The 144,179-nt window shown below is 41.6% G+C and overlaps 1 protein-coding gene across 1 annotated transcript; it reads left to right on the top strand.

Annotated features, from left to right (window-relative positions):
- The first annotated feature begins 85,506 nt into the window (after nucleotides 1-85,506).
- LOC102453848 (mucin-2-like) lies at nucleotides 85,507-143,418 on the top strand. Its single transcript, XM_075928794.1, has 46 exons — nucleotides 85,507-85,523; nucleotides 86,594-86,708; nucleotides 87,351-87,441; nucleotides 87,844-87,953; nucleotides 88,213-88,429; nucleotides 88,760-88,885; nucleotides 90,487-90,604; nucleotides 90,923-91,061; nucleotides 92,864-92,974; nucleotides 94,073-94,142; nucleotides 97,942-98,079; nucleotides 98,799-98,963; nucleotides 99,975-100,069; nucleotides 102,853-102,920; nucleotides 104,213-104,265; nucleotides 104,523-104,623; nucleotides 105,531-105,682; nucleotides 106,128-106,266; nucleotides 107,084-107,191; nucleotides 107,439-107,618; nucleotides 109,566-109,805; nucleotides 110,424-110,580; nucleotides 112,203-112,331; nucleotides 113,228-113,369; nucleotides 114,359-114,380; nucleotides 114,667-114,820; nucleotides 116,053-116,181; nucleotides 117,700-120,267; nucleotides 124,912-125,081; nucleotides 125,918-126,086; nucleotides 128,959-129,206; nucleotides 131,877-132,060; nucleotides 132,221-132,422; nucleotides 133,030-133,208; nucleotides 133,873-133,942; nucleotides 134,755-134,855; nucleotides 134,993-135,024; nucleotides 135,388-135,568; nucleotides 135,777-135,881; nucleotides 136,695-136,735; nucleotides 137,338-137,457; nucleotides 137,965-138,063; nucleotides 138,707-138,835; nucleotides 140,099-140,138; nucleotides 141,468-141,597; nucleotides 142,935-143,418. Exons 1-46 carry the CDS (start codon nucleotides 85,507-85,509, stop codon nucleotides 143,200-143,202), a joined length of 8,322 nt encoding a protein of 2,773 aa, XP_075784909.1. The 3' UTR covers nucleotides 143,203-143,418.
- The last annotated feature ends 761 nt before the right edge of the window (nucleotides 143,419-144,179 follow it).

Genomic DNA, 144,179 nt, shown 5'->3' with positions numbered 1-144,179 from the left:
AAGGGTGAACCAAAGTGCGCACTTGAAAGAGGTATCAGTGATTTCTTAGCAGATAATATTCTAGCATTGAGAGAGAGAAATCCTAGCTATGGGAAAATACACACAGATAAAAGGGCAATGTAAACATCTGATTACCACTGGCAGCTTGTTGCCAACTCTTGATATTTGTGTAAATACTTTTTTTTAGTTCCCTTCATCAGAAGTAAAGGTCTTAACTTGTATTTAATGGATTCCCAATTAATATTTCCTGTTTGCTTTTCATTCCACATGCAGTAATAATCAAACCTTGTTTAATTATAAAGTTAGCAGACCAATTCGGTCCTGGTAAATGATTAAGAAAAAAAAAGGTTAGTTTTATCTGACTCCAATATAAACATTAGTTACAAACCAGAGCTTTGCACAGTGGACTAGCAAGGGTTATGCTAAATAGCAGTGTGCAGTAGTAGAAGCGTCATGGGGTTCTTTTTCTGAGACACAATGAAGTGGTTCTGATTAAACACACCTTTTAGGTATGTTCATGAAAATAATTTATTGAAGTCTAGAGTCTTTTTTTCTTTTTCCCTTTTATCCACTTGCTGTAATGCAGTAGAAATATGTGCCCACAGTTTTCCAATTCAGGTTGATGGCTGGATTTTACCATTCCTACCCTCTGGAAGGAAATGGAGAGAGCAGTCCAAGTCTAATTATTGAATACACTTGTTTCTGCACAAGTGTGAACCTGTAGTGTATATCTTCCATGCTAACACAACAGAGAGGAAACCCAAAGTGAGGTGCTGGGGATACTTTGGTGCTAGTCTTCACTTTAGTTCCTATATTAAGGGAAAAGGGGCACATCCTAATTGGGACTGGTTCAGGATTAACTGTAGTGGGATCCACACTTGGTTTTGAGGTCATAATTGATACCAAGGTTATAGCAGACAATTTTTTTCTTCTTTCTCCCTATTTAAAGCAAATAACATAATGAAGGGTATTGCTCTATGGGCCAAGGCAGTCACTAGAAAGTAAATTAAGTATCCAGAGGTGATATGTTGTAATTGCTGATTGCTGTATGTAGGGTGATGAAAGAGAGGGAGAGCCACACATACAAGGAAGGCAGAAGATGGAGGAAGATTATCAGTAAATGGGAATTCTTGTGTAGATGTGCAGTTTCCCCCTCTCTTCTTCCTCTGTTTACTGTCTCCACTTCTATTTTCTGCATGGTGCTTCTCTATTATTTTTAACCAGCAGCAGCAGCAGATTTAAATTGACACGAAGCACCTTTGCAACCCAAATCACAACAGAGATCAGTGTTCAAGCCAATTTGTGGCCTGTGTGAGCAAATATAGAATGCACCAGTCATCATTATAGCTTGTTGTGCCAAAGCTACAGCTAAGACTGTGTTGCCTCTTGTCTTGAATAATTCCTCAAGAGTACAAGATGTTGACAGACGGCATGGTACCAGACAATGTTCAAGTGCTTGCCCCTGCTCTACACATTCATATTTTGGGTGCTTCCTCAACTTCCAGTGGGTAATATTGTCACTTGATTTACAGTACACCAGTATTTTCATTCAAGGTCAGTGCCTGGAGGGAGTTGTTTTGAAAAAAAACCCACCCATGTGGGAGAGGAACCCAATGCTGGAGCTTAGAGAAAGGGGTAGACCTTCCCCTTGCTCCCAGTCAAGCACAGGACAGCAATTTTACATGTCTCTTGCCAGCTATCTACTGACTGGCTACTGGTTTTTTTTTTTTTTACTTCACACTGCTTGTTCTAAAAATGTTAACAGGTTTTGTCTGGGTTCCTGTCTGAAGGCCAGCGGACATGCTCCAGAGAGTGACAAGTTCTCTCAGTTTCTCTAACGCTGGCCTTAGCAGAATATTAGCATTACTGACACCAACAGAGGTCCCCACACCTGTGGTATCTGAGATTTTGGTCATGGTGAGTGTCACAGGCACACAGCCAACACAGGGAGGTCTGAGGCCATTGTCCTCCAGTAATTATGATTAAAACACAGGCACAAAATGGTGATATCTTTGCCACTTCAGAGAAGCATATTTAAAAAAAAATAATTTCTCCATTTTAACAGGTTTGAGAAACGGAGTTGGCTCTAGAGCCACTGAAATACAAAAGGACAATAACTGTAACAATGGAAGAAAATTCTATAGAGTTCAAAGTTTATGTACACTATGAAAATAAAATCCGGTACAACAATTAGAGCACTTATTTTTATGTTGTGCAACAAATACAATTTAAAAGAAATGTACTAAATGAAACCACCATTAGCTATTAAAATCACAAATTGGAAGCATTGGGGTAGCCTTCAGAAAGATGTAGGGTTGTAAAGGAGAAACAGGAAAGATAATGTTGAAGAAAGAAAATGAAGAAAGATTAAAAATAGCAAAGGAAAGAAGTAGAATAATAGGAGAAAAAGGAGCTTCAGGAGGTAGCTGAGTTAGTCTGTTACAGAAAAAAACAATAAATGGTCTGGTAGGACTTTATAGACTAACAAAACATGTAGATGGTATCATGAAAGTGGGCTGTGCCCATGAAAGCTCAGGAGAAAAAGGGAGCAAGATATTTAAGAAAGATAAATATCTGGAAAAGGAGAAAGATATTTAAAAAAGAATAAGGTATGCAATATGGCGATTAGTTTTCTAACTTGACAGTGACATTGAAACCTTATGAAGGACAATCACATCTTCCATTTGGATGGTTAAATCAGAACTTAAACTGTTTAGTTTTGTTACTTACCTGCCGGAAGAACTGATTTGAGCATGCAAATGCTGTTTAAGATTGGAGGTGGTCAGAAAACCATTTTTTTTCTGAGAGAAGTTTCAAACCAAAAACCCTTTTTCATTGAAATTTTTCCATTTTCAAGGAAGTGTTAAGCCATTTTAATTCAAACGTTTACATTTTGAATGAACATTTAGAAATGAAACAAAGTCATTTTGATTATATTTAAAGAAGAACCAAAGTTACGTCTTTAAAACAAAATGGACCAAACATGCTTGTTTCATGACAAAATGTTGGAATTGATATTTTCCCATAAAAATAGTTTCAGTAAAATTTCTTGGCCCCAATCCCAGGTGTGAAATGTACATATTATTTACCTTACATATCACATCAACAGAGGATCTCAGCTTTCATTTTAAAAAATAGATGGTTTTAGCTGTTATGGTTGCAGAGAAAATCTTGAAAATGTGAAGTGAATTCAGAAAGTGGAAGGCAAATTTTAATAACCCCCGAATTTTATTTAAAAAAAAAACCCTTCTGATATTTGAATGTTTGAGATCAGCAATACTATTACCCTTCACTCCTCAATATCCGTGCAGAAATAAGAGGGAATTTCTTATATAACCTTGCCTCCTAGGTCTGTAGGAACAGTGTTGCAGCCTCTTGTTATGCAGCAGTTTCCTCGTGATGCTTCTTTGATCTCAGGGCAGGTTTTGCATCCATTCTGATCAAGGGCTATATCTGTTCTTTTTGGATGTTATTTAATTACTTATGCTAAACAGTCTTCTTGGAAATTACAGTGTGTGTCGTGAAATATAGAATCATAGAATACTTAGAACTGGCAGGAACCTTGAGAGGTCATCAAGTCTAGTCCCCTGCCTTGATGGGTGGACCAAGCACCACCTAGACCATCCCTGGCAGAATGATTCTTGGAGGACTTTAATCGCTGAAAAAATCTCTCTTCTGTAAGAATTTTCTGTTAATCAATATTTTTCTTATAGAACACAAAATTCCCTTTTCGCCCATATGTCATTTAAGATTGGTGTATGGTAGAGCTGGCGATGTAATTTTCTGGTTGAGTAGACATACTTGTACTTGCTCTGATCTAGCTAGTGCTCTAAAAATATCAGCATAGCTGTGGTTGCACTGCAAGTGGGATGGGCTAACCTCCTGGTCTACAATCTTGTCCTAAAACCTATTTCTCAGAAGACTATAGAAACCTTTATTACTGCGGCTGCACCTTTGGCTTAGTTAGCTGAGTAACAAACAACAAACCCTTGACTGCTCAAGGAGGTTACTGCAATTCAAATGAGTGTTTAAAGAATAAATCGTGGACCAGATTCTGCTCTCCGGTACACCTATGCAACTCTGGAGTAAAGCCAATAACGTCATTGGCATTACTCCACAGTTACTCTAGTGTAACTGACAGCAGAATTTGATCTAATAGTCTATGCTAGTTTCACTTAGGGTTTCATTAGATGATTGTTGCTAGAGTGTGTTATTTCTGGGGATGCTGATATATGTGGTAACTTGAAATTTTCATTGAAGATCTGTAGTGTGAACTGCTTCTGAGACTACATCTCATTCATTGCAGCTAAAATAAATAGGCCTTGTCAGGCTCCTTTTGAAGTCCATAGTAAAACTCCCATTGACCTCAATGGGAGCAGGATTGAGTCCAAAGTCTGTAAAGCAAATTTGTGTTTGCAATTACCATGTCTTTCATACCTGTATCTATGAAAGGCATGGTAAGGGCAAACACAAATTTCAAAAATGTAATTAAAAGGTCTGCTAACATTAAAGTGAACTTCAGAATTATGTTTCTTCATAGCATCATTATTAGGGCCCTACCAAATTCATGGTTCATTTTGGTAATTTCACGGTCATAAGATTTTAAAAGTTGTAAATGTAATAATTTCAACTATTTAAATCTGAATTTTCACATGTTGTCATTCTAGGCATCATGATCCAAAAAATAATGGGGGGGGGGGGTGTCACAAACAAGGTTACTGTGAAGGGGGGCATTGTGATTTTGCTATCCGTACTTCTGTACTGCTGCTAGTGGTGGTGCTATCTTCAGAGCTGGGAAGCTAGAGAGGAGTGGTGGCTGCCTGAGATCCCAACTCTGAAGGCAGAACTGCTGCCTACAGAAGTGGTATGGTATGGTATGGTACTTCCCCTCTTCTGCTCTGCTGCCTGCAGAGCTGGACCTTCAGTCAGCAGCCACCACTTTCCAGCCACATAGCTCTGAAGGCAGCAGTGCAGACATACGGGAGGCATGGTATGGAATTGTCACCCTCACTGCTGGCCAGGTGCTGGCCACAGCTGGGTGCCCAGTCAACAGCCACTGCTCTCCAGCCACCGGGTTCTGAAGGTAGCACAGAAGTAAGGGCAGCAATAACACAACCCTCCCTAAAATAACATTGTGACCCCCATGCAACTCCATTTGGGTTAGGGCCTCCTAATTTGAGAAACCTTGGTTTCCCTTGTGAAATCCACATTATGTAGGGTAAAACACACACAAAAGACCAGATTTCAAGTGGGGGAGAACCAGCTTTCATGGTCTATGAAATTTTTATTTCATGGCCATTAAGTTGGTAGGGCCCTAATTATTGACTATCTTCCTGATAAAGCAAGTCTAGTTTTCCCTGTACTTAGCAAACCTTTAAGTCTAGATCAGGGGTCTGAGACTCCTGGCCTGCAGGCCATGTCACTTGGGGGATATGGTGCCATGGGAGGAGAGAGTGGGGCAATATCAGAAAGGGGAAGGGTTTGGGGAAGGGAATGGACACCTCCTCCCCCGGCCCACGGGGACTCCTGGGCTGGATTGCACAACTGCTCTGGTCAGGGATAGCCCATTGGCCAGGAGTTTGAGACCCCTGGTCTAGACTGTGTGGTTAGGCACTGGTTAGCAGCAGATATTGAAGTCTGCTCAGGATTTGCTAGGAGCTCGTGGACATGCAGGGAGTGGCGCAGGAATGGCCTCACTTCTTACTTCCTATTCTGGGGGAATTTATGCCCCCAAGTTGCTAGGAGGGTAGCAGGGCCCCCACTCTCCCAAGGACTATTACGTCTGGACTTTGCAGAATGGAAAGAGAGTGAGGGAAGGTTCATTGTGCTCTCTTTCCACTCCCATCCTCAATTGTGATGCATCAACACTAAGATCAGGTCATCTGGCCATTATGGGGAATTCTATTGACATCAATAGGCTTCAGTTTAGACTGTACTTCTAAGTAGCATAAACTGACCATTTGGCCATGAAGGCCTGAAGCAGTGGTGTGGAGGGCCAATTTATTTAAAATAGTAGAAAAACTATTTTCACTTGTTGCAACTATTTCTCCACAATGTGAGATGAGCAGCAATTATATCTACCTATATTTTATTTAGTAGTCTTGTTTTAGGCCCTACTTCTGCAAAGGATGGATATCCATTTACATCAGTGAGCCTTTACATTGTCCGAGAGGTTCATATGCACAGCTATTTACAGGATTAGGTCTAATTCAGTGCCAAATAAGACACAAAAAAATCAGTTCCAGAATCACTTTGGGACTATGTCTAGACTGCAAGCTTCTTTTGGAAGAACTTTTTTTTGGAAGAGATCTTCCGAAAAAACTTCTTCCGAAAGAGAGTGTCCACACACAAAAGCGCATAGAAAAAGCTATCTGCTTTTTTGAAAGATAGCGTCCACAATGAATGGACACTATTTCACATTTAAGCTATGATTACTATGGACAGAGTGGCCACCAAGGCACTTGTGATTTTTCCTTTTTTGAAAAAATTCCCTCTTCCCCGTCCATACATGCCTTTTTCTGAAAGAGCTCTTTCGGAAAAAGTCTTCTTCCTTGTATAAAGAGGATTACCAATGCCAGAAAAAAAATCCTCTGTTCTTTTGATTTACTTTCAGAAGAATGTGTTTGCAGTGTGGATTTAACTCAGGTTTTGTTGGGAAAATGGCTGTTTATCCAACAAAACTCTGTAGTGTAGACATACCCGAAATGTTTCTACTGGTTTTGGCAATTGTTTTGGTATTTTCCATTTTACTTATAGAGAATATCACTCATGCATAGGCTTGGGAAGATTAGATTTTTATCAGTAAATATCAATAATTGTTGATTTCACTGCTTATACACAATAGGATAACAATATTTCCATCAATAATAATAAAAATGTACAGATTGGCAAAGTAGGGAAATTGCCGCTTATGAACTTCTTAGATTCAAATCCAGTGATTTTCACCTTTTAATTAGGCAAATTACAAATGGTATAATGAACAAATGTTAAAAACAGCTATACTTTGTTGATTTAAAAACACTTAACTTGATAAATATTAACATATGATGGTGACAATTTGTGTGTATGATTACAAAGCTTTAACTTTTTGAATCTCAATGTCTAACATAATTATATAATTTTTGAACCTGCCATTAAATCTAACATCTGTAAAACTTTAAATTGATAAAAATAAAAGATGCTCAAATAGTGATGAGTTGAAATTATTAAAAAAAATCCATATAAACAAATTCTGCCAAGATGGTTCATAATGTTAAAATCCTTGCCACTGCAAATCTCTATAAAGAACAAATCATGTCAAATAAATGTGATAGCTTTCTTTGATAGAATAACAAGTCTTGTGGAAGCGGTGGACATGGTATACCTAGACTTTTGTAAAGCATTTGATATGGTCTCACATGACCTTAAATTAGGGACAAGCTAGATGGGGCTGCTATAAGGTGGGTGCATAACTGGCTGGACAACCATTCTCAGAGAGTAGTTATTAATGGTTCATAGTCATGCTGGAAGGGCATAATAGGTGGGGCTCTTCAGGAGTCAGTTTTGGGACTGGTTCTGTTCAATAACTTAATTAGAGATTTAGATATTGGCATAGAGAGTACACTTACTAAGTTTGCGGATGATACGAAGCTGGGAGTGGATCCAAGTACTTTGGAGAACAGGGTCAAAATTCAAAATGATCTGGACAAACTGGAGAAATGGTCTGCGGTAAACAGGATAAAGTTCAATAAGGACAAATGTAAAGTATTCCATTTAGGAAAGAACGCATACAGAATCGTAAGTGACTCTCTGGGAAGGAGTACTGCAGAAAGGAATGTAGGGGTCATACTGGATCACAAGCTAAGTAGGAGTCAACAGAGGGGGACACTTTTGCAAAAACAACAACAAACAAACATGATTCTGGGATGCATTAACTGAAGTGTTGTAAACAAGACATGAGAAGTAATTCTTTTGCACTATAGTGCACTAATTAGGCCTCAGTTGGAGTACTGTGTCTGGTTCTGGGCACCACATTTCAAGAAAGATGTGGAGAAATTGGAGAGGGTCTAGAGTAGGGATCTTAAAATTAGATGAATCAACTAATCAAATAGTCAATGGAATTTCCATCGACTATTTGATTAGTTGATAAGGACTCTTCCTCTTTGAAATGTAGCAAGAGCCCGCTTGACTGTTGCTACATTTCAAAGGTGGAAGGGCTGGCCCCAGGCTCCATGCGGCACTTCCCCTTTTGAAAAGTACAAGAGCCCTAGCAGGCTTTTAAGTCAGCTCCTCCCAGCATTCCCTACTCCCTCCCCCTTTGCTGCCTCTTTCTGACTAGTCGACTAGTCGCTTACATCTCTAGTCCAGAGAAGAGCAATAAAAATGATTAAAGGTCTAGAAAACATGATCTATGAGGGAAGACTGAAAGAACCAGGTTTGTTTTAGTTTGGAAAAGAGTAGACTGAGAGGGAACATGACAGCAATTTTTGAAGTACCTAAAAGGGTATTACAAGGAGGAGGAAGAAAAATTGTTTTCCTTGACCTCTGAGGATAGGACAAGAAGCAATGGGCTTAAATTGCAGCAAGGGAGGTTTAGGTTGGACATTAGGAAAAACTTCCTAACTGTCAGGTTGGCTAAACATCCGTATAAATTGCCTAGGGGGTGGTGGAATCTACATCACTGGGATACCACCCAAGAGATATTTAAGAGCAGATAGATAGGCATCTATCAGGGATGATCTAGATGGTGCTTGGTCCTGCCATGAGGGCAGGAAATTGGACTCAATGACCTCTCAAGGTCCCTTCCAGTCCTAATGTTCTATGATTAAAAATTATGCACAAAGGTTAATTAGGTTGCAAAGCAAAGCACTAGAAAAGTAGAATATTCCAGATGTATTGAAGCCTGTGAAATGTAAATCTGACCCCTTGTCCATCTATTGCCCTCAGGGTGATTGGGAAGCTTGAGTCCAAGATGATTATGAAAGGGTCAAGCCCAGTGTGCACTCTCCTTGCTCCCTGAGAGTTGAGAGATTTCTGGACTTATGATGTGCCCCCTTTGAGTGGGGCTAAAGAGGGCACTGGGGCCAAGTATTAGAATGGGACAGGTCGAGAAAGTAAGTGCATCATGGCTCTACTTGCTATAATTGTTCTGGCAACTCCCAGGTATTCCTAGTGCACTGTTTGTTTCTACTGCTGTTGCTTTGAAAGTGAAAATACAGGTCCGTCTCCTTAGAAAGTTGTTGTTCAGTTCTGTTATGATGGCAAACATGCCAGAAGAATGAGGACCTCATGTAAGAGAAGGGAAATGGTAATTGTTAATAGTTTATAACTCAGTTAAACCTGAACAGAACTTCACTGGATGAAGAAAATGCACCTCTCTATTCAAATCATGTTCTCTCTGATGAATTTCAAAAAACAGTTGTGAATCATGGATCATATATAAAAAGAGGTTGAAAGGATCTTTGATAACGGGAAGTACCATGACGCTCCACTTATTTAAAAATGCAGTTATTATTAAAGATTTCATCATTTTGTAAATGCATATACTCTACTTCTAAATCAGGCTCAGAAAGAGGAGTCACTAAGTGCAAAGCATTAATTGTTTTTTGTTCTTTTTAGTTGATTTTTTATTTCACTCTGTCCAGTAATAGTCAAAATTAGGAGAAAAGAAAGATTCCATAAACACACTAGGGTTCATTCATATCATGCTATGGTGGTACTAATGTTAACAAAGCCTGGTGGGGATATAAAAAGGCAGCATCTGCTTTGATATCAGTAAGTTCTTGCTTAATGGGAGGAGAACTTTTTCTCTTCACATGAGTGTCTGCACAGGCATCAAGTAAAGGAAATGTATAAACATTGTCTGTATAAAATATTTTCCAACATTCCGAGTGTTATCTTTGAGATCCAAGATAGGGGTAATGAATAAGTTGGTACTTTTTGTAAGAGTCAGTTTAATTAAAGTGTAACTAACTGTGAAACATGGTTATGACACAGAGAGGATCATTTTCAATCTTAATTTGTAATGGCTCTAGAATCCAGGATTCTAATAATGTTAAGTCACTATGGTCACGGTTATCAGGCACTTCATAAATTGTTTACTCTTGCTTGAGTTTCCAGGACCTAAATTTGGTAATCACTCAGACTGCAGATATAGTACTTTTACATATTGTTTCAAATGCTTTGACGTTCCTATCAGATTTTGAGGCCCCACGAGCTGCAGGTTACTTTAAAATAGACTTGAGAGCCAAATTATTTTGTATAATTTTCTCTAGAGATATTTCCAGTCCATTTCTACTGTAGCTTTCCTTAATTCAGAGGGTGCATCCTGAACCTTCTGAAGCAGGGCTGGGCAACCTGTGGCCCATGTGGCCAATCGGGGTACTGCATGCGGCCTGTAAGACATTTTGTCTATTGTTACTCATGGGCAGGGTTGTCAGATTTTGCTGGTTTCCTTCCATGTGTTTTTTTCCCCTCTGGTATTACTAAAGTGACATGCACGCAAAGCAAGGGCGCATGAAGTGAGGTACATGGTTATTGCACACAACATTGACTGTGAAAGCCATGCATTTCCTCTGCATCCAATCAAAGCACTGCTATGGTTCCGTCGGCACACCACACAAATTCTAGATACGTAAGCATAGTTAGCAAAACTATCCTATTCTGGGAGACCATCTTAGTTACTACAATTCTGTGGCCCACTGAGATAATTGGGGTGGGGAGGGACCCTCATGCAGCCAACCTACTAGCCTAGGTTGCTCATTTCTGCTCTGAAGTATGGCAGGCTGATAGGGAAAGCAGAGCTGAGTTCAGCTGATCTATTGTTGCTTTACTTTGGGTCTCAGAATAAAAGGAGGTTACGCTTATTTGAGCTAAAAAGTTACAAGAGGAAGTTATATTTTAACACTTTTACGTAGTCTCAAGAGGAGCTCAGCTACATTATGTTGATTTTGGATCCAGACAGGCCTAGCACTCTCTTTTGGCTTTGTAATGTTATTTGCTGTTTAGTCTGGGTGACAAAAAGTATGATTCATCTTCTGTAAGTACCTTATATTTGCTGGCTTAAAAATGCTTACAGTATCTAGTTGTTTAAATGCTGTTAACAAACTCTGTGGCTGGAAGTAGCTTGTATAATCTCTGAAAACAAATAAACATTGTTTTCTATATCAGCACATTGGCAAACTTGTTTATTTTCATTAGCCACATTTATTTGGTAAGATTATTCTGAAGAGACCCAACTTCCCCGCAGTCTTCATCCTTTCTGTTTTTAATCCAAATCCTAAACCAACTTAATTCCTTATAATGTTAGAGGAGAGAAATCTATTTGGATCCTAATTTAGTACAGGATGAACCTCTCTGATACTGGACTTTCTGGTCTGGTAACATCCATGGTCTGAGAGGATCATGAATGTTACTGTACCAGAGAGCCCCTAGACCAGAAAGCTGGGATGGGTAAGGAGTCCGGTGCTAGAGGGTCTGGTGGCTTGGAGCCTGGCCAGAGCTGGGAGCAGAGCTGATCTGGTGACACGGGAGCAGCAGCTGAGAGCCTGGCTAGGCCTGGGAGTGGAGCCAGTCCAGCAGCTGGGGCTGGAATTGGAGCCAGTCCAATGGCCAGGGCCAGGGATCCTGGCGGGTCTGGCAGCAGTGTTGGTGGCAAGGAGGGCAGCCTGGCCAGGAAGCTGGCAATCCCCCTGGAGAGCCTGGATGCTGGTCCTCCATTGGTCTGGTAAACTCCCTTCTTTTGACCAGTCAGGTCCTGAGGATGCCAGACCTGGGAGGTCCCATCTATATGTCTCTCCACTTTGGAATATGTGTGGTAAATTGCCTAGAATACCATTGGACTGGGTTAGCTGATTTTTGATACAATGAGATCCATTAACTGTAAATTTGATTCAAGTAACTTTCACTATTCTTCATGTAAGGAAAGATAGAAATGACGCACCATGTAGCTGATTTATTAAATTCTTCTCCATAAAGTTGCTGTCAACAGTGGCAGTCTTGAGATTACGCTGCCTATGGCTTTCTGTTGTGTCTTTTGATTTTGATACAACATAGTTATATGAGTAAACCACATTGACACAGTGGGAATCCAAATACCCATTTACACTAACTATATACAACATGCCAGGACTAGCTACAGGTAAACACTTCTGCTCTGCAGGGTCCTGGTGGCTTCTCAAACACAGAAGACAGTGAGGGCTACTACAGGTTGAAACTCTCTAGTCCAGCATCCTCGGGACCTGACCGGGACTGAACACTTCCACTGCTTATTGGGCTCTTAGAAAACATTTGGGGTAAATTAGAGCTAAATAACAGCACAGAACAATGAGAGCCAGGACTGGCGGCTATAAACACACTTTATGGAACTGCAGGAAACTAAGCCACACCCATGATAAGTGGACATCCGGCTAACTAAAATCATGCTGGACCATGGATGTTGCCAGACCAGAGAGGTTCAACCTGTAGAAGATTCCCTATCTCTTTAAAGGGAGTAAATGCATCAAGCTCATTGCATATCTCCCTATTACAAAAAAGCAAGTTAGTATACATTTTCTAGATACGGAGCTATTAAACTGATGGGAATGGATAATACAATCTATACTACCAAATTCCTATACACCAAGTTTTCATACTGCCCCACTCTTACAAAGTGCATTGGACCAGGTATGCATACCTGCTTCATCTAACAGAACTTCTCGTAATCATTATGGAAGCTCTCCTGCAGCCCCCCCATTGCCCCCTCTCCCCAGATGGCAACCTGAGGCAAGTGCAGCCGGTCTGATGGCTGAGTGCTGTGATGTGCCCAGTGTGGGTTCTCCGGGCACTCCAAGCCAGGACTGCTTTGCAAGCGGGGCACCCCTGAGAACTGTCTGTCCGGGGTGGGGGTCGGGACCCTTTAAGCACAGCCCTCGGCTAGCTTGAGACAGCATCTCCACGCTCTAAGTCCTCCTCTGATGCCCTGCCGGCACTGCTTTCGGCCATCCTTAAGCCCGGTTCAGGGTCCACTTAATGTGGACATGCTACTTCGAATTAGCAAAACGCTAATTCGAACTAGTTTTTTAGTCTAGATCCGTTAGTTCAAATTAGCTTAGTTCGAATTAACTAATTCGAACTAAGTTAGTTCAAATTAACGTTGTAGTGTAGACATACCCTTAGAGATTAACAAAAAATTTAGATGATGACATGAGCTATCATGAGCACACCCCACTTCTTCAGATGATTCATAATGTGGTCATAACTGTATTTAGCACCAATGGGCTGTGCCCTCATAAACGAGGTTTTCTGCTTGGATAGATGTTTAATCTTTTGGTTTTCTAATGTCTATAGGAAGTCAAAGAGAAAACTAAAAGAGGGCCTGTAGGTGCTACTTTACACAAGCTTTGCAGAAAAATAGAGCCATCCATGGCATGGGGCCAGAAAAAACATCTCCCTTCATACAAGTAACTCAGGTGAGGGGAAATAAGCCAAACTGGTGCCATCATGATGTTTTTTTAGTCCAACACAGTTCACTCTGAACTATTATAATGTTACTCATCTAGTTGTTTTATGTCAAACCATGTGTTGCTCTATGTCAAACACTAAAATGAAGGAAAGGGAGACCTGATCTTGCCAACCCAGGAGATAATTTGAAAGTATTTTTCTGCCATTGACTCAGAACAGTCTATAGAATTTGAAGGAGCAGTGACCCATTTTTATAATATCTTCCATTTTACCTTTCTAATACACTATAAATATGTAATCATGATAGTAGTTCACCACCACTAAGTTTATACTTGGGAGCTTCATGTCTGCTGGAATTCAAATAGCATCTGAGTCTTTTCCTCATCAACATATTAAAAGCTGTATCTTTAGTGGCATTTCTGAAAATGCTATCCTCAGCACATCGGATTGGAAATAGTGCTATAGATGGGGACCTACCACATAATTGTAGGCAATATACAGCCCATTTATCTAGTCACATATTCCCAGAATCAGACGTCAATAATACTGATACAACCATTGATATTCCTTTAAAAAAAAACTTGCAGTAATAGAAATTGCAGATGTTCTCTTGGCTTGCTATAGGCAAAATTCTCCTGTTTAGCTCCTCCTCAGTGTGGGACCGGAAATCCGTTTTATCCCACAGAGAATCCGTGTGCCTTGGCAGATTTGCTGTTTAAACTTGATTGCCCACATAGAACTCTCCATTGTAATCTTTAAGGAAATTTGGCTGCTTCTGCTTGCGCTCTGCTGTCCCCTTAATTGCTTCATTTATAAAGCCCCATAGGCAGGAGTGACATTTGTATGGGTTTCTTTGGACTGTGTTTGAGCTATTACTGAGTAAATAAGGGCTGACACATTTGACTACACCGTCATTGCAATTCTCATATCTTACTTATAGATATACAAAGTTGTTTGCATATGTTGAGTTCGAAAGGCACAAAAGTCTTCTTTGAGCCATTTATAAATCATTTATTTAATATGCCTTTACTTCTGACTTGGCAAATAATAGGTGGGGGGGAAAAAGATTTCAGTTATATTACTGATGTAGGTTAGGAGAGAGCCATTGTTTGCTTTCTAGATTTATATCCGTGTATCACAGCCAAATTTGTCCACCTGTGAGTAAATCTTCATAAATGGGTTTGCAAGCAAAAATTGTCTTCAACAGCTGAGATAGTTGTCTAATTGCTGAACTGTGTATTAAGATTTTGGGCATAAGTTTCCTGGAGCTATTTTTTCATGAGATGATTGGTTTTTTTAGCAATACTATAATTAAATCTCCTATGATGCAGGATATGCTATCAGGTGTCATTGCAAGAGCACTGTAATTACATAATGAATTTTCATAGATCCATTATAAATCAGACGTATAAAAAGAACTGGCTGGGAAAATAATAAATATTTGTACACCTTGTTTTAGTAATTATTTTTGAAAGTAAATACGGTTTAGACAAGAAAATCTTTAAGCCTTGTTACACCATTTTTTTAATCTCTTCTATTTCAAAAAGCAATATCAAAAGTAATGAACTACTTTTGATTTATAGCCAAATTCTACTCTCAGATTTGCATCCCCAATTTCCACTGACTTGTGTAGGAATTGTAGTTGCATAACTGTAGAAAGAATAGATGGCGTGACTGTCCCAAGTGGAATTAAAGATATTTGGGAAGTGATTGTAGAAGCAGTGGAGTCCAGCTCAGCCAACACTTATGTCTTCAATAGAACTTCACAGGTTTCTGTTTTCAAAATTTCTCATGAAGAAAGATGGTGTTGATGATAAAAGTCAAAAATGGGGGTGAAAAACAGCTTTACAGGAACAATTTTTTAAAAAAAGTAAATAGGAAAACTTACCTTTTCCCCCAAACATTTTAACCTCTACCCACACTATGGACTATTTTCCACTGTACAAGGGTATTTCTAAACATAATAAAGAAATATTTAAAAAAATATTTAAAAGTTAATATTAAAATAATTGGAGACTCAAGAAACCAAGGAAGTCCACCCTTCCACTCCCTCTCCCACCCCCCATGCTCCTCTACAAAAACCACAAACCCTTGAGACAAGAATTAAACAATAGAAAATCAAAAAAGGAATCTAAGCTATGAGGAAATAATTTTATTGTTTGATGTCTAGCAGTATTAAAGACAGTACTAGAAAGGTCTATTCATGATCACTATCAGATTGAATTTCACAAAAATTCATATTGCTGATTTTTTTAGCATTATAGATCAATTCAGATCAATCATAATGAGTTGCTAGTGAACTGAATAGCTCACCTTCAGTTCATGACTTATTTTCTTAATTATCTTATTATCTTAATTGTATGGAGTGAACAGATTAAATATTTTCAGGGGAAGGTTGTAGTCACCAATAAAATTTAAAAAAATTGGTCACGGAATGGATGAAATCTTTCCCTTCACATTCCTTGGGAAGAAAGCAAATACCAGAGAGGTGTTCTTAAATCTTCGATACAACCGAATCTGCTCTAATCCCACTGACAGAGACCAGAAGCTTCAGGATCTCTACCAAGCATTTATAAATCTCAACTACCCACCCAGAGAAATAAAAAAGCAAATTGAAAGAGCCAGACGAATACCTAGAAACCATCTACTTCAAGACAGACCCAAGAAAACCAACAATAGAACACCACTTGTCATCACCTACAACCCCCAACTTAAACCTGTCCAACACATTATCAATAAACTACAGCCTATATTGGAACAGGATACCATACTCAAAGAGGCTCTGGGAGACAGACCCATAGTCTCCTATAGACAACCACCTAACCTCAAGATGATTCTTACCAACCACCACAGGACATACCACACTAATACCAACCCTGGTACCTTCCCTTGGAACAAACCCCGTTGCCAGCTTTGTCCACATATTCATTCTGCTGATACCATTATTGGACCTAACCAAGTGAGTTATAAGATCAAGAACACATATTCCTGCGCATACAGAAATATAATCTATGCTATCATGTGCCGAAAGTGTCCGTCTGCTGTGTACATTGGACAAACATCTCAGACACTTCGCCAAAGGATTAATGCCCACAAAACAGATATCAGACAAGATCACAAAGAGAAAACAGTTTCTTGCCATTTTAACCAGAAAGGACACTCTCAATGACTTGACCACCTGCATTCTGCTACAAAGACCTTTTACATCTGCACTTGAAAGGGAATCCTCTGAACTGTCATTCATGTTAAAATTCGACACTTGCCAACAAGGACTTAACAAACATTTGAACTATCTCACCCATTACCAAGACAGTTTCCCCAATTATCACCTCTAATACCATTAACTCACAAACATCCCACTCTCCCCACCTCTAATATCATCAATTCACAGACACTTACCTTCCTTCCTTCCACCCTCCCCCCCCCCCCCGCATCCCCCTTCTGTTCTGCAATCTGATTTGTCCTTTTCATGTGTGTTCATTTTTTTAATTGTATCCTTTGGTATATATGGTTGTGACTACTTTCTTCCACTATTTGATCTGAGGAAGTGGGTCTGGCCCACGAAAGCTCATCATCTAATAAACCATCTTGTTAGTCTTTAAAGTGCTACATTGTCCTGCATTTTGCTTCAACTACCCCAGACTAACACGGCTACATTTCTATCACTATCTTATATCTCAGCTTCCTTATAAATGAGTCTCTGGAAACTTTGTTCCCTCTTGACATTGGTAGTTATTCAATGAAGCCTCCCACTGTCATTTGATGGGGAGTGGTCAATAGTAGAGACCTTTTCAGGGTAGTAGCTGGCCCAATGATTGGGATGGGAGGCTATATATTTCACTTATTCATTGTTGTCACTTCCCATGGGGCAATACAGTGGCTGTTTTTCTCTGGGGATTTATAGCATTCCTCTCCTTCCTTCCTCAGCCCTGGACGGAATGTGGCCAGTAATGGGGTGGCCGCTCCATGCTGGGACGATTATAAGCCATCCAATGTTAGATGTGATTTCAGCTGTTGTAGGGCCAGTGGAAGAGGGGTACTTTTCACACAGGTTGCCCCAAACCGAGCAAAAAGTACTGCTCACATTGCACTTATAGTGATGTCATAGACAGATATAATCATGTTAAAAGACATTAACTAATATCTAAAATGTCTTCAATGTCCACAATGTGTCATTTTGCAGACCACCAAGAAGGCTACTACAGAATATTGGCTCTTTACAGAAATCAGTTTGAAAACTGTCAGACTATTTATCAAAATACAGTTGTACACTAAGTGTGCTTCTACACAGCACCCTAAACTCAAAATAAGATACGCAATTTATGCTATGCAAATTGCGCATCTTATTTCACATCTATTTTGAAATTTGAAATTTGGCGTGTCTACCCAGCACTTAATTTTGAAATAATGCACTATTTCGAGACATCCCTTAACCCTTGTGGAATGAAGGTTACAGGGATGCCGAAATAGCATGCCTGTTATTTTGAAAAATATTTCAAAATAACGGATGGCTTGGTAAGATGCAGGGTAGCTATTTTGGGATATTTCCAGTATTCTGAAATAGCCACACAGACATACCCTAAAATAAATAGTTTCTAATTCAAAACATATCGGCTGTGTCTACATTGGCCAGTTTTTCTGGAAAATCAGCTGCTTTTCCGGAAAAACTTGCCAGCTGTCTACACTGGCCGCTTGAATTTCTGCAAAATCACTGACTTCCTACTGTAAGAAATCAGTGCTTTTTGCGGAAATACTATGCTGCTCCCATTCGGGTAAAAGTCCCTTTTGCGCAAAACTTTTGCACAAAAGGGCCAGTGTAGACAGCTGAGATTTGTTTTCCGCAAAAAAGCCCCGATCGCGAAAATGGCGATCGGGGCTTTTTTGCAGAAAAGTGCGTCTAGATTGGCCATGGATGCTTTTCCGCAAAAAGTGCTTTTCCGGAAAAGTATCCGTGCCAATCTAGATGCTCTGTTCCAAAAATGCTTTTAACGGAAAACTTTTCTGTTAAAAGCATTTCCGGAAAATCACGCCAGTCTAGACACAGTCATCTTGAGTTGGTAGACAATGGTGAATTTGTTAGCTTGTTGGTTCCTACAGGTTGTACCTCCCTGATATGGTACTCTTAGGACCTGACCGGTCCGAATAAGAGTTTGCCAGACTAGGGGAAATCCCTTGCCACCAGCCCCCAGGCCTGCCTGCCTTCGCCTCCCCCTGCCCCACTAGCCTGGCTGGGCTGCTCACCTAGCTGCTGCTGGCTCTTCAGCTGGCCCAGGCTGCTGCAGGCTTCTGCTCCTGTTGAGGGGCTTTGGCCCCAGTCCTGTTTGCCATGGGCTGCCAGGGGGTTCTGACTCTGGACTTGCACTGCTGTGGGATGTCAGCTCCTGCTGCAGGCCTCCTGCTCACTTGCTGCGAACTGCTATGGAGGTACAGCTGCCCCAGCCTCATGATGACCTCAGATGGGCTGCCAGTCCCGCTGCTCCTGTCTTTGCTGGCCCTCTCGTTAATAGGCTCCTAGGCTCTCTGGTCCAGGAGCATCCATGGTCTTGATGGATCACAGATGTTGCCAGACCAGAGAGCGCCAGTTTTTGGAGATACAACTTGTAGTTATCTAGAAAGACAGCGGTGTAAAATTATTTTAGGTCAAATGAACATTATGTCATATATTTGGATTGTGTTTGGCAATCCAAGTGTGCAGTAGAGTTGATCCACTAGCATAATAGGTGACGGTGTGTCTGAATTACAGACATGTACACAAACCACCATAGGACATAAGGTTATGTAATTTTATTGGCTACAGTGCAATTTATCAACCAGATAGCATGTGTAGGTTTGAATCTTCAAGGTTACTTATTTTCTATATAGAAGCTGTCTCTAAATTATATGGAAACTCTGTATTACACAGTATAATTTCTGTAAAGTGGCACTATAGGCAATATAGTTTCTGTGACATGATTTTCACTACATCTGAGCAAAGTTTCTCAAGCTATCTGGCTACGATCCAAATCCATTTCTTAAGACATAAGTGACTGGTCTTTTGTAGGTTTGTTAATTGTTTGGACAATTGGGGCTTTTGCTAAAGTGTTGTAAGCCGCTTTAAAAATGTCAATAGTGATACTGTGTGGGTTTTACATTAAGGATATGCTGATAGTTTCTTGTCTGTATAATTTCTTTTCATCATTTCAGGATCTCCCTAAGAACAAAAACTTGTTTCTATCTGGTTTAACCTTTCTTTCCTCTATTGGTTGTTTATTTCCACTGGTTAAACTGATAAGAGCCTTCTTTTGCACCTTTTTGAAAAATTTGGGCCCACCTTGATAAGATTGTTTTCCTTTCCTTGACTCTTCTAGCCTTTTAGATTGTAAACTGTATGAAAAATAAAGAGAGACCAGGTATAACATAGGAAATAAGTTACAGATGTGGATGGAAAGATCTCTGTGGTGGAAGGTTGTGAAAGGGCCATCAGACGTGGGTGACTTAGCAACACCATGAAAACACAGATGGCTGATATGTATGAATATTTTTGTTGCTTGTGCCTGCAACGTATAAATAGAAGGAAATACTGCCTTCACCATGCAAAATTATCGTCCCTATTTGGGAACCCTGAAACATAGTATATATTACATTTTAAAATGTTGATTTAGGGCCAGTTGCTAAGAACTGCACCAGTTTACACTAGTTAAGTGTGTCTACATTTATCTCTATGTAAACTTGAAATATTGTGCTTCATGTGATTTGATATAAAATTGCACTTTTAAATAATGAAAAATGTGATTCATTTTTAGTGCTCTTTAAGGTTTGCTGTCCAGTAGGTTCAGCTATTTATGTTAGTGCTATAATTAGCCATCTACAAGGGCTGAGATAGTTTTAGAATTGATATTGTAAGTAGTGACAATGTTATAGAAGAACAGGTTGTAAGAAATAACTTTGGATTAGGTGATCATGAGTTGATTCAGTTTAAATGAAATGGAAGGATAATCTAGAACATGAGCATGCAGGTAACATTATTGATGGAAATGAGTAGATAGAAATGGAAATTACCATGTTCAAAGTGGAAGCAAAACTCTAAGGACATTAATGTGTCAAATACTAAAAGTATTAGCACACAAAATTTGAAGTCCAGAGGCAAGATTTTAATAAATCTGTCAGTTTGGGGATAGTTGTATGGCATGACTGGAGAAATGTTAACATTGTATCTATATTTAAGAAAGAAAAAATGATCAAGGCAATTACAGACTTGTTAGTCTGATCTTAGTAGTATGCAAATCTTTAGAATAAATTTTAAAGGAAAGAATAATTAAATACTTGGAGATAAATGGAAAATGAGATGAAACAAAACATTATGAAACACAACCAAAGGCCAATCATTCTGGGCTAAATATCTTATTTGAAAAGTAACTGATTTCTTCGGTCAGAGTAATATGATTTAGTATAAAGAAATAGTACTTTGTACCTGGCATTTGCAACTGCCAGATTATATGTATTGACATCCACTGATTTCTCAAAACACTTGATATTGTTCTTTGCCCATTGAATAATAGTGAATCGGAGGCACTTCATGACACCTTTCCTATCAGTGGTGGAAACTGACCCTGGAGTTACAAAATGTGCCCCACATCTTGCTATATTGATAAAGACACGGATAATTTACTTCTTGAAGTCTGGTGTAAAATATCCCAACCCAAGATAATGGAGAAATTTCAGTATTTCAATTTACTTTCTCCTCAAATAAGTGTGACAATTCCAGCATAAACTTCTTACTAAATCAGTCCTGATCTGTTTTAACATTATTAATACTACTCACTTCTCCTGTAGACAATATAATCCTGCTTCAACAACATGCCCTGATTGTTTTCACCCACACCTGTGAAATAGGTCCAGGTGCACACACAAAAAGATATTTCTAACACTGCCCCCTTTGCAAATATATCCCAAACAAGAAATCTCAAACATATGTGGATCTGAATCATGAAGTACCAAAACAACAGTTCAGGATAACTTTCAACATATGTATCACCAACTCTGAGAAAGTCATCCCCTGATCGGTTGTGGGGGTTGCCCACTGCTCTAGATCCTTCAAACATATTTTGTTTGAATAGTTTGGAGGACAAGCATAAGTTTAGTATGCCAGTTTATGCATCTACCAGGTGTCTAGCAGCACAAGATAAAAAGTTCTGTATCATTGCTCTATAGATTTTTGTTCACTTGGAAACATTCTGCTGACTTGCATACTGACTAGAAACACGATCCAATTTGTTTAGATGTCTTAATCTGTTTCTCATCTCCATTATATAAGAGTAACATCCAGAGTTAATAGTTCTGATCTCTTACAAGTTATATATTTGAGGACTGACCTGTGCGATTGAACCCACAGCACAGAATTTTGTGGTCTTTCTGTCACAGGCAGATTTTATCAAACAGCATGAGGGCAGCATAGCAATGTCTTAATGAGTGAATTGTCTGTGATATTATGACCTTATTGTTTTATTTAAAGACTCCTGGTTTCCAGCCTGTGACTTCCGCTCCTGGAGAGTCAGGCCTTTTATTTAAAGTAAGTGAAGTAAAATCAAACTCTCTCTTGCCATCTCTCTCTTTCTCCCTTTTGCTTTATGTATTAGCTGCAGTGCTAATGCTGACTTACAGTTCATTATGTGCTTGTTCCTTTAATCTGATTGGGTCCAAATAGTTTCTACGTGTTCCTTATTTTAAAATCAAGATTTCATTAGGAGCCAGTAGTGCTCCTATCCTTTCAGTAGTACTACTGTACTTCTAGTGAAGGCATAAGTCTCAATTAAGGAAGAAAATACTTAAACTTGTGTTTATGTGGTTTTTTTTGGATAACAGTTCTTTCACGAAAGGGGGAATAGAGATTTCATGATTTTTACAAGCACAGCTGCATCACATTTCATTTCACAACCAGCTTTTTCTTTTCTACTCATGTGGCACCCCATTTTTTAGATTCTCATTCCCTTTGGTTGGAAAACAACTTATTTAACTGTTTCAGTTTTGCCTAATGCACTAAGCGGTTGAGGCAAATTGCACCAGTAATATAATTTTTGGCTCATAGAGCTAGTACGTCACCACTTAAGTATTGACATTCTGGTGGAATATTATCACTCATCAAAAACACCACCTTCTTCTACCATTAGTTCTCAGAGAACACTTCATTCTTCCAGGGCACAGAGTCCATCAGAGACATGGTCACACACTGAGGCTACGTCTAGACTGCATCCCTTTGTCGACAGAGGGATGAAAATCAAGCACATTGAAATTGCTAATGAAGCCGGGATTTAAATATCTCATGCCACATTATCATAAACATGTCCACCACTTTTTTTCAAAACAGAGTTTTTTTTGGGGAAAAAAAAGGCAGTCTAGACGCGGATCTGTCGAAAATAAACCCTTTTTCGACAGATCCTATAAACGTCATTTTGAGGTATACAGGATCTGTCGAAAAAGGGTTTATTTTCGACAGATCCGCATCTAGACTGCCCTTTAAAAAAAATAAAAAAAAGTGGCGGCCATGTTTATGCTAATGAGGCACAGGATATTTAAATGCTGGCTTCATTAGAAATTTCAATGTGCCTAATCTACATCTCTCTGTTGACACAGAGGTGTAGTCTAGATACACCCTGGGACTAGCAAAGCTTAGTGTGAGACACACACAGTGCGATATTTGAAAGGAACAAGGTGGTTGAAATGTATCCTTTACTACACCAACATTTGTTGGAGGGAAGGGATCCTACGACTCTCACTCTGAGAAATTTTGCTTCCCATAAACCAGCCTTCCTAGGGATGGCACAATAGAGTAACTTTCAATAGCACACTATTTGCTAGTGCTTGTAGCAGGCTCATTGGCTGTAGCCATAGAACTGTGAACAATGCCTGGGGGGGAAAGTTAGTTAATAAGTTACAAAGCCCTTAAGCTCATTTATTGTGAGTGACCTGGATCGAGGTGCATTGCTGTACAATGCAGTAGTTCGCAATGTTTTATTCTGAGTACTCTCTTTGAAATACTTTGGAATATACAGACCAATAAGCTAAGGGGAAACCAGCAGTTCATGTACAGTACCATAGTGAAGAGAATGTCAAAGTCTCAAAGGTCACAGATATTTTTTTATCAAATTCTGGAATTTGTGCAGCACACCTGGTTTGACGGTAGGACTGATTATAGCATGGCCAGGGTACTTATCACACTCCTAAAGAGAACAGGCTTTGATTGATTGGTGTTTTGTGGCCTTTCTAAGGACCGGACAGTGAATGCTGTCATTTGGAGAGAGTGATATAACTTGTCCACAGAATGAGACAGAGACTGTCCTTTCCCCCTTTTCTTCTACAGTGATTTTCTACAAGAGTCCTTTTACCATAGCACATAATTTAATTTAAATAGGAGAGATTGTTTTTATTGTTTTATTTTTCTTTTCCCTCCACTGCCTGTACTTACAGAGCATCAGTAGACAGACACGTGAACATTGGGAAAATATGGTGACTTGTCATTTATTCCAAAATTTATGTCATCAAAGCACTACAAAAAGTTGTTGAATGCTTGCAATTTCCTGTGAGCTAGGTAAGCAAGCATCATTATTTCCATTGTGTAGATGGGGAAACTGAATGAGTACCGTAATTAAGAGACTTCTCCAAGGTCACAGACAGGGTCAATATTACAACTAGAATTAGAACTAAATACACAAAATTCTGCTGCCTCACATAAATGATAGTTGTATCTAAATTAGATCACATTTTTAATGGGAAATATGTACCTTGTAACCAGCAACACCTGAAAATTTCCCTTTAAGTTTAGAACTGGGGAGGATAGTCCCCAAAATCAATCAACTCTTTCCCTGAAATGTTTGCAGCTTCATGCTAAATGTTATACTGATGTGGCATCATGTTGTGACATGATGTAGAGATACGAGATAACAATTATCCAAATACACTGTGTAGTCTTCTATTTTCCTGACAGCAAAACTATTATTCCCATGAGTTCAACTATCAGAATGCAGTTCTCTTGATCAGCAGATTAATCTAAAACACTTGACATTTATTTTTAATCTGAGATGTATTTCCACTCTCACATTTTATGGAAGCGGAAAAAAAGCGGCGGCCGTGTTTATTTAAATCCCGCGGGGGATATTTAAATCCCCCGCGCATTTCCCTATTCCAACGTTCTAAATTAGCATGGCTATTTCGTAATAGGGGCCAGTGTAGACGTAGCCCAATAGTCAGGCATCCAATAGTCCGGCACTCCTGATAGTCCGGCATCAAAATGGCAAGAGCCTAGTGAGTGAGCTTCGGCAAAAAATGAGTCACAAGGTAACAGCGGCAGCAGCTGAACTGACTGAAAAGGGTAAAAAGGGTTTAAAAAACTAAAACATTACAGTATACTGTATACAGTATGCACAATAAAAAGGGTTAAGAACACTTTATATATAGTATATACTGTATACAGTATATATATATATAACCAGCTTATAGTACCTCCTGATTCTCCGGCATATTTGATAATCCGGCACCACCTAGGTCCCATAGGTTCCAGATTATCAGAAGTCTACTGTATAAACACCATACATCCACAAAGCACGGAGATGGTTAATTCAGGCCCAGCAAGCACTTCAGGAAATGTATGGGCTAGTTAAATGTGGCCTTTTAGAACACACAGACTGTGTGCGGAACATAAGAAGATAAGAGTGTCCACACAGGGTCATATCAGTGGTCCATCCAGCCTCATATTCTTCTTTCTCACAGTGGTCAATGCCAAATGCTTCAATGGGAATGAACAGAAGAGGATAATTTATTGAGTGATCCTTCCGCTGTCGTTCAGTCCCGGTACCTGGCATTCAGATGACAAAGAAATTCTTCCTGCACACCTTACGGAGAGAGCTCTAGAGTCTAAGACTCTTCAAAGCAAAGGACTCTTCAACTGGCTGGGCCACAGCAGGAATTATTCAGCTTACCGACATTTTGTTTCTTTAGCAAGATCTACTCACTTTTCTTGGCACTTAACAGGGTTCCAAAAATAGCTAAATAAATTCATGGAGGTTAGGTCCATCAATGGCTATTAACCAGGATGGATAGGAATGGTGTCCCTAGCCTCTGTTTGTCTGGAAATGGGTGACAGGAGGGATCATGTGATGATTACCTGTTCTGTTCCCTCCCTCTGAGGCACCTGGCATTGGCCACTGTCGGCCGACAGGATACTGAGCTAGATGGACCTTTGGTCTGACCCAGTATAGCCATTCTTATGTTTGCTATACTGCTAAAATCCCCAAGGGATTTTTATTGCAGTGTTGCAGAGAGGCTCTTCAGGGCTATGCTCCTTTTATAAATAACAAAGAGAGAGAGAGAGAGAGAGAATAAAGATTCGCTTCCAACTCAAAATGAAGCTTTGATGACATGGGGAAGAACCTGTTGAAAGAGATTCCCTGGAATGTGTCCTTCATGTCTCAGTTGTACATGTACCTGTGCAATAATAGGGAAACTTCTTCCTGACCTCAGATGGTGCTAAGCATGAAGATTTAGTGGTTCTTATTATACTTATCCCAACAAGAGTAATTGGAGATGGAGCCCTGTGATACAAAATTGGTATCCGCATCCGCAGTTTTCAAAAACGATTCACAGGTATCACTATCCATCTCTGCGGATGCGGATTCCTGCAGATATAAGGTGGATATCTGCAAATTTGCAGAGTTCAAGATACAAAATTTGTATCCACATCTGTATTTGAAAAAATGAACCACAAATATCCACAACCTCATCTGTGGATGCAGATACCCAGAGATATAAAATGGATATCTGCAGCTGTGCAGGGCTTTAATTGCAGATACTTTTACTATTCATATGAGGGCCAGATTGTCTTTTTATGTGGAAAATTTCAAGGCAAGAAGCAGAGAGGACTGAAAACTCTTGGGTTCATCCTGCAACTCTCAAGACATGAAACTTCCAAGGAGAGGAGCTTGTGAGGCCCTAAACTGGGCATGGAATTAGGTGTCCCAATGCCTTAAATATCCTGGATCCCAGGGCTTCCCCAGGGCCATCTAGGAGAGGACTGTCATTCACGGAGTGTCTCCTCTCAATGGTCTCCTGCTGGCAGTGAGGCTCTGGTGGGACCCACGTGGCCGGCCATTGGCTGAGTTCTACCCCAGCCATTGCTTAAAGCAGGTCAAATGCAGAGAGAGAGAGAGTTCTTCACCCAGCTGCTATCTGAGCTGAGGCTCCCTTGGGCAGTTCAACCTTCTGTCCTCTGTGGCCACTCTTCCTGCTATGCACTCCCCAGAATGGCTCTCCTCTTGTAGTCCCACTTTGCTATTGCTTCTGCCATTGGGGTGAGAATCAAGGGATGCCTGTTCCCTGCCTACCTGAGTCTGTCACTCCTGCCAGGCATCCCATGAACATTTCCAGCATGCCCTAATCCCCTCCCACACATACAGTACCTGCAACGTCTAGTGAGGAAATTGTGAACGATTCACTCATGTTGCTCTTCCCATCTGGCCCACCGATAGAGGGGCAAAAGAGGCAACTGCCCTGGAGCCTGGCAATTCAAGGGGCTTGGAGCTCCCAACTCCTGGAGTATCTGCAGTTAGAGTCCTGCTTTAAATTGCTGCTGGAGCACTGCACAGTGTGCTCCGAGTGGCTCTACAGGGTGTGTGTGTGTGTGTGTGTGTGCATGTGCGTGCATGCATGCACCATGCTCCAGGTGGCACAGAAGGCTGGCTGTCCCCAGTCCTATCCCTTGCAAGTGCATGTAGCTAAACTTCCCCACCTTGTCCAGGGGCATGCAGAGGTTGTTGGCTCCCTTGCCTCTCACTGAGACTGGTGCTCCCGTCAGTGCTTTTCTTGTTTGATCTCTCTCTCTCTCTCTTTCCTTTCCTCTCTTCCTCCATCTCCCTCTTTCCTTTCATGTTCATTTGCTTAATCTTGAAGGGTGCATCCTGGGGCTGGCTGGTAGGATCTGATAGTTGGGTGTCTCGGGTGATTATTTGGTTCTGGTCCATGGTAGCTGTGAGCTAGTGGGGAAGCAGCATGAGTTTGGGTAGTTGTCACCTGTGAAGCAAGCAACACAGCATCAGTAATTCGGTACTTGCAGAAACAGCCTCTCTGGGCAGTGCATTGTTGTCTGTGTGATCTGTTTCTGAGCATAGGATGTGGAGTGGTCCTCCAGCCAGCTCCAGGAGTTGAAGGAAGGCTGTCTCTGATGTTAGCAGAGGTGCCAAGTGGCAACTGTGATTGGCAGCTGTTTGATGGGTTCAGTATACCTTGAAGAAGAATGCAAGATACTGCGGGAAGTGATATTTCTGTGATTCAATAGGTGGCACTCTTTCCTCTAGTTTGGTATTGGCCTGGTGATGCAACATGGTCCAAAGCAGGACTGTTAGCCCGTCTCCTGGCCAATCTTCCTTCTTCCTCTGTAAAATTAAGCATATACTTTAAATTATATAAAATTCTTCAATTTCTCTCCTGAATTGTGTATTGTTGCATACTAAAATAGCTGCTATACCTTGTTCCAATGAGGTAGTTACATTATAAGGGTGGGTGAAGTTATTACCCTATGTGATAGGAGTTATTCTCAGCTTTTTGTGGGTTTTTTTTTTAAATGTGAAGAATGTTTAGTTTAAAGCTCTATAATTTTTTCTAGTGTTTAATTATAAATAATGGATGCCTGTAAAGTTCATGGAAGATCTGACGTTATTTGAATAAAAGATGCTATGTAAGGTTATATGTTGAAGTCTATGCAAAAGAGAGAATGTTTGTACTAGTAAAATAAAGTTCTAAGAACTAGTATAAAACTAACCGGTGCTTCTCTTGCATAGCTTATCTCAGTTCAATGGCCCCATCAAGTGGTGTGATATCTGAGCCATTAGTGGCAAAGAAAACTATTTGAGTTGGGTGCATACAGCTTTGGAAATGCTTTACCTTAGTTGTATTTTCAGCTGCAGCATCAGAATGAACATTGTTACTATGTATTGTAGCTAAGAAAAGCAGAGAAGCATCTTCTGTCTTATGTGAAATAAAAAATATGCATCTAAAATTTAGCATAAATGTGCACATATGTGTTTGGGTGAGGAGAATTAAGGGGGAAATTTGACTCTTCTCATCTTTTTTTGCATTGTTTTTTTTTTTGGTCACCTTTCAAACAATTTGGCAGCCTAAAGGGTTTGTGTCTGTTACCACAGTAGGTTTGAACGGCTTCTATACTAGGCTGTAAGTTACTGATAAGTAGTCATTTTATGCTCATTTTGCCTAATTTAATGGGCACAGTCTCAATGATTTTTTTTATTCACGTGTTGGAATAGGGAGGTCTAATTTCATTATGAATGAGATAGCTAAAAAGGTACTAGCTTTGCTAGAGCTACTACAGGTGAATGAGTAGTATGTTAGCTACAATTTACAGCACAGGGCTCATATTTAAAAAAGTGCTGAGGAATTGTTATGAACAATGCAAATACTAATGTGCTTCTCCCTTGGGAAACGTAAACATCTATACAATATAAGTGAATACCTGAAAAATCCATTCTGTGTCCTCATTATCTTACTATATATTTTAGAAATGTGTGTCTATCCATTCATCTCTCAGTTCAAGAACTCCTTCTAAATGATAAGAGCTAGGACCACCACATTTGGTATAAAGTTTCCTCTTATCATAACTTAAAAGCAAGATCAGGGTTTGGTTGTGCCAGGACCATGGGATGTGCATGGAATTCAATTGTTTCTCATAAAATGGAAATGGAGAGGTCTGGTAGGAGGGAGTTAAACTGCAGAATGACCACAGGGGGTAGCCAGGGGCCAGAGATAGGGACTGGAACAGCTATAACCACATTGGGTCAACAGAGGGCAGGGGTGGAGAAAGGGACAGCTGTCTACTATAAATTTCAGAGAATTTGCTTGTCTGTCTGTCCCTATCCTGAGGGAAGGGAATATGCACCCCTCCCATGCAGCAGCCATGGACAAGCATTTCTCACTTGGCCCCAAACTGCTGCAGTGACAGAGGGCTGGGGTTGTCCTTGCTCCAAAGGGGTTTTTGCGATCTATGAATGGCCATCAGAGCTTTCTTGCACAAGAGTGTCCATGCAGTGTAGACACTCTTTTGTGCAAAAGCACATTGCTTTTATGATGCACATTGAGGTCTGCACACACTTTTGTGCAATAAGTTTTTGTGGAAGATCTCTTCTGAAAAAGGCCTCTTGCACAAAAACCCTGCAGTGTAGACGAAGCCTGACTGTATGGTTTACTTAAGAACTTCTGGTGAAGCATCTTGTCAAAAAGCTTTCTACCCTATATCCACAGAAACACCCATGTCCACATGTTCGTTGACACCCTCAATGAATTCAAATAGATTAGTGAGGCATGATTTCCTTTTATAAAAGTATTGTTGACACTTCCTCAACATGTTGAGCTGTGTGTCTGATAATTCTGTTCCATATTACAGTTGCAACCAACTTGCCTGGTATTGAATTTAGGTTGAATGACCTGTAATTGCCAAGACTGCCTCCTGAAACTTTTAAAATAATTCTTATTACATTAGTTACTGTCTGTTACAGAGGCTGATTTAAGCAGTAGATTACATACCAAAGTTAGTTCTGCAATTTCATTTCTGAGTTCCTTAAGAAATCTTCGGTATTACCTGGAGGAAGCGCTGTTGATTAAGTATCAATTTGTTTTGTTACAGATATAATTTAAATAAAAATGTAATTACCTTTTCAAAACAAATTATTTCCCTCTTTGTTCATTATCAATTATGGGAGGAATGTGGAAGTTATTCTGTTGCACAAGAGATTTCTGAAATTTCCTTTGTTCTTTACAATGATCAAAACAGAAAATGTCATACCAATGATTTTGCAACACTGTACAAATGTGTCTTCCCACAGTGTGCTGACATAAAGATTTTGCATCATCATACTATAATGCATATTGGAGGGCAGGAAATAGCTAAAAGAATAGTTAGCACATTTTGATTGCAGATCTACTTTTTCCAAAGATATGTTCCATTTCCTCAGTGTTCCCCATTCGGGGTTGCAATTCTGACCAGTGAGAAGTTGTGTCAACACTTGTATTATTATCCGGAAAGTCTCAGAATGCTTCTGCTACTTATGGCTCCCTGTCTGGGCCACACACAACAGCAGTAGCCAGCCAACACTTGGTGTTCTATACTCGGTAGAACTCTGCCTCAACCACTTTGATATCAGCAGCCTTTCAGCAGCAGTTCTCACAGACATTCTCTTGTCTTACCAGATGTGTTTAATGTAAGCAGGTGACTTCAACACAATATCTTGAACTTTCCTAAACCTTTGTGTTCTGCAATCTCTGTCCCTCTCCTGCAATGTTCTCAGGAAACATAAGATCCATTTGTCCCTTTAAAACAGAGGTCTCAAGCTCACAGCCTGCAAGCCATCCCTGGCAGGAGTAGGAGTCTCTGGGTGCGTCTACTCTGCAGGGCTTAACTCGAACTAAGCTACGGAAATTGAGCTACGTCAATTACCTATCTTATTTAGAAATAGTTTATTTCGAAATAGGGAGCCTCTACACATCACTTATTTTGAAATAGAGCACTCTTCCTCCAACTTCCCTTACTTCTCATACAATGAGGATTACAGGTGTCAGAGTAAGAAGTCATAAGGACATAAGGACATAAGAACGGCCGTACGGGGTCAGACCAAAGGTCCATCTAGCCCAGTATCCTGTCTGCCGACAGTGGCCAGCACCAGATGCCCCAGAGAGGGTGGACCAAAGACAATGATCAAGCTGATCTGGAAGCGGCCGCGGGTCCGGCCCCGGGTGCTTCGCCGCTTTGCTCCCCGTCTCCCTGGTCTGCTGGCTCCCCCAGCAGACCAGGGAGATGGGGAGCAGCTTTTCTCGCCCCGGAGGAGGCGGGCGGCGGGACCAGGCGTCCCACCGCTCCAGTCCTCCGGGGTGAGAAATCCCTGTTCATAACTGTGGATCCGACATAAGTCGGATCCGCGTAACTCGGGGACTGCCTGTACTTAATTCTAGTGTAATTGTCAGATCAGCTTTTAAAGCAAAAAAAAAAAAAAAAAAAAAAAAGAAATGTTCTAGTTTTGTGATTACAAAGAAGCACTTAAGTTTACATAATAAAAATATGTACAAATATGCCAGAAATACTGGCGGTCAGACTGATAAAAATTTTAATGATGGTGCTTACATTTCTAGTGAGGAGTCAAGTCATGACTTCTCTGATAAGTAAAACTCATCGTGATAGTTCAGTATTATGTATTAAATATTCTATTTATATTATATGAAATGAAAATGTTTTATACAAGATGAGTTCCTTTATTTATCATACATAACTGAAATGTATACTGAAGTGTATACTGTACTGATTTTATCTTGCAGGAGTAAAATAATTAAAATGTTTTATTATTCTTTCATTTTATGAAATACCATCCATGAAGTAATTAAGGATATTTGGATATATAAAAAATAATTATTTTTGGCTGAAAAGTTCAGCTTTATATTTTTAATTATAGGGAGCATCATGTAATCATCAAAATTATTGTCATATGTTTTGAGTTAATAATTATATATATATATATATATATCAAAATAAAAGTAATAAAACCAATGAATTAACTATACATAAAATAGCCATTATACCATATTAAAAATAATCTGGGAATTTTTAATGAGATTTGGGAAATTTTTAGCACTGGCCTGGGAAAAGTTGGCAACACGATATAGAAGTACTGAGATTGGGCCGAGAACTGGATCACAGAAGGGCCGCCATAGCAGGGAGTGCAGGCCCAGACACTTGGCCAAGTCGGGGACTGCTCATGTGAGGTGAATGAAACCCCCCATCACAGAGCTGTTCAAAATGGAGATGAGATACCAGCAGGATGCTGAAACAATTTCCATAGTGAGGGTGCTGAGAACTATTGAACCAACCTGTGACTCCTTTATATAATGGAAACCACTTCAAGCCAGGGGATATGTCAGAAGCAGTGGAGCAACCCCACCAGACATTGATAGGAAATAGCCCAGGTGAATAGGACATTGACTTGGCTGTGTTGCTGGGAGATCATGGATTGACTCCACACTTCCCTGGTGACCCTGTGGTGGGATCACTCGTTGTTTCTAGGGTCCTGGGCTAGGACCTCGTGGAGCAAAGTAGGAGAAGATTCCTCTATGCCCTGGGGTCTCAATGGACACTAAAACCCCTATGCCAGGAGGCCTGATCCACAGATTGCATAATAGGAAACAGATTTAAAACAAAGAAAAGGAAGGAGTACTTCACACAATGCACTGTCAGTCTGTGGAAATCCTTGTGACGATCAGGACTTTATCACAGTTGAATAAAAAGCTAGATAAATTCATGGAAGTTAGGTCCATCAATGGCTATTAGCTGGGATTGGTAGGAATAGCATCCCTGGCCTCTGTTTGTCAAAAGCTGGGAATGAGTGACAGGGGATGGATCACTTAATGGTTACGAGTTCTGTTCATTCCCTCTGGGGCATCTGGCATTGGTCCCATCCCAGTCATAGAGTTGTATACTTTCTTGCAGTGTGTGGCCTGTTACTATTTTTTTTCTGGGGATCAGTGGTCCCTGGTGGGAAAAAGATTTCCCACCCCTGGCCTAGACGCAAGTGCTGCATGTTCACCTGGAAAGATGGAAATGCTCTCTGTGTTATGATATACATTTCCTTTATGTAACCATGTGGATCTTATATCAGAGCTTAAATCCTTTACTGGGCCAGGATTTCTTCAGAGATTCCAAAATCAGAAGGGACCACTGAGATTGTGTTCTGTCTTGCTCTTTAACACAGCCCATGGAACTTCCATCCAAAAATTCCCAGGGCGTGTATGTGTGTGTGTGTGTGTGTGTGTTTTTAATATCGACTCTTGATTTTAAAATTGCCTGTGATGCAGAATCCTTAATATTTCCATCTTGTACCTTAAGCTTCCAGGACTGGTAACACCATGTATTATTTTTTAAAAAAACAAACAAACAAAAAACCCCAACAATTATAGCTGTCCATTAGAATGCAACAAATAACATCTGAGAGAGAGGGTTTGGTATGCAGCCTTTTATAAAAGAAGGTTGCAGAAATCATACAGAGAGGACATGGCTATCACTGCTTACACAGACTTTCTTTCTAGTCTTTTCCTTATTACCATTCTCTAAACAGAAGCCATGATGCCATCTGCTGTCAGAGGAGGGAACCTTTGCTGGAAGTAAATAGTCTCATAAAAAGACTTATAATTAATGTATGATCTGCAGTTGAGTAACTAATGCTTTTATTCAAGTTTACTATACTGATCTGAGGCATAAGGCATGAAGCACTGAGGAGATTAATTTTGTGTGCTATCCATGGATTATGAAGTATTAAGTCAATAAGGTACACGGAAGGATATATGTCTTGCCAAATACTTAGTGGTCATGCTTTAATAAAGAAGTTTAATTGAATTGTAATGGGAGTCATATTAATTATTAACAACTTGTTAATCAATGAGACTAATGTTTATACAATGTCTCCTAAGGAAATAGCTGAACGTATTTCATCTGTTGCTACTCCTGTTTCTGGCACAGTGTGTCTTTTTCATTCTAGTTGAAGGCCTGAATTTCCTGCAAGTTTTAATCTCCACTCTGAAGGCTAAGTATTAACGCAATCATTTTAGGGAAGATTGCAGCTCACCTTAGTGCCTGCCTCTTCCTAACTGATTGGCGGATTTCTATTGAGTGAGTCAACCAATTCCACCATAAAGCATGAACTTAATTTAACTCCCCATCACTGAACAATGACAGAGTAGAATAGAAATCAGATCTGTGGTCTGTGATGTAATCTTTTTGGCTGTAGAAATACTTGTTGAGCTGATTCAGTCTGTCCTATCACAGTGCACTTGAAGAGACTGGCTAATAAGACATTGTGTGTTTCACTTAGGGTGCATCTACACAGCACCCTGAACTTGAAATAAGATACACAATTTGCACCATGCAAATTGCATATCTTAATTCAAATTAACTTATTTTGAAATTTGGTCTATCTACACAGCGCCAAATTTTGAAATAATGCATTATTTCAAGCCATTCCTTATCCCTCATGCAACGAGGATTACCGGGATGGTGAAATAGTGTGCCCGTTATTTCGAAATAACAGGTGGCTTGTGTAGACATGGGGTAGATTTTTTTGGGATACCTCTGGTATCCTGAAATAGCAGTGCAGTGTAGACATACCATTAGTTTACTATCACTGCAGCTACAGAGATAGTACAAGAATTCATTTCAGACTGATGGAGAAATGAAGTTCGCGATGCACTCTCTTTATGCCAAGTGGTGACCTTTATTATTAGTCTCAGGGAGACTCTTCTTGAAGTAGACTTCACTAACTCATGTACTTTACTTATGAGAGTCACACAGATTTCCCAATGTTCCTGCCAGCAATAGATGTGGGCAGCAACTTTGAATGGCTGTTGAGTAGGTAGGTGGACAACAGCTCCTAGCACAATGTGAATTTTTAAATTTAAAAAAGGGGAAATTAATTCTGGGAAATCTCAATGCTACTCCAAGGTTACAGTTTCATACATTTCCTAGTTTTTTCTTGGTCTCATGTAAAGATCACTAGAGAGTAATCTAGTGATTGGAATGACTCTTTAATTTATCAGAAAGCTCGCCTCTTCATTTTGGGTTTGATTTTTCATCTTATGATACAGTTTTAGTTCCTCTACCTCCTTTTCCTCAAATATTGACCAGAATCAAAATTCTTAAACTACAGGAAAGCAGGCAATGTCCAAAACAATTGTAGTAATTAGGTAGTCAGCTGAGAACATCTGAAATGTTGTTAGTATGTAGTATTAAGCTCAGAGACACTCAGATGACATTTAAGGGACAATACCAGAAGGAAGAGCCTATAATAAATAAATTTAAATGTTCAGCAGCATCTAATATTTCATTTGACTTTGTAAACTATCCATTCCCTTTTAATTTTGGATTTGTCAAAATGCATTTTCCCTGTAAAATCCCACTTAGCTTGTTGTCTGGGTTAATTTTTGAGCGTATGATAAATGATTCTGTGTTTCCTCTTTTCAGAAAACTGATGATCCTGAGAAGCCAGATTGAAAATGTTTCCTGTTTACATTTTGCTGATACTACACATTTTATGCAGGTCAGACAGGGCTGAGTGTGGAAAACAATGATGCTCTGGAAGCTTTGCAAATATTTTTTTCTATTAAGGGCAACAGAGGGAAGTGTACTAAATGTTACATCTTTCTCCTCAAAGCTAGCAATGGTTTCTGGTGTTGTCATTAATTATCAAGTACTCCAGATTTAGTGGAGTGCTTGGTTTGTTGGTGGTGTGTTACAAGCCTTTCCTCCTACTTAAGTTTATTTTGCTCCAAGGGGATTAAAAAGTGATTTGTGCCTGACATCAGATGCAAAGGTTCTGTAAGTGATATAGTTTCCTTTCATAATAAGCAGGAAACAGAGAAGTCTGTATGCCAGGATCTTTGCTTTGGTTGTTTTAGGAATCAGTGAATGATACAATTACACTAGCCAAAGGAGTCAGTAGATAATGGTCTCTATGATGTGCCAGGAAAAAAAAGAGTGTTCTCATACGAATACTCTTGTGTGACATAAATTTATTTCAAAGGGCCAATGGTACTTGAAAATAGCTCAGACTTTGAAAATGAAAGGTGCCAGTTTGCAATGGTTTTGATCATTAAAGGCTAGATTAAGGCCAGTTCTACATAAATTTACAAGGGTGGGATGAAATGGGGGGGGGGGAAAGAGGACAAAAAACTCTCCTCCTCACAGGCAGCCAATGTTGTGAACTCCCACAATGTAATCACTAGAATTATGATTTTGACACCCCCCACTAGAGATAATTGGACCAAGACTCAAGAAACTTCAGCCCACACACAATTTTCAGCACTGAATGGTGCCTGCTAAGGAAGATCCACCATTCTTAGAAGAGGGGAAAGGGAATGAGAAAAAAAAAAAAAAAAACCAGAAGCACCATGACCCCCTTTCTGATGCCCATTCCAGCCAAAATTACTACATGACCTGGGAGTGGGGACCAAAGCTTAAGCCTTCCTGAGCCCCATCACCCTGAGAAGGTGAAACAAAGTTGACGCCCAAGCTCCACTGCCCTGGGCCTGAGGGCCAAAGCAAATGTTCAACGACTTCAGCTCCACGCCCCAGTAAATCTAACACCAGCCCTGGTGACCACATTAAAATAGAGTACCAACCTACTTAAGGATCCTGATCCATGTTTGAGAACCGCTGTGATAGAGGACTCTGTAATTTTTAGTGACCCGCAAGAGGAAAATGGTATCTAGAGGGCAATAGAACCAGTCGCAGGTGAGCAGTGGAAGGAGAATGTGCATGTGCACGTGCACAGCGGGTTCTAGAAAGCAACCTGGAAGGTGACTGCAGGTGGGAACCCAGGAGTAGCCTACAAGCAGGAGGCAACTACTAGGGCTGGAAGATGGAAGTACCACAGAGGGGCCTCTTACGGGACTTCAGACCATAGGACTGAAGTCTGGCTGATGAGACATTTGAAACCAGCTTAGGAGTGCGGCTCACTAGAAACTAGACCTGAAGAGCATTAAACTGGCCTTGGAGAATAGGTTAGGAAGTGCTATATTGCTGTGAACTTGCTGGCTTTCTAAAATGACAGGCTCTAAACTGTTGTCTTACTTATTTAAACTTTTGAAAATCAGAAGCACTGGCCTGGATATTATGCAGAGAGGGTTATGAAAAAAAGACAGCAATTTTCTGTGGGAAAATGCAGAGTTGTCAAAAGTGAAAAGACATGTCACTTTTAATGACAAAGTTAAAAGGATGCATTTCAAATTTAATCACTGCGTGTCAATAATGTCAAATCAGCATTTCAGCTTCTTTCATTGTGATTGTGTTGAGATGTTTAATTTAGACTTTATATAATCATATTTTAATCTTATGTTACATTTATATTTTATTGAATATTTTATGTTCAATATATTTTCTTATTGAAATGAAACATTTTGACATTGTGTATACAAAATGTTTCAATGATTGTGAATTGACGGGTAGCATGCTCTCAAAATCCTACAAGTAACTGGTGTACCACAACTCTCAGGGTACATCTACACTTAAGAGGTTGGGTTACAGGTCACAGCTTGAGAAGGTATATACTACAGGCAGTCCCCGGGTTACTTACAAGATAGGGACTGTAGGTTTGTTCTTAAGTTGAATTTGTATGTAAGTCGGAACTGGTACATATTGTAGGGGAAACTCTAGCCAAACATTTCTCCAGAGCTCAGTTTTATTCTCCCACACCTCACTTCCCTCAGTCCTTTATTCTCAAGCTGAGGTGTCTGCTGAGAAAAGCTGCTCCGCGTCTCCCTGGTCTGCTGGGGGGAAGAGGGAGGTGCTAGCTTCGCGTCTCCCTGGTTTGCTGGGGGGAAGCAGCTAGTGCGGGGTTGCCTCACCCCGTTTGTAAGTAGGGATCTGATGTAAGTCGGATCCATGTAACCTGGGGACTGCCTGTAGTTCTGACGACATAGTGTATTAAAAATAAGGTATACCCTTGGCAGCAGGAGAGGCTAGCTACTCCAAGTGTGCACCTAGCATCTCGGATGGATACACACTTGGGATGACTAGCACTTTATGTTCTGTCTTTAGCAAGCTAGCTTTATCAGAGATAGTTCTGTTGTGTGTCCTTGAGCTGAGATGTATACCCCCAGCACAAAATGTAGACCCTCCCTAATTGACATCCTGTAGTGGAGTTCATTATAACCCGACTGGTGAATGGTGTGACTCATAGCTGTGAGTTTATGGCACTGCAATTACATGGGTGAACCACACCACGGAACCAGAATATTTATTTAGCAGTTTATCTACAGCTGTGTTCTATCAGGCAAACAATTTTTCTGACCTCTTAAGCAGACGCATAGACACATTTCAGCTGTAATGCAATTAAATAAAAAGGGGTACAAGAGGATGAACTGTATTGTCTTAAAGTTGTAACCTTATTTAGAAATAATAAAACATAAACTAATACCCAGGGAGGAACACGGATACTACAGTGCTACTGCATATAAAAATAAATGTTATCAAATTCAATAGCAACCCCACTCCATTTTATAATCACAATAAAATGCTTTCAAATGTTTGCAGTTGCACTTGTGTGACGGTAGGAAAGAGCTGATCTTCAGCCTTCTGTAATTTAATACAGTGAAGGCTATAGTTATAGGTCAATATAGTTCACCCTTTTTATTCAGCTGCATTACTGTGAAACCTGTTTAGGCATCTGCTTAAGGTGCCTTTAAATAAATTGTTTTCCTGGTTGTTTTGAGATTAAAAACTGAATTAAATGTGTTTGGAAACTTTGGAGCAATGTGAAATTTGATGCTTATAGTTCTTAGCAAAGGTTTTTTTGTAGCAAAAAATTCATTCTTGCTGTAACAGAACATTTTTTTCCCACAGAGTGTATAGTTAATTTGTATAAATGTCTCTGTACTCTTCAGTGGCATCAGCCAGTATAAATACGATTAAAAATCAGAGCTATAGAATGAAAATATGATCTCAACTTTAAGTATAGTACCCCTTCTGCAACATTTGTTCATAAATTCTTTGACTCAGGAACTGCCATTTACTACATGTTTATACAGGGTGGCTACGTCTACATTGGCATGATCTTGCGCAAATACTCTTTAACACAAGAGTCCTTGCGTCAAAGTATTTGCGCAAGAGAGCGTCTATATTGGCTGGGACTCATTGTAAGAATGATGCGCTTTTGCCCAAGAGAGAGTCTACATCGTTGGGATGCTCTTGCGCAAAAGCAGGAGCCCGGAACCATTTTGGAGAGGGCAAAAGGGCACCAGCCCTTTCTGGGGGTAGGAGCTAGAGCTCCTTTGAGACAGGTGCTTAAACGGATCTCCCTGGACAACCGTTTTTCTCCTGCTGCGAGCTTTAGGACCTCTTGCAGGGACTGACAGCCCTAGCAGTTCTACTTGCGATTGCCCTCTGCCTTGTTGAACACCACAGCCTTGTGCCTTAGTGCCATTAGCTGATTTTTTGACCTCAGCTCTCTTTTTGTGCCATGGAGCAAGGGGTGGCCTTGTGCCTGCTCTGGCCCCTTCCGGCAATTTTGGAGTGCCTGCAGCTGCTGCTCCATGCTGCTGCACTCCTCGTTCAGGACCTCGAGGCACAGGTCGCTCTGGACTCCCTCACCAGGGAGGCCATGGTGTCCCTGTGGCATCCCCACCCCACCATGGAGAGGCCCTTGTGGAGACTGAACTGGCTAGTTCTGGGGCAATGAGACAACCAGCAATGGCTCCGGAACTTTTGGATGCGAAAGCAGACTTCCTGGAGCTATGTGCCTGGCTTGCCCCTGTACTCCAGAGAAGCACCACCTGGCTGCGGGCACCCATCCCTGTGGACAAGAGGGTCGTCATCTCACTCTGGAAGCTGGCCACCCCGGACAGCTACTGATCGGTGGTACACCAGTTCAGGGTGCGCAGATCGACTGTCAGTGCCATCGTCATGCAGGTAAGTCCTGGGGGGCGGAGGGTGCCCAGGGGCAGGCAAGACTCCAGGCTGGGGCAATGGGAAATGCCCTGTCACCCAGGGCTGGGTCTACACTGGACCCCTTTTCCGGAAAAGGGATGCAGATGAGACAAGTTGGAATTGCGAATGCAGCGGGGATTTAAATTTTCCCCGCTCCATTTGTATAAACATGGCTGCCGCTTTTTTCCGGCTCGGGGCTTTGCTGGAAAAAAGCGCCAGTCTAGACGGGGATCTTTCAGAAAATAAAGCCTTTTCCAAAAGGTCCCTTATTCCTTTTAAAATCAGGTGTGCTGTGGGGGATGCGGCCTACCCCCTGCTGCCCACCCCCTGCTGCCCTGGTTAATGCGGCCCTACACGGGGCGGACAGACCACAACCGGGCACGGTTCAATGACTGCCTCAACCAGACCCGCAACCAGGTGAGTTCACCTTCAGCCGCCTGGAAGCCCGGTTTTGCTATTTGCTCACCCATCTGGAGGTGAGTGAGTGGAATGTCCCTGAGGTAATGGCCGTCTGCTGTATGCTCCACAACATCGTGGAGCGGAAGGGGGAGGCCTTCCTCCCATCATGGAGGTGAGGGCCAGGCCTTTGAACAGCTCCACACAGTTGCCATCCGCCAGGCGCACAATGATGGGGTGCACATCCGGGAGGCCCTGACAGAGATGTTCTCCCAGGCCCCACAGTAGGGTCACCTCTGTCTCCCTTAACATCTCCCTCCCATTCCCAACCCTTCCCTCCTCCCCCTCCCCTTACCTCCCAATAAACAACCAATACAGGTATTTTTTGGAAATTGCGGGAGCAGGAGGGGCAGTAGGTGGAGGGGGCAAGATCATTGGTATGGGAGGGATGACGGGTGCATGTTGTATGTTTGCATACAGGACCGCCCCTGGAGAAGGGTGCTCCTCCATGCATTGTAACCACCGGTCTGTGTCCTGGCCCCTTGTGGGGTTGGAGGGTGTGTGTGTGTGTGTGTGTGTGTGTGTGTGTGTGTGTTGTGTTAACCTGTGGAACTCCCTGCTGGGGAGTCTGTGAGGCTTTGGGCTAATCAATGGTGTTTGACAGCGAGCAAGATGAATCCCCACAACAGCCTGGGAGCACATATGGAAGACGTGGTCTTTGGTCTTAGATCCCCATCATGTAGCTGTCTCCTGGATGGAACCAGGGGTGACTGGGGAGTGTACCATCCTTGCAGCGAAACTCAGGTGGCCCTAGGGCCGGCCCGAGCGCTTTCCCCTTGCCTCTCCCGCTAGCCCTCACATACGGTAGCCCAGAGACGTGTGTGGCTGCAGTGGGGACTTCCCTCGGGGGGCCAGCCAAGGCACTGGGAGCAGGTGCAGGGCTCAGTGGGGGCCACGCTCACAGGGCTGTGTTGCTGCGGTTTTCCCAGGAGCAGCTGGCTGTGCTGCACAGCCCAGGCATGGAACAGTGTGCCGTTCTGCGTGCTGCACCCTTCAGGAGGTGTGGGCTCTGGGCTGAGCCCCTGGGGCCCTGGCTGGTTCCAGCCCGCACCCACCCCTTCTCCCCGGTCCGGATGTGTGCAAGCAGCACAGTCCCAGGCATGCCCTGGAGCTGCCTGCCGCAGCCACGTGCCGCTTGGTCACCAGGCTGCACATGATTGCACGTGCTGCATACTGCTAATGCTACACAGCATGCAGCTCACACTGTCCGAGTGATGCTCCCTCCCCCTCGGGCACCTGGCTCTCCCCCATCCTTGTGAGTACAAAGTGCAACACTCACCAGTGGATCCTTCCCTGGCCTCTGATGATGCACGGGAGACGTTCGGGCTGCCTGAGAGGACCTTCAGCTAGAGGGTCATACTGCTCCCCTCCTCCTCCAACCCACTGGCCAGCTCTTCCTCATCCCCTGCCTCACTGGGCCTGGTGACGGGGGTGTGTCTGCTGCTGTCCACCGGCACCGATGGTCCCTGGGGTGCTGCCTCTCCAAGAATAGCATGGAGCTGTTGGTAATGGGGGCAGCTGTCAGCTCCTGCCCCCTGCCCCTTGCTGGCCCAGACATAGCCCAGGCTCAGCTCCTTGACCTTAGCCCGGACCTGCTCGAGGGTCCGGGCTGCATGAATCTGGTCGGAGAGCGCCTGGGCCATGCAGTGGAATATGTCCGCATTCTGCCAACGAACACGGACATTGTGGAGGGCCTCTTTGTCGACACAGAGGTCCAGGAGGGCCTCGATCTCCCCTGGGGACCAGGAAGGGGTGCGCCACTTTGTGCCCCTTGGGGCCTCCTGTGCTCTGGGTGTGGGTTGTTTCACCCCTGGAATGGCCATCCTGGGTGGTCTGGTGGCTGTTTGAGGGAGCAGAGCTGGGTGGCAGAGGTGGCAAAGGTGCTTCTGCCTCGTCGCCTCTGCAGGCTGCCTCTGCCTTTAAGGGGACTCAGGTTACCATGAAGTCCAGAGCTGCCTGCGCATAGGGAGCGTCCAAGCGGCCACTAGAGCTTTTTTCCGTTTGGACGGCTCTTGCGCAAAATCTCTTGGCTGCCTGTCTACACTGGCATCTTGCGCAAGAACAGTTGCACAAGAGGGCTTCTTCCTGAGTGGGAGCATCAAAGTTCTTGTGCAAGAAGCACTGATTTCATACATTAGAATGTCAGTGTTCTTGCGCAAGAACTCGTGGCCAGTGTAGACAGGCAGCAAGTTTTTGCGCAAAAGCAAAAGAGGAACGTTTTATTGCTTGTGTTATGCAGGTGTCAGACTCGATGTTCACAGTGATCCTGATGGATTTCAGGGGGGATAGAATTAGACCAGTGGTAAACCCTTTAAAAAATCTCTTACTAACTTTAAGAATAATTAATAACAAATAAATATAATATATATAAAACAGAAATTTAGAGATTAAAGAATTTTAATAAAACACTAAGAAATATATTGTAGAAATCAAGCTTGCATTTATAGGAAACTAAATGACCTAATTTGTTTTTTCTCATTTCTAACTCATATGCTTGCATGATTTGTTATTATCTTACTGAGATATTTTCACTGTCATTTCATTTTAGCCCTCTGATCACAATAAACCATATTGTGCAATGGGCTATGGAGAGGCTCAGAACAAAAGTACCACTCTCATACCGCTGTGACTGGACCTGATGGATATATGAAGGACATGGATCTGGAAACGTGAAAACTATCTATTTTAGACTAAAGTTACAAATGACTCACCTTCCATGATGCTCTCCTACGTTCACAGAGCTACAATAAGGAAACAGCTTGCAAACCGGAACATGCTTAATCTACAACAGGAACTCACCATAAATCAAAAAAGCTGTAGGGAATTTAAATGCAGAACATACCTTTGCCACCTAATAAATGTAGCTAACTTTTATCAGTTTGTGACAAGCAGATTACGTCAATTCCTTCAACCCAGACAAATATTTCTTGTTTGTTCCTTTAAGAAACTAGGTGAAGATTTGCACATAATGGAATTCCTTACCACACCTGTTTACCTTCTGTCATAAATCCTTTTTAATAGGATTCCTGTACTTAACTCTGTCACAGACAGACATGCCAGATCTGTGTGGTGTTGGAGATATTTTACCATAGTTAAGCTATTCAGAACCAAGAGTAGCCAAGAATCACAGCTGAATGATGCATCAAAAATATGGATGCTTATGTGAACCATTTGAGATATCATGAAATTACAGTTTCTCTAACAACATTCCTTCTCAGAGGTCTTTTGTTCCTTTTGGTGTGCAGTCTCAAAACAAGTCTCACCTCCTTTGTCTTTGATCATCAGATTTCAAAGTTGCTTTCTGGTTAAAGAAGAGGGTCCCCACTATTCTCCTGTCATTTTGTGAAGATTTTTTGAATAAGGATCTAGTGTATAGAAGTTTTGAGTCTGTGATCTAATTATATAAGCTTTCCAAAACTTCTGCTTAGGTTTAAATTTTGTCATGTTCATTACATTAGCTGAAAGGTGAAAAATTTAAGTAAATTTAGTAAATTTCCTTTTTGACTGTGTTTGAGTTTTTAAATAAAAGGGTGTTCTTATAAGCTAGACTCCCTAATGGAGGGCAGAGTTAAGTTGTGGTAGTGGGGCTATGCAGTAGAGTAATTGTAATAGTAGTAAGTTGTGTGTCTGCGAATGGGTCTATTGCTAGATAGTGCAACTTTTTATTTCTTCACTTTTGTGGATATGTATATGGAATGTTGTGCCTATATTAAACTTAATTGTTTCACAGCAAAAGTTTTGTGTATTAATACAGAAATTTTGTTCGGTAATAAAGAAATTAAAACCAGGAATGGAACTCATGAACTCTGTAGAGTATGTGGTTCTCTACTCATTTTTAATACCATTCTGAAAATGAGTCTGGCATTATGAATAGGGATAGTTCCAACAGTGGCAGTTCAAGTTTCTCCTCCCCATCTCACCGTTGTATCTCAGCCCTGACATAATGGAACCACTTTTAAAAATAAAGGGAGGACCTCAGGCATCATGCCCATTCAATCCAAGATATCACTGCTGAAACAAACGCAGGAGTATCAATTAATGCTACCTGTGATTATGATTTTACTGAGATGGACACTTGTCTATGAGGGATTGTATGGAAAAAACTGATTTCACATAGACCACTGAAACATCAACATACAGTAATGACTTTTGATCACTGCCATGATCTGGGTGTGATCTGAATTGGTAACCTAGATATAAAATGTCTCCAGAGCACAATAGTAGCCTTTGAGAAATCTAGTCCTTCCAGTATAAATGCATTGTAAGCCGCTTGATCTATATAGTTCTTATCTGTGTAACCTTCTCAGCCATCTCCTCATTTAACTTTTCCTCCTATCATGCCTTACTTTTTGTGCAATCATTAGAAAGAGTGATAGACTTCCTTCTATGTTAAGTGTATGAGGATTAATATTTTTTCCCTGTCTTTTAGATGGTATAAGAGCAGAAGGCTTAGCTGCTTTGACATGCTTTTTTCCCCTCTACTGCACCTTCTACTTCTAGTCTAATTTTGTATGCTCTGTAGAGTACAGTGAACTCTAGGTGGTACAATTCAGAATATATAAAACTTGAACTTAGGCCATGTCTTCACTTACCAGAGGATCATTGCAGTCGATCTTTCAGGGTTTGATTTAGTGGGTCTAGTAAAGATCCACTAAATTGAATGCTGAAGGTGCCCCCATTGACCATATTAACCTTGCTGTCACAAGGAGTAAAGAAAGTCAATGGGAGAAACTCTCCCATCGATTTGCTGTTATGGGGCCCCCCCAAGACAATTGATGCAAGGTACTTCAACTCCAGCTTAACAATTCATGTCGCTGGAGTTGTATATCTTGTATCAATTTTCTCCACTGGTGTAGACCTAGCCTTAATGGATAAATTATTGCTCATACATACATAAAAGGCAGATACAGTGGTTGTCCATTTAAAAAATGAAAATGTACCAATAATTACATGGGTAGTAGCATTTCATTCACCACATTTCTACAATTACTGCACAATACTGTGTTGTCCTACACAACACAACACATTACCTAATTATTCCTGTTATTTTTCTTAGGGGCAGCCACAGTATACTTACTGAATGTGGTGTTAAACTCTCTTCCCGATAGACACCACACTATGAATGTCACTTACAATTTGGGCACTTTAAAACAAGAGTGAGGTCCATGAAAAGGAGGGAAATTAAGAGAATAGAAGAATAGGTAAGGTGCTGGAGGGCTTAATTAAAAATTAAAGATAGGTACACGTATGTAGGTTAGAGAGATGACAACTAAAGCATATTTGACAATCAAATTGTTTTAGGTGTCCAGGAGTAATGGAATGAATTTGCAGAAAAGAAAATTCTGGCTGTTTATGTGAATAATCTGTGAAGTCATCCAATGGAAGTTCCATCACTAGAATCACTTACAGACTGGAAAATATAAAAAATACATCGTAGGAAGAAATCCTGCAATTTCAGAGGAAATGGACAAATGACATAAATGATTCCTTCTAACTCTGACTTGTTTGAATGCAAATACATTATTTGAATCACATTTGTTTGTTTATTTTCATCACAATCAGTGCTTGGTTCCCCCCAGGATCAGATATATAACTAGTAGGATATTATTTTTTTCTTGACACATTTCAGTGGTAACATTTATTTGCTTTTATCTATAAGCTGAAATAACTTTTACAACCTGAAAACCATATATTGCTAGTGTCTACAAAGACAGAGTTTACACAGGTAGATGAGTTCAGAGAAAGGTTATGTTTAAATTAGCAAGGAAATGGAGGTGAAAGGGGAAATCATTCTAATCTGAAAATTAATTGTATAAAGGAAATCAGATGAGTCCACAGTAATTAATAAAGTTGACTCTCTGTGAAAATGATATGAAGAGAGACTGCCAAAGTTACTAAAATTTCAAATTAATTGATTTGCATAGTTTCTATAGAATGGTGGATTAACTACAGGTCCATGCTCAAGTGTGGGTGCTAAACATGGGGTCCTACTCCCTTCACCTATGATGCCATTTCTCAAATAATTGCTAAAAGTGGGATTGATGATTTTGCCTGCCATCAGTATTTTCTGTAAGGCAGGATGAATCATTGTATTAAATCTAAAGTCAGACCTGGCTTTTTTTTTTTTTTTTTTTTAAGAGATGATATGTTCTGAGTTGGGAAATGGGGGAAGTGAGAGACAACAATAGTGTAGAAAGAGGCAAGAGGTGAGACAAGAGAGAACCAGCATGGAGGGGTGTGTGAGGAAAGGAGTGAGATAGACAATATGGGGTAGAAGTGGGAAGAAATGGGAGGGAAGGAGAAAATTAACAAGGAAAACCCTGCCAGTGTATTGCAGAGCACCCAGATTGTCTCCAAATGTGTTTTGTATCCACTTTCATAGGAACTCTGGAAGACTCATCAGCTGAGCTTCTTAACAGCAGGTTAGGAGTGTGCAGGACCGCTGTTCCACAAGACCTATCACAGTGTGCATCCTGCTTCTCTCCCCTGGCCTTCTATGAGAGTGGATAAAAAATATCCATGCAAAATTGAAGTTTTTGCTAAAGCTTTTGCTGAAAAAAAAAGAAAATTCCTATGGAGAGCAGTTTTTTGCAAAACATTTTAGCTACAAACTGCAATTTCCCCTCAAAACCAGCATTAAAGAGAAAATATTTGACCAACCTTCCACTAAGTTTATATCTGCTTTTTTAGGTCCTCAAGCCAGACCTCTCACACACAGTGCCATGAGGATGAAGAACATGGGGGAAGGCTACTTAGCTGAGGAAAAAGAGAGGAATGGTCATCCTGTTAATTACCTTCCTCTGATGCATGCTTATCTGATGTCCACACGCCATGCTCTCAACCTCCCATACATACTCCCATACATAGAGCTGACATTCAGATTGGCAATGTGACCTTTGTTCATTTAGAACAGGGCTAGTCTAGTCTAGGCACACCCTTAGTGAGATTGGTTTTCGTAACCTCTCATCTGTATAAGGAGTGGAATTGGTAGTGGCACAGGTAAACTGGAATGTCATAGGGAATTGCTTTATATGGTTTCTTGCTAGCCAGTGTGGTGAATGGAAGTGCTCTTTGTGACTAGTCTGGAATGCCTTATAGTAGAGGACTCCAGTCTAAGGGTGTAAGTCGCCCTGTCTTTAGGCATTTTGCCATGCAGTGCCTCCAGAAACCTCAGTATTATAATGCATTAATATTTTTATCTCTCAGTCACTGAATATTGTCTCGAGCAAATGGGAAAATGGGGCTTTAACTAATGCGTGCGATAAAAGTTAGGCCACCTGATGGCACAAAGTTCTATTGAGAGTTCTTTTTGCCTAGGGGATATTTACAATTGTTATGACCCGCCAACTCCAGTAAAGACACTTGATTTATTCACTACGGCTGTGTCTAGACTGGTAAGTTTTTCCGCAAAAGCAGTTGCTTTTGCGGAAAAACTTGTCAGCTGTCTACACTGGCTGCTTGAATTTCCACAAGAACACTGACTTTCTACTGTCTGAAATCAGTGCTTCTTGTGGATATACTATGCAGCTCCCATTCGGGCAAAAGTCCTTGTGCACAAAGCTTTTGTGCAAAAGGGCCAGTGTAGACAGCTCAGATATGTTTTGCGCAAAAAAGCCCCGATTGCAAAAATGGTGATCTGGGCTTTTTTGCGCAAAAGCACATCTAGATTGGCATGGACGCTTTTCCGCAAAAAGTGCTTTTGCAGAAAAGTGTCCGTGCCAATCCAGACGCTCTTTTCCGCACATGCTTTCAACGGAAAACATTTCTGTTAAAAGCATATGCGGAAAATCATGCCAGTCTAGACGTAGCCTACAAGTTTGAGAGTGGCTGGAATGTAGCAGCTAGATCTTGGAATGCATAGAGTTCTTGCCTTTGAGTTTATAAAACATGTAGCATGCTCTCAAAATCCTACGAGTAACTGGTGTACCACAACTCTCAGGGAACATCTACACTTAAGAGGTTGGGTTATAAGTCACAGGTTGAGGAGGTATATTCTAGTTCTGACTGACTGAGTGTGTTAAAAATAGGGTGTACCCTTGGCAGCAGGAGAGTCTAGCTACTCCGAGTGTGCACCTAGCATCTCGGATGGATACACACTTGGGATGACTAGCACTTTAGCAAGCTAGCTTGATCAGAGATAGTTCTGTTGTATGTCCTAGAGCAGAGATGTATACCCGCAACTCAAAATGCAGACCCTCCCTCACTGACATCCTGTAGTAGAGTTCATTATGACCTGACTGGTGAATGGCGTGACTCATAGCTGTGAGTTTATGGCACTGCAATTACATGGGTGAACCACACCATGGAACCAGAATATTTATTTAGCAGTTTATCTACAGCTGTGTTCTATCAGGCAAACAATTTTTCTGACATCTTAAGCAGATGCGTACGCAGGTTTCAGCTGTAGTGCAATTCAATATAAAGAGTGAAAGAGGATGAACTATATTGTCTTAAAGTTGTAACCTTATTTAGAAATAATAAAAGATAAACTAATACCCAGGGAGGAACACAGATACTGGTTGTTTTGAGATAAAAACTGAATTAAATGTGTTTGGAAACTATGTGAAATTAGATGCTTATAGTTCTTAGCAAAGGTTTTTCTGTAGCAAAAAAATCATTCTTGCTATAATAGAACATTTTTTCCCACAGAATGTATAGTTAATTTGTATAAATGTCTCTATACTCTTCAGTGGCATCAGCCAGTATAAATACGATTAAAAATCAGAGCTATAGAATGAAAATATGATCTCAACTTTAAGTATAGTACCCCTTCTGCAACATTTGTTTATAAATTCTTTGACTAAGGAACTGTCATTTACTACATGTTTAAGCCAAACCTCTCTCACACGGGAGTTTCTGAATTTTATTCAGTTTACCATTGGCCCATGGAACATTGAATAGCATGGTGAATTGTTCAGAAATCTCTAAAGCAACACACTTGGCTGTGGGAACAGAGAGGGTATGTCTGCACTGCAAGCTCCTTTCAGAATAAGCTATTCCAAAAGATATTTTCCAGAATAGTTTATTTTGAAATAGCGCAAAAAGTGCAGTGAAATAGCAATTAGCTATTTTGAAGTGGAGCATCCGCACTGATTGGACACTATCTCTCATTTAAGGCCACACGGAATCAGTTGGGTAGGGGAAGGGAGTGAGGGCTCAGGAACCTCCCAAGCGCTCTGGCACTCCTTTGATTCTCTGTTTTGTTTGTTTGTCTCTTTCTGCAGATGGTGAGGGCCATCAACATCGCCCTGCTGCACAGAGTCATCCACCTGGACAACATGGACCCCATCATCGCTGGCTTTGCTGCCATGGGCTTCTCTGACTGCAGGGGAGGGCTACTGATGGAACACACATCCCCATCCGGGGCCCCTATCCTGGGACATCTGAGAACATCATCCAGAAGGGATACTTTTTGATGATCCTGCAGGCACTGGTCGACCACCGCGGCCAGTTTTCGGACATTTTTGTCAGCTGGTCAGGTACACAATGCCTATGTGTTCCGCAGTTCTAGCCTGTCCCAGAAGCTAGAACCAGTACTAGCCTGTACCAGAAACTGGCACTTTTTTCCCTGAGTGCAGCATCAGGGTTGGGGATGTGGAAATACCACTGTGCATTGTGGGAGACATGGCCTACCCTCTCATTCTGTGTCTAATGAAGCCATACACCGTCCACTGTGACGCAAGCAAGGACCTCTTCAATGCCCACCTGGGTACGGCCTACATGCAGGCGGAGTGTGCCGTCAGGCATCTGAAGGTGAGGTTCAGGTGCCTTCTGACACACCTGGGTGAGAACAGAACAGAACATCCCTCGGGTGGTGTCCGCATGTTGTGTACTCCACAACATAGAGGAAAGGAAAGGGGAGGTCTTCCTTCCAGGGTCGGGGGCAAAGGCCTGCTGGGAGGGAAGGGCCATTGAGCAGCCATGCACAGCTGCCATCCAGCAGGCCTATCAGGTGGGGGTGTGCATCCGGGCGACCCTGAGGGAGATATTCTCATAAGGACCCTGGTGACACTCTCCCCAAGGCCTCCCTAATAGAGGGCTGTGCCTTGCCCCTCTCTTGTCTCCAACAACCCCTCCCTTCTCCCCTCTACCCCTTTCCCCTGAAGACACAATTTAAAAAAATCCTGTTTGGTTGATAAAAACAGAACTGTGTTGTGATTTATTTGGGGTAGAAGTAACGGGGGGTGAGGAGGGCTGAGAACCTGGAAATGGGGAGGAAAGGGGGGATGAGAACCTTGGAGGGGGGAGGACAGGCCCAGGGCTAGGGCTGGGAATGGTGCATAGCTCAGGTGCTTCCTCCACCTCCTGTGTGCACTGACCTCAAGGGTGGGGGAGTCCAAGGAGGCTAGGAGGATACGCAAGGGTCAGGCATGGGAGGGAAGGGCAGGGTCAGGGATGGGCTGGGGCTGGGATGGGAGGAGAGGGCAAGACCAGGAACTGGGACTGGGACAGGAGCTGGCTCCGGGTGGGTCAGGAGAGCCTGCATGGTCTCACACGTGCTGTGTTCCTGCTGCAGCAGCTCCGTCCATGTGTCTCTCCGCCACTGCATGTCGTCCCATACCTCTGGGCCAGCATCTCCTGCAGGCCCCAGAGTTTGGAGACGTGCTCCTCATCAGAGTCCTCCTGGGCCCTCCGGAACCTGTGGCTCCTCCAGGGTGAGGCAGCTGGCTCAGGTGGTTTAGCCTGCCCCACTGTCATGGCTGTTTCAGCTGGGGACAATCAAGAGAGATGGTCGGTCATCCCTGGAGACACTGGTCCTGAAGCCTTGCCCTCCTCTGTGAGCTGAGACCAACAGTTCCCAGATCGAAGGAAGGTGATGTCCTGGGAGCAAGCCCATGTGTGGCCTGGAGAGCAGGCACTGCTTTTCAGGGGCCCAGAGGTCCCGAGGGGACCATGCCTCCCACCTTCCCCCCACGTCCTGGAGAAAAGCAGGCAAGGGAAATGGCCAGCCATACTGTGATGCAATGGGCAGGAGTAGGGGCCTCAAGCTACCTGGGCTTCCATCACTGCCGTGCACATGCCGGCTCCAGCGGTGATGGCATCCCAAGGGGCGAGACCTTATATCCCTGGCTACTGGGGGAGAGAGGGTGAGGGTGTACAGGGTATGTGTGACCAGCAGACACACCTGTGCCTGGCAGCGCTGTCCCCAGGAGCAGGTGCTGTCTCGTGTGTGCAGGCATGCCCATGTGCCGTGTGTGGCACTCCAGCGTCTTTGTGTTTGTCCTTGTTCCCGGCCTCCTTCTAGTGGTGGATCATAGTGGGAGAGTATCCCTCCCCTCCAAGGGTCAGAAGTATGGCTGGCCTCCCCAGAGCCTGTGAGCAGGTGCCCAGAAGTGCTCCGGTGCTGCCTCCTGGGGCTGCGTGGCGCAGACTGGCACTGCATGTGCAACCATGTGCACAGACTGCAGCATAATGTCCAGGCCAATAAGGCTGAGCGACGATCGCACCACAGCCCCTCAGTGCCCGCCACCCCCACTCTGTGTGAGAAAATTAAGATCACTCACCTGATGATCCTTCCCTGGCCTCAGAGGATACCTGGGACACATCCAGGCCGTAGGCGCCAGCTCCAGGGTGATGTTGGTCACCGTGCTGTGGCCATGTCAATGTCCTCCTCCTCCTCGGCTGTGACCCCCAGAGGGGGATGATGGGCATCTCTAGCCCTGAGTCCACTACCAGGGATGGGGAAGGGGCTGCACCTCTCCCCAGGATGTGATGCAGGTCTTCATAATAGGGGCAGAAGTGGGGTTCTGCCCTGGAGCACAAGCTGCACTCCCTCAACGTGTTGCATGCCTGGTGGAGGTCTTTTACTTTACTCTGGACATGCTCCTGAGTCCAGGTATGGCCTTTGGTGGCCAGACTGTCAGCCTTCCAGCCATAGATATCAGCATTACGCTGTCTGGAGCAGAGATCCTGGAGGTTCTCCTCACCCCACACCTCAATGAGGGCCAGGATCTTTGCTCCAGATGGTGCATGCCTTTTGTGGTGTCTGGCAAGCTCCTAAGAGCCCTCTGAGTGCTCCCCAGGATGGGCAGAGGGTTCTTGAAGGGGCTTGAAGGGCTGACATGGGGACCAGATGACATGCAATGGCAGCTGCGGTGTGGCTGGAGTTCTCATGGAATGAGGTTTACCAACGTCAGAAAAAGCCTTCAGTTATTTTGATTTTCTTTCAAAATAATGCAATTGCTATGTAGACGTTAGCATTGTTATTCTGGAATAATGGTGCAGTGTAAACGCACCTGGGGAAATATCTGGCACATTCACCATGAGTTTCTTGAAGAACTCTTATTTGTATAACATGAAGTTCTGCATATGCAAAATACCATTCATCATGGTCAGACCTTCCTTCTTGAAAAATCTGGCCCAAAGACTAAAAATCAGTCATGTTAAGATCAAAGGGCCAGAATGACTTTTATAAATTGGCATAGTTCCATTAATTGCTGTGAAGTTTACACCAGTTGAAGAGTGCCCCACAAATTTCCATAGGCTGAGCAGGTTTTGGGATGGGTGTTTGGTATGCAAATGAATCAGGTTACCAGAAAATGTCTGCCTGGGTATGTCTACACTAGCTCGGTAGTTTGAGCTAGGTAGGCAAATGAGGGCAACCGGAGTTGCAAATAAACCCTAGGATTTAAATATCCCAGGCTTCATTTGCATCTTCCCAGGCGCTGCCATTTTTAAATCCCTCTTAGTCTGAACTCCGTGCCTGCGGCTACACGCGGCACAGAGTAGGTAGTTCGAATTAGGATCTCTAATTCGAACTACCGGTACACCTTGTGGAACTCCGTGGAACGACGTGTACCGGTAGTTCGAATTAGAGATCCTAATTCGAACTACCTACTCCGTGCTGCGTGTAGCCGCAGGCACAGAGTTCGGACTAAGAGGGATTTAAAAATGGCGGCGCCCGGGAAGATGCAAATGAAGCCTGGGATATTTAAATCCCGGGCTTCATTTGCAACTTCGGTTGCCCTCATTTGCCTACCTAGCTCGACCTACTGACCTAGTGTAGACATACCCCCTGAGATCAGAAAAGGTTTTATCTGCAGCACCATGGACAGAGCATGAAAAAGGGGACACTAATAAAAATAGGACAATAAATAATAATATGGAGTATTGCAAATTCAGTTTGGATTCTGAGACTCACGCTTCCCTCCTCCCCTCAATTTTTGTATCATTATGAGAAACAATGACTTAGACATTCACCAACACCTGCGTAAAACTATTTTTTTTAGTAGAGTTACACAAGTATAACTGAGAAGGACTTACTTGACATTTCTGTTGATGATTTGGATAACAGAATTCAATCTGCAGTCATTCAGAGTTTATTTATTTTTTGGTCCTACATGGCTAGCAGCAATAAAAAGCAGTAATACCTTAGTTTGGCAACTAAAGCTAGCACTAAAACAGTCCTGTTGAATAAGAGTGTTATTAGAATCACTTTTCAGAGCAGAACTATAATTTAAGTCTGTTACAGTGCCCTGATTAGCACTTTAGGTCATGTTGCATAGTGAAACAAGTCACCTATAGAACAGGATTTTCCAAAACTGAGAACATCTGACTTCTCAATTTTCAATATGTTAATGGCAGTGTTTATCATAAATGTGTCATGGGATAATATGTCTCTGCCCCTAAACTTAGGTATGTATCATAACAAGTCATATTGGATAGATAGGTTTAAATTTCCTTGAGGAAAACTTGCCCAGACACATTCGATTCCTATCACAAAGCTGGGGCCATTATGGTGTGAATAAATATCTTAATACTCATTACCAGAACTCAACTCTTCACCTGTGATTAATGAGTCTAAATGTCACTGTGAGGAAAGGGTGGCTATGCAAATCAAGTACTGGTAAAACCAGACTGGGGTAGGGAGAATGGGCTGTCTCTTCAGGAAATACAGCTGCAGCAGCATAGATCATTACAATTATGTTAGTAGATTCTTGCTGGGTGTCATGAAAGAACAATGTGACAGATTGGGAAACGTGTCTATGTCAGTCTAGGATTTCCTTTCTGTATTACACAGGATCATTTCTGAGTGTAACTTTCAGTTTGGATTAGAGTATCTATTGCATTAGCAGAAACGGACTTTGGGAAACTGCAAAGGAATTATCAAGGGGCAATTAACATTCAGCATGCCTTCATTCAGACTCTCTCTCTCGAGTGTTTCTCATGGGCAGATTGTGTTCAGGCATTTATTATTTTACTTAGATCTATAACTCTCCTGTGCAATCTAGGAATAAAGTGCATGCATTTAAGAGGTTTATTTGCAAAGCCTGTACACCCTATTTTATTTGTCGTGTGTCCCTGAAGAGTTAAGCTATAAACCAAATGCCAATCTGTGGGGATCATGCACACACAATTGGGGATGCTTGGAGACGCAGCACTGACTTCAGAAAGTAGGGCAGACAGACTGCTGAATCCCACAAATCAAGGAAGGGAACCAGACAGAAAGTTTGCCCAGCAGCTTGTCTTGGAGGCCAGAGCTAAAAACAGTATCTGGACTCTGCCTTGGCATTGCTGACTTGGATACACATGGGATCCAGAGATGAGTCTTGATTATTAGTCTAGTGACCAACCATTAGGAGAGCTCAGCCAGGCCTTTGGTTAAAGAGAAGAATGATTTTTCTTAAAGGAGCAACCCTCCTACTAAAGTAGCTCTTTGTTAGTAGACAAAAGTATATGAGGGGAGGAAGGAAGTTGGCTTCTGAGGCGAGGGTAGAAGGCCAGATACAGTACCATATGTCTGTAACTTTATTTAAACTTTCATTAGCACTTGGGAGAAATGAATGATGATATGAAGAGGCAATAATATGATTAGAGTATTTTTATCTCTCTTTTTTTTTAAATCTCATTTTACAAGGTTATAGCAGCAGTGGGGAACCCTTTTTGTGTCAGAGGCCACTGATCCACAGAAAATTCAGTCAGGGGCCACACACACGTGAGAAGCAAAAAAAACCCCAACCCTCACTGACCTGGTCCCCAACTGAGGAGAAATTGTCACATTCCCCTCACACACCAGAGCCCACGGAGGTGGGGAGAGGAGGGGTTAGGCTAATTGATTTTGTGTGCTATAGCCCCTCAGGGGGACAGTGAAGGGGGAGGGGACTGGAGTACAAGTGTGGGCTTCCCAGTGCTGGGGGTGGGAGCATTGAGCTTTGTGGGCTGGATCCAGGCAAGCCGGGGGCTGCAACCAGCCCCTGGACCTTAGGTTCCCCACCCCTGGCAGTTTTTTGCCAAGTGACTTCTTTGACTTCTCATGAAAAACACGCATGTTAACCTAAAACAGGGGTGGAAGGAATGAGTTCTGAAATCTGGAGAACTCCACTCCTGTCTCAATACAAGGCTAAGGAAGAAAGGGTCTTTTTCCAATGAGTAGTAGACCCAGTTAAGTCAGCCAGACACCTGGAACCAATTAAGCTAGGTCTTCTGTCTTTATTTTCATTACTTTGTATTGTACTTTTTTCCATTTTTGTCATTTTGTCTTGGTTGAAACTGAGGGAAATAAGTGCTTACAGGGAAAGTGATATCCCTATTGGAGAGTATGTCTACACTGTGGGGGCAGTGCACTTTTTGTGTAGCTTTTTCTGAAGAAAAGCTGTAGTGTAGACCTAGACTGAGTTGCCCCGAAGAAATATTTACTGTGAATAATAAATATATAGAGAGAAAACATTTTCTTAGTAAGTTCGATAAATCCCTTGAGCATGTTAAATACACCAAGATAAGAGACTAATCTTTTGTCAATATTAAATTAATTCCAGGATACCGTGTTATATATTTTTTTACCTGCTTGCTTTGTGCATTGGGTGTAACCTAAGTATACAGCATTATATAAATGAAAGGACATAATGTGTTGTGTAAGTACACAGCATTGCACAAAAAATTATATTGGCCCTTTAAAATTATGTTCAGTACATCCAAAACAAATGGGAGGGCATGCTGCTTTTGTCTAAATCCCTTCCCTGTACTCATGCAAATCACCTTTTGATATAGTTAAAAACTGGTTCTTTATCTCTTGTTTATATTTGCTATATTCCTTATAATTGTTTTCTGATGATTTTAAATGGGTTGCGTGTAAGCGACCAGGAAATTCTTGGGTCGTAGTCACCTTGAAAATAATATTTTCCTGAAAAAATTCTACATAGGTTACAAGTAATGCATAAGATAACTGAAAGTGAAAGAAGTTCACTAAAAAAGACCCTCTTTGTATTTGCCAGCCAGCTGGGCCTGATCCAAAAGCTATTAAAGTGAATGGGGATCTTTCACACTAATTTTAATGGACTTTGGATAAGGAGCCCTGGCAGTTTGTCCCTTGCCGAAAAGATTCTTGTAAAAATTAAAAATATAAAAATATCTGTATCTATTATTGAAAATATGTTGTATCAGTGTCTGGAATTTTTGAAACCAGACAATTAAAAATGATTCAAGTTAGGAACCTTTTACTGCCTATTTTTAACATAAGAACGGCCATACTGGGTCAGACCAAAAGGTCCATTTAGCCTAGTATCCTGTCTTCTGACAGTGGCCAATGCCAAATACCACAGAGGGAGTGAACAGAACAGGTAATCATCAAGTGATCCCTCCTCTGTCATCCTGTCCCAGCCACTGACAAATAGAGGCTAGGGACATCATTTCTACCCATCCTGGCTAATAAGTATTGATGGACCTAACCTCCATGAATTTATCTATTCTTTTTTGAACCCTGTTAAAGTCCTGCTCTTCACAACATCCTCTGGCAATGCGTTCCACAGGCTGACTGTGCGCTGTTTGAAGAAAAACTTCCTTGTATTTGCTTTTAAACTGCTACCTATTAATTTTATTTAGTGACCCCCCTTATTATGGGAACAAGTACATAACTTTTTCTTATTCACTTTCTCCGTACCTGTCATGATTTTATAAACCTTTATCATATCTCCCCTTTTCCTCTTGTCTAAGTTGAAAAGTCCCAGTCTTTTTCATTTCTCTTCATATGGCACCCATTTCAAACCCCTTATCATTTTGTTGCCTTTTTCTGAACATTATCTAATGCCAAGATAAGAGGGAGATTAGCTGATTCACCTCTATGAATTCATCCATCTGAATTTCCATATATTTATTGAATGGAGGAAGAGAAATCTTCTGCACGACCATTTAGAAAATATGTCGATAGCAACAAAAGGCTTCCAAGGCATTTTTCAGATTATAGGTTGAACCTCTCTAGTTTGGCACTCTCTGCTCTGGCAACATCCATGGTCTGGCATGATTTTTGTTAGCCGCATGTCCACTTATAATGGGTATGACCAAGTTTTCTGTGGTCCCATAATGTTTGCTTACAGCCACCAGTCCTGGCTCTCAGTGTTCTATGCTGTTATTTAGCTCTAATTTACCCTAAATGTGGAAGTGATGGCAATGCTACTAGACAATATTGACCTCCCATGGTTTGGGAAAAATTCTGGTTCAGCACCAGTCAAATCCTGAGGGTCCTGGACTAGAGAGGTTCAACCTATACTAATACATTTCATATAGGACTAGAGAGCATTAGGAAATCTATTACTATTGTTTTCTGTATGGGGTTGTGGGAAGTAGAACCCGTGATAGAACATGAGAGTGTGATTTATGATCAGAGGACTGTGAAAAGGCCCATTTGGTTTGTAAGAGTCTCCCTGAAATTTTTGTACAAATGCCAACATTTGGGCAGGAACCGGTTGAAGGAATGGTTGAGGTTTGCTGGCTAGAGGTAGATGTTACAGGCTGAAGGTGACCAAATAGACACTAAAGAGTAGCTTCTTCATGGGCTGCCTGTGGGCCAGTGAGGGGCTACATCTAGACTGCTAATTGCTACATCAAAATTGCTAATGAAGCTAGGATTTAAATATCCTGTGCCTTATTAGTATAAACATGGCTGCTACACGGAGTTTTTTCAAACAAAGAAATGGCAGTCTAGACATGGATCTTTCAAAAATAAACCCTTTTTTGACAGATCCTGTAAACCTCATTTTTGAAAATAAAAAGGGTTTATTTTCGACAGAGCCGCATCTAGATTGCCGTATTTTTTTTTGAAAAAACTCTGTTTTGAAAAAAAAGCAATGGCCATGTTTATGCTAATGAAGCACGGGATATTTAAATCCTGGCTTCATTAGCAATTTCGATGTGCCTAATCTACATCTCTCTGTTGACAGGGAGGTATAGTCTAGACACACCCAGAATATGGTTTTGAGGCCAAATTTGGAGGACATAGGACCCAATAGCTACTGAAAAAGAAATATGACCTGGGATCAGATTCTGTGTTGGAGGTGGTAAAGGAGGCTCTCATAGATAAACAGTAACTGAGTTAATTCCTGGATTTGCCTGCAATTAATAACATAACAATTTTTTAAAAATTGGGAGTGAAGCTGTGGTCATTGAGTTTTCCTGCAAACCTTTGAAGAACACCTAATGAATTTATCAGAAACTTCACTGAGTATAATGTTTTAGGAACCAGGAAGTAGAGTGAGGAGTGACTCAAGAAAAAACTTCCAAGGCTGAAGGTTGGTAATAGCAGCTGTTACCTGAGTCAGAAACATGGGGTTCTTCCACAGGTGATTATCTTTCTCATTTAATCTCTCCGTGTCATCCAGTCTTTTGTGGTAATCCTGTATCCTAGTGAAGGCATTTAGCCTCATTTCTGTGGCTGAATAGAATACTTTTTAATGAAGAAAGTGGTTACGGTCTAGAAGAAGCCTTTGCCATCTGAACATAAGTTGTTGGACAAGTGTGACTATTTGGATGCAATACCTGGAATTTAAACGTCTGAGTGTCAGGTGTCTCTTATAGAAAATTATCAAAAACCTTAATGATAGAAGATACTTGACGCAGGTGGAAACCCATTGAAATGACTCTGAGCAGGTCAAGCAGTAAGGATCCTGATTCAGGAAAGCATTTAAATAATGTATCACTTAAAGATTGTGCTTACATATAAGTATAAACATCTTGGAACCAATACTGGGGGCTCTTCTCTGAGAAGCACTCACTCTGCTAAACTTGGAGTTCACAGCTGATAGTCAGCTGAATATGAACTCCCAGTGTGACACTGTGGTCAAAATGGCTAGTATGAGTCTGTGATTAATAAACAAGGGAATTATCAAACAGGATTAGGAAGGTGACATCTTGCTGTGTATTTGGCACTGATGTAACCGCCTCCAGAATATTGGGTCCACTTCTAGTGTCCAAAGCTTTAATTCAAGAAGAATAACTGAAAATTGGAGGGGGTTCATAGACTGATGAAAGGATTGGAAACCATACCTTCTAATGGAAGAATTAAACATAATCTCCTTATTTTATCAGAGAGAAGACAAGCAGGTGAGTTGTTCAGAGTCTATAAATACCAATGTGAGGAACACAATTTTGATAACACAGGGTTCTTTAGTATAGCTGGCAAAGCTATAACAATGTCTAATGACTGGAAGTGGAAGCTAGACCTATTCACACTAGAAATAAGGCATATATTTGTTGATAGTGAGGGAAGTTAACGAGTGGAATAATTTACCCAGCATTCTGGTATATTCTCTATTGTTGGATTTTTTAAAATCAAGAATAGATATTTTTTCTAAAATTATATAATTAAATAAAACGAATTAGTTCAGGATAATTTTATGGCTTATGCTATTCAGGAGATCAGACTAGACCAGAGCAGGCCAAATGATTTATGGGCCACATCCAGCCAGTCAGCTGTTTTAATCCAGTCTTAGAGCTACAGCCCTCCTTATGCAGCTTCCATAAGCAGCAGCATGTCACCTTTCTGGCCAGCTCTTATGCATATGTGCAGCCATGAGGTTCCATGTGCTGCCCCCATCACAAGAACTGCAGCCAATAGGAGCTGCAAGTGTGGCACCTGCAGACAGGTCGGGGGTGTGTGTGTGTGGACAGGTGTGATGGACTGGGCCAGGTCTGGGCATGACTGAGGGCATCCGGTTAGGGCGAATTGCTCAAACTCAGAGTACCTTACAGCCCCAAATAGGCCACAAACCGGTCACACTGAGTGCATCAGCTTCCAATCTGGCCAGCCAGAAGCCTCATGAGCAAAACCCCTCTGGCACCCCAGCTCTTCCTGTGCCCCAATCAGCCCCGGTCCTAACACACAGGTGAGGGAATATAGAACCCATAGGGGTTCTTCCAGTCCCAAGAAACCAGCCACAGTTCCCAGGTCAATTTACATTCTAGATCTTACCCACAAGACCATGCTGAGCCAATCCTTTAGAATCTATAATATAAAGGTTTATTACTAAAAGAAAGAAAAGCATGAGAGTAAGGTTGTTAAAGGATAATACATTACATGCATCGAATCACCCAGTTCTCAACGCAGGCTCTTAGCAGAGATGTTATAAACTGCTATCTTAAAAGTCTGGTGTACATCCTGTGTCAGGACGGGTCCACAGTTCTTTCCGGCTTGTGGTTCCCTGCAAGGCTGCATCTGGGCTCAGGAGCTGAGCTGAATACCAAGATGGAGGATGCCACATGGCACTTATATACCTTCCCTGGCATCTTCTTGGCCAGAGAAGGTCACTGCAGGTCACATGGTCCATTGACCTAACCCTGTGTCCCAAGTCACATTCTGGAGGTGTGTATTGGCACCTAGAGATTCATTGTCCCCTTGCTAATTAGCATAGCGATTGGCTGAGCATTCCTTGCCCATTGCTCAGCCACAGACAGAGAATTTTCCAGCATCCACACAGAGTATATGTTTATAACTTCACATACAGATCTTATGCAATTACATGACTAGCATATACAGAATCAGTAGAACAGAAGCTTCCATGTGACACCTCACATGGCTCCCTTTGTATACACTTTAGGGCAAATATCCACCCATGGGTGCAGCAGTGATCTGGCTGCTCCCCTTAAATTCCAGTAACATGATAACAGGGTGTGACAGACCGGGCCGTGTCTGGGCACAGCTGAGGGCGCCCGCTCAGGGCGAATTGCTCAAATCCGGGGCTCCTTACAGCCCCCAGACTGATGACCTCTCCAAACAGGCCACAAACCAGTCCCACAGAGCGCTTCAGCAGCCTGCCTGAAGCCTCACGAACAAAACCCCTCCGACACCCCAGCAATATCCGTGCCCCAGATGGCCCCGGGCCTCATAAACAGGTGGGGGGTCCTAGCACCCAATCCCACCTACCCCGAACAAGTTCTGTCTGGTTCCAAGAAACCAGCCACAGATCCCTGGTCAATTTACCCTCTGGATCTTACCCACCAATCACGCTGGGCCAATCCTTTAGAATCTAAAACTAAAGGTTTATTATCACCAGAAAGAAAAGCCTGAGAGTCAGGTTGTTAAAGAATAGTACATTACATGCACCGAATCTCCCAGTCCTCGATGCAGGCTTTAGCAGAGATGTTACAGCTGCTGGTTTAAAAGTTCTTGTTGCACATCCTAACATCAGGATGGGTTCACAGGTCTTCCGGGCTCTTCGATCCCTGCAGTGCTGCCTCTGGGATGAAGTGCTGAGCTGAGAACACAAATGGCATCGACCACATGGCCTCTTTATACCTCCTTCCTGGCCTCTTCTGGTATGCAGCAGGTCACCTGGTCCTCAGCCTCTCCGTGTTCCCTGGTGGCTGCTCCCCTCAAGATCCAGCAACGTGACACAGGGGAACACACAAAGTTGATTGGCTGCATATCCATATAGGAGTCAGTCAAAAGGGGACATGCCAGGTCTTTGAGGAGCTGCATGAAGAGGTATGCATAGCCTGGAGTCAACATTCCTAAATGCCCTAACCCTTTGCCCCAGTCCTAATCCCCTTCCTGCCCACCAAACCCATTTGTCCCAGTACACCCTCATGCTCCCCAAATCCCTCATCCCCAGGCCCATCCTCACCCCAGAGTCTTCACCCCAAGCTGAAGCTCCTTCCCCTCCGCTGCATACCAACCACCTGCCTCAGCCCAGATTCACTCCCGTTCTCCAAACCCCTCAGTCCCAGCCTGTAGCCCCTCCTGTAGCCAAACCCTTGATCCTGCATCTCCAGCTGGAGGCCTCTCCCAAAACCTCAGCCCCAATTTTGTGAGCATTCATGGCCCTTCATACAATTTCCATACTCTGATGTGGCCATCAAGCCAAAAAGTTTGCCTGCTCCTGGACTAGATAGTCACAATGTGCCCTTGAGACTGTCTGATTAACAAAGCTTTGAAAAATATAAATATATGTGTTTAAGTGCAGCACTTAAACATCCCACACATAGGAATGTTTTCCAGAACTGGGGTCTCAATGGGCTTCAATGAAGTTAATTTACTGCCAGAATATTGTAATCAATTCTCACCTCAGCTTTTATATCACATGATATCACCCAGTTATACTGTATGAAGACTTAGTTATACAGACATCCCTTACAGAGTAATGAAAAAATACCATTCCTCTGCAATTTTTCTGCCAATGTATTTATCAGTACATAATGAATGATTCTGTTAGGCAAAGAAAGATTGTAATATGCACTTGACTTCCTTCTGCCTGTTCTCTCTACCCCGTCCAGTTCCACCACTATTTAGTTTACTCATATACTTTTAAACACAGGTTCCGGCTCAGCAACCACAGGTGATTAGTTCCAGGATTACATATTAAGAGCTGTCTTCACACCCTGAGGGCTCACCCTGAGAGAGGTATTGGCTCTGCCTGGGAAACTTTTGTTTCCTCAAATAAATGTAAGACAGTGTGAGCTTTTAACACATGCAACTGAGTTCTCGGCAGGAATAATACATTACACTTCTTCAGTAAATCCTTGCTTTAGCCATTCTTCTGAAGAGAATTTATGACTCTTTTTCCTTGTGTATGGATGGCAGTTGTACTTAACTGATACAGAACAACATTAAGTATTCCAGTCATGCATAACTCGTCTGTCAACAGATTTACACAAACTCCTGACAAGAGGTCATGGAAACCTTGATTGTGTCATGCATTAACATTCTGGAGAAAAGCATTTCATGTTTCTCTTCCTACTCCTAAACTATACTAAATGTAGGGCCCTCACAAATTCATAGCCATGCAAAATGCATCAAGAATGGTGAAATCTGGGGTTCTCCTGTGGAATGTAGCCTTTTCTGTACGTTTGCCCTGTGCTATACAGATTTCCCGGGGGAACCCAGTGTTTCTCAAATTGGGATTCCTGACCCAAAAGGGAGTTGCAGGGGCATCACAAGGTTCCTCAAATTGAGGAAGAAGGGATCTTGCCCAAAAGGGGTTTTTTTTTGTGCCAAAAGGCACCATCTACACAGCGCTTTTTTGCACAAAAACCTCTTCCACAAAAAGGATCAGAAGAGAATATGCAAATGAGAGTGTGAGATATGCAAAGGAGTGCTCCATTTGCGTTTCCTTTTCCGGAGAAAGTCCGTAGTGTAGCTGTAGCGTAAGGGTGGTAGTGTTATATCCATGTCTCCCTTACTGCTGTACTGCTGCTATTAGAACTGAGCAGCTGGAGAGAGGCAGCTGCTGACTGAGGGCCCAGCTCTGCAGCAGCAACACAGCAGAAATAGTGGCAACTCCATACCATGCCATCCTTACTGCTGCACTTTTGAAATTCAATTTCTGGCCAGCAGCTGACCCTCTCCAGCTGCTCAACTCTGAAGGCAAGGCATCTGCCAGCAGCTGCGCAGAAGTAAGGGTAGCAGTGCCACAACCCCCATACCATAACCTCACGGTTCCCACACAACTCCTTTTTCAATTAGAAGGCCTATAATTGTAACACCAGGAACTTTCATATTTAAATTGCTGAAATCATTACATTAACCATTTTAAAAATCACATGTCTATGAAACGGATGAAAATGGACTGGGAATTTGATAGGGCCCTAACTAATCTGGATGTACAGTCAGAAGGATAGAGTTATCTTTTCAGCCATTGTGTACATATCTGGATGTATAATTTATAATACTCTCTGAAAAGGGTGGGGAGAAAGACGTCAAAGACAAAATTATACCTACCTACTATCTGAGTCCTGCAGCTGCTGCACACATGTTTACCAGAACACTATTAGCTTATCATTAATCCTTCAATAATTCTAAAATATATCCCAGATAAACACAGAACCAAAACGTAACTGTAGCTTTTCTTGTTTTAAGACATGTTCTATGAAAATAATACTATACATAGTGGATAAAACATTGGAGAACAAGCATTAGAAAACATACTATAGAGTATGATGGGGAAGGCAAGATTGGATGAAATACAGTATTCTAATAAGTCTTTTCTGTTTCTCAGTTCTATGGTGTTGAATAACGTATAAAGGAATATAAAGGTATGTCTCTCAAAATGCCTAATGAAATATTTGTCCTCAGTTTCCTGGAATCACAGAATTCTCCAGATACTGAGTTAATATTACATACCTTATTATCAGCTGCAAGATCTAGACAACATGGAGTCTGGCCTAAAGACAAGGATATTACTGCTAATAATTAATTTCTAGGCATTTACTAATTTCTTTCATAAGATCTAATTTTAATAGTATAAAGAGAAAAATAATAAAATGGCAAATTAAAACACAACATTCTAGTCCCATTTTTTCTTTGTTTTCTTTTTAAATGTGAATTTTTGCCCTTTAATTTATTTGCATTATAGTAGGTCCACAATGATCTAGAGGACCTATTGCTTTCAGTGAGCTAAAGACACACAGCGAAAACATTGTTACTGCTTCAAGGAAGGGAATGCCTAAATGCATAATGTAAGGAAGCAAGGAAAAGAATTGTTACAACCCTAAAGTATAGATTGGGAACTGGGGCACATTGAGACAAAATTATTTGTCCTGCATCACACGCGAGGCGAGCTACCGCCTGTCCCAGCCCCTGCCTCTCAGCGCTCCCTTGATGCTCTTAACTGTGTGTCCTGTGGGGTCTGAAGTGTCGTCACCCAAGGCCCTGCCTGTGTGCAGGAGACATGCGTGAATGCATCTCAGTCCATGTTGGCCAAGCTGGTGTATACATTGGCAATGCATGCTGAGAACTCTACTGCCTGGAGCATGGCATTCAGCCCAACGGCACTATGCCAAGTGACAAAACAATTGGTGGTGGTGATGATTCTTTTAACACCTTCTTCAGTGAAACTGGTGCAGGAAAGCATGTCCCCCATGCTGTGTTTGTGGATCTGGAACCTGCAGTGATAGATGAAGTACAGAATGGGACATACAAGCAACGTTTCTGTCCTGAACAGCTGATCTCTGGCAAGGATGCTGCTGCTAATAATTATGCTCGAGGTCATTACACTGTTGGGAAAGAGATCATTTACCTTGTTCTGGAACGTATCAGGAAATTGGATGGTATAAGTTATCAGCCAGCAACTGTTGTTCCTGGAGGCAACCTAGCCAAAGTTCAGCGTGCAGTCTGTATGCTCAGCTACACTGCAGCCATTGCTGAAGTATGGGCCCGTTTGGACCACAAGTTTGACTTGATGTATGCCAAATGTGCCTTTGTTCACTGGTATGTGGGAGAAGGGATGGGGGAAGGAGAATTCTCAGAGGCTCGGGAAGACTTGGCTGCACTTGAGAAGGATTATGAAGAAGTGGGCACAGACTCCATTCATGGAGAGGATGAAGAAGAGGAATATTAAATTTTACAGAAGCAAAATGCTAAGTCTTTCCCATTTTACTACTTTTTCCCTAATGTAAGTGGGAAATCTATCATGAATATAAATCTATTGTGTGTTTTAGTATCCTATATCAAACTGCATGGAATAAACCTTTCAAGTGGTGAAAAAACACACACACAAGACATCTGTTTAATGCCAGATGCCAAGTAGCAGGTATATTTGGCCTTTCATTAAGAGGAAAAGGAAATAAAATATAAATAATAAAACTAGATTTAAATATTGAATAATAAGTGCAGGTGTGGTTGCCTCATCTCAAGGGGGAAGTCTAGATTGGATATTAGGAAAAGCTATTTCACTAGGAGGGTGGTGAAGCACTGGAATGGGTTACCTAGGGAAGTGGTGGAATCTCCATCCCTAGAGGTTTTTAAGTCCTGGCTTGACAAGGCCCTGGATGGGATGATTGAGTTGGGGTTGGTTCTGCTTAGGGCAGGGGAGGGAGGGAGTAGGACTCAATGACCTCCTGAGGTCTCTTCCAGACCTGGGATTCTAAAAAAAGGGTATGGAAAGGCTGTCATCTGTGAAGAGATTAATAAGACTAGAACTTTTCAACTTGGAAAAGAGATGAATAAGGGGTTATATAGAGGTCTACAAAATCATGACTGGAGTGGAGAAAGTGAATAAGGAAAAGTTATTTACTTGTTCCCATAACATAAGATCTAGGGGTCATCAAATCAAAGTAATAGGCAGCAGGTATAAAACAAACAAAAGGAAGTATTTCTTCACACAATGCATGGTCAATATGAGGAACACTTTCCTAAAGAATAACATGAAGACCAAGACTTTAACAGTGTTAAAAATAGACAAATTCATGGTGGACAGGTCCTCCAATAGCTATTCACCAGGATAGGAGAGATGGTGTCTCTAGCCTCTGTCAGAAGCTTGTAAAAGGCAACCAACGTATGGATCACGTGAGGATTACCTGTTCTGTTCATTCCTCCTGGGGCACCTGGTATTAGCCACTGTTGGCAGACAGGATACTGGGCTAGCTGGACCTATGTTCCATTTTTCTATTGAATTGATTTTCAGCACATTGTTAGAAAAGGGTAATTAGTGCTTGAGTTGGAAAAGATTTTTTCCCCCAAGAAGCGTAAGTGACAGTAGGGTAATGCATACTCAACTCTACCTGTCCAGCTGAAGCACTGAGGGTACCTACAATGGTAAAGGTTGGACCTCCCTGGACCAGCATGCTTGGGACATAACTGGTCCCAAAGGAGGGAGTTTGCTGGACCAGAGGAGGTCAGGTCTCAACCTCTCACAGGGCTTCCTTCCTGGTCACTAACCCGAACAGTGAACTGCCCCAGCAGCTGGTGGGACTCCACTCTTGGCTGCTGCCCCACTCTGGCTGGTGGAGCTTCCTTCCCCTGGCCAGTGGCAGCGCCACACTCATGGCCACAGGAGTTTCCCTGCCCCCAGCCTGCAGCAGCTCTTTGCCCCAGCCACAGGGGTTTCCCAGCCACCAGGGACTCTTAATATAAATCCACGTATTAATACAGAGGTTTTATTCTCTATCCCTTTCTTAATGATTTCCAACATTCTCTTTGATTTTTTGACTGCCACTGCACGTTGAGTAGAACTATCCACAGAGACTCCAAGATCTCACTTTTGAGTGGTAACAGCTAATTATTTATTTAATTAATTACATATTTTTATCCCACCTCTCTATTTAAATTATTCGAGGCAGCTTACAACATTTTTAAAATGAAATGCAAATATATATATATATATATATTTATTTAAAATTCAGGATCCCAGAGGGACATAAAACCTTCTAAAAATATATAAAAAAAATGTAGTCCCCATTATTTTATACATATAGTTGGGATTATGTTTTCCAATGTGTATTGATCTGACATTTAGTTGCCCAGTAGTGAAGTTTTGTGAGATCCCTTTTGTGAGATCACAGTCTGTTTTGTACTTAACTATCCTGAGCAGATTTGTATCTATTGATTAGGGACGGTATTGTTCCTGAACTCTGTAAAGAAATTTTTGTATAACTAAGACTTCATTCATTTAGTACTGGTCTACAATAGGACCTTAGTCTGAAATAACCCCCTCCAAGTTTGAATTTGTAAGTGGTGTGTCCACACTACCAAGCCGGTTATTCTAGAAAAAGGGGCTACAGAATTTGAACTCTGTACTCCTGCTTCTCATGAGGAATAACGCTAATTCTGAACTTGTAAATCTGAAATAACAGAGTAGATGCTCCAGTGCCGCAAATTTGAATTTACTGGGCTCCCGCACCTCCAGAGGCAAGAGATGAGAATTTATGTAACAATGGTATGCACCTTCCCTTTAAAAAGACCAGAGTCTATTTGTGCAATAATGTATACTTAGGTGACACGCACTGAATGCATGAATTTGTGCAACTCTGTTTACTTATGTGAGAAGCACAAAGTAAATTATAAGAAACTATGAACCAGAATACCCTGAAATAAATTTAATATTGACAAAAGGTTTATCTAGGTGGAGTTTTATGTATGGTTCCTGGAAGATACTTTCAGAATGGCTGGAAGAGAAAGGGGGAAGAAAAAAAAAAGGTGAAAATACAAACCACACAAAATATAGGCAAGTCTAAGCTAATAATAGCAGTGAAAAGTGAGAAGTAGTTAGCAACAAAAGCAGCAGGCATAATAGTGTATGTGCAGCTTTGGTAAAGGTAACCAAGTGTAACCTGCTCAAAAGATTATTCAAAGCTCATTGAGTCTTACCATGGACTTCAATGAGCTTTGAGGCATGCCTATTCAAAGCATACCTTCTCCATTTGTTATTTGGAGCAGCACTGCCCAGTAAAATGCAGGCTGTCTGTATATCCCAGGAGTAATATGTTCATGGTGAAAGTCAGTTTCAGGATGGCTGTTAATTCCTCCATCTCTTTCTCTTATTTAGTCTCTTGATGGCTCCTTTGCTTCTCTTGTTAATGCTTGCTTTTGCCTTCTGGGACTCCTCATATGTGAAAATGGGGCTAATGATCCTTCCCTACATCATACAGGTGTTGTAAAGAAACAGACATTAAAGGTTTTGAGGCGTTTGGATCAGACAATAATGAGGTCACATAAGTAATTGACATAGGCACTTATTGTCTCTCCCCCAAGTTTATAGTAATTCTGTTTTCTGACCCTTTCATAGTGTGAGTGTTGATAGTTCTTCCCCTGAACAACGTACAATGTACAGAGCTGAATGCAACTTGGCATTGATATCACTTTTGGCCTCTAAAAAGGTAAATAAATTAATCTGAAAAACTGACATTTAATAAATAATAGGAAAAAATATAAAATAGGGAAGAGTAGAATGTGTTGCTTTTGTTTTATTTTTGGGTTGTGAAAAATGTACATTAAAAATAAAGGTTATGAATTAATTTAGTCAGTTCCTGGATATTTAATGTTAACAGTGCTATTTCTAAACCTTTAAGACCATATTCAGCTGTGTCAATAAGTGTCACATTTCTCTCCTTTTCCCTATCCATTTCCACATGACCTATGTCTTGCAGCTGATAAAGTTTGTAATATTACCCCAATGTCTGGAGAATTGTGTGATTCCAGGAAAGTGAGGGTAGGTTCTCCAGTAGGATACAATACATGTTCAATGTACCTACTTTTATACACTTGGGCTCAGATCCTCAAAGATATTTAGCATCAACTCCCGTTGAAATCAGTGGGGATTCAGCACTTAAATATCTTTGAGGATCTGATCCTCAGACATGAAAACTGCAGAATCACACAAATAAGGAGTAGAGAATATTTATTAGGTTAACTAATTCTTGCCTGCATTCCTTTGCTATGGCAGGACTCTTCTCTCTGCTAGTTCTGCAATGCTTTGTCCAATAGTCTCACTTCTACTTTTATAGAAAGCTTATAAAACAAGAAAAACTACAGTTCTGTTTTGGTTCAGTGCTTGTGATGTATTTTCTGATGATTGAAGGTTTAATGATAAGCTAGTATTGACCTGAAAAACGTGTGTAGCAGTGGGAAGACTCCGATACAAGCCAGACATTTTTGTATTTGATATTGTTGGTCCTTTCAATCTGCATGGTAAGTACTGTAAATGATGGATTCAGTTATGTACTCAATGGTTGAAAAGATGAAAAACATGCATTAAGTACTATAAATCCAGATAGAACAAATTCAGGGCCAGGAAGAGAAAATGGAATGCTTTTCTCCAAAATGTAAATATGTAAGCTATCCAAGGTGTCTGCGGTCTTTCCCAAAGACTATAAACAATTATATTAATTGCTCAGATGTATATAATTTGATTACCTATATATTGTTCTTTGATCTGAAGCCTGTGAAATATGTCAGCTGGGTAGACGTGGTTTCCACATTCAAAAAGTTAGTCTGTGTAATGAACCTTTCCAGAAAAGAAATGAAAGAATCATAGTGACTAGTGAGAATTTCCTGAAGTAGGAGTGTGAGTCATTTGTGGCTAGGGGGTACACATGATTGCTGGAGTGTTATCCAAAAGTCATCTGTATATGATTGTAAAACTGAGGGATGTGATCAGAGAGTAACTCTTCCATCTGTGACTTCAGCTGGAGCATGAAAGTTCAGGAGATTTTTTGTGACAAGAAATCAATGGGATTAGAGTTTCAAAGATGAAAGAAAACATTAATAGCTCAGAACTTAGCATTACAGAGAAGCACAACACCTTCTGCTTCTGTGGTTCTTTACATCTTAAATATCTTTGATACTGAAAATAATACCAAAGGTAAAACCCAATCTGAAAATAAGGGCATGTCTACACTATGGAGAAGATCAACCCTTTGGAGATCAATCTTCTAGTGTTTGATTTAGTGGATCCAGTGTAGACCCCCACATCAAATGCTGAGGACATCTCCCATTGGCATTCTGTGAAGAGTAAGGGAAACTGATGGGAGCATGTGTTCCCATTGGCCTCCCACAATGTAGATGCTGTGGTGGCTTGGCTTAAGGTAAGCCAAATCCAGCCATGCATTTTGTGTGCCCGAATGGCATACCTTAAGCTGACCATCCTGGTCTAGTGTAGACTAGGCCCAAGTGTGTACACTCCATTTTGCACTTCCCCCACCTTCAGACTGAACCATATCTCCCAAAATAACTTCCTCAAGGTTGTATGAACCCCTTCTCATTTCCCCTCCAACACAAAATGCACATATAGTAATATCCTTCCTTCCAATATTTCCAAAACCGAGGCTAAAAGATCTGAAAAACCAGATATACTGTGGCAAAATATGAGAGAGGGGAAGAGAGTGTTCAGGCAATGTAATGACCCATCCTGAAGGATTCACCCTATGTGATGTCTGTATGGTATGTTTATGGGAATGGCTAGTTGGTAAATGGACAGAGGCAAAGTGAACTGATTTCCACAGCAGCATCCTCTTGGAAACACACAGGTATTGTCCCAAGTACATTGATGTCGATGCTGTCATTGAAGCTTTTCACCAGCACACCACTAAATTCACTTTTGAAAAATAGCAGTAAGATACCTTGGAGCAGTGGGTTGAGGGAAGGCCTCAGAGCTGCCGATGTATTTACAGGACAGATTTCTGATTGAATTAATTATTTACCAAATCCATCCACCCACCTATAATCACCGTGGCAAATCCCAAAGGGACATAGTGTCTTTGAAGATCAAGTGCTACCCAGATCAAACACTGGTAAGGAGCTTATAATGGCTGGCAGGATATTCAGTTTATGCCCATGACTAAGAATCTTGTCACTTTCATTAATATTAACTAAATAAATAAATAATTTAGAATTCGAAACCTGAATAATGTCATTTCATTACTATGATATAGCCAATGGCCAATCTGAAATTTCTCCCAAAATACTTAAAATCTATCATTGAATATGTAATCGTTTATGTAACCCCACCCCAACACACACACAATAGAAAAACACCTTTCTGCTACCACTTTATGATATTTTCAGTATCAGTAATCTATTGTGAGCTGAATTGTGGAAGAGAAAGACAAGGGGTGAAGAGACTGAATGTGACTTTTCTCTTCAATGTGATCCTTCTCGTTTGACACCAATGGACAGATCCTTGATCACTCTTGGTTCCCTTCTATTAAGGTGCGGCTACATCGTCTGCTTCCTTTGGTGGTATGTCGTGTACATACCGGGAAGGCCCCGAGCCCACAGAAGAGGTGAATCATGGCTTAGGCAAATAGAGACACTCCTGAAGGTGTGGCTATGTTCCTAAGAACTTACCTTATATGGCTCGCTACCTGCCCAAGCTCTGTGTTCCAATCTGAACTGCTAATTTTAGCCATGTGGCACCCCGCTGCGTCTGTTGCTAGAATCTTTTCTCAGCAGTTGTTCAAAACTATTGCTCGCACCTCCTGCCTGCCAGAGCCTTACATTGACGTGCAGTTACATTAACGCAGTGGGCTTTCATTGCAGCATGTAGCCACGCAGACACTTGTGTAACGTAGCCTTACTGACAGGATGGGTTCTTACTGCCTAAAATCAGCTCCTGCAGACAAGGTCCCATCCCTTCTCCTAACTGCAGTCATTAGTGAGCATCAGTGGGTTATCATTTGCTCAGCCCCGTGCTTGCCTTTGTACCGTTGGCAAGGAAGGCAAGAAATCTCCATAAAATAAAAGAAGCATTTCTTAAAACAAAGAATTGTACTTGGACTCTATGTCAAAGCTCTTTTTTTCCTTTGGCTTCTCAGTTACATATCTCCAGTACCACAAGTTCTGGGCGGCTCTGCTCCCCAGCAGTCCCTGAAGACCTAGGGGAGGCATCACTTTGAGGAGCTGTGAAAAATTCAGTGGGAGGTAACTCATGGTCTGCAGGGAGAAAGTTGCCCCTCTCCATGGCAAATGACACCCTTACTGCTAGCCAGCCTAGCTCCTGAAATACTGACCATTGTCATTTAACTTTGTTTTTCAGAGATTGCAAGTCTCTCATGCTGCTCTAACCCTGGCATCCCAGCTTCAGTAATAATAGAACAAGCATTCTTGCTATGTAGACCAGAACCCACCTCCTTCACTTATGAAGGCTCAAGCCAGCAGAGGCAATGTAGTCTAAGTGATAAAGAAGGCATGCAGGAGCATTCTACGCTCATTTGCTGCCTGTTTGTACAGACGTGTAGGAGAATGAAAGGATTGCAAACTGTCCAGTGGAACTGTAAGCATGTGACCGTGGGAACAATGACTTACATGAATCAACTGGACCATCGCTCTGCAATAGGCAGCAGTAGCAGTGGCCATGACCAAGCTACGCAGAAGTTCAAGACCTTGCATATGGGTTGTGGAATAACATTTTATCCCTCCTGTGCTTACAGTGTTCTTGTTGTAAAGCCTTTATACACAGGCTTTGTAACCAGGACAACATTTTCACCTTAACGGAAAAGGAATTAAGTCACTAAAGGCATGGAGGTGTGAAGATGTAGAACTAATTTGTAGAAATGTCTCACTTGGTATTAAGAAAAACTCAGCCATGAAAACATAGAATCATAGAATACTAGAACTGGAAGGGACCTCGAGAGGTCATCGAATCCAGTGCTCTGCCCTCATGGCAGGACCAAATACTGTCTAGACCATCCCTGATAGATGTTTATCTAACCTACTCTTAAATATCTCCAGAGATGGGGATTCCACAACCTCCCTGAGCAATTTAGTCCAGTGTTTGACTACCCTGACAGTCAGGAACTTTTTCCTAATGTCCAACCTAAACCTCCCCTGCTGCAGTTTAAGCCCATTGCTTCTTGTTTTATCCTCAGAGGCCAAGATGAACAAGTTTTCTCCCTCCTCATTATGACACCCTGAAAACTGCTCTCATGTCCCCTCCCCCCCCAATCTTCTCTTTTCTAAACTAAACAAACCCAATTCTTTCAGCCTTCCTTCATAGGTCATGTTCTCTAGACCTTTAATCATTCTCATTGCTCTTCTCTGGACCGTCTCCAATTTCTCCACATCTTTCTTGAAATGCAGTGCCCAGAACTGGACGCACTAACCAGCGCAGAGTAGAGTGGAAGAATGACTTCTCGTGTCTTGCTCACAACATACCTGTTAATATATCTCAGAATAATGTTTGCTTTTTTTGCAACAGCATCACACTGCTGACTCATATTCAGCTTATAACCCCACTATAACCCCTAGATCCCTTTCAGCAGAACTCCTTTGTAGACATTCGCTTTCCATTCTGTATATGTGAAACTGATTGTTCCTTCCTAATTGGAGCACTTTGCATTTGTCTTTATTAAACTTCATCCTGTTTACCTTAGACTATTTCTCCAATTTGTCCAGATCATTTTGAATTATGACCCTATCCTCCAGATTAGTTTCAACCCCTCCCAGCTTGATATCATCGGCAAACTTAATAAGCATACTTTCTATACTAATATCTAAATCGTTGATTAAGATATAGAACAGAGCCAGTTCCTAAGCAGACCCCTGCGGAACTCCACTTGTTATACCTTCCCAGCAGGATTGTGAACCATTAATAACTGCTCTCTGAGTACGGTTATCCAGCCAGTTATGCACCCACCTTATAGTAACCCCATCTAAGTTGTATTTGCCTAGTTTATTTATAAGAATATCATGCCAGACTGTATCAGGTTCCTTACCAAAGTCTAGGGATACCACATCCACCGCTTCTCCCTTATCCACAACACTCATTATCCTTTCAAAGAAAGCTATCAGATTGGTTTGACATGATTTGTTCTTTACATTTGAGGGACTGTTAGATTCAAAAGAATTGTGAAGACAAAGACAACAACAAAGAAAAGAGTATACTATATATAAATATCAGCCTGTTGATAAGTTTAGATGGAAGAGGGAAGAAAAGAACCACTGGGTAATGGTTGTAGAGATGTTTAAGTTGCTGAGGAACCAAAACAATATGCCTTTGTTAAGGCTATAAAAGTCCTCCAAGTGTTCCCCAAGTGTTCAGTTTTCTTATATATTTCATATTTAATTTTATCTCTGTTCTGTGCACTGGGGAGAAAGTTTCTTGAATGCAGGAGACAATACATGACACAGTTGCCATCTCTGGGGATTTATTTTATCTGATGCCAATCAGGGAAAAACTAGAAATGGAGTACTCCATCTAAGGATCATATTCTCTGGACCTTTTACTTTTATTTATTTATTTATTCCTTCTCTTTTCTTATGTTGTTGAGGCACTTTTTTAAACACAGTCTGGTTTCCCTGGCTGTTCTAAAAGGCTTAAAAGTTCTAATTATATGTAATTTGATCTAGAAAGAGACAAAACAGAATGAACAATTGAAAGGATTAGAGGTTTATGTAGAGAAACTGTAAGGAGGAAATCTTGGTTGAGACTATGAAAGGAATGAACTGGGTAGGAGACTGCTAATGCTTAGAAGCAGCAGTGTTAAAGACATACTGAAATGAGAGGGTGTCTTTTTTCTGTTGAGAGAGGTTATAGGAATAGTGTTTTTGTGATGAGGAATAATTGAAAGAAAGAAGACAATGCACATAAAAGGCAGCTATTTCCATTGCTATGACCTAACTTCAGCTTTCTAACTCTCAGAAGAATCCGTCCTTCCTTTTTTCCCCCTTCTCTTGCTTCTGTCTGAGCAGATCCAGCATGATAGCCTTTTTTTTCAAGCTGCAATCTTTTAAAACCTTGGAAAGTAGGGGAATAAGGAGAAGTTACATATTCTCAATAAAGCAGCATGTACGTAATTTATTTATGACAAAAATAAAAGGTGCAGGGGGCATTCTATGTGAAAACCTGCATTGCCTAGAAAATTTAATGCTGATGGGTGTTGACTACAACTTCTTCCTTCTATATTTAAAGCCTGAAATGGTGATGTTTGCTTTGTGAGACCCTCCATTAAATTTTGGCGGACTTTGTAGCACTGCAGAGATGTTTGTGGACCCTGCCTGTGGTATGGAGTATCTGAAGTTGTCTGAGATCATCCCCACAGAATACTTTTCAACTCACTCTACTTTATCAGCTAGATCTTCAGTAGGAGTATTTTAGTGATGTATACCATCTAAGGATCTAGCATTGTATGAGTCCCAGAACTTTGCAAGAAACTGAATTCCCAACTGTTAATTGCTCTGGGTACGTCTACACTACAGCGCTAGTTCGAACTAACTTAGTTCGAATTAGTTAATTCGAACTAAGCTAGTTCGAACTAACGCATCTAGAACTAAAAACTAGTTCGAACTAGCGTTTTGCTAGTTCGAACTAGTAAGTCCACATTGAGTGGACTCTGAACAGGGCTTAATGATGGCCGGAAGCAGTGCCGGCAGGGCATAAAAGGAGGACTTAGAGCATGGAGATACTGTCTCAGGCTAGCCGAGGGCTGCGCTTAAAGGGTCCCGACCCCCACCCCGGACACACAGTTCTAAGGGGTGCCCCGCTTGCAAAGAAGTTCTGGCTTGGAGTGCCCTGAGTGCCCACACTGGGCACATCACACCACTCGGCCATCAGCCCGGCTGCACTTGCCGCAGGCTGCCATCTGGGGAGAGGGAGTAATTGGGGGGCTGCAGGAGAGCTTCCACCCCCAGAAGCCCGCAGAGCCAGCCCAGTCCTCCCCATCGGGGGCTCGTACCCCATTCCTCCCTCACCTCCTTCCACTTGCCCTTCCCTAGCCCCCCTTCTTCTTGATGTACAAAATAAAGATAACGTTTCTTCCAACATTGACTCTGTCTTTATTGAAAAAAACTGGGGGAGACTGGGAAAAGGAGGTGGGAGAGGGGAAGAGAAAGGCTGGGAGAGGGGAGGGCAACTAACATGATCAGGGGTTGGGAACAGGTCCCAGATGAAGAGAGGCTACAGAGACTGGGACTGTTCAGCTTAGAAAAGAGGAGACGGAGGGGGGACAGGATAGAGGTCTGTAAAAGCAGGGGTTGGGTGGAGAGGGTGCATTCAGAAAAGTTCTTCATGAGTTCCCATAAAGAAGGACTAGAGGACACCAAAGGAAAGGAATGGGTAGCAGGCTTGAAACTAGTAAGAGAAAGTTGTTCTTGACAAAGCAAATAGTTAACCTGTGGAACTCCTTGCTGCAGGAGGCTGTGAAGGCTACAACTAGAACAGAGTTTAAAGGGAAGTGAGATCAAGTCATGGAGGTTGGGTCCATGGAGTCCTATTAGCCAGAGGGTAGGAGTGGTGTCCCTGCCCAAAGTTTGTGGAAGGCTGGAGAGGGATGGCACGAGACAAATGGCTTGGTCATTGTCTTCGGTCCATCCCCTCCAGGGTCCCTAGGGTTGGCCGCTGTGGGCAGACAGGCTACTGGGCTAGATGGACCTTTGGTCTGACCCAGGACGGCCATTGTAAGCTCAGGGCTCAGTGTCGGGGGTCTCAGTGGACCCCCTTGATTTTCATGCACACCTGGTCCTGGGTGGCCAGGCTGGCAGCTCTCCTGCCCTAGACGGCCACTTTCCTGTGCCTAGTGCGGAGATCGTGGACGAGGTCCACGATGTCCGCACTAGCCCAGGAAGGTGCCCGCCTCTTGCGGTCCAGGGCAAGCTCCCGGGAGCCGCCAGCCTGGTCCCGGCAAGAGGGGGTGGGCTGGGGGGCATCGGGTGGGTGGCTCTGTGCCGTGCCAGGTGCAGGGTCTGCTAGCTGGGTGCTGGCAGGCTTGCACCTGGCACGGGCACCGTAGCCAGCCCGTGCCCCTTTAAGGGGTCCGGGGCCGGGAGGGGGGCATAGAGTTTCCCTGGTGTTGGCCAGAGTGGCCACCAGGGAAACCTGGGGAGGGCTAGCCTCCCACTAGTTCGAACTAAAGGGCTACACAGCCCTTAGTTCGAACTAGCTAGTTCGAACTAGGCGTTAGTCCTCGTAAAATGAGGTTTACCTAGTTCGAACTAAGCGCTCCGCTAGTTCGATTCAAATTCGAACTAGCGGAGCGCTAGTGTAGCGCATAGGAAAGTTAGTTCGAACTAACGTCCGTTAGTTCGAACTAACTTTCTAGTGTAGACATACCCTCTGTAATTTTGCCACAGCTAACATATAATTGTTACACTTAGCCCATATGTGCCAATTTCACCTTCAAGGAGCTTCAAAAACATTATTTTAATCTGCACATAGGTTAATCATTATTTTAATCTGCACATAGGTTAATCATTATTATCTCTAAGTAATAATGAAAAATTAAAAACACTTGGTTTCAAAGCAGACATTTGAGACTATCCCAGATGAAGCTTCATTGAAGGGGTTCTCTTATTGTTCAACTGTGCCCAAAATGTTCACTCTCCCTGGTCAAAGGTTATTGCAGGTTAAGCTAAAATATAAAAAGACAATAAAACTCCAGTTTCATGATGACTGAATCAATATTGTACTGCATCCTTTACCCCAGATTCCCAATTTCACTATGAAAAATAAGTATGTCTGTTTGCTTTCTTATCTCAGCAAATGTTGCATCCATTTGAATCGCTCCTACTCACTTTCCGTGTCCTCCCCATGTGATGACGTTAATTGTACCAAAGGCCCTTATATAAACCGAGGTTTTTCTGAAGGAGTTCTCAGTGCACCAAGCTTGGCCACCATGGGGCTAAAACTTGCCAGCCTGTTGGCACTGGGGCTGGCTCTTTCCTGTGCAAGCGAAATTAAGAAAGGTAAGAGAAGGAAATGGGAGGGTGAGGACTTTCCAGCTGGAAAACGGTAGAAGGATTTAACTAGTATAGTGAGGAAGAAGCTAACCGTGTGAGGAAATAATCCTAGGCAATATTATGACATCAAATATCCTTTCTGAAATAGAGGAGAATTCTACAGTTTTCTATGTTTTTCTTTCTGAGCTCTGTGGCTGGCTGAATCCATTATGTTGACCTCTAGCATAATGTATGTGAGGAAGTAACAATTGCCTAGCATGATGGTTTGCAGGAGTTTGGCAAATACCAAGCAATAGCAATGCAGAAAGGGTGCATAACGAAAACTCTGCATGTGGCTATTCAGAAATAGCAGTATATGCTTTTTTGTCCAAAAAATGTATGCATTGTCTCAACATGGACTAGATCGTCTTTAAATCCATAACTTCAGCTTTCCTAGTCCATAATCTCTTAATCTTCCTTTTTAAAAGAAAGAGTTTCCAAATTAATTTGCCTGAGGTAGTAGGATGAATAGGTTTGATTAAAAACAGCAAATATTTTGGTGCAATCAGGTGGTATATTCCTGTGCAATTGCTCAGGGATTTGAATATTGGGATTGGTCCCTTCTTGAATAAGATATGACTATGTGTTACACAACAGTTATTTCAGAATAATGGCCGTTATTCCGAAATAATTATAAGAGTGTCTACACAGCAATTCTGTTATTTTGAAATAATTTTGAAATAATGGATGGCTTATTTCAATTTCTGTAACCTCATTCTACGAAGAATAATGCCTCTTCCAAAATAGCTATTTCAAAATAAGGAGTATGTAGATGATCCACTTCTGCTATTTCAAAATAGCTCCTCACCATGGGTATTCTAAATTATTCCTCTTGAGTCTCTAAGTCAAGATAGTACATCTACAATAGGGAAGTCTGCCTTGGACTATTTTTGAGGCTTCCCTGCAGTGTAGACCTGGTATTAAGAAGTAAGCAACTTCGGAATAACTATTCCAGAATAGCTTATTCTAAAATAATTGTGCAGTGTAGATGTATGTTATGAGAGCACCTGGGCTACGACTAGACTGGCCCCAAATTCCGGAAAAGGGATGCAAAGCAGGTAAGTCGGCATTGGGAAATCCGCAGGGGATTTAAATATCCCCCGCGGATTTAAATAAACATGTCCGCCGCTTTTTTCCTGCTTGGGGAAAAGCCGGAAAAAAGCGTCTAGACTGGCCCGATCCTCCGGAATAAAACCCTATTCTGGAGGATCTCTTATTCCTACTTTGAAGTAGGAATAAGAGTTCCTCCGGAATAGGGCTTTATTCCGGAGGATCGGGCCAGTCTAGACGCTTTTTTCCGGCTTTTCCCCAAGCCGGACATGTTTATTTAAATCCGTGGGGGATTTTTCCCTATGCTGACTTACCTGCTTTGCATCCCTTTTCCAGAATTTGGGGCCAGTCTAGACGTAGCCCTGATGTTAGCAATTGGGAAGAAGGGAACACATTCCATTGTTTTCCAGTCCCACTGGAATGCAGGAGTCAGCATAGATGGGCTTTGGAGAGATGGATGTGCACCCTTCCTTAAATGAAGTTTTTTGGATAGAGTAGAAAGTAGAGAAATTAGGAGTTCCTAAAAAATCCTTGAGCTTCTCAAAGCAAACTATATCTATAGATCTCCGGAGAAAGTGATTGTCAAAATAGATCCATGAACTATAAATATGATGCTCTGAGGTGTGTTTTACTTACAGCATGACCTGATTCCCTTAAATATCTGTTATTCAAGAGGACGTATGGTTTAGTTCACTCAATTAAAAAAAAAACAACCCTGGGAATTAATCTAGTGTTTATGAGTGTAAAAGGTGTTGATGCTTACTTGGCTGGCTTCCTTTACCACACGTAGTTCTGACAATGAACCTTATACTTAATCTACAACAATCCTGGTTATTCCAGTTTTGAGAACAACTTTCAGGTTGTGCCAAGTTTGTGTCAGTTACTGTTGTGAACAAATGCTGGTGGACTGAGAGTGAGACCTCCAAACATTTGGTTGCAATTTCTTTCTTCTTACCTTCCCAACATAAGTTAGTTGTTGTCTAAAGTTGAGTTTTTCTGATTACCGATGGTACTCCAGGTCACTATTTCTAGTGGAAATAATGAATTCACATCTGGAACTCAGATCGCTTAAGGGATTAATTCCTGTCATGAAATTATCTTGCAGAGAAATTGAAAAAAGTAAAAACAGTATTTAGAATAAATCAATATACTTGGCACCCTGGTCTGAGCCTATGTTAATGGTACAGAAGTGGCCTCTGCAGGAGTGTTAGAGCTTCTCAGTAAAGTTGGGGAAATAACTGACTTTGGTCATTGGCAGTTCTGAAAAATAAATAAATAACGTCAAAATTGCTTTGGGTCAGACCAAACTGCAAATTCTTTATAAAAAAAAAAAAACCCACACAGGAGGTGAATCAAAATAATCAATATAATTTTGTTTTAAGGTGAATAAAGCATTATGTTCCATTTCTGGATATTTGATCAATAACAAGCCAGGAAAATTTAAGGGGTTATAATTCAGGGGGTTTTCAAAATCTAGGTCATGGTTTGTAAGGGCAAGCTGCTAGCTGGCTGAAAGATGCTTTATTTACCTGCACCTCCATAGGTACAGGTGATTGCAGTGCCGTTGGCTTCAGATTGCAGTTCCCAGACAATGCAAGTTGTGTGAAGAGGAGTGTATCAGGACACTGCTTCCCACAGCTCCGATTGGCTGGGAATAGACAACAGGAGCTGCGATCACCTGTACCTATAGAGGTGCAGGTAAATGGAGTGTCTCATGGACATCTAGCCACTTCCCCTTACAAACCACAACCCAGAGTTTGAAAGCCCCTGGTACATTAATAAAAAGGCCAGAGGAGGATCCTCTTTTATCCCAGGTATCAGGGCACTCATCCAGGCTGTGCTCTATCAGGGGCTATTGTGGAAGGGATGTCTCTCAGTTTCTCCTACTAAAGCTATTCCACTTGGAATAACAATGGTTGACTGGTTATTGGGCCAGAGAAAGAGTATGTCAAAGGCTCTGTAGCCTGGTTATGGCAGGCTCTGTCAATGTGGTTTATCCAATTTCATGTCCCTGCATTACATCAGGCAGAGAGGAGAGATTAAACTCAGGTTTCCTAGATCTCGGGCAAGTGCCTCTAACCACTTAGGGCTCTAAGGTATAAAAGCCCTATTGCCATTTCTTCTTCTGTGAATGGAGCCCTTGTCCCTTTCCATCCCCCCAAAATCATTTGAAACAAAACTGTTGGCAGCTATGTGTCAAATTCAGAAATAATTCAGGGTTTACTGAAACTATTTCTTTCAATGAATAAACTATTTGTGCCAACAATTGTGCCTACTTCAGCATCTCAGTCTCAACAGGCAGTTGCCCTCACCTATAGCACATGCAGTCAGAACTCCAAGAGACCCAGGATGCATATAAAGATGCATGACCCTCAGCCACAGAGGTGCACATTTCATCTGCTTATTATGTAAATATTGGGGATTTGCAGTTTTGGCAAATTGGTACATCTATATTTGTAAGTGGCTTGTTCTGCATACATGCAGATTAGCTTCTCATGTAAACCTAATTGTAGTCCAGGGCTGAATCGTCTACATATAAATCCTTAGCGGTCTTGCTGTGTAATGCTGCTTATTGTCAATAGGGGTGTATCTACCCAGCAGCATTATTTTGGAATAAAGGCCATTATTCTGATATAACAGTGGGAGCATCTACACAGCAATTCGGTTATTTTGAAATAAATTTGAAATAATGGACGGGCATACTCCAACTTCTGTAAACCTCATTCCATGAGGAATAATGCCTATTCCGAAATAGATAGTTTGGAATATCAATAATGTGGAAGCTCCACTGCTTCTGTTTCAAAATAGCTCTTCCTTAGAGCCATTCAAACTAATTGCTCTTCAGTGCCTCCTTGGGCTATAAATGGAGGCTTCCCTGTACTGTAGATGTGCTATTTTGGAATAAGTTATTTTGGAGTACAGACGTACCTTAAGTGCTTTAGCTACCTCATCTTGCTTTCTTCAACCTTTTTTCCTTCACTTAACAGGCAGATCCCAAAACCATGGCCACTATGTCTGCAGCACCTGGGGCAACAATCATTTCAAAACTTTTGATGGAGACTTCTACCAGTTTCCTGGCCTCTGTGATTACAACTTTGCTTCTGACTGCCGAGAAGCTTACAAGGAGTTCTCAGTCCACATCCAGCGTGATACCAGTCAAAATGGACACCCTGAAATCCAATATGTCCTGATCACCATAAAGGATGTTGTGATCTACCTCACCCAACATACGGCTGTGGTGGATGAGCAAGTGTAAGTTACTCGAGTAGTATAATTCTTCAATGAAATCTCCGGTAAAATGCTTCTATAGACAAACAGAATTGTGCAATGTGTAGCATTAAAATAAAAGAAATTCTGGGGTAGGAACACAATATTGTGATTAGACCCACTGAAGTGAATGTGACATTTTACTAGCTAAGGTACTGCCACTAGAGTAAGGGTGCCAGATCCTAGATTAGCTTTAACCCATTTTAACATGATCAAATAAATATAATATACTTTTCAGTTGTCATTGCTGCCTGTAACTAGAACCCAGGTTTTATTAAAAACCATCAGACCCACTCCACTAAAGAAATAGAAAATAACATTGTGTTTTCCAGGCACCAAGCCAGACTATATCCAGAAATACTATGAAGTCTTTTGACAAATTGTACTGTCAAAACTGAGAGAGTGCTTAGTTGTACACCAACGTGTTAAAAAGAAATTCACAAGAAGCTTTTTGGGGGTCCTGTAAATATTACTTTTCCATGCACTGAACCTATTCCCTTATGTATTGCTCATAGAAGACTTGTGGAACAGATTTTCACTGTGTGTGGAATTTAGTTCCATAGCAGTGTTTCTCAACCTTTTTTTTTATATAAAGTATCCCTTTTTTAAAACAAATTATAAGTACCCCCAGTATCTACAGTTTTGAGACACACAAATTTTTTTCTACTATTGCAACACATTTGTTTAAACAACTTAATCGTAGTTGAGCAGGCGATGACATTTTTGGGTGTAAAAAGTACAAAAATAATAAAGTGCTGTAAAACTTAAAACAAAAATGCAGTTTTCTCAAAATTTCAGTTGTGTTGACGTACCCCCCCAGACTTCTCTCGAGTACCCCTAAGGGTACTCGTACCACTGGTTGAGAAACACTGTTCTATAGACTTTCACATCCTTTAAACCTTTCCCGTGGCCATATGGACGTATAAAATATCACTGCATGCCAGCCAATGAAAGCTATAGCGCAGCTGAATTTTAAGAAATGCCTTTGGAATATCAATCCATTGACTACCAACACAAAATTAACAGCCTTCAACTTCCTGAAGGGGGGGGGTGCCAAAGAGGATGGAGAGAGGCTGTTCTAAGGGGTGGCAGATGACAGAACAAGTAGCAATGGTGTCAAGTTGCAGTGTGGGAGGTCTAGGTTGGATATTAGGAAAAACTGTTTCATTAGGAGGGTGGTGAAACACTGGAATGGGGGTATGTCTACACTACAGCACTAATTCGAACTAACTGAATTCAAATTAGTTAATTCGAACTAAGCTAATTCGAACTAGCGCATCTAGACCTAAAAACTAGTTCGAATTAGTGTTTTGATAATTCGAACTAGCATGTCCACATTGAGTGGACCCTGAACCGGGGTTAAGGATGGCCGGAAGCAGTGCCAGCAGAGCATCAGGTTAGGACTTAGAGCGTGGATCTGCTGTCTCAGGCTAGCCCAGGGCTTTTCTTAAAGGGACCCGACCCCCACCCCGGACAGACAGTTCTCAGGGTTCCCCGCTCGCTTGTCTAACTCGATGAGGGACAGCAAAGCAGTCCTGGCTTGGAGTGCCCTGAGTGCCCACACTCGGCACATCACAGCACTCGGCCATCAGCCCGGCTGCACTTGCCGCAGGTTGCCATCCGAGGAGTCGGGGTCAATCGGGGGGCTGCAGTAGAGCTTCCACCCTGAAGAACCTGCAGAGCCACCCCAGTTCTCCCCATCAGGGGATCGTACCCCATTCCTCCCTCACCTCCTTCCACTTACCCCTCCCTAGACCCCCTTCCTGATGTACAAAATAAAGGACACGTGTGTTCAAAAATAGAAACTCTCTTTATTGAACAAACCTCGGGGAGACTGGGAAAAGGAGGTGGGAGAAGGGAAGAGAGAGGGTGGAAGAGGGGAGGACAACTAAAATGATCAGGGGTTTGGAACAGGTCCCATATGAAGAGAGGCTAAAGAGACTGGGACTTCTCAGCTTAGAAAAGAGGAGACTGAGGGGGGATATGATAGAGGTCTATAAAAGCATGAGTGGTGTGGAGAGGGTGCATAAAGAAAAGTTCTTCATTAGCTCCCATAATAGAAAGACTAGAGGACACCAAATGAACTGAATGGGTAGCTGGCTTCAAACTAATAACAGAAAGTTCTTCTTCACAAAGCAAATAGTCAACCTGTGGAACTCCTTGCTGCAGGAGGCTGTGAAGGCTAGAACTATAACAGAGTTTAAAGAGAAGTGAGATAAAGTCATGGAGGTTGGGTCCATGGAGCGCTATTAGCCAGGGAGTAGAAATGGTGTCCCTGGCCTCTTTTTGTGGAAGGCTGGAGATGGATGGCATGAGACAAATGGCTTGTGTACATAGGAAACATAAGGGAGACATGCAATAGAGGGGCGGCTATTCACTGAAGCACCTTCTTATCAGTCAATAGCATCTTTGCTCCACCCTGTTTGAGATACTTGGGTCAAATTAATACTCTGTGCCAATTCTATTAAAGATCTATCTCTTCCAATTAGATGATTGTGTTTTGATGTTTTGAACAAGCTCTTTTCTCTCCACATTTATTTCCGCTTGTGTTGACCATCTGGCCCCATGTTTGAATTGTTCCCATCCCAAATCATTAGGCCATTATCTCAAAAAAGGGGAATACCCAGTGTCTTGTAACAGTATATGGTTTTTGCAAATGAAAGACCCTATTTAGTTTCTTATGCTCATTTTCTACATGAACCTTACTCATGGGTAAGTAGTGAGTATTTTCGCTCCGGGGTTCAGATCCTTTGTTTTTTGCTTTTATTGTCTGAATCACATTTCTTTGCTGGCATTTTGCCTATTTTGCTAACTTGAGATAGAGAATTTATTCCTTTAAGGAGCCCGTGGCTCTGAGATTGCTTTGCCTTGCTAAAGTGAATTCTAGATGGCACCAAAATGTCAAGTCTTAAATTTTACAGGTGATAGCCACAGAAGATGAGTGTTATCCAATGAAAGCTGTGCAATCATCAGGCAGAGTTGTTTTCAGAACTCCCTTGAAACAGGGAGAATCTGTATTGCATTTCTGTGGCCAGCTGCAATGATTGTTGATTTTAGTAATTTATATTAAGTCAAAATTACTTAAATTTACATTAGGTCAAACAAAATTTAACTTACCTCTGCAAATATCTCAGGAGAAGGGGATTTAATTCCCTACTAAACATAGTGGCTCTGTCTACATTGGCACCCTTTTCCGGAAAAGGGATGCTAATGAGACCAGTCGGAATTGCAAATGCCCCGGGGATTTAAATTTTCTCTGCGACATTTGCATGAACATGGCTGCCGCTTTTTTCCGTCTTGGGGCTTTGCCGGAAAAAAGCGCCAGTCTAGACAGAGATCTTTCGGAAAATAAAGCCTTTTTCGGAAGATCCCTTATTCCTACTTAAAATCAGGAATAAGGGATCTTCCGGAAAAGGCTTTATTTTCCGCAAGATCCCTGTCTAGACTGACGCTTTTTTCCGGCAAAGCCCCGAGCTGGAAAAAAGCGGCAGCCATGTTCATGCAAATGCCGCGGGGGAAATTTAAATCCCCGGGGCATTTGCAATTCCGACTGGTCTCGTTAGCATCCCTTTTCCGGAAAAGGGTGCCAATGTAGACACAGCCAGTCTGTCCTGTATAACAGAAAACATCTGTGTGGGATTGGAGATAGAGGCCAGAGTCTGGTTTCCCTGTGCACGCTGATATTTCTTTTGCAGTACCTAAGGCATTCAGGTTAGTCCTTTCTATTCCTTTCTGCTTTCTACATTACCTTTAATGCAAAACCTCGGTCTTTTTTCTTTTAGTGTAAAAACACCATACTACAGTTCTGGTTTGCTGATTGAGAGCACTGAAGTCTACACTAAAGTCTATGCAAGAGCAGGCCTTATTCTAATGTGGAACCGTAAAGATGCACTGATGGTATGTATGACATGGAACTTTACTTATGCTACTATTGGTTATCAATATAGGCTACACGGAGTCACTGTGTTAAGCAGTCTTATCCGACTGGCAATAGACATAGCTTATTCTCAGCTGAGAAGGTTCCTTTGTCCGTTATGTGACTGCAGTGGGTGTAGAAATGAATGTTTCTTCACTCTCAGGAGAAGATGAGAAGAGAATGAAAAACAGCTAATATTAATTCTAACAAATTCTGATCTTCATTCCATTTGTTTGTCCTTTGAAGGACTGCTGTGCTCTATTATTCAGGTCCCCAGCAAGAAAATTCACCTCTCCAGGGAAGAGGGTTTTTTTTTTTTTTTTTAAATTTGTAGCACACTTTCTTCCTAAGTTTTGACATAATGTTGGTGAGAAGAACTATCATGGATATAATAACTTCTCTCATTCTTCCATGAAATGTTTTTATTATTTTCCTATAGTAATTATTTACCAGGGGACTGTATTACTATTATGGTTGGTGCACTAAAACCTAATTTAAAATGAATGGGCATTCACTATCTTTCCTCTCTATGAACTTGCTATCCTAGTGAATTTATTCTTGTTAGAATGTTTCGTTAGTGCTACACCTGATTTTCTTTCTTTCTCCCCTCCTCCCTTATTTAGTTGGAGCTGGACAGCAAGTTTAACAACAACACATGTGGTCTTTGTGGTGATTACAATGGACTGCAGGTCTACAATGAATTTATCTCTAATGGTAAGTGGTTTGAAAGAATATATAGCTACCACATAAAGCTAGCTTATGGATATTGTATGTGGAAACATAAGAGAGAGAAAAGAAGAATTTACTATAGAGTGACTGAGATTTTCTCGTCTGAAGAAGTGGGTTTTGCCCACAAAAACTCATGATACTTGTTAGTCTCCAAAGTGCCTCAGAACTCCTCATTGAGATTTTTTGGTGATTGCTAGGAATACAGAGATAAATTATTAATGGTGTAGCATCTTCCAAGTGATTCAGCTGACTCTGTGGAGCAAACTTTGTTGGTGCAAACTTTCTCGTTTGTGGGAACACTAGTGAGTTTTTCATCTCCATTTGAAGTCCAGAATATATTGTTAAGTTTTCTGTGCTCATCAAGACATTTTTACATCTTCCTCCCAGGAATGAGATTCAATCCCATCACATTTGGAAATATGCAGAAGATTAACAAACCAGGTGGTGTATGTGAGGACCCTGATGAAACAACAACCATTGCAACCTGTAATCAGCATGTGAGTAATCATGGTTATCAACTTTACTTAGGGCATTAACATGGCTATGAATTTTAAAAGGAGAGGGAGACCTGATGAAGGATCGTAGTTCCATTTGTGCTGTTTCTGACACAGATCACCTAAGACATGGACCCATCTCTCTTGTGCAGACTCTGCTGATGTCCAGAAGCCAAGTATCATGTTAGCAAAAGGGAACTTCTCTAGATACTCAGGTGCAGGGATGCCCTTTAACCTTTCCCCTTTCCTCTCTCCTCCTTAGCGGGATGAGTGCCTGAGTCTGCTGACGTCTTCAAAATTCTCCGACTGCGTGTCACGCCTGAATCTGGAGATATACGTTGAAGCCTGCATGCAGGATAAATGTACCTGCCATGGAACTGAAGATTCCTTCTGCCTCTGCAGCACCATCTCTGAGTTCTCTCGCCAATGTTCCCACGCTGGTGGCCAGCCTGGAAACTGGAGGACAGACAAGTTTTGCCGTAAGCATCTTCCCAAACTTGTCAGAACAATTGGTTCATCCTGGATGAAATATTTAAAATTGCTCAGTTTGTGTATTTCCTGTTTTCCTTTTCCTTGCCTTTGTTATTAAAGATATTTACTGGAAGGAGAGATTATATTGCACTTGCTACATGGAATGATCATGCTCTCTCTGAAATTTAGCCACGTGTTTGAAGTGTGCTTAAAGTCCATTACTTTTAGTCAACTGAGTCAAGTCCGCTGATATCTTTGGAGTCAATATATGCTACTTGGTTTCTGTGGAACACGGAGTGTGTATTCCAGTCATTGATCTGTTTCTTTCATTATTTTAGCCGTGACATGCCCTGGAAACATGATCTACCAGGAAAGCAGCTCACCATGCATAAACACTTGTTCTCATTTGGAGGTCAGCAGCCTTTGTGAGGAACACCATATGGATGGCTGCTTCTGCCCTGAAGGTAGGTGTCTCTCTCAGTCCTATATGAGACAATAGATTTGGATTCAAGTCCCTTCATATACTTTAAAATGTTTCTGAAAAAGGCTCTATTATCTATAATTTTCCTTCCCTAAAAAACGCAGTCAAGATTTCAATATTCAACATAAAGAAAGTGACATTTTAGAAATGAATACATTTCACCAGTAGAATTAATTTGTCCTTGTAAATTCATAAAATTCTAGCATATTGACAAAAGTCATGCATTTGCTTGGCTTCATTTAACCCACACCAACCTGTAACTGGGCCTTATGGTTTATGAGGCCTCTATTTCTTCTGAAACAATACTTGGTCCTTCAGGTTAAACAGTGGACATACATTTTTTTGGAGTTTTTCAATTCAGTCCCTGTAGGTAACCCAGTCAAGGGGCACAATTCCATACATATTATCTACATGGAAATCGTATTAATCAGATGTGACAATGAGCTCAGGTGTGAAATCCAAGACCCTATTGCCAAATACTGTCACGGTGACAGCACCACCATAGTTTAGGCAGATTTTAAAGTCAGCCATTGAGAACGTGCGGATTTAAGTGGTGATTTAGCCCCCAGGATGTTTAACCATACAGCTTCCATTAAAAATATTAAACATTATAAAAAATGGAAGCTGCATGGTTTAATCCCTTTTGATGCCTTCAATTGCCATGAATTTTTTGGGTGATTGAGAATGTGCCTCAGGACAGTTGATTACCCCCACACATGGCCCTATTCTTTATTATTGGCTCTTCTCCAGGCTTAAGGAGCCTGTCTCCAGTGATTCCCCCCACCCCCTGCTCAACATGCAACATAGATATATCTTCCTTTTGATTTAATGGCTGGAAATCACAATTTCATTATACATTCTGAGCCTGGGAAGGAGAACCCCAGAGTCTATAGCAGAGTATTCAAATGGAGTACACCAGCGTGTACTGATGTAGCAGTGAGGGTTTGTGCTCACCTACTACACTCTGCCTAATTTAGTAGTTTCCAATTTCATGGCAATTGTGGACCAGGTTAGCAGTACACATTTGCCCACCCAAGCCCTCCCTGGAACTGTGCTCTATGCAGTCCCCTCCCTCCTTGAATCCAGCCCGTGCTGAGCTGAGCCCATTGGAGCCGGTCGGAGGGGCAGGGTGTGATGAGCTTCCCACACCCCAGGCTCTTCGTCCCCCAATGCACAGAGCCCAGCATCCTGAGCAGGTTTACAATGGGAGCAACTGCCTGCAGCAGGCCTGGATTGCCCAGCAACTCTAGGCAGCCACACACTGGAAACGAGCCAGGCTGCCCAAGCAGCCCTAGGAAGGGCCAGGCAGAGGCCAGCTTAGGCCAGGGATGGACTGAATTGCACTCCTGTGTGCTGGGGCACTAGGCAATGTGAGATTCCACCCCGAGAACGTAGAGCTCACCTGGCCAGCACCTGGGATCGTGTCCCTGCTGAGGGACCAACCCAGAGCTCACCCGTCCTGAACTAGGCCCCACAAATAATCATGTTGGCCCTGGTGGGCCCACTCTAAGAGTTTCTCCTAGGTTGGCTGAGACTGGTAATTTTAACATGAACTATGAGTCAGCCCGTGGTTGTGTTTTATAGGAACGGTGTATGATGACGTCAATGGGAAAGGCTGTGTGTCTGTGAGCGAATGCTACTGCAAGCAACATGGAGTCTTGTATTCCCCTGGGCAAACTATCACCAATGAATGTGAGAAATGGTAAGGGTTACAATTCACTCTGAGCTGTTTTCAGAACGAGTGTGCACGGGTCTGGCTGTAGACATGTTACTTATTTGTCTATATCTGTACATGTCACACAATGTCAAGATGCTGTTGTGAGCTGATTTTTTGGCATTTTGAGTCTGAAATTGGTAAAGGCGAAGCATTTTAAATAACCAGCCAACGAAATATTTTCAAAGCACCTGTGGGTACTTCGTACTGTCCCCATGGAGCTCTGCCTACAGATGGTTTTTCAATGTTTTCAGTCCCTTAGACATCTGACCCCATTTTTAATTCCTTATTTATTTGTATTTATAGCACCTGTGATTCAGGCAGGTGGTTGTGCAATGACGTACCGTGTCCAGGCTCATGCTTACTGGAAGGAGGTGCTCACATCACCACCTTTGATAAGAAGAAATACACCTTCCACGGAGACTGTTTCTATGTGCTGGCCAAGGTATCTTGTATTAAAGGTCTCTTCTTTCCAACAGCAAATATAGATATATCTGCCTTTTGGTTTAATGGCTGTAAATCACAGTTTCATTATACTTTCCGAGTCTGGGAAGAAGAACCCTAGAGTCTATACTAGAGTGTTCAAACTTAGTCTACCAGTGTGTACTAATGTGGCAGTGAGGGCTTGTGCACATCTACTACCCTCTGCCTGTCTTAGTAGTCTCCAATTTCATGACAATTATGGACCAGGTTAATGGTACAGGCCACAGTCTCACTTACAAGAGTCCAGAGAAGCACACTGGTGCTAGTGAGCAGATGGCAGGACCTGCAACTTGAAGGACTCAGCTTTACCAGGCAGATCTGAAATGAGGGTTGGAAGTGTACTATGTAATCTCTAATACACCTATGCTTGTATAGAATTGGGTGAGATCCCAACAAGTTATGTCATCCCTTTTTTCCTGAAGTACCCAGTTCCCATTGTACCAGAGAACAAGGATCTGCTTTACCAAAACCAGGAATGTTTGCCCCTAGAGCTCTGAAAGGAAGTTCTGGTTCTGGTGGTGCTGCTAGAAAGAAGCAAAAGCGAAGCTCCACAATACTGGTTAGCTGAACTGATGATTTCTGTCATCTAGGATAGGAATCTGCAGAAGATATGAAAGGGCTGGCTGCATGCCACAGAGTGCTTCTGTGTGGCATGAAAAAACATTCCAGCAACTCCTCCTAGCTCTCTGCCTTGGAATGTCAAGGGTCTCGTCTGGTGGGTCTAGTCTGTAGACAGTCACACTAGAGTTCTATCTCTTCTGAAGTATCAATGCTCCAAACAGTCTGACAAAATAGTGGTAGCACCTGACCTGGGCTCTTCTTCAGCCCCTACTTTTAGAGCAGAAGGTCTCAGGGCTTCTCCCTGGAAATACTCAGTAAAACCCTAGAAGCAGACAAAACACAAACCAAACAACTTCTTCCTATCACAGACAACTGTCTGTCTTAGGTTTGCCCCAGTTCTCTGCTCCCCTGCAGAACTGTTATCCATATGACTGTCTCCTTGGAGTCTTATGCCTTTCTCAAGGCTCACATTAGGAATTAACTGCATTCTTATATTCTTCCCCTGGTTCTTTCTCTGGGATCCCCTTAGGTCCTTCCCACAGAGATGGAAGTCCAGACCATCTCTCTCTTCCTTCCAACTATGCTGAATTCTTTTCTTTTAACGTGGCCAAATGGCTCCCCACACAAGCCATCAAAGATGTTCCTCTTCCATTTGCTAAACTTTTGAATCCCTTATTTCTTATTTGAATCCCTTATTGCATTTGTTGCCCTCTTCTTGACTTTGGTGCACTATTTTCAAGCATCATGTATTCTTGTCACATCAGAGAATAAATTTGTATGCTACAATGTGTGACACAAACAGTGAGTAGTTCTGGGGCACCTTAGAGCCTAACAAATGTTATAGGATCATGAGCTTTCAGTGAAGTGGGTTTCACCCACGAAAGCTCACCATATAATTCATTAGTCTCTAAGGTGCCACAGGACTGCTTGTTGTTTTTAAAGTTACAGACTAACACGGCAACCCCTCTGAGACTACTGACAACAAAAACAGCGCCCCAAGCCGGGCACCATAGACAATCACCTAGGTAAACTGCCCCTAAATCTGGCCTTATTCAACTCTATCCATGACACATACTCCTGGTGTAATAACGGAAGAGGGGGCAATAGATCTTGGAAGCTCTATTTATCTTCTTCTCAGCCAATGTGGGGTTTCTATAACCTATCACACTGTTCTCATTGATGTTTTCTTCACTTGCATTGCAGGGAGGTGTAAATGACAGTCATGCCCTCCTGGCAGAGCTTTCTCCCTGTGGTGCCACAGACAAACAGACCTGTCTGAAGTCGGTTGTGCTGTTAATGGACCAGAAGAAAAATGTAAGTGATGTGTGGAGACCTGGGTGAATGGGTCTTCCCAATGTATGCCCAGATGCAACTTTCCCTACTGACTTTTCATAGTCTTTCTCTGGGGATCCTGGGTAAGGATGGCTGAACACAGGAAAAATAAAAACCAGTCCAAATCAGTCCAAATCTCAAATCAGGCCTGCCCTGCACAGTCTGCACTAGTTCAGTTAAAAGATTTTGCTTCACTGTTTCTTCCTTCTGTCTTTCTTTTTGCTCTTTCTAGTTTTGCCTAATGTCAGAAGCACTGTCAATCTGTTCTCCTGGTATTTACAATCTGACGGGAAATAAGAAGGCCTTGCTATTTTAGTTTATTGAGATTAAATCCCAATTTTGCAGACCCAAGAGGTTTTGGTTCGGATGCGAACTCTTGAATAGTGATCAAGCCAAGCTTCTCACTTGTTTGAATTTCAGTAGTGAGCGAGGGAGGGGAGTTTTCACTCTGATTCAGTCTGCCGTCCTGGCTAATCTAGTGTTTCTGTTCTTTTTTTCCAATTTAATGCCCTACTACCTAGACCTCCCTGGGTTTTTTTCTTGTTCTTTCCTTCCATACATTTCTAGTGTTCTTGGCTCTTAACACTTTGTGAAACTAGTTATGTTCCCAAAAGTATATACCAAACTTTGCATTAAGAATTTACTGAAAGAATTTCCTTATCATTCTATCAATGCTGCACAATTATGTAAAAAAAATAACACATGACAAAGTGTGTGCTTATACCCATCCGGTGTCAAGAGCCAAATGCTTTCAGCCACTTAACACAGTTGGTATCCTGTATACATGACTTTGTTGAAACATTTTTTGTTCTTTAGACGCTATGTTAGTACATGTTAAAAAATTGACTAACAACCCCAAATCTTTATACACGTACTTGGTGCGAGGACAGAGAGAATCTTCATTTGCAAATTAGATTGCTCCATTTAAATACAGTACTGTGACTGAAATATTGAGTTCATCTTCTCAGTCATGTGAGCTCCGCTTGTCTCTCCTGTTTTAAGGTTCGTTTTTGCGCTGGGTTTCCCTCCGCAGCCAGGAAGTCAAAGTAATTTAAACCTTTTCTCTTGGCTTACACACAGAGCTTGACGGTCCGATCAGATGGCACGGTGCTGCTGAATGACATGGTCGTGCACTTGCCCCATGTGACAGGTGAGGAATGCGGCCATCTCTCCAAAGCGCATCTGACGTTAAAATAACACATTTCCTGAATGTTTGTGCTAGAATGAACTGGGATGCAGTGAAAAGAGCTTGAGACGAAGGAGATTTGTGAAAATACAGGGAGGCATTTGTGATCTAATCGCCAGTTGCTGCCTCTGTGTACAGAAGTTAATCAGGAAGAATCGTTTCAGTTCTCAGTTTGGCACAGGCTTCCTGTATGATGTTGGGCAGATAGTTTATGCTTGCCTCACATGAATAGATAGAAATGAACGTCAGGGCGAGCATACATTCTGCAAGGAACTAAGAATGTCATATTTAAGTCATAGGGGGAATTTCTTCCCATTTACTCTGGTGAGGAGAGAGAAAATGTTTTCTGATTTATAGCCACCACTTAAATGCCAACAAGAGGATTTTTTTTCTTCTTGGTTCCTTTTTTACCCTTGACATACTCTTTTCAAGGCTGGTCATCTTAAGGACACAGGTGCTAGAACTAGGGAGCAGAAGGTGCTGCTTCACCCCCTGACTTGAAGTGGTTCCCTTATATACAGGATTTACAGTATGGTTCAGGGGCATTCAGCACCCCCACTATAAAAATTGTCCCAGCATCCCTGCTCAAGGACTGACCTTTGGTGTGTCTGTGATGGAGCTGACAAGGTAGAAAGCTTAATGGAAGCATCAGCTTACATTTGAGATCATTTGAACACTAATGAGGTAGTTACTTTATATTTGGGTCACACCGCACCCTTTGATGCAGTGCTGATGGTGCCTAGAGGAAGTCAATGGTAGCCCGCTCCAGTAGAATGACGTTTTACAGTGAGGCACCCTCTCAGAGGGTTGTTGTGGGAGAACCGCAAACAGAGAACAGAGGATCTTGAAGTAACCTCCCCAGAAATTTGGAAATGCTTGTGGATCATCAAGCCACAGAGTCACCAGCTCCACAAGCAGCACTTCTTCATCCGTGCCACTCCTCCCAATAATTTTTTAGTTGTGTAGAAAGAATCATAGAATCAGGATATTAGAACTGGAAGGAACCTCGAAAAGGGAGAGAAGACAGACAGACAGATATGGAAAGATAAAGATCCAGATTAAAGTACTTTGTGAAATGCGTAATATAATCTACAGGTTACATATTAAATAACCTCACCTTAGCACAAGACTCCTCCCAGGCAATATACAGAAGCACCACTGGGCCTGGCTTCTCCAGTTTATTTATTTTGTAGGACTGTTCTGTTGATTTTTCCATTCATTCCTGATAATGTTAGATTGCCCATATATAACATTTCCCAGCTGTTCTGAGTGTTTTATAAACAGCTGACATACATACCAAGAGCTGCTTTAGCCTTTACCCATTTCAGTTCTTGAAGATAAACAGATGCAGGCCCCATGAGTGACAGCCACAGTCAGGTTCTCGAACATTTTCATTCTGTGACACTCTTCCATAGCGGGGCCACTCTTTCATTTAGCAGTTTGGGAAGAGCAGGGTGGTTAGAACCTCAGACACCTTGTTGTAGTTCCGGTTGAGATTCCCTGTTCTGGGGAATACAGGTGACTGGAGAACCCTCTGCTTAAAAATAGATGAGCAACTTCAAAAACAACTCTGCTTTTTTGTTCTTTGGTTGTGACTTCAACTCCAGCACCAATTAAGTTCTGCGTTTCTATATTAGAAGCAAGGAATGTTTAATAGGAAGTTCATTTGGGGGATTTTTTCCATGAGCTACTTCTTTTTAAGACTTACATTTGAGTAGTGCTTCCCTTCAATACAATAGGACATACTGGCCATTCTGGGGAAAGGCACGTAAAGGCAAACATGGGATACCATATGTAAAGGCAAACATTGGCCACTAGGTGAAGTCAAGTAGCACTGTTTCTTGCAGTGTAATATGGGACACAATGGGGAGTTAGCATCTTTCCCTGAGCTATCCCACACTAGTCACTCTCAGATAAAAGGGTACTGAATTAGATGGACCATTGGTCTATGCTGGAATGGCAATGCCTTTTTCTATTTTAAGGGATAGCCAGGATCTTATGTTTAGTTGCTCCAGATATTTTGAGTTAGATAGAACTGGTCTTAAAAAAGGGAATACCCAGGGCATTCCAGTGGGAGGAACGCATGAGTCACCCACACTGGACCAACTCTTCTCAGAAGGAACTGCATCAACTGCACCAGCTTTTCTCAGAAGGAAAATGGGAGTTGCCCCTTTGAGGCACTGTCACTGCTGTCCCTTTCCTTGTACCCAGCATTCAGTGTGGGTACAATGAGGCACCAAGTCCTTAAGTAAATAATCCAACCCATGGAGGAAGTCAGAAGACCAGGGAGCTCTTCAAATAGAAGAAGAAACATTAAGCAGGGCACTTGGAAGGGATGACTCATTGTTATATGCTCATAGGCAGAGGTAATAATTTTTTCGGAAATCTTTGATACCCCTTGAACTTTTTAATACAGCAGCACTGTTAGCTGTCATTCGGCAGAGCTGAAAAGAGCTTTTGATTCCTGATTCCACACCACCATCCTAAATAGCTGGATTGTTGATATAGCATGGACGGGCACCATAGTTAAGTGGTCAACATTCTTCACAGCAAAATAAGAGAGTTCTGTATCACAGGTCCTGACTTATCTGCACCTCTTATGCCTTCTTGCTCTCTGGGAAGATCTCCCACTTATGTCTCAGGGGTCTAGTCTTTACCTTTCCTTGGGTAGGATCCCCTATATCCCTTCAGAAGGGCACTTAGACTAAATCTACACTGTGGAGCTTTGTCAGGATACCGGAAGTATCCTGAAACAGCTATTCCACATCTTTTGAGCAAGCCCATTATTTCGAAATATAACAGGCTTGCTATTCTGATGTCCCTATAAATCTTGTTCCACAAGGCTTAAGAGACTTTTTGGAATAGTGCTTTATTTCGAATTAACCTGGAAATAAGTTGCACAAATTGCATAGAGCAAATTGTGTAGCTTATTTTGAGGTAAGGGTGCAGTATAGACACACCCTTAGACTGAGGACACCTTTGCAGATCTGACTTCAGTCCAGCATCTGCTGTTCTCTGAGTAGCAGTAATGCTAGGGTCAGCAGTGATCAGCCAGCCCTTGTAAAGCCAACATCTATTAATTCAAAACAAATGCAATTCAGAAAAAAAAACTTTTAAAAACTCTGAACAGTTTAAACATGTGTCTAGCTTACCAAACAGTCCCCTGTCCTCCCCATGGAATCTCTGGTCAGTATAAAAGTACATTGGGTCCTCTCGGAAAGCCTGTCTCTGGTCACATACCCATGAGAGTTCTTGGATCGGGTGTAAGAGCATCTCTCCCAGGCCCACACTGCCACTTTGTACAGGTTTCAAGTCCTTTGCCTGTTAAGACTTTTTGAACTAGATCAAATCAGCAGATGCTATTCACCAAAGAGGGGGAAACTTTACAAGACTTGTTACCTGCATTGTTCAGTGTTGGGGATTTGCAGTAATTACCATCCAAATGCCTTAAGCATCCTTTAGCTTAACCACTTAGCTAGGAATAGAATCATTAACTAGCACATAATAATACATGTTACATTTATAAAACAGTCTGTGAATAGTCCGTGTTTTCATAGAACTGGATCTGTCAGCATCTGATTTTTGGTCCATTGCCTATTGCAATTTTTAGGGCAGAAGGTGACTCGGGCTGCTCCTATAATGTGTTGCTTTCAACACTACAGTTTTTCTGTCTGTGGCATTTCTGGCCTATAACAGAAAGAGGTGATAAAAAAACAAATTAAAAATCAAGGAAACATGACTTTTCTTTCCTTTTGTTTTCCAGCAAGCTTCTCAGTTTTCCAGCCATCTTCCTACCACATCATTGTGCAGACCCACTTTGGTCTCAAGCTACAAATCCAGCTGGTTCCAATCATGCAGCTGTTTGTGATTGTGGACCAAAATGTCCAAGGACAACTGCAAGGTAAGTGTCCAATTATGTCTGGTTCTAAAGGAGAAATGACACAACCCAAAATAATTACAACTGAAGTGCTGTGTGCTCTTATAGCAAGAAATTACTCACCAATTGATTCTTCCATCATAATGAAGGTACTAAGGGAACAGTATGCTGGTAAAATACTAATGTAGATTTAACTAATGAATGCTTTTTCATATATATGACTCTCTATATAAGGCATTAGCTCTAGAGATAGAAAAGCTTAGCTAGTTGAATATAGGAAGAATAAGAGCAGAACCCACCCAACATTTCATGAGAGAATAATTTAACAGTTCACATATTTTACAGATGAATTATTTGCTATTACAGATTAAATAAACCCATCATTCCCATGTTAATACAGATTTTTGGAATATATATTTCCCACTACATTGTTCAATCTAGCTTTAAATTACTATACTGGCCAGGCTAGAGAAACTAGTCCATAAAAGATCACAAATACAATAATAGGGGGAATCTCCTGAAACTGTGAACCCCAACTTAAGACCATCTGCCTCAGAATTGGATTTTTAGAGAGTGACCCCCAAATGCTTACATGCATGAATGCAGTTTTAATACCGGGTGGAGTAGCTCTCTGCCAGAAGTTGTCAATGCATGTTGTGTAGGAAATCAATCATTTCCCTTTTTATTGCTCTTTCAGAAGAAGAATGAATAATAATTTTTAAAACTGAATTTTTTCTCAATAGGTCTCTGTGGGAATTTCAATGGCATGGCAGGGGATGATTTTAAGACACCTGGAGGGCTGGTAGAAGCAACAGGATCTGCCTTTGCTAACACTTGGAAAGCACAACCCACTTGTAGAGACCAAGTGGATAGGTTGGAAGACCCTTGTGCTCTCAGCGTTGAAAATGGTAAGAATACAAAATTTTCATAGGGCCTCTTTCCTTCAGGATCTGTATCTCATACACAGTCAAATGGCAGTCTCAAAGTGATGATAACCTTTGTTTAGAAGATTGACAAGTTAATTAATGTACGTGCTTGTCAGAAGTACTGTGGGATTGCCCACACTAGGCAACAGGTGTCATTGACTTGTCCTGTCCTTCAGGCACCTAGCTAGGCTGTGTAAGCCTCTGTCTGGTTCAGATGGTGATAAAATAAAGGGGTATTTCACAGTGCTGTTATTCATTTATGGGAGCCTGGAGAACTTACTTGGTCTTTCATGGTCCAAGATTAAATTCCCTGTACAGGCAGCAGGTTTTGATCCAAAGGCTAGAAGGTGAAGATCAGCAAATTCACACAGGAACTAGAATAATTAACCACTGGAACATTTGACCAAGGCTCATCGCTAACAACTTTAAAAACAATATTGGATGCTTTTCTAAAAGATCTGCCCTATGAATTATTCTGTGCTCTATGGCCTGTGCTATACAGGAAACTAGATCATCACAGTGGCTCCTTCTGACCTTTGAAAGTCTGACTATAAAAGAGATAAAAGATTAGGAGGGAAATTGTAGTGGCAACCCTATATTGAAAAACACTGAAGAAAGGTCATTAATACTGAAAATTGCAATATATCTCTGGACTAGAGGTCTACCTTCCTTAGAATTATTGTTTCTTTTTATGTTTTGTTGGAGTTGTGATCCTGCGATTGTGAGTTCTCAAATAGTCGGAGGCCAGAGGAAGACTGATAGGATATGATTTCCACTGTGTGTTTGACCCATAGGTATTTGAATCAGATACTGAGGGCCAAATTTATAGTGATTCTGTGTGATCTGTCCACAACCCCAAAATTTAGGGTTTTCGTTGTTTATCATTTCTTTGTATTTTTTGCTTAGGTCATATTATGTTGCATGCTGAAAGGTGAAACTCTGATACCACAGGGTATGATTCTAGGAAAATAATTATTTTTTCTTTTGTTACAGAAAACTATGCTGAGTTTTGGTGTTCTCAACTGAAAAATTCAGAATCTCTTTTTGCCAGATGTCACTCAGTCATCGATCCCGCGGAATATTACAAGGTGTGAATTTTGTACTATACGATCAGCTTTTGGCACTAGTCTAGTATGTGTTTTACCATATACAGTAGACTTCCAATAATCCGGAACCTATGGGACCTAGGTGGTGCCGGATTATCAGATATGCTGGACTATCAGGAGGTACTATAAGATGGTTATATATATATACTGTATACATTATATACTGTATATAAAGAGATCTTAACCCTTTTTATTGTACATACTGTATACAGTATACTGTAATGTTTCAGTTTTTTTAAAGCCTTTTTTACCCTTTTTGCTCAGTTCAGCTGCTGCCGCTGTTACCTTGTGGCTCATTTTTTGCCGAAGCTCACTCACTAGGCTCTTGCCATTTTGGTGCCGGACTATTGGATGCCGGACTATTGGAGTTTTACTGTACATATTTTCAAGGGATTATTGTAACTTGGTCATAAAAAATGGTCATATTTTGTTATGACTACCTGTCCAATTGCTTCATATGCCTTGATCTCCTACAATAGGCCTTCTCTTAGAATGCTGATTTAGAGGAGAGAATCATTGTGCTTTTCTGAGAGGGTGGGGCTAGTGAGTAGTGAAAGAACACAATAGATTCTCATTTTCATATGAGAATTCAAAAGAGACTGGGATATTGAGTCATGATGGTCAAATGTGAGCCAGCTCTTAAACATTCTTACTTAAATTGAATTTTCTTGATCAGGAGGTAAACAATAACCCATTTATGTCTTATTATTCCTGGTCAGTTTACCAGAGTTCAGTGCTGGGTAAAGACATGCTAAGGCCCTAAACTATGCCAACTGTAATAGGCCCCACACTATTACAAAAAAAATATTTTTTGTATTTATAGTTCCTTCATAATCTGAGCTCCTAAAATGTACCTTATTTAGCTTGTGTGCAAATCTGGCACTGCCTGTGTTTTCAGTTCTGTTGAGGAGGGATAAAAAAGCAATCTGGAGAGAAAAGCAAGTGCCCCCTAATCTTTGCTCATTTCCATAATTCAGAGTGAACTGAACCTTTGTGGAGATCCTAACCCATGCAGACTGTTATTTTTAATTTCTTTTGTTTTTAATTATTAATTTTCTTTTGTTATTTTTAATTTCTGTGGGCTTATACCATTCTGTGTTGTGACAGATGAGGAATTATACATTTCAAAGTCCCCAAAAAGCCTGCTGTTAGGAAAAGAGGGCTAAACTTTAGTGATTTAAAGGTTGGGCTATTCAGATAAAGTTTGGTGAACTATCTATGTTTTCATGCTTAATCAAATGGCTTCTGAGCTTTTTTGGGGTTTGTCCATCACTAATGGACAGCTCTCTGCTCAGCTAATATGCTCTCTGTTCATCTGCATGAGTAACAGCCACATGGGAAAGAAGGTACAAGGTGTTTTACAGCTACTGTGATAAGGCCCCAGCTTTTAGAATTTTCCTTTTATAGTCATCATCATCCTTCAGGCTTATTAACCATTTGCTTCTCGTTTGTCTCAGAGGTGTAAATACGACGCCTGCAGCTGCTCGAACAGTGAGGAATGCTTGTGTGCGGCCCTCTCCTCTTACGTAAGGGCCTGTGCCTTCAAAGGGATCATGCTGGGAGGTTGGAGACAAAATGTCTGCAGTAAGTAATGACGCTGTCATCCCCTTGAATTCAGTCAAAGGAAAGGACAGAGTGCACCTCAGTACAGTTCCATTAACCTCAGTGTTAAGAGTTTAGAAAGGGACTTGGAGTTGCACAATACAATTTAAGGAGACACTGTCAAGGATTTTGAATAGTGAATCCTGTGTTCTTTAACTGCCCTTTGTTTATAGGACAACTTTATAAACTGCAACATAATTAGGGTCCCTTTTCTCATCTCTACTATTTTACCAATGCTGATATATCCTCTCTTTCCCCAAAGTAATCAAAACCATCATGGCTCATCCATTGTATTTATTTTTATGGCCGTGTACCAGCATTAGGTATGGGATCATCACCAGCAGTGACTATTTTCTTCCACTATTTGATCTGAGGAAGTGGGTCTGGCCCACGAAAGCTCATCATCTAATAAACCATCTTGTTAGTCTTTAAAGTGCTACCTTGTCCTGCATTTTGCTTCAGCAGTGAAGTAACACTAGAAATGGGGCTTTGTCAAATTGTTAAATTGTGCTTCTGCTGGAGGACTATAGGGCTAAGAAGCAACAGAGAAAAAAATGTAGTAATAATAGTGTCTATTATTATAAAGCAAATTACAACAGTGAAAGATTCAGTTAACTAAAGGGGAAAGAAAAAAAGAAACAATACTAGATATTTATTTTGAGGGTCTTTCCATTCTTTCCTCTATATACTCTTCTGTATAATAATAGAAATGATGCATGTTCTTTAAAGGGAAATTATACCTATACGAATGGGAATAATATTACCTCACAGATGGCAGTTTAAAAGGTAGTACAAAGTTAAGGCAACACTGTTTATTAATTATAATAGTTTGTTAGAATACAATGAGAGGGAATCCCTTCATTTTTACTATTACATACTATCTGGACAGAGTGATCAGAAAGCTTTACATTCTATAATGCCTGGTCAGGTGGTTTTTATGTGCCAGTATAGCGACCATTGTTTCCTCCTCTCCAGACAAAGAAGTGTCCTCTTGCCCATACTCCCAAGTCTTCCTTTACAATTTGACGACATGTCAACATACCTGTCGCTCCCTTGCTGATGGCCAAAATCAGTGCGTGAAGGGCTTCATTCCAGTGGATGGCTGTGGCTGCCCTGGTAACACCTATATGGATGAGAAGGGTAAATGTGTGCATATCTCACAGTGTTCATGCTACCACAGAGGAACATACCTGGAACCTGGAGATGTTATCTTTAAACAAGAAGAACGCTGGTAGGTTATTTTATGTTATTTGCAGATTATGAAGATGAAAGCTCCCACTTTTTATCTTTGCATATTAAATATCCTATACACTGATATCAAGGTGCTATAATGTAGATAAAAGGTATATATTACCCGTTACCACCCTAGCGGAACAAAATGTCATTCTACTGTCAGTTAACTTATTAATATGTACAATGTACATAGTGGTCTCTGATGGTAACTGTGGACCTGATTATGCATCATTAAAGTCAATGGAAATTTTGTAAGGCAATGGGGAAAGGAAGGTTTTTCAAAGAAACAGGTTTTTCATAGAAACAGATTATTCCATCACATTTTGCATTGTAACTGTTACTAACTGAAAAAACAACAACGACAAGGAAACCCATGGCACCTTAAATACCAACAATTTTATTATGGCATAAGCTTTTGTGAGTTGTAACTTACTTCATCAGATGCATGAAGTGAATGAAAAAGAAACAGATAATAGGGTTACAGGGATGAGAATATAACATCAAAACTAATTCAGTTAGGGTGTATGTGGAGAAGAAGGTGAGACTAGGAAACTGGAAAATTACTTATTGTAATTTGTGAGCCATTCCCAGTCCCTATTTATTCAGACTATTCTGATGGTGTCAAATTTGCATATGAATTACAGCTTAGCAGCTTCATGTTGCAGCCTCTTTTGTAATCAAGATTATGGCATTCCAAAATCAACATGCAGGCTTTCAGCAGGAAAAGCCCAATGACTCCTGCTGTGAATGATAAAATATTTCCTTGCCTTTCAAAGAAGAGAGAGCTAGGAGACAAGAGTACAAGCCAATGAGATTATTGTATTTGACTGGAGTTGACATAAAATGCTGATATATATTTATTGGTGGCTAAGGGCATGCTCTGAATTGGTATGACCGTGTGTTCTTTTGGTTGCTTAAAAAGTACAATTTTGAGGATTTGCAAGATAATTTGTGGCCATTCTTTGAAAATCATGAATTTGCCATCAGTTTATAAAGTAACTTCCAAAAGTCCTGCAGAACTTTTCCCCAAGCTCACTGTGAAATCCCTTTTGAAATCACGTGGGACTTCCTTTTGAAGGTGCACATTTCACAAAGATCACTACTAAGTATTATTGCACTAATAGATCAACTGGGTTCATTATTATTTTGCCTCCTAAGAACATAGCATTTCAATAGGGAATTTTTGACAGTTCAAAGGAATAATTTGTTAGTTATACCTCTGCAAATTGTTCTTGTATGTTTATGAACTGAGCACATCAGGCTTACATCCTATCTTCTCATTCTTTGTAGTGTTTGCCGAAATGGAGTTCTCCATTGCACTCAAGTGAAGATAACAGGGGAAAGTAAGTGAAATGGTTTAGAGAGAAACAGCTCAATTCCTCATTTGAATTCTCCACTTATTCATTTTTCCTTTCTGTAAAACAGCCACTTCCACTTTGCTTTTGGCAGAGGATTTACCTTGGGTTAGAAAGTATATTTTCTTTTATTTTTAAGAGGTGCACCTGCAGTTTCTCTCTCAGTATTTAATAACTTCCCATTTCTTTTCTGATCCCTTGAGCTACAAAGTTTACCCATCTAACACGGTATCTTTGTTTTACAGAGTGTCCGTCTCACAAGATTCACTTAGATTGCAGCAACGTCAACTCTAAGTCTTCTCCAGTCCTTCCGCAGCTAAGCTGCCATTCTCTGGATGCTGGCTATGTACGTTTTCATTTTCTGACTGTGACATGGCTCTTACTTCCCTTAATTCCCTAAAGGCATGTCTTCACTACAAAGTTATTTCTAAATAACTCCCGTTATTTTGAAATAACAAGGTGAGCATCCACACAGCAAGCCCACTATTTTGAAATTATTTTCAAGTAAAGGGCTTATTTTTTTGAAATAATAACCCCTGAATTTACAAGGAATAACAGGTATTTTGAAATTGCTATTTTGAAATAGCATTAGTGTGGACACTTAGCTGCTGTTATTTCCCCAAAATCATTCAAAGTAATTAATCCCCAGAGCTTCCTGGGGCTCTAAGTCAAGGTAGCAAGTCTACATTAGGGAAGCCTGCCTTGGACTAATTCTGAGGCTTCCCTGCAGTGTGGAAGCCTAACAAAACAAATAAGTAACTTATTTTGAAATAATGTTGTAATGTAGGCACAGCCTAAATGAAGTCGTGAAAACCTGACCAGCGTAGTCTTTTAGTTTTTTCTTTCTTTTCCTCTCATTTTTGTCTTTTATTTTCTTTCATCATTTTTGTTTTCATCATGTTCTTTTCCAGTTCTCTTTCACTATTTTTGTCATCCTTCCTCTTTTCACTGACTTACTTCCTCTTTTCTCAGTAGAGAAATCATGAATTAGATGAATAGGCATTTTGTTTACAATAAACTCCTGTAGTTTTCTGTGGCGAACAAAAGTAAGCTAGACCTAAGTTAATGTCTCCATAAAATATGAAGACAATTCTGAGGCACTCACATACTAGTGAGATGAGAAATAAATAAAAATGGCTGACTTATAAACCAGAGAAAGAAGCTCATGGGATGAATGTTTATAGAAGAAGGGAGATAACAACAATTCATGTTTTCTTATAAAACCATATAATTTTGTATCTTATCTTTCTTAGTTCTCAACAGAGTGCGTGTCAGGGTGTATTTGTCCTTATGGACTGATTGATGATGGCAGAGGGGGTTGTGTGAGAGAGAAGGACTGTCCATGTATTCATAACAAGGAGTTTTATTCTCCGGGACACACTGTATCAGTGGGCTGCAACAAATGGTAAGATGCTATGGCGTTCTCCTCTTTCCTTTTGGTGTCTCTTTCTTCTAGTAAATGAATGGTAATGAAATTGTTTAAATACCATCGTGATGAGCAGGACATGAGTATACAAGCATAATTCTCAGGTCCTCTCTGGCTTCTTTGTGATCTGGGCTGACTCCCTTTGTGTGAATGTAGGTAATATTACAAGCATTAAGGTAATTATCTCTGTTTATCTCAAGCGACACTGGCAAGTTTTTAGGGTGTTAACAGCCATGTTATACATTTATCAGTGGGACAATTCCATGAGGGGACTGTTGACAAGATGCTGATTTGTAATATGTTACAGAAATCTGCATATTATGCATGTGATGTATTTCATGTTGTATCAGAGGGCTATGTGGTTTATCCTGTAGCATTAAGACATGACTTCAGATTTCATCCAACTCTTTTATCCACTCCCTAGTACCTGCCATAAAGGAAGATGGAATTGTACCAGTGATGAGTGCTATGGGACTTGTACTATATATGGAAGTGGTCATTATCTCACCTTTGATGGAAAACACTATGACTTTGATGGGCACTGTGAATATGTGGCTGCCCAGGTAATTACAAGTTCTACAGAAATCTAGCTATCACCTTGGTTCTTGGACCACCCTTTTAGCCCCTTTTTCTTTAAGATCACTGTTCCTGTGGCATCTTCAGCATTTGCCAAATTAAATTCCATATTTGCAACAAATCTCAGATGTGCAAGGAAATTGAGGCAGCTGACGAAGTGGGTCTTTGCCCATGAAAGCATATGCTCCAACAAATCTGTTGGTCTATAAGGTGCCACGGGAAATTAATGGCACTTGAGTGAACATTTCTTCTTCCAATGTACTTGCAGAGTACAGGCCATCCTCACTATAGGTCCAAGATACATTCCAAAAAACTTGGACTTATAGTGAAACCACTTAAAGCAGGGATTTTTTTTTCCTGTAGTTGACTTCCACTTATGCCAATTTTTTTTTAACATGACTTAAGAGCGGGGAATGGAAGAACTTTTATTGCATCAGTTCTTACAAGCATCAATTACTTTAGTGTGGAACGGACATGTACTGGGACAATTTATAGCAGGGACACCCTGTATATACACCTTGATAATGAAAGCTGTCAGATCATCAACACTACTTTAAAACAAGTGGCTAATTCTGAAATTGGAAAACAAATATCCTTTGAGACACAAGCTATTGTTTAATTCAGTTGTCTCATTTCTTTTCCAGAAGTGGGCAAACATTAAATGGTGTGTGTGTGTGTGTGTGTGTGTGTGTGTGTTTGTGTGGTAGAATTTGAAGACTAAATTTAAATAATTTTTGATTGAAAGCAAAATACAAAATATAGTTCCTTTCATTCACTTAAGTTTCTTTGTTCCATTCTCAACAGGATTATTGTGGTGATAACCTCAGTGGTACATTTAGTATCATCACAGTGAATGTTCCATGTGGAACCACTGGAGTCACCTGCTCAAAGGCTATTAAAGTATTTCTCATGGTAAGTGGTGGTTCTGGATGGGATCAGCCCTAGAATGTAGCTAATCAATCCCTCCCTTTGCTTTTAGCCATGTTCCTTGAAACTCAATGCTGGCATAGCTCCATTACAGTGATTTCTACTTCTTAAGGGCTTAGGCAATGGTTTGGCAGCGTTAGCCTTGTAATGAAGTCCATCAGCAGCACCATTCCAATAGCTTGCCTCACTCTAAAGCCAGTGCTGTTATATCCCTTCTCTTTCTGTCCTTTAGGGAATTGAACTGAAGTTGGAGGACAAGCACTATGTAGAAATTCGTCAAAATGTTAGCAGAGATGTATTTTATTGGACTCGGACTGTGGGGCTTTATCTGGTTATTGAAACCAGCAATGGTATGATGATCATCTGGGATAAGAAGACTACTATTTTCATAAAGCTGACCCCTAATTACAAGGTGAGCAACTTCAGGCTTCCTCCCCCCCTAAAATATTATGGAATTTGTTGATGGGATTATGAATAGTTGAGTACACATAAATTTACAGATGATGCTTCATTATTACTCTTCATAGTTTCCCTATATCTTGTTTACACTGATGATTCATCAATGTCTCTCATTATTCATGAAGGCGGTGCCATTGTATGTTGCTTCTTATTGTATAATCCAGTGCAACAATACAGTGGATATATTATGAACTGTTGCAATGTGAAAGAGCTGTCCACTGTGGTTTTCCAGTACTTGTAAATCTTAGTGCTCTAATACAAAGCCCACTGAAGTTCATTAAAATATTTTTGTTGTCTTCTATGGGTTGTAGGATCAGGCTAAAAAATAAAGAACTCTTGGACCCCCAACATCATTTTCTCTTCCGTTATAGACCGAAACTTTGCTCTATATTGTTAAGTAAGTTAAAAACGGAACAGGGGCCCTATTTTCCAGACATTTTGTAACTATATTGTGTGCTAAGCTTGATCCCTCAAGCAGTGGTAGGGGCTAACTTGTGTTTGGAGGCATTTAACTTTTAAATCACTATTTATTCATCGGATATTATAGTATAGTGAAGTGTTTCTCAACCAGTGGTATGAGTACTCTCAGGGGTACTCGAGAAGTCTGAGTGGGTACGTCAACACAACTGAAATTTGGAGAAAAATGAATTTTTTTTTTAAATTTTACAGTGCTTTATTATTTTTAACTTTTTACACCCCAAAATTTCATTGCTTGCCTGGGTACAAGTATTTTGTTTAGAAAACATTTTTGTGTGTCTGAAAACTATAGATACTGGGGTACTTATAATTTTTTTTAAAAAAGTGTACTTTATAAAAAAGAAAGGTTGAGAAACACTGGTATAGTGTATGTGTGAGTATTTTATATATGTATGACCCTTGAAACCAAAAAAATGGTTAACAGACTGTAATTCCACAATAGAAGACAGAACAAAAATTCCCAAGATTTGCCATAGGCTAACCCAGCCCTCCCGGAATAATTCAACATATTTTAGCTTGGGGGAAATGGAGTTGTGGGTCAAGTAGTGCAAAGTGTGGCACCATCTCACAGCCTCTCTGGATCTGTCTGGAAGGAAACTAAAAGTTCTTTCTTGACAAAATGCCTCCAGCCCCTCCATCTTCCCTTATAAAATATTTAATTTGTTTAGCAAGTGACTCAAGCAGCCTTTAAACTTTGCTGACAACCTTGAAGTAGCTTGAGTAGGGTTAAAAATTAACGGAGGCACAAACATGAGGTAAAAGATTCCTAGTTTTTAATGCAGCTATATCCTTGACTAGAAGGATGCCAGCTCCCTCCAGCCCCCAAAACCCTGAAGTCACTGTATTGTGTTTTAAATTGTATTCAATAATGCTTTATTTCTTCCTTATTCCATCTCATTCTTTGCATCTGATGGAACCTGCCTTAAAGATGATCAGTCAATTCTTCTAAGTTAACATCTAGCAGAAAAATAAACTTAGGGCTAAAATGTCAGTGCATTGTGTGCTGGAGAATTCAATCATGTTAGTCCTATTAATGTTAATGGGAATCATGTGGCTACATTGCTGCATACCACAATGCCCTGTGAAGGGATGTGGAGAGATGTGTAGCCACTGTTTGGTTTATTATAGGTTGAATGGAAGGCTGCAAAGAAATATAGGTATAGTTACTAGGTACTGTATATAGTAGAAGACACAGATTCCTGATTGGACTACCTGGTAGCTTAATAATGAGGAAGAGAAATACAGAGAAATACACTTATACACATTATTTTGAAGTAAGGCTGAAAATAAGCAAGCTAGAGGGAGAAATCATTCCCTCACTTTGTATATTTGTTTTGGTTCTAATTGTACCGCTGCTCACTTATTGGGCAAACTGAAAATTTGATTACATGTTCTGAAAGCAAACATCTTTTATTTTTCTCAGGGCAAAATCTGTGGTTTGTGTGGCAACTTTGATGACAAGTCCAACAATGACTTCACAACCAGGGGTAGGCTGCATGTGTCCAGTCCTCTGGAGTTTGGGAATTCCTGGAGATCAGCCAGTAACTGCCCTGATGTGGAGAATGAGATTATGCCCTGCGATCTGAAACCCCACCGCAAGTCCTGGGCGGAGAAGGAATGCAGCATAATTCGGAGTCAAGTCTTTAAAGTTTGTCACAACAAGGTTAGTAGAGAGACTGGCAAGCTCATTCTTTCTCTCTGTAAGTGGTGCAGTGCACCACACCCTGAATTGTAAGGGTTACACAGGAATTTGCTTAAATCTGAAGTATAGTATACTAATAGCTAATACTTTTATCCTGGAAATGGTTTTATTAAGCCTCCCTTGTCTTATTTTGTTTCTCCATCAGCAACTTCCAAGTTCTGATACTTCTGTTTACCCATCAAACCACAATTTTCTAATCACAAGCTTTGTAAATTCAATTAAGTGTTTCTTTCTACTTCTGTGCATCAGATTTGTTGATAAAGATTCTGGATTCAGAACTTTGTTGACGATGCAGATGGCAGAGTAGAATATAATTTTGCTTGAACATTACTATTGTGGTCCTGTGTTGGGAATAATATTTTTGTCATTAAGCTAAAATGATGCACAATGTAAGATATGGACAATGCACAGTACCACCCGTTTGAAGGAATTAAGATAAAGTACTGAAAGCTTAGCTCACTCCAGATCTGTTTCCCAATAGACAGAAAGCAACTTCTGGTCTAAAAGATTGCTATTGGAGGTTCCAAATTGTAAGCAGAGCTCTGGTGTTAGCAACTGCCTTGTATGTTTCCCCAACAGGTGAACCCAATTCCATTCTATGACAATTGTGTTCACGATGCCTGTTCCTGTGACACCGGGGGAGACTGCGAGTGCTTCTGTTCTGCAGTTGCTGCTTATGCCCAAGCGTGCATAAAGATTGGAGCTTGTGTCCACTGGAGAACCCCTGATATATGCCGTGAGTAACCTTTCAGGATTCCCTACTGAATAGAACTGGGCCTATCAGAACAACATCAGAAAGTCTTCAGTCAGTGCAACAGTGTGTTAATTCAGGGCTCTATGCTGTGGCATGCACTGGAAAGGGTTAACCATCTCAGTATGCACAGATGCTCATTCTTGTAATAATGAGTTCAGAGTATTTAAATGGTCTTTATGGGCTGACCCTTAAATATAATAAATGATCATTCTCACTAGTGGCTACGTCTACATTGGCATCCCTTTACGGAAAAGGGATGCTAATGAGACGGGTCGCAATTGCAAATCCGCGGGGGATTTAAATATCCCCCGCGGCATTTGCATTTACATGGCTGCCGCTTTTCTCCGGCTCGGGGATAAGCTGGAGAAAAGCGCCAGTCTAGACGTGATTCTCTGGAAAATAAGCCCTTTTCCGGAGGATTTCTTATTCCTACTTTCAAGTACTTTCAAGTAGGAATAAGAAATCCTCCGGAAAAGGGCTTATTTTCCAGAGAATCGCGTCTAGACTGGTGCTTTTCTCCAGCTTATCCCTGAGCTGGAAAAAAGCAGCAGCCATGTAAATGCAAATGCCGTGGAGGATATTTAAATCCCCCGCGGATTTGCAATTGCGACCCATCTCATTAGCATCCCTTTCCGGAAAGGGATGCCAATGTAGACGTAGCCACTGTGTATGCCAACTGGTGGACTGACATTCCCAGCATAGTTATCTAGTTAGCAAAATTTCCCAGACAGAGTTGTTTCTAGTGGTCCCCCCCCCACCCCATTTTGTGTGTAGTACCACAGCCTGTGATTAGTCGGCTAGGCCACATTGTGTTTAAATCACACTTATAAAACCCACTGACTTCATTTTAGGGTGTTGAATGTGCCTTTTTTCATGCAATTATTAACACCAAAGGTCAAGCAGGAATGGTGATCATTAGACAATGTGTATGAATGAGTTATAGGAAACACTTCTACTAAGCTTTTCACCATGGAGACTTGTTCTTATACACAGTACATCCCTTCCTATCTCAGAAATCTTGGACATTTTATTCCATAGCCATGTCTTAAAATAGTCCAGCAATGACCTCTTCCAAAATCAGATTGCAATAGGTTTACCATTTTTTCTGTCAGGCAATTCACACTGATTTGTAGGTCATATGTTTTGAGAAATTTGGTTTTGAATGTGTTATGTTTTGCCCTATTCACATTGTACTGTGCACCTAAAAACAAAGTGGAAGTTTGAAGAGTTTGTGAATTATTTCTGGGTCAAACTGATTTAATCTTTTATGCATCATTATGCCTAAGAATTTGCAGATGTCTAAAGAAGGAAAAAAAAAAAATCTGTAACACTTCAACAGATAGCTTGAATTGTACGTTGATTTTGAATAGTTGTGTGACTTCAGTCTAACATTTGTTTTCTGCAACAATGGTGTTAAAAATCAAGGTGCTGAAATCCAGAGTTTCATGTGTTCTGTATTCAGCGTGAGTAGGGAAAAAAAATCCAGGTCCCATGCATCAAAGGAAATATAGCTGCCAGCGAACTGTGTGGGGATCATAGTTAGAGGCGGGATTAGGATTATCTTCTGTCAGATGTTTTTTTGATCATCTTCTGTTTTCTATCAGCAATATATTGTGATTACTACAACCATTATGATGAATGTACATGGCACTATGAACCTTGTGGCCATAATATATCTACTTGCAGACTCCTTAGCAATGCCAACACCAGCTTCCCACTGACATATCTGGAAGGTAAGAAACTCCTTGTTATTTTTGTACTGACTGCCATAAAGACTGAAATAAAATATTATTTGATGGAGACGGGGGTATTAGCTAATGAGATCTATTAATTGCATGGCCATTCCTAACTCTATATTTGTACACAAGTATTTGGTGTGGTGTAACTTAGGGTACATCTATACAGCGGGACTAAAGTCGAATTAAGATATGCAACCTGAACTATGTCAATTGCATAGCTTAAATTGAAATAACTTAACTCAGCTTTTGGAGATGTCTACATAGCAGGAAGTCGAAGGAAGAACACTCTTCCTCTGACTTCCCTTACTCCTCATGAAATATGGGTTACTAAGAGTTGGAGTAAGAAGTCCTCCAGCTTGCCATTATTTTGAAATGGTGGTTTGTAGTGTAGACATGCTCTTTGTTATTTCAGAATAACATCAGTTATTCCAAAATAATACTGCTGTGTAGACATAGCCTTACAGCTTAGTGACATTAATGAGATGATTAAGCATGTGCCTGAGTGTTTTCCTGAATTGTGGTAATAGATTGATCCACCATCTGCATTTACTTTTATTTTTGGTATGTTGGCTACACACTGCTGTAACTGAGATGCTGCAGCATGTCTGCATCCTTGCAAAAAGAAACAATGGATACCTCAGACATTGTAGAATTAGTAAATATTGCCTTCTTAATGGATGGATCAGTGGAAAATATCCAGGATTTTACTCCCCATTTCTGGAAGTGCTCATCATCCAAGGCCTGGTCTAGAGTTAAAAGAAAACTTTTCATACCTTTAATAAGCCTTAGATTAGCTCCACCCCCTGCCCCCCATGAGAATGTTATCACTATGATAAAGTTAACAGTTTTTATTTGTTAATGTTACAAAATACACCATTTGTGGTCAACAGGTTGCTACCCCAGATGCCCTAAAGAGAAACCCATTTATGATGAAGACCCTGGAAAATGTGTAGAAATATGTCCCTGTTATGTAAATGATATTCGTTATGAACATGGTGAAAAAGTACCCTCAAAGCAGCCTTGTGAGGAATGGTATGTGGGAATTCAAAATGGATGGAGAAATGTGTATTTAGACCAATGCATAATTGATCAGACTGGAACTTTAGCACATGATTAAAGGCTGTTGTGAACATGTCTCATGAACCCACTGGGTGTGGTTCACTGTCCCATGTAGTGGGACTTAGACCACTTATAGACAGAATGAATGAATTTCCTCTACAGCCTTAGCTGAGAGCTAGTTTGTTTTTAGCTCAAGCTATAGAGGCTCATGCACTAAGCCTCAAAGGTCCCTGGTTTGGTTCTGCCTGTTGGCGTTACAAGGAAACCATGCTCTCATGTTTTCCTGAATGAAGGCTGTGATATTAAAGATTGCCTCCAGGTACCTCAATATGAATTGCCTTGCTCCATATTAATTAGTGGTGGAATGCTGATTTACCCCAGATGAAGATCAAACCTTACAAAAATGGTAGATGAGAGGAATACCATGATCAGAAAGAGCAGTTGAATTTTAAAGGGACACAATCCATTTCAGCTCTTTCTTCTGTGTATTTTTTAACCTACAGTTGTTAAAAGCAATTCAAAGCTTGCTATAACTGGAAGAAATTAGAGACATAAACATATCTATATTTTTAAATTTAATCACATTGTGAAATTAACAGGACATGGTATTTAGTCATTTGTAATGATTCACGAGTCAGTTTCACTTTTTGATCACATATGTCTTTCATGGAAGAGCAGTGGCTGTAAAACTGCAAAAATTGACAGAACAACTCAAGAACATCCATAGTGCCATGAAACTGTGTTTAACCCATTTTTGGAAACTGACTGTTGATTTCAAGTTGATGTTGGCCCATTAATAAATACTTTGCCAATGACATTAAATATTACTTTTTAAAATGTCATATCTAGGATTTACAGAAGCTCTTACACTGTTCTAAGCTGTGCCAGATAGAACCAGATAGGGGATCTCTGGAGCATAATGATCTCTGGTCATATTCCCTCATATTCTCTGCTTTTCTCAGTATAACCCAGATCAGTAATTGGGTGAGATATAAAGTTGCTATGCAGTGGAGATGGAGCAAAATGATTTAAGGAAACATTAGCTATCATTCATATTATACTGTATTTTCCCTGCTCCTGGTGGAAGGTAATTAATTATCTCTAGAAGGAATGTTTGGAGGATGGAAAGCTGGTTGTTGTGTTAAGAGAAAATAACAATTGTCAATACTGGAGCAAATAACAGCCAATATATATATATATATCCAGTCTCATGAGGTGAAGTTTGACTGAAAAAAATTGTTTGTTTGTTTGTTTGTGTTTGCACTCTTAGCCCCTGCAAATAGTATGCAATAAATTAACTGTTAAGTTTCATGAGAAATTACTGCAGTGGCTGCTATTGGTTTGTAAAAATGTTCATTTTGACTTATTTTTTTCTTTTAGTACCTGTATCTCAGGAGCAAATGTGTCATGCATCCCTAAACCAGGTAAATTTAATTTTATTCTTTCTGCACCCTGAAAAGGGGAAGAAAAGGACTATTTCCTCTCTTCCGTCTGTCTCCAGAGGAGATTTAAGAATGATTTTGAACGATTCTTTGCAGCTCTAGTCAGGATTGCACCAAAGAAAAATTGGGTGTCACTTTGTAACCTCATAGACATTGCTCACGCACCTAAAGATACAGCAAAATGGTGAAATAGGCTGAGTTAAGATAAAGTGTAAAAACCTGTCTTTTCTTTCGGTGTTGTTAGTAGAATGGCCCTACCCCAATATCCTAAATATTAGCTTAAGCCAATTAACCCTTTGAAACATGAGGCTTTTATAACAGATTATTTATTATGGTACATAAGTTAATGTGCTAGGAAATATTTAAGTTACCCTGCTCCCAAATGAAATTTCTATTCTTGTTAATTAGTGTATGTACCTCACCTACATAGTGCTCTGTTAGAAATGACTTAGTTCCTGGCTCATTGTAAACATGACTGAGTTTTTCATGGTTTAAGTACAGGTGGAGCTCTTGTAGGTGCACCTTTTATACACTCAAACACTGATATTACCATAGATACTTTCACCAATGTCTTGGTGTGTTGTTGTCCTTGATGATTTTTTAGAAAAAGAACTTCATAATTAAAAAAACAACAAATGGTCTGGTAGCACTTTATAGACTAACAAAACATGTAGATGGTATCATGAGTTTTCGTGGGCACAGCCCACTTCTTCAGATGACCCACGAAGGCTCATGATACCATTTACATGTTTTGTTAGTCTATAAAGTGCTACCAGACCATTTGTTCTTCTTTTCTGTAAGGGTATGTCTAGACTACAGGGTTTTGTCAACAGAAGTTTTGTTGACAGATACTGTCGACAAAGCTTCTGTTGACAAAGAGCGTCTAGACTACAGCCAGTTCTGTCGACAAAGCAAGCCGCTTTGTTGACATAACAGTGTGGACGCAAAGGACAGTGTAGATGCAATAATGCCTTCTATCAACAGAACTCTGTCAACAAAAGGCATTATTCCTCGTAGAATGAGGTTTACATACGTTGACAAAACTGCTGAGTTTTGTCGACGTTATGTCGACATAACTCAAAAGCAGTGTGGACGCAGGTATAGTTTTGTCGACAAAAGACCACATTTGTCGACAAAGCCCTGTAGTCTAGACACACCCTAACAGACTAACTCAGCTACACCCTTAATCTTCATAATTAAACTATTTCTTCCAGGCTGCCCCTCAACCACCACTCCGCCTTCAACTACCACCCCACCAACTACTACCACTACCACTACCACTACCACTACCACTACCACTACCACTACCACTACCAGTGTGTCAACATCAACCACCCCAACAGGTAAGAATTTTACAATAACTAAAAGCTATAGACAGAACTGCCTTTGCAGCAGAGGTTCATTGAATATGTTCAACATTTTTTAGCCTTCTGTCACAAAATTCAATGACCCATGGCATTATTTTTGAATAAAATCACTCTTTTCTGAGACATTATGCACTTTGTTCAGATAAACTTCCACCTCCTAATTTAAATTCACTTGACATTCAGTATACACTAAATGCCAATTGATTTTGAACATGTACTTTTGAGGTTTAACAGTAAAATAATAGATACATATATTTGGAACAAATCCTGGCCCTCATTTACACAGGATTAAAGGGTATGTTTAAATCTTGTTCCTATCCAAACTGATTCCATACCTATGTCTATGCAAATGAAGCGCGGGATATTTAAATCCCCTCTTCATTTGCAACTCTAGTATGCCTACTTTGCATTCTTCTCTCAAGAGAAGACTGTAGTGTAGACATACCGTATATGTGTGAAGAAGGAGGTGTGATTAGTTACTAGCTTTGCATTTGTTGTATAATAGTTTGGATATTTACATCTGCTCTTCTTCCCCGTTTGTATTATTTCCATCAATAGCAACTACAAATTCTATTATAAGATGTGTTGATTCCATACAAGCATGAATATATATTTGTTTGACTCTCTGAAACAGAAAGAAAGAAACAGCCTTTATTTCCAGTAGCTTTCTGGCACCTTAGAGTCAAACATAGATATATCTATAGATATAGATATCTGTAAACACATTCGCGTGTGCACACACACACGTGTGCACACACACACACACACACAGTATCATGAGCTTATGTTTATATGTATGTGTTTGTGTGTGTTTTTAAGGGATCACAGGAGACTACTCACTGTATTAGTTACAGACTAACATGGCTACCCCTGTGAGACCTAACTGATAGTATTTACGGTTGGAGTCTGAGGCTCAAGATTGCAATATTTCATTGTGTGTCATAGGTTCTTCTCTGTCCTAGTGACCAGTTATCTCAGGATACTGTCTCTTTGCCCAGTGAGCCACTACAGGCATCCTTCTGGGAATGAAATACTGTTTATGGATACTTTGAGGTCTTTGTACTGTACAAGTTAATTCATGCCAGCAATAAAAGCACTTATGTGCAAGTGTCTGGAAGGCTATCAGGAGGCTATCAGATAATGCAGGGAGTGCCTGCCCAATCTTGCTCCCTCTTCCATGTTATTCTCACATGTAACTACTGTTCATGCTACATTCTTTTCTGTGCATAAGAAACACCAATTTAGCACATTCAGAGCCTGATTCGGATCATACTCTGTTTTTCACCATTGATCTGAACTGAAGCATTTAACAATTTCAACTGGTGTAGATTAGCTCATAACCCTGCTCTCCTTCCAGATTGTTGTAGGTTACACTAATTATTTGTTTTGGACCAATATGCATCCAATGTGTCGCTCTTAGCACCACTTACACCACTATTATGCCATGCATGTTTCTGTTCTTTCTAAAATCGTTGTTTCATTGTTTTCCTGCAGAACCATGTGTGTGTTGGTGGTCTGGCTGGATTGATGTGAGTTACCCAGATTTTTTCCTAAACCCGGGTGATTATGAAACCTATCCCAACATAAGAAAATGGAACGCCTCAGCGATATGTGATGAGCCAGTTGGTATAGAATGCAGAGCTGAGAAATATCCTGACTTACCACTTCAAGATTTAGGACAGATAGTGAAATGTGATGTTTCCACTGGGCTTGTCTGTAACAATAAAGACCAAACGCCAGGACCCTTAATGCCAGTACCTAAGTGCCTCAATTATCAGATCCGCGTTCAGTGTTGCAATGGCCCATGTACTACTACTTCAATACCGACACCTTCCACCACCACCAAAGTGACGACAACCCCTACCACCACCACCACCACAGAAACAACTACACCTACCACCACTACTACCACCACTACTGAAACAACTACCCCATTGACAACAACACCTACCACCACTTCTACCACCACCACTGAAACAACTACCCCATCGACAACAACACCTACCACCACCTCCACCACAACCACTGAAACAACTACGCCATCGACAACAACACCTACCACCACCTCTACCACAACCACTGAAACAACTACCCCATCGACAACAACACCTACCACCACCTCTACTACAACCATTGAAACAACTACCCCATCAACAACAACACCTACCACCACCTCTACCACAACCACTGAAACAACTACCCCATCGACAACAACACCTACCACCACCTCTACTACAACCACTGAAACAACTACCCCATCGACAACAACACCTACCACCACTTCTACTACAACCATTGAAACAACTACCCCATCAACAACAACACCTACCACCACCTCTACTACAACCACTGAAACAACTACCCCATCAACAACAACACCTACCACCACCTCTACTACAACCACTGAAACAACTACCCCATCGACAACAACACCTACCACCACCTCTACCACCACCATTGAAACAACTACCCCATCAACAACAACACCTACTATCCCCACCACCACTACAGAAACAACCACCCCATCAACAACACCACCTACCACTACCACCACCACCACCACTGAAACACCCACCCCATCGACAACAACACCGACTACCACCACCACCACCACTGAAACACCCACACCATCGACAACAACACCTACCACCACCACCACGGAAACACCCACCCCATCGACAACAACACCTACTACCACCACCACTGAAACACCCACCCCATCGACAACAACACCTACCACCACCACCACCACCACTGAAACACCCACCCCATCGACAACAACACCTACCACCACCACCACAGAAACATCCACCCCATCGACAACAACACCTACCACCACCACCACGGAAACACCCACCCCATCGACAACAACACCTACCACCACCACTACCACCACCGAAACACCCACCCCATCAACAACACCACCTACCACCACCACCACTGAAACACCCACTCCATCGACAACAACACCTACCACCACCACCACCACCACTGAAACACCCACCCCATCGACAACAACACCTACCACCACCACCACAGAAACATCCACCCCATCGACAACAACACCTACCACCACCACCACGGAAACACCCACCCCATCGACAACAACACCTACCACCACCACTACCACCACCGAAACACCCACCCCATCAACAACACCACCTACCACCACCACCACTGAAACACCCACCCCATCGACAACACCACCTACCACCACCACCACTGAAACACCCACACCATCGACAACAACACCTACCACAACCACCACCACCACCATCGAAACACCCACCCCATCGACAACACCACCTACCACCACTACCACCGAAACACCCACCCCATCGACAACAACACCTACCACTACCACCACCGAAACACCCACTCCATCAACAACACCACCTACCACTACCACCACCACCACCGAAACACCCACTCCATCAACAACAACACCGACTACCACCACCACCACCACTGAAACACCCACCCCATCGACAACAACACCTACCACCACCACCACTGAAACACCCACCCCATCGACAACAACACCTACTACCACCACCACTGAAACACCCACCCCATCGACAACAACACCTACTACCACCACCACTGAAACACCCACCCCATCGACAACAACACCTACCACCACCACCACCACCACTGAAACACCCACCCCGTCGACAACACCACCTACCACCACCACCACTGAAACACCCACCCCATCGACAACACCACCTACCACCACCACCACCGAAACACCCACTCCATCGACAACAACACCTACCACTACCACCACCGAAACACCCACTCCATCAACAACAACACCTACCACCACCACCGAAACACCCACCCCATCGACAACAACATCTACCACCACCGAAACACCCACTCCATCAACAACAACCCCTACCACCACCACCACCACCGAAACACCCACTCCATCAACAACAACACCTACCACCACCACCGAAACACCCACCCCATCAACAACAACATCTACCACCACAGAAACAACAACATCATTGACAACAACACCTACCACCACCAGCACAGTAACAACTACTTCAGGTAAGTTGTTTAAAGAAAGATTGCATAGAAATTGCAAAGATATGGCTTGCCATGACTTTTTATACCTGTGCTTTTGCATGGGTTTATCATGCTGAACTAGGAAAACATTTAAACACTAGCAGTTGCTTTAAACTGCAAAGGGTGAACCTCAGGTATTGGTGTGATTGTTGTTCTCATAGTGATGAAAATGTTTCTTAATCCAATGATAATAGCTGGGAATATGAAAGACGTGTGATAGTTGACTGGTGCACTAATTGAAGGCAGATCTAGTGCCTTGAACACAAATCTTGAACTGAATATTGCTGCTATTTTTACTTCTGTTTTCATTTAATTGGAACTCTTATAGTGATACTTCTTATTTCTGCATCACAGTTATCACCATAAACTTTTCAAGTAACAAATGCTTCAGATGGGTAGCGGAGTTAGTTTATAACTGGAAGAACTTAAAAAAATGAATAGGTTTATAGTACCTTAGGCTGCCTCCAGACTGCATCCCTCTTTCAGAAGAGGGATGCAAATAAAGCACTTTGAAAGTGTAAATGAGCTCAGGATTTAAATATCCCGGGCTTCATTTACATACTCACATTCTGGTGCTGTGCTGATCACGTGCCATTTCGGAAATGAAAGTGAAGTCTAGCCGTGGTTCTGCCAACAGCGGGGAGCTTTTTTGACAGATCCTCTACTCCTCAAAAAATGATAATTAAAGGATCTGCGGATAAAACTCCCCACTGTCCGCAGAACTGTGGCTACGCAGCACTTTCACTTTTGAAAGGGCACTTGATTGACAAAGCACCGGAATGTGAGTATGCAAATGAAGCTTGGGATATTTAAATCCCAGGCTCATTTGCACTTTCGAAATGCTTTATTTGTATCCCTCTGCCGACAGAGGAATGCAGTCTGGAGGTAGCCTTAAAGACTAACAAAACATGTAGATCGTATCATGAGCTTTCATGGGCACTGCCCACTTCTTCAGATGACCGGAATATTAGAAGTCCAGAACCAAGAATAAATAAGGAAAGGGGTGTGGGGTGGGGGAAGGAGGGAAGAAGAAAGGGGGGCAGAGAAAAGAAAAGGAGAAAAGAGAAAAAAAGTAGTGAATTAGATTGTTCTTATCAGCCTCTTGTAACTTGAACAATCTAATTCACTACCTTTTTTCTCTTTTTTTTTCCTCCCCTCCTTTTCCCCCGCTCTCCGCCTTCCCTTATTTATTCTCAAACTAGGTATGGAAATAAAGGGAAACAAGAAGATGTTTTATAAATACATTAGAAGCAAGAGGAAGACCAAGGACAGGGTAGGCCCACTGGTCAGTGAGGAGGGAGAAACAGTAACAGGAAACTTGGAATTGGCAAAGTTGCTTAATGACTTCTTTGTTTTGGTCTTCACCAAGAAGTCTGAAGGAATGCCTAACATAGTGAATGCTAGCAGGAAGGGAGTAGGTTTAGAAGATAAAATAAAAAAGAACAAGTTAAAAATCACCTAGAAAAGATAGATGCTTGTGCGTCACCAGGGCCTGATGAAATGCATCCTAGAATACTCAAGGAGTTGATAGAGGAAGTATCTGAGCCTCTAGCTATCATCTTTGGAAAATCATGGGAGACAGGAGAGATTCAAGAAGGCTGGAAAAGTGCAAATATAGTGCCCATTTGTAAAAAGGGAAATAAGAACAACCCAGGAAACTACAGACCAGTTAGTTTAACTTCTGTGCCAAGGAAGATAATGGAGCAAGTAATTAAGGAAATCATCAGTAAACACTTGGAAGGTGGCAAGATGATAGGGAACAGCCAGCATGGATTTGTAAAGAACAAATCATGTCAAACCAATCTGATAGCTTTCTTTGATAGGATAATGAGTCTTGTGGATAAGGGAGAAGAGGTGGATGTGGTATACCTAGACTTTAGTAAGGCATTTGATATGGTCTCGCATGATATTCTTATCAATAAACTAGGCAAATACAACTTAGATGGGGCTACTATAAGATGAGTGCATAACTGGGGATATCCGTACTCAGAGAGTAGTTATTAATGGTTCACAATCCTGCTGGAAAGGTATAACAAGTGGGGTTCTGCAGGGGTCTGTTTTGGGACCTGCTCTGTCCAATATCTTTATCAATGATTTAGATATTGGCATAGAAAGTATGCTTATTAAGTTTGCAGATGACACCTGGGAGGGGTTGCGACTGCTCTGGTGGATAGAGTCATAATTCAAAATGATCTGGACAAATTGGAGAAATGGTCTGAGGTAAACAGGGTAAAGTTTAAAGATAAATACAAAGTGCTCCACTTTGGAAGGAACAATCAGTTTCACACATACAGAATGGGAAGTGACTGTTTAGGAAGGAGTTCAGCAGAAAGGGATCTAGGGGTTATAGCGGACCACAAGCTGAATATGAGTCAGCAGTGTGATGCTGTTGCAAAAAAAGCAAACATGATTCTGGGATGCATTAACAAGTGTGTTGTGAGCAAGACACGAGAAGTCATTCTTCCGCTCTACTCTGCACTGGTTAGGCCTCAGTTGGAGTATTGTGTCTAGTTCTGGGCACTGCATTTCAAGAAAGATGTGGAGAAATTTGAGACGGTCCAGAGAAGAGCAACGAGAATGATTAAAGGTCTAGAGAACATGACCTATGAAGGAAGGCTGAAAGAATTGGGTTTGTTTAGTTTAGAAAAGAGAAGATGGGGGGGGGGACATGATAGCAGTTTTCAGGGTGTCATAATGAGGAGGGAGAAAACTTGTTCATCTTGGCCTCTGAGGATAGGACAAGAAGCAATGGGCTTAAACTGCAGCAAGGGAGGTTTAGGTTGGACATTAGGAAAACGTTCCTAACTGTCAGGGTAGTCAAACACTGGACTAAATTGCTCAGGGAGGTTGTGGAATCCCCATCTCTGGAGATATTTAAGAGTAGGTTAAATAAATATCTATCAGGGATGGTCTAGACAGTATTTGGTCCTGCCATGAGGGCAGAGGACTGGATTTGATGACCTCTCGAGGTCCCTTCCAGTTCTAGTATTCTATGAACCCTGGAGCTGGACTTTTAATACTCCAGTCATCTGAAAAAGTTGGCTGTACCCACAAAAGCCCATGATACCATCTATATGTGTATTCTTCAAGGTGCTACTAGACTATTCATTGTTTTTTAAGCTTTTCAAGTAAATTTCTTAATAAGAACACTCCTCATTGTGAGGCATCGTAGATAGAAAACATGGGGAACGAAAGTAAGAGAGAAAGCAAGGAAGGGGGAAACATTTTCTGTTTAGAATGATAAAAGAATATGCGTGGGCATGCATGAATTTTATCTTTGGATTTTATGAATTAAGTGGAAAAAAAAAAAAGCTTTTTCCGTGAGACTGTTTCAAAGCTGTATAACCAGGTATGACTCCCATAAAAGTCTCTAGGCCTTAAGCAGTAATAATGTCAAGTCTTGTGTAAGAGCTGTTGATCTCGATATCCCCTGGAGGTCAAAGTGTTGAAGTTTTACATGTCCAAGAAAATGGTAATTAGAAGCCTATAAAAAATCAGAATGTGGAACTTCTCACAGATACATGAGAATCCACTGAATATTTCATGGAGAAGTCCAAAATTGCCTGTTGCTATCATCTCCATTGTAGATTTAGGACAAAAATTGCAATGTGATGTTTTCACTGTGCTTATCTGTAATAAAGACCAACTCACTCTCAATTATGAGATCAACTGTTGCTGGCCAGAATGTATGACCATTGCTACTGCCACTCCAAAGATTACTGAAAAGGTAGCATGGCCAGTACTTCAACAGATAGGTACTGAAGAATAACTGCCCATAGTTAATGATACCAATAACAATCTTTAAGTGTGGAAGTGATTCTTATTACCCAAAGGTAATAACATAAAATACAGCGTCAACTGGAAAAAACTTTCTTTTTGTATGAACAAATTATACTAGCTACCCTTTTGCCTGAAAACTGAAATTAATCGATATTTTAAAAATATGTATTGCCAAGATATTCTGTGAGATTCAAAAATTAAACAATAGTGAACATTTTTTTTGGCCTGGAACACATCCTGCCCTGATGTACATGGGGGGTAAGAGGAATGTTAAATCCCTGTGTAAGTTGGGCCTAAACCTGTTCCTCCAAACCTCAGAAGGCTGAAACAGGTTTTAAAGAGTGCGTAGAGCAATTTCTGTGACTGCTCTTTAGGCAAGTGATACTGAGTAACTCATGGGCAGAGGAATTAATATAATTATACACTTAACATCCAGCTCTGTTTCATATTCCTACATCTCTCCCATATGTTCAGCTTAAGTGGAAGGACTTATTGCTGCTTCACTGGCTTTGCATAATAATTATCACATTTATCTTTTCCCTAAATATATGCAGTCCTTGATTCTACCAGTGTCATGGTAAAGTCTAGTAAATAACCCAGATGTTCTTATAAGAAAGACATAGTCTGCATGAAACTCAGGTAGAATTTCAAGAATCCAGGACATAGCAATGCTCTGTACACTCTCTATATTTGTTATTTAGCGTTGTTTGGATTCATGATACCTTCTGTCAGAGACCATTTTCATAATAGGCAATGTTGTAAGGGTAGCTTATTTCCAATAGTAATTGTTTTTACAAATGATTTTGATATTTACATCTGATTTTCCTATCACCACCACCACCACAGCAACATCTACCCCAGAGACGACAACATCAACCCCCACCACCACCACTACCACAACCACCTCGACACCTACCACTACACCAGGGACAACAACACCTACCAGCACCTCCACCCCCGAAGTGACATCTACTCCCCCACCTGGATGTAACACAACTGTTAATATTACCATTCCAGTAAGTAGATTTTTCATTTTTATCATGTCTATGAAAGCAGACCATTTTGTTCTAGCATATGTGCAGTTTGAAGGATATTTTAATTAATTCATTAGCACAGTGATCCTCTAATATTTTGCGTATATAAAGATTTTTCCATCTAACTCATATTAATTTGGCTATTCATCGGATGGGTAGCCGTGTTAGTCTGTATTTGTAAAAACAATGAGGAATCCCGTGCAAGACTAACAAATTTATTTGGGCGTAAACTTTCCTGGATTATTTTGTGTCTCACTGTGATGAGGCCTCTGAAGCCAAGGTCAGAAAGGGGCGCTCAAATCAAACATGTGTGGGTAGTGCCTCTTAAAATGCTCTGAAGAGCTGCATTTGCTTCTAGCCACAGCAGATTGGAATCACTGCACTAAGGACTTTATTCAAGTGCACACAGCTTTTACAGGCATGGCATAGTCACTGCACCATTATTTTTCCCTTGTGAAATGTGACATCACAATAAAGTGGGATGCCTCTATTGGCTGACTGATGATACTGTTTCCGAAAGGTCTATTAGTAGTCAATACCTCCGATGCAGCTGCTGTTTTACACTGTGCCCCAGTGAAGGGACAAAAAGCTGGTGACTGGCCCCGTGCTTATAAATAATCCATATTAATGCAGAAATCTCATTTTAGAAACCTTGATGACCATGTGGTGCTTTATTCTCACTTTCAAATATGTGTTTGGAATAAAGATGCTGTCAATATAAAGCTATGTAAAATCTCAGAGCTCCAGTTTTTCCCCTTAGTAGTCTGATGGCTTTATTCTGAGTCTGACTTTTTTTTCTCCTTCTGTCTTAAATCCAGCCAGGTGAGAGCTACTGGCCATGTAACTGCACGAAGTTAATATGCATCGGAGACAATAAATGGGAGATGGTAACGACCGAATGTGAAATCCCTCCTATGCCCAAGTGTACCAATGGGCTCACTCCCGTGGTGGTGATGGATGAATGCTGCTGGCACTGGGAGTGTGACTGTAAGTGTATCGTTTGAAGGGTATTTTTTATCTCTGAGGGATCAATAACAGTTACAAGAGCTGCAATGTTTGTAGTGAGGACAGATGTTGTGCAAGATCAACCCCTCATATTTCTAGCAATGAAATTCAGTCTCAACTGTAGGACCACTTGCTAGCTTAGTCATAGGTTCCCCAGTTAGCTCCATCCCAGCACCTGCTTTTTACATTTTGTGAAGTGGTCTACTCTTCACTCTCTCGTTTTAGCTTTTATTCTATTAAATTATTTGGATTATTCAATTACAAATCTGTATGGGTATGTCTACACTACAGCACTAATTTGAACTAACTTAATTCGAATTAGTTAATTCGAACTAAGCTAATTCAAACTAGTGCATCTAGACCTAAAAACCAGTTCAAATTAGCATTTTGCTACTTCAAACTAGCATGTCCATATTGAGTGGACCCTGAACCGAAGTTAAGGCTGGCCGGAAGCAGTGCCGGCAGGGCATCAGGTTAGGACTTAGAGTATGGAGCTGCTGTCTCAGGCTAGCCGAGGGCTGTGTTTAAAGGGACCTGACCTTCACCCCAGAGAGACAGTTTTCAGGGGTTCCCTGCTTGCTTGTTTAACTTGACGAGGGACAGCAAAGCAGTCCTGGCTTGGAGTGCCCTGAATGCCCACACTCGGCACATTATAGCACTCAGCCATCAGCTCGGCTGCACTTGCCGCAGGCTGCCATCCGGGAGGAGAGGGGGTCAATCGGGGGGCTACAGGAGAGCTTCCACCCCGAGGAGCCCGCAGAGCCATCCCAGTCCTCCCCATCGAGGGCTCGTACCCCATTCCTCCCTCACCTCCTTCCACTTACCCCTACCTAGCCCCCCCCCCTGATGTACAAAATAAAGGACACGTGTTCAAAAATAGAAACTCTCTTTATTTAACAAAACTCAGGGAGACTGGGAAAAGGAGGTGGGAGAAGGGAAGAGAGAGGGTGGGAGAGGGGAGGGCAACTAAAATGATCAGGGGTTTGGAACAGGTCCCATATGGAGAGAGGCTAAAGAGACTGGGGCTTTTTAGCTTAGAAAAGAGGAGACTGAGGGGAGATATGATAGAGGTCTATAAATGCATGAGTGGTGTGGAGAGGGTGCATAAAGAAAAGTTCTTCATTAGTTCCCATAATAGAAGGACTAGAGGACACCAAATGAAATGAATGGGTAGCAGGCTTCAAACTAATAACAGAAAGTTCTTCTTCACAAAGCAAATAGTCAACCTGTGGAACTCCTTGCCACAGGAGGATGTGAAAGCTAGAACTATAACAGAGTTTAAAGAGAAGTTAGATAAATTTATGGAGGTTTGGTTCATGCAGTGGTATTAGCTAGGGGGTAGAAATGGTGTCCCTGGCCTCTGTTTGTGGAAGGCTGGAGATGGATGGCACGAGACAAATGGCTTGGTCATTGTCTTCGATCCATCTCCTCCAGGGTACCTAGTGTGGGCTGCTGTAGGCAGTCAGGCTTCTGGGATAGGTGGACCTTTGGTCTGACCCAGTACGGCCGTTCTTATGTTTTTATGTTCTAAGTTCAGGGCTCAGGGTTAGGGGTCTCACTGGACCACCTTGATTTTCATACAAACCTGCTCCTGGGTGGCCAGGCTGGCAGCTATTCTGCCCTAGACGGACGCTTTCCTGTGCCTAGTGCAGAGGTCGTGGACGTTGGAGGCTTTCCCCCAAACCTGGATGAGATCCCCGATCTCTGCACTAGACCAGGCAGACTCCTGGGAGCCGCCAGCCTGGTCCCAGGAAGAGGCGGAGGGCTGGGTGGCAGCGAGTGGCTGGCTCGAGCCGTGCCAGGTGCAGGGTCTGCTGGCTGGGTGCTGGCAGGCTTGCACCTGGCACGGGTACTGTAGCCAGACCGTGCCCCTTTAAGTCTCCTGGGCCAGGAGGGGGGCAGACAAGTTTCCCTGGTGGTGCCCAGAGTGGCCACCAGGGCAAGCTGGGAAGGGCTAGCCTCCCACTAGTTCGAATTAAGTGGCTACACAGCCCTTAATTCGAACTACTTAATTTGAACTAGGCGTTAGTCCTTGAGGAATGAGGTTTACCTAGTTCGAATTAAGCGCTCCGCTAGTTCGAATTAAGTTCGAACTAGCGGTTCGTATGTGTAGCGCCTATGAAAGTTAATTCGAACTAACGTGTAGACATACCCTCTGTGTGAGCCCTTGATATACATTAAGGGTAACAATGAAAAAAGCAGTAATATGTTGCTCTTCAAAATTCTTTGGTTCTGGCCCTTTTTTTTCCTGAATGATGTCATCTGTACAGACCTGATTCTTCCACTTAGATACTCAGGTTGACTGGCAGCTCAGTACACAAGTAATCCCATTGCAGTCGTTCATAGCAAGGGGCTGCATAGCAAGAGTAGAGTGATGGAATGTGACCCTATATGATAACATCAAAGATGGGCCTACACTGCTAAATTTGGATTCTGAGCCAGCTGCTTGAAACAGTCTTGAGCTCTTTGATCCAGAAGCTTGGCTGGAGCTCTCACAAGCACATAGATCTACTAGTGAGATTCATGGCACTTACTGGGTTCCAACTTGGTAGGAAATACCACTAGCACAGCCTTATTCAGAGAATTTTTGGTATTTCTGTTTGTCCTGCCTGAAACTGGAAGATCCCAGAAATGGAACCTGTAAACTTAGAAACAAATAGTTCTGATTCTTTAAATATGGAAAATGTTCCAACTGAGATTTTAGATTAATTCTCTTTACTTATTTGTAGTTCACTGCATGCAGGTTCTTTCATTTCTATTTAATGCCCATGCTAGTAAGATGAATTGGTCTTCCACGTACTAACACCCTTATTTATGCTCTAACTCTAAAGCTAAACTCTCAATCTCTTGACAGGCTACTGCACTGGCTGGGGAGACCCACATTATGTGACCTTTGATGGACAGTACTATAGTTACCAAGGGAATTGCACATACGTCCTGGTGGAAGAAATTCACAAAAAGATTGACAACTTTGGGGTCTACATTGACAACTATCACTGTGATGCACGGGAGACAGTGTCCTGCCCACGCACGCTCATTGTGAAATACGAGACCCAGGAAGTGCACGTAAAGACTCTGAAAATGTTTCCTTTCATAATACAGGTATTGAAAAGTGACTAATAAACCTACATGTATTTGCTCAGATTAATATTGATATTACCTGCCCTCAGTTAATCAGATTCAAACCTGTATAAGCTGTATAATTCAGACCTGATCACATTGGCCACAATGTTAGGAAAATAGAATAATTGTTCTGTGGGTTGCTTTAATGGAGTTTTATAGGAACACTTCTTCCTCTGCATATTGAAAGAAATCCTCCCCCTTTTGAGACTCAGATCTTTACAATCCCTTCCCCCATCAAAATATGGCATATGGAGAAATCCATTTTAGCAGACAACATAAAATGGAAAATTGTAATCTGATTTTAAAGGATTTTGATGTGGATAACACCCTAAAGGAATAATAATAATAATTAATAATAATAAATGCCAAATGGTACCCAATGAGTAAGAAACATCTCATTGTTCTTGGAAAGCAGGATTGAGAGAGTGATTGAGGGAGGGCAGTAAATCATATTAAGGTTTGATCAAGAGATTACATTTGAATTAGAGATGGGAATCAGAGTGGTAGACCAAAATATTTTTAAAATATATTCTCATCTGGCAAATGGCTTTGCTGATAGTATTCACACCTCATGATGGGTGAAAATGCTTCCTTTTTATATACTTCAAGTGAAAAGCCGTCATCAGTTTAGTTCCAAGGATTGGGATGTGGTATGTTTTATAACCTGTCTACTCCAAAATATGTTGGAAGTACAGGTTGAATCTCTCTAGTCTGGCAATCTCTGGTCCTGCAACATCCATGATCCAGCATGATTTTAGTTAACCGGATATCTACTTATCATGAGTGTGGCCAAACCTCCCATAAAGTTTGTTGACAGCCACCAGTCCTGGCTCTCAGTGTTCTGTGCTGCTATTTAGCTCTGATTTACCCCCAAATATCTTCTAAGAGCCCAAGAAACAGTGGAAGTGTTGGTAATGCTACTAGACAATATTGACCTAATGTGGTTTGGAAAATTCTCTGGTTCGGCACCTGAGGATGCTGGACTAGTGAGGTTAAATCTGTACTTGCTTTTAGAATTCTTCATCTTCTTATTTTTCATCATCAGCTCTTTGCTGGCTTTTGGAATATTAAGGCGGACAATTGTAAAGGTGACACTACATGTAGAATGTTGCAAGACAACAACAGTATGGTTACATTCCCCATTGGCTCCTGAGACAGAGCAAAACTTATCAGTACTAGATGAGCATAAGAGGAATGTACTAGGCCAGCAGTTGTCACACTTATTTGATTGGGCCCAGCTTCTTTGTATAGACAGTCATTTATGTGCCCTCCCACCAAGTACATACATGGCCACCCAGGCAGCGCTACACCAGCACAGGGTAGCAGTGGTATGCGTCAATATCACTTTGCACATCAGTGCAGAAATAAGGCAGGCAACGTGACAAATGATTGTGTTAGTACTTTTCTGTGCTATAGCTTTGGCGGTGCTATGGCTGCCATTCCAGGGCTGAGCATCTGAGCCCCACTGCCTCTCTGTAAGAGATGCGGGAGGAGCCTGAGCATGGGTTGCCTCCCAGGGAGCCTAGATGGTGGGACTCCAGCTGTTCCCTTTATACCTGCCTCCCGGGTGTGCATGCCCCTTCTGCTCAAGCTCCAGCATCCTGCGGTTGATGGTCCAAGGTCTTATAAAAACTAACCAAAGACTCCCTCATAGCTTATCCCTCTCTTGTCATATTCTTACGCCTCTCTTGGGTGGCCCACCCTTTCATGTGAGAATTGCTGCACTCTGCCTACCACAAGGTTGTAAATAATAAGATTTTTTTCCCTCCCCCTATTTCATTCCATTTCATTATTTACATGACTGTAGATCAAAGGATTCCCTTTCTCTGGAGCAACCAGCTCTGCCATTGCATGATCTAATTGGGCAGACAGCCAATGAGAAGCCAGATGGTTACCAGGGCTGGGCTGCCATGACACTAGAGGCTAAAGGAAATGGCCTAGGTGGGGTCCACAGCTAGGGAAGGAGGGGGGGGGGGTGAACAGGGTCACCCCTGTCATATTTCAGCAGTCACTGAGCATGCTCAGCACATGGCAAGCAGCAAGCCAGTTGCCCTCACTCTACTCCCACCTCCCCCCATAGGCAGGCAGAAGCCACCTGCCTGCAGCAGCTCCCCCCGGGTTGGGAGGAAGGGGAGAAGCACAGGCAATCTGGGATATTGCCCATAGGGCATTAAGGCCTCCCAGCCTGTCTTGGGAGATGGGGGCAGCACTCCGGTGCCAGACCCACTGAAGACTAGGGAACCCTTGCACACCCTGATAAGTTGTGGATAGTGGGGCTGCAGAGGGGTTAGAGCTGGGGGGAAAGGATTGCCTTGGCATGGGGCAGTCACTCCTCCCTGGCCACCCTGCAGCAGGTCGACCCATAGAGGCTCAGAGTCAGAGTATGGCACACCTTGTCCTGAGGCCCAAATTCTGAACATGTATCCCCAGGTGGAGGTAGCCCTTTGCTGGGCCTTAGAGAGGGAGTTCAACATTCCTATCATGCAAAGAAACATACAGCACATCAGAAATAGATAGCAAGGAAGTTTAGGGTCATAAGCACATTACTTTCCTTTACATTGCATCTCCCGTGCAAGTTAACGATCAATAGATTATTTTAATGAACATAATGTAAAAGTATGTTTCTTCTCCTTTTTCTTTGCACATTAGGTAACGGTAAATGGTCAGGAAGTCGCTACCCCTTACGAAAAATATGGCATGAAAGTCGTTAAGTCAGGAGTAAATTACGTAGTGGAAATTGAGCGAATTGGGGTAAACGTAAGCTACAATGGCTTGTCTTTCTCAGTTAGATTGGCCTACAGTCTGTTTGGCAACAACACTCAAGGACAGTGTGGTAAGGATCTATTTTTCTACCTTCAGACCGAAATATAAAAGTTAAATGAAAATTCTGGCAGTAAGAGAGACTTGTTGCTGATTCATTGTGATGGATGTAAATATGATTATGTGATGGGGAAAATTGGTGTGTGAATCCTTCTTCTTCTTGTCAATTTTAGGAACTTGTAACAACAACAAAACAGATGACTGTATGCTACCTAATGGAAAGTTCCCAGGTAGCTGTGAAACCATGGCGGACTATTGGGTGGTTCATGACCCCGAAAAGCCACAGTGCACTCCATCTGTAATTCCGACACCGGGCCCTCCTCCTGTCCCAGATACCTGCAAACCATCTGCTCTCTGTGAGCTCTTTAAGGGAAGGTAAATACACCAGCAGTGGTACAGACCTATAATTTTGGAATTCCGTGGCAATCTGAAATGCAGGTTTGCTGTTGCTTCATCATTTCTTGCAGCTGTGTCTGCTCCTTCCCTATCTTCTGTTCTTTCTAGCCTCCCTCCTATTTTGCTTTCATCTTTGCAACTTCCTCACTGCCATTCAGGCTTCTTACTGATTCTTTGGCCCTCTCATACACTTCTGGGCTTCCTTGGCCTTCTTCAGCCCTTTCCACTTGGCTCTTCTACTGTGCTGTCTCAGCAGCCGATATGGATCCCCTGACAAGCCAAAGGGAGCTCGTGCTTAAGTTTCACAATGTGGCTTCAAAGACGGGACATTTCAAACCAAGTTTTATTGACAACTCTAATTCATGGCGATACTAGATTCCTCCAGCCACTAGGGGGATGCAGTATTTTGGAGCGAGAGATAGTATAAAGATTAAGGTCTCAGTGTATTGGAAGGTTGTACTCCAGTGAAATGCTGCTCTGTCATGGATGAGTCCTTTTCAGTGGTCCCAGTACAACCCCTTGCTAAAATATGCCATCCAGCACCTTGAACTAAGCATAGTAACTAATTACATGTTTCTGCTTCTAGTGTGTTTGAAAAGTGCCATAGCCTTGTCGACTACCATAACTACTACCGTGCCTGCATTTACGACAGCTGTTTTGTTCCAAACTCCCAACTCGAGTGTGCTAGTTTGCAAATTTACGCTACCATCTGTGCTGACCAGGGTGTCTGTGTTGACTGGAGAGGCTATACCCATGGCACCTGCGGTAAGTAGAGACATTTTTCTGTCATTTCACTTAAATAATTTGTCTGCTTCAATTCCCCTGTGTTAATGTGTTATTTGGTTTCCCCCAGTCCATAATGACTGTAATAAACTTCAAAAGCTATGCTGAAATAATTTTTCTGCCTAGATTTCAAAGGGGAGAAAACAGATGATCCTATAAAAACATATATTATGTTTCTTGTGCCCAAAAAGCTCTAAATCCATTTGTGGAAATGCCTGAGCATACACCACAGGGGTGCCTACATATTTAATGGGAAACAAACTTGGTTTTGCTGGTGCTTTGGTTTTGCTTTGAAAATTTGGCCCTAAGAAACCCTAACCATCCAAAGTGTTTGTATTCAAAAAGCAAATCCTGCCCTTAAGTTGGCACAGCAAAATGGCATGTTGCTTTGTATATGTTGCTTTATGTAAAATCGCTGATGACCTGCAGATCCTGCGATACCTTTCATAAATGGCTTTTTCCCTTAAGTCTGAGTTTCTTAGAATTTAAGGTTCTCAGTCAGATCTTCATTCTTACTGAATGAGTCTGACATTTTAAAATCTATTTGTTTCCAATGTGCTTTTGAAGATTGGCAAAAGTATAAACGTTTTGGGTTGCTTCTGATGGTCTTGCTGAAATATTTTTCTCTGTATCTCTTCCATTCAAGCTCTTAAATGCCCATCACATAGAGTATACAAAGCCTGTGGTCCTATTGAAGAGGTGACCTGCAAGTCAAGGTAAATAGCTACTTTCCTGCCAGTCATGTCCAATGCATCTAGCCATGGATAGATAGTCCACAGAGAAAAGAGGAGCTTCTACATTTTACAATCTTGGTCTGCGTCTAGACTGGCATGAATTTGCGCAAAAGCAAATGCTTTTGCGCAAAATCTTGCCACCTGCCTACACTGGCCACTTGTATTTGCGCAAGAACACTGACTTTGTAATGTACAAAATCAGTGGTTCTTGCGCAAATACTCCGATGCTCCCGCTCAGGGATAAGCCCTTTTGTGCAAGTATTCTTGCTCAAGAGGGCCAATGTAGTTAGCCATGTTTATTTCTTGCGCAAGGAAGCCCGATGGCTAAAATGGCCATCGGAGCTTTCTTGCGCAAGAGAGCGTCCACACTGGGCACGGATGCTTTTGCACAAAAGCAAATCTTTTGTGCAAAGGCACATCCCAGTGTGGACACTCTCTTGCGCAAATACTTTTAATAGAAAAACTTTTCTGTTAAAAGTATTTGCACAAATTCTTGCCAATCTCGACGCAGCCTTGATGTAAAATAGAAATCTGAGAAATCTGCAAAACAGCCTCTAACCTGGTTATCATTGTATTTGCCCTGGGATCTTGTTTCTGCACAACCCATACAGCTGAATCAAATACTGTATAGTGAAATAAACTAAGATTAGAATCAAAATAATTTACAATCTGTAAACTTTACATCTACAAATTTTTCCCTGATCTTTTTTGGGTTCAATATATTTGGTCCACCTTCCACTGTGTGTCTGTAATTAATTATAAATGCTGATAGTTTGTTTGTTTGTTTTCTATAGCCAAGTTGCAGTTAACCACACCAATCACATGGAAGGTTGCTTCTGTCCTGATGGAACAAAGCCTTATGGTGGAGGTGTGGATGTCTGTGTAAAAACCTGCGGTAGGTTGTGTTACCATGTTTAAATGCAGGTGTATTTCCTTTTTGTTGTGACCAGGTCATGAATACAATATAATTCTGAAGCTGGTTATCTGCCATGATATCAATTATAAGGAGATTTATTTTTTCTCTGTTTACAGGGTGTGTCGGACCAGATAATGAACCTAGAGAGGTATGTTACACATTTCCCTTTTTTGGGGGGAAAGGGAATTACATATTTTGTGTCTCCTCCCAACTAGCCCTGTTTTGTATAGACTCCCAGGTTTTCATCCATACACATATTTAGTAGATGAGTGGAATTTTGAAAACCCTTGATTTTATATTTATTGTGGTTTGACTTACACATTAGTGGTAAAACTTGCCGTTAGATAGTTCTTGATAATCAGTCTCCAGACTACAAAATAGTTAATTTATAATTTCACTCTGTTCCCTCCTAACACATACACACGTATCCATGCTTACACTTAACAGATTTATGTTGTTTTTATTTACAAACTATTCAGTCAGTTGCTTTCTTCTCTTTTATTAATGACAGTTTGGGGAACGTTTTGAGTTTGATTGTAAGAACTGCATTTGCCTGGAGGGTGGAAGTGGCATTAAATGTGAGCCCCTCATATGTGAAGAGAAAGAGGATAAAACAAACTGCAAGAATGAAGGCTTTTACGAGGTGACTGAAGTCAATCCTGACAACATCTGCTGCAACAGAACTTTCTGCAGTAAGTTCCCCTTTTGCTTCATTTACAGCACACCAATGCCCCGCCAACATTCTTTTGCAATAACAGTTGCATTATTCATTTGTGCTAATTTAATTGAGAATATTTGGTGAGCCCCAGGACTGCTAAATGCCTAGACTGAGCCCTGTAAGTGGCATATTGTTCTCCGTAGCAGTTATTTTACATTTCTCTTGGCTTTTTCACTTTGCAGGATGCGATGTGGCCCTTTGCACAACCATTCCTCCTAAATGTAAACTGGGTTATCAACTTGAATCGAGCATTCCAAATGGCATGTGCTGTCCTGTGTATAAATGCGGTAAGTCGTTTTTAAACATATAACAGTATTGCATTTCCCGCGAGCGTTAAGGCTGGTAGGATATGCTTCTCTTTAGGAGGGGGAAACAAAACCAAGCTTAGATTCTAGGTTGCAACCATGCTTCGTCCCTAGAAGTAGTTGAGAAAATGGTGTAAGGTGGATGAGGTATCACTCATCCTTGTCACGTTAAATATTTCTGGTTATACACCTATGCGAGAATAATGTGATTTTTGACCAGAACTTCAGTCCTCTTACAAACTTTAGGGTATGTCTAGACTACATGGCTCCATTGACGGAACCATGTAGATGAGTTTACTAGACATAGCAAAATGAAGCGACGATTTAAATAATCTCCACTTCATTTACATCAAAATGGCCACCGCGCTGTGCCAACAATCAGCTGATGGGCACAGCGGGGCAGTCTAGATGCACCGTGGTCGACAAGGGAAGCCTTTGTCGACTGCTCCGGTATGCCTTGTGAAACCGGAGCGGCCGACAAACCAGAAAGGCAGATGAATCAACCATTTCCAGTAAACATAGCAGGAACCGGTTTGTAATTGCCCAGTGAGCAACCTGAGATGTAAAATCTGGACTATTGATATTCAAACCAGATAGCTTTCCTTTTTTATAAGTGCAAATTGTACATTGCAACGTTTGTGTCCGTGTATGGCACAATTGACATTGCAAAAATTGAATCTGGGTTACCCTTTTGAACATTGGTGTTGTGCTTAAAAGAAATTTGCATGATTGGTATTATAAAATCTGGCAAGTTCCTTGCATGTATAACCACACTGCCTCTGCTTCGTTTCACAGTCCACAAGAAGGTTTGTGTGCATGACAATGCGGAGTACTTGGTAAGTTTCCATTTCTTCATTCAAAGGACTTTTAGATGAAACATTTGTGTCAAGAGCACCCTTTTACTGATGTATTTTGAGGAAGTTTGCATTTGGTACAATACACCTTTAAAGCACCCCCCCCCCCCCCCACACACACACAAATTGTCATCAGGGATGAATGTGTTACACTGAGCTAAACACTTTTCAGAGAAAGTCTCTCATGAGTATTTGAAGCAGTGGTTCTAATCAGCTAGACTGTGGATGTAAAGATTTGAGTTTACTATTCAATGTGCGTACCCCTAGAAAGTCAGTGTACCTTTCACACTAGCACTTTGCTTCTCTATGTTAAGGCCTTGCTGTCACAAATGGAAAGAAATGAGCAAGGGCCACATTTCAACCCCCTATAATTCTGCTGGCTCTGTTTTATTTATTAATACATGCAAGTACTAAGTTATTCCGTTCATATGCATAAGATGAACATTTGTCCTCTAAGAATCCATGATGTGTTTCCTTAGAAGTTGTTTGTTTATGGAGAGGGGGGAAGTATTGGATATTAGAAATATGTCTCCAGGCACATCGTGCCCTGCTAATACCAGAACTCTGTTTTTTTTTAAATCCAGCCTGGTTCTCCAGTCCTTGGTGATAAGTGTGAGACTTGCTTGTGCACTGAGAATGTGAACAGTACTGGTCAGAATATCGTCACATGTCATCACATTCCTTGCGATACAAGATGCCCACAAGTAAGTCATGAAAATCTCTTTGTCCCATTTCCTTGCAAAGTAGCTGTGAGTGAGAGAGGGGTATTCGAAGCAAAGGAGAGGAAGGCAGGAGGTCCTAGGTGCTAATTCCAGCTCTGATGCTGAATCTTCTTGGGCAATCCATTTTCTTCATTTTCAGGATGATGATAATAATGCTTATGAGCATCTTAGTCACAGTGTGATGATTAACTAATGATTTAAAAAATACTTTGTTGATAAAGTAACGTCTGACCATGGTGAAGCCTTTGTTGCCTCCATTTATTGTCTGCTTTCATTATCCCTTTTCTCTTCACCTGATGATCTCCATCTATTACAAAAAGCAACAGATTTAGATTATCCTTAAAACCATTAAAACCTTAAAATCGTTAAAAACAGTGCTTCAATTTAGCTGGGTTTTTACAGATATCCTTAATCTGGTCCTCACATTATTACATTTGCATGTGTTTCTCAAGGACACTTTTGACCTAGTGCTTTGTTTTTAATTCCTAGGGATATGAACTTAAAGATATGAACGGAGAATGTTGTCCAAAATGTGTGCAGACGAAATGTATTGTCAAAAAGAGTGACGGCATTTCCCTCATCTTAAGTGTAAGTATGCTGCAGTTATTAGGAGTCTACCAACCTTGTAGCATTCCTATTGTGTTCCTCAAAGTTTTCACTGGGAGAAAAGACAGAGAAGTTAACGGTGGAGGGCAGAGCAGAGTCAGAGCTTACGTTCGAATGTGCATTGGCAAGTTCAGTTACTCATTTAAAAGAAAGTTATGTGAATTTCTCTGATCTGGGTTCTGAAAGATGGGGTTGGAGAGCTTATGAGATCAGATTTTCTCACAAGGTTTTTTCTGGTATCTGAAAACTATGAGAAGAGTCTTTCTTGCAGTTTTCTGACCAAGAAGTAGAAAGGTGACAGAAGAGCTTGAACATGATTCGACTGTGTTGCTCGTTTTGAGTAAAGGGCTGTTCTTATTTAGTATCCCAAATCAGAATCTCACCCTGTTATTTTTCCTTGACTTGGGATCTATTCGTTTCACACAGGGATTTTTCTTTCCCAATGGAAATTCCAAAGATCCCCTTCACCCATGGGGCCCCATAATATAGTCACTAGCCAAGACAGATATTTGTCTAGTATATTCATGCTGAGAAATGAGGAGTGTCTATAAAGAAGATAGGAAGATTTCTGTCTGAACCCATTCTGAATGTTTCTGCGTATGCGACATTTCCTTTTTGTATACAGCCTGGGGAAATGCAAACTGATCCAAAGAAAAACTGCACCGTGTATAGCTGTGTGCTGATCAAAGGTCAGTTCATCTCCTCCACCTCAGAGATTACCTGCCCAGCGTTCAGTGAGGAGAACTGTAAACCTGTAAGTACATTTGGGACATTCACCCTCTTCCTGTTTGACAATGCATTTTAGTTTGATCCAGCCCTCTTATAAACAAAAGACTCTACTTTGATTGAAACTTTCTAAACTGGGACTCTCTGGTCTGGCAAATCTGTGGTCAGGAATGGATGTTGCAGGACCAAAGAGTCCCAATGGAGGGTGAGTAGTAGGGAGCCCAGTGAGGCTGGCAGCTCAGTGAGCTGCCAGTGGGGCTGCCAGCACATTGCAATGGAGTGCACAGAGCCACGGCAGTGACAGCTGCCCTGTGCAGCTGGCAGGGCAGTGGGGCCAGTACCAGTGGAGAGCCAGCTGGAAGGCCAGCAGGCTGGGTCAGAGCTGAAGGGCCCAGTGGCAAAGGGGCCAGAGATGACCTCCTCTGGTCCAGCAATATCCTAAATCTGGGTGCTGAGGGTTCCGGACCAGGGAGATCCAACCTGTGTTGGACAGAGGAGCAGCTTTAACTGTTATTATTGGGGCTCAAATTCAGATGGTGCTGTCTGCAGTGGAGCGCTAGCACATATCTTCTAACTGTGAGGTGTGCTCTGATGTGTCTCATGGGGATCTTCAGAGCTCCAACTGGGGAGGACATGGAAGGGTTCTGGGAAATAGTAGGAAATAGTATCTAGGAATTTAAGACCTGGTTATTCTATTTTTTTTGTTTGCACTAATTTCTTGAAACATTCTTCCATCAAAGAAAAGGAATGTATGGTGCATATACTACCTATTTATTGATGGGTCCTGAGTATTATAGTAAGACATTAGTATCCCATAGCTTAAAAACTGACCAGTAGTGAACTATGATGTTCTAACACACCGTAATCTGCAGGATCATCTTTGTATGAGGCAGCATATTTTCATGAGTGTCCTGTGGACACAATAGTTTCAATAAATAATTGATATACCACATACTTATTTTCTACTGAAAGAATGAGAAAATACTGTGGTTCTGTCAGATAAAAAAGCGTGGAATTCCATGGCAAACAGTAATTTGGAAGTGACAACCTTTGTATGCCACAAGCTTTTCCTTCAAAGAATTACATAGTGCAAGAGAATCCATTTTGGAATTTACAGATCTTAAAGTCAAAAAAGAATTATCATGGTCATCTATTGTCACCGCTTGTATAATACAGGCCACACAATTACAACCAGTAATTTATGCTATAGAACAAATTATTTTCCTCGATTGTGCATGTAAATAATAAAATTTCAAAATATAGAAAATATATTTTTCTGATTTGTTTTCAGGGCACTATTACACTGTTGCCGAATGGTTGCTGTAAAACATGTGAGTACCGTTACCCAGTGTTCATATATTAATTAAAAATAAAATGGATTTTTTAAAAAGGAACTGATTTTTTCCTCTCTAAAAGTTATTGCTAAACTACATTAATTTAATCAGATGGAAGTACACTCCTACTAGTTGTTTTGTGGAGCACATAAAGCATGCCCAGAAGAAAGTTAGACACTGGGGCCACGTTATACTTACTGTGCTGGTGATCGATCATCTGGCATTTGATTAAGAGGGGGCTAGGTAAGACCCGCTAAATTGAACACTGATAGTGGTTCCTGGCAGATCGAGTGTAGGCATGACTTGACTGAGTATATGGCCACACAGCACAGTTTGGTTATTAATCAATCAACATAGCTGCAGAGGGGGCTTTGCAGCAGAAGTGCCTTTTGGGAAAGGAAAGGCAGGTGGATGAAAGGGCCTAACTCACTGGGATTGGAAGACATGGAGATAATGTAGCTCACCTACTGTATTTTTATGTCTGTGTTTTTCTTTTCAGTTTTCCTTCTGATTTGTTGTGTTCAGTGCCTAAAGCAGTGAAGTATATAGATAAAAATATCAGTTTTATTTTTGGCGCAGAGTTTGAAACATTGCCTTACAAGCTGCTATATTAAAAGTCCATTCAGCAGCTTATTTAAAACATCTCTAACTGGCTACTATATGTGGCTTGGTAAAACCCTTTAGTCCTGATTTGGCACTAGTAACATTGATAGCACCTAATAGTTTTGATTTAATAAGCCTTTGCTTTTCCCTGCACGGGCCCCCAAACACTCTCACACAATCTGAGTAATACAAGATACATGAGCCATTTTCTTTCTTCCTCATTTGTTTCATTTCTTCTGTTATTCAGCGGCTCCAATAAGAGACATGTTCAAGAGATGGTTTGTTCTCCAGACTAACATTGAAAGGCAAGCGTTAAAATGCTTGACCTTTCTGACAACTTTTCTGTTTGAACTGCAGTTATTTCAGTATTTTAGTGACAGATGGCAGAACAAGGAGCAATGGTCTCAAGTTGTGGTGGGAGAGGTCCAAGTTGGATATTAGGAAAAACTATTTCACTAGCAGGGTAGTGAAGCACTGGAATGGGTTATCTGGGGAGGAGTTTCCATCCCTAGAGGTGTTTAAGTCTCGGCTTGACAAAGCCCTGGCCGGATTGATTTAGTTGTGATTGGTCCTGCCTAGAGCAGGGGGCTGGACTTGATGACCTTCTGAGGTCTCTTCCAGCTCTATGGTTCTATGATTCTATGATTCACATCCTGTGATGAAGCAACATGATGCTTTTGCAGCCATCTGATTGAAGGGCATTATCTCTTTTTTTCCTCATAGGCATACCCCAGGACACTCCATTGCCATGTTCTGTCACCAAAAACCTGGAATATATCATCCACAATGGCTGCCGCTCTGTGGAGAAGGTCGTTCTGACTCACTGTGAAGGATCATGCGGAACTCTCTCAATGTAAGTAAAGTGAATCAGTCAAGGAGATACTGAATTGAATTGACATATAGACTGCTTCCATGAAAGGGGCAATACATAGCCTGGTTGAAGAGTCAGTAGCTGAAGAGCTAGAACTGGTCAACTCCAAGTCTCACAAGCACTGACGTTTGTAACTGGTTTGGGGATACTGGCCAAAGGGCTGATTCACGTTCGTAATGAAGTCCATAGAAAAGGGACAAGTGACTCTTCATTTTGCTTCCAAATAGCTGTGTAGATTCCTTCTTGCCTACACTGTGAGAGCCGGATCACTTGCCATTTGCGTTAGAGCAGCACAGAGTCAATTCCTGATGTAGGCAATACGTTAACAATAGCCACATCGGAACGTCATGAGCAGAGATGCTACTTTCCAAAGATGAATGTATAAAGGACTGGAGGGAAAAACGAGAGACTCTTTTATAAGAGGGAGACACTTGTGTGGTAAAGAAGTGAAAAAATGTGTGCTAAAGGGCTTTTCATAATTGTGGAGATAATGAAGTTAGTATTGCTCTGAAATGAGAGAACTTTGAAGAAACCAGCGGTTAAGAGTATAACCCTAATTTCCCACTGAAACGATCTTTTGCAGTCTACCACTGAAAACAATTACCTGGAGGAAAGCCCATTCCTTATGGGGATTATTTATTTGAATTGCTGCAGTACGACTGGCCCCAAACAGGTTCCTGTGATGAAAAGCGGGCCCCAATCAGTGTTCCCATCTGATTTTTTGTGAATGGAAAGCAACCAGAGTACATGGTTTGGGGCAGAGATTTCCAAAGCACCTAAGGAAATTGGGCACTCAGCTCCCAGTGACTTCCAATGGGAATAGGGTGCCTAATTCACTTAGGCCCCTTTCAAATTCCAGACCTTGATGACTTGTTTTTTAAAAACAGCAGGCTACATTATACTTGAACCTGGTACCTAGCATACTGCCAGCTCAGCTAAGGGAGCAGCTCCTCTAATTCATACCACTGGAGAAGCCTTGTAAACCTATTATTTCCAGTTTCTTACAGTAGCTTATCCCCTCAAATAGCATTGTGCCTCATTTCACTTTCTTTCCACCTTTACTTACAGCATAAATAAGGGGTGGGAGGGATAGCTCAGTGGTTTACACATTGGCCTGCTAAACCCAGGGATGTGAGCTCAATCCTTGAGGAAGCATCAAGGGCAAAAATCTGTCAGGGATGGTGCTTAGTCCTCCTGTGAAGGCAGGGGACTGGACTCAATGACCTTTCAAGGTTCCTTCTGGTTCAAGGAGGTAGGCATCTCCATTCATTTATTTTATAGCATAGTGTGACGGTGTTTTTTCCCATGCTCTCAAACAGATACTCAGCTGAGGCCAGTTCCATGGAGCACAAATGTTCCTGCTGCAGGGAGACAGAGACCATCAAGAAGCAAGTTCTACTGAGATGCCCCGATGGGGAAACTATAACATACAAATATCTACATGTGGACGACTGTAAATGTTTCGACACTGAGTGCACCGTACCAGGCTCCTCAGAAGAGGCCAAAAGCAGCGAACACTCAAAGGAAAATGTAGAACAGGGTGCCATCGAACGAGTCAAGCGGGCCATTCAGAGAATAATGCAGTGAAGGGCAGAAAAGTAACGACACACAGAAAAAAAAAGACAAGGAGGCTTTATGCACCAATCTCATCTTAATTCAATGCTTTGCCGTTTCCCATTTACTCCTTTGCCTCATATTCTCTGATTATTTTTAACTGAACTCTATTTATTTGTGTACAAAAGAGAAACTATTATACCAAGTCTCTTTTGTTTGGTCTTAAATTAGTTTCTTTTTCTTTCAATGATTAAAGTCATATTTCAAAAGTGAAAACTCCTTGTCTTTATTCATCTGCACACTTGAGCCTTCAGTCCTTGAAAGGGAAGGAAGATTGCTCCCGAGCCTAAGCAGTAAAGTGCCAGCTTTTCTAAGTCAACTGGATACCTATTTTTGGCTCTCTAAGTGCTCAAATCTATCGAGGTCTAGATTCTGGGTCCCAAAAGGTTACAAAGGGTAACTCTTCTGTACCACCATTATATCTGCTGCAACAAAACAATGGAAAGATCAGGTTTAATTTACTAGAAATATTTGGGTAGAGCCCTGCAGAGGCACAACATTTGTATCTGTATCCACATCTGCATCCACAAAACGGAGCTGCAGATATCTTCATTGAGGATATGGCTACACTACAGCACTAATTTGAACTAACTTAGTTCGAATTAGTTAATTCGAACTAAGCTCATTCGAATTAGCGCATCTCAACTTAAAAACTAGTTTGAATTAGCGTTTTGCTAATTCGAACTAGCATGTCCACATTGAGAGGACCCTGAACCGAAGTTAAGGCTGGCAGGAAGCAGTGCCAGCAGGGCATCAGGTTATGACTTAGAATGTGGAGCTGCCTCAGGCTAGCCAAGAGCTGTGCTTAAAGGGACCCGACCCTCATCCCGGACAGACAGTTCTCAGGGTTCCCCACTTGCTTGTCTACCTCGATGAGGGACAGCAAAGCAGTCCAGTCTTGGAGTGCCCTGAGTGCCCACACTCGGCACATCAGAGCACTCGGCCATCAG

Source organism: Pelodiscus sinensis, chromosome 4 (genome assembly GCF_049634645.1).
Source record: "Pelodiscus sinensis isolate JC-2024 chromosome 4, ASM4963464v1, whole genome shotgun sequence".
NCBI lineage: Eukaryota > Metazoa > Chordata > Testudines > Trionychidae > Pelodiscus > Pelodiscus sinensis.
Note: the sequence above shows the minus strand (reverse complement) of the source record. Positions and strands in the feature narration are given on the sequence as shown.

Excerpts from the sequence above, each read along its gene's own strand:
- LOC102453848 (XM_075928794.1), top strand. Across the intron at positions 125,082-125,917 it reads CTGTTAATATTACCATTCCA|CCAGGTGAGAGCTACTGGCC; the intron begins GTAAGTAGATTT and ends TCTTAAATCCAG. Across the intron at positions 133,943-134,754 it reads GAGGTGACCTGCAAGTCAAG|CCAAGTTGCAGTTAACCACA; the intron begins GTAAATAGCTAC and ends TGTTTTCTATAG.